The 144,179-nt window shown below is 40.2% G+C and overlaps 2 protein-coding genes across 3 annotated transcripts; one reads left to right on the top strand and one right to left on the bottom strand.

Moving 5' to 3' along the window:
- Nucleotides 1–37,082: 37,082 nt before the first annotated feature.
- Nucleotides 37,083–46,018, top strand: LOC120514705 (protein phosphatase 1K, mitochondrial-like). The gene is made up of 7 exons (XM_039735218.1): nucleotides 37,083–37,214; nucleotides 38,124–38,569; nucleotides 38,978–39,078; nucleotides 40,794–40,959; nucleotides 41,974–42,118; nucleotides 42,205–42,339; nucleotides 44,900–46,018. Exons 2-7 carry the CDS (start codon nucleotides 38,148–38,150, stop codon nucleotides 45,029–45,031), a joined length of 1,101 nt encoding a protein of 366 aa, XP_039591152.1. The 5' UTR covers nucleotides 37,083–37,214; nucleotides 38,124–38,147; the 3' UTR covers nucleotides 45,032–46,018.
- A 25,030-nt stretch (nucleotides 46,019–71,048) lies between these two features.
- LOC120514693 (broad substrate specificity ATP-binding cassette transporter ABCG2-like) lies at nucleotides 71,049–143,560 on the bottom strand. Of its 2 annotated transcripts, none has more exons than XM_039735205.1 (16): nucleotides 143,459–143,560; nucleotides 123,645–123,963; nucleotides 103,158–103,217; nucleotides 101,475–101,589; nucleotides 93,806–93,958; nucleotides 92,901–93,058; nucleotides 89,861–90,012; nucleotides 87,358–87,480; nucleotides 86,990–87,270; nucleotides 83,579–83,661; nucleotides 82,680–82,769; nucleotides 81,836–81,960; nucleotides 78,947–79,101; nucleotides 74,336–74,425; nucleotides 74,120–74,229; nucleotides 71,049–71,446 (listed from the first exon to the last, which is right to left on the bottom strand). In XM_039735205.1, exons 2-16 carry the CDS (start codon nucleotides 123,941–123,943, stop codon nucleotides 71,299–71,301), a joined length of 2,142 nt encoding a protein of 713 aa, XP_039591139.1. In that variant the 5' UTR covers nucleotides 123,944–123,963; nucleotides 143,459–143,560; the 3' UTR covers nucleotides 71,049–71,298. The 2 variants fall into 2 exon arrangements, with proteins under 2 accessions (XP_039591139.1, XP_039591135.1); XM_039735201.1 differs by lacking the exon at nucleotides 143,459–143,560 and adding an exon at nucleotides 136,712–137,024.
- Between the last annotated feature and the right edge of the window lie 619 nt (nucleotides 143,561–144,179).

Genomic DNA, 144,179 nt, shown 5'->3' with positions numbered 1-144,179 from the left:
TAATGTCGATTGTATAAGTTGAATGTGGAAAACTCTTGTTATTGGTCCAAGAGATTATGATATGCCACCTGAGAGAGTAACCACGGAGCACACTGCCTTTTTTCTTTTCTATGTATTGTGCCTACGTCACCACACGGCGGTAATACCTGAACTATTCCGAAGCAACATTTGCACTATTTTGTGTTTTTTGTATCTCACACCATCATACACCTTTATCTTAAGAGCATCCCTTATCTACGATGGAGCATTCAATCAGAAGAAAATACAAAGCTGGTTTTAAATTAAACATTGTTGAAGTACCAAAAGAAATTGGTAACTGTGCTGCTGCAAAGAAATTTGATGCATCTGAGAAACTGATGTGAGGTTGGAGGAGGCAAGAAGAGGTAAAAAAGTGTGTCACATTTCTGAATGGGCGTATAAGTTGGGGTCTGATTTTATGATTGTGAGTATTTACAGTACATTTTTTAAGGTATGTTTTACAATGCCAGAATATTCTGCTGTTAAATAAAATACTTTTGTATCATATATTTGATTTGTTTTTTTTTTGCAAAAAAGTAATACAAAAGTAGTCATTCCATATTTTTTGCCAGGGGTTGTCCTATTCTCACAGCTCTAGGTTCATTTGTCAGAACAGTTTATATGGTAGGTGTAAATGCTGCATGGGCTGGACGGGCATCCTGGCCAGAAGAGAGGATGGTCCCTTACCCGGACAGGAGGCTCCTAGCAAGAAGACAAACATCCTGGCCGGGGAGGAGAAGGGGAGCCAGAAAGGATGAATGGACAACCCATTGGAAAAAGAAGATGTCACTGGGCTTTTTTTGTTCCCCCGGTACACTAGATGGCAGCGGCCCTGGATTTTTGTGCCCAGTGGGAGGCCAGCAGAGCATGCTGGGAAAAGTAGTCCGGCAGAGCAGCACTGCTGGGGTCACTGGATGCCACAAAATGGTGCTGCAGGGAGATCAGCTCCCTGCTGTAATGGATTTTCACATGACCTGGAGGTACTTCCACTGGGCAGTGGCCCTGGCACCAGAAGTACTCTCAGATCCTTAAAAAGGTGAGTCGGAGCTGGGAGGAAGAAAGGTAACATTCAACTGGGGGAGAGCAGTGTGGTGGTAAGAGATTGGAACAAGGGAGATTTTTGTGTATTGGAGAGAGAGACCTGTGCTTTTGTGCTACTTTGTGGTATTTTGGAAGGAATATGGTTGAATAAACCATCCTTTCTTTGCTTCCAGAACTCTTTGCGTTGGGGATTTAGGCCGCTGACGCCCTGGGTTCCATCACACAGGACATAACACCAAAATCCATCAACAAAAACAAATGTTTCACCCAAAACTCTTAATTAATGCTTCAAACTTAAATTATCATGTAAATAATCAAGCCGATGTCATCAAAATAAGAAGTTCCCTTCACATTATGTAGAACCATGATGATCAGAATGTTTAGATGTTTTGTCAGTAAGACAGTAGATTCTGGAAATATGTTCTTGTTGCACATTTTGCCATTCACATTGGATGTCTACTGTACCAAACTATTATTGTTTAAGGTATTGAGTATCAAAGTAAATACTGTATGTTTGGATGATGGATGTAGACCGGCTTTCATTAGGCCACACATGGTGTTCATGGTGTCCTCTGCCATTGTAAGGACATGGTCCAAAAGTGTGGCCCATATTTCATCTGGGATACCTCTATGATTTGCACTGTTCTGCCCCTTCCTCTATTTTTCTGTCTTGCCCTCATACCACCACCACACATTCTCACTCCTCTTCCTTCTCCACAAACAGGGTGTTGCCCAAATTCAATATCTGCCTGAGCAGGTTCCCCCATGTTCATAAATTGTACAAATTCAGTTGCACTCATTGTCTATAGATGTGCTTTACAATACTCTGTAGGAAGCAGACACAGGTTCAAGTGTTGGGATACCTCCTCGGTGCACCTGTCTATTTATAACATTGAAAGAAAAAAAGGATTTCCGTGAAGATATAAACAAATAGGCAATCATCTTCTCAATCAAGAGGCTGTATTATTTTGTAAGTTCATCGTGTGACAGGCAATATCAACATATAGATGGAATATATTTGTGCATGTCCAGAAGGAGAAGGGCTATCGGAGCAGGATGGAAGTTGACCTAGGTGTCCTTCAAGCTGGATCCATCTAGGACTGTGTGGAAAAAGAAGAGGAAGTTAGCAACAGCGCCCTCTCTCTCTGGGGTGGAATCACTCACCTTGACAGAGCCTTGAAGGGGTCCCTAAAGCATGAGTAAATGACACTGCTCCCCCCATAGCTTTTCCATAGAGAGAATGGCAAACCTAGCTGTGAGGTCATGGACCTATGGGAGAGCACCAGCGTTGGTGTTTAGGGACACCTTGTAGTGGAGCACCTTGTATTTATATGGCTGCAGGTCCAAGAATTGGCAGGTAACTTGCGGGCGGAATACCTTGATATACTGTAGGTGGTGAGCCATTGTGGCGGCATGTATCCAGTCACCAGTATGAATTCTCATCCAAACAGGTCATACCGCAATTGGATAAATGTCTACTTTATAGCTAGGGCTTCCTCCCTTGGTCCAGCAGTTCCGTCCCGAAGTACAGGACGGGGTGTTCAGCCCATTCGACAATCTGACACACATTACATTCACTCATTTGACTGACACCTTTATCAAAGGTGGCTTACAGCATTTGAGATATAATTGGTTCCATTTCTTTAGTTTTTCCAATTGCAGCACAGGCAGGTGGAGTGATTTGTTCATAGTCATATAGTGTCAGTAGCAGGATTTGAACCCATAACCTCAGGGTTTGAAGTTCAAAGCCTTCACCACTACACCCCACAATTGAGATGCTGCATTATTTAACAAGCTCCTTCTCTATCTGTCTCTGGTCATGACATGATGGCTACTATCTCTGTGTGGCTGGAAGTTACATCCGCTCGCCTGGAAGGGGTGGGACTATCGAACCGGGTAGAAGTTGACATAGGTGTCCTCCAAGCCGTGTTAATTTGCACTATGGGGAAAAGAAGAGGAAGTTAGCAACAGCACCCTCTCTCAATGGGATGGAATCACCCACCTTGACGGAGCCTTGAAGGGGTCCCTAAAGCGTGTGTACATGATATGGCTCTCACCATAGCTTGTCCATAGAAGGATTGACAGACCTAGCTGTGAGATCATCAACCTGTGTGAAGAATTCAGCATTGGTATAGAGACACCTTGTAGTGGAACACCTTGTATTTATACGGCCGCAGGTCCAAGAACTGACAGGTAACTTGTGGGTTGAGTACCTTGATATAGGTGGTAAGCCATTGTAGCGGTGTGTATCCAGTCACCAGTATGAATTCTCATCCAAACAGGTCATACCACAATTGGATAAATGTCTACTTTATAGCTAGGGCTTCCTCCCTCGTTCCAGCAGTTCCGTCCCGAGGTACAGGATGGGGTGTTCAGCCCATTCAGTAATCTGACACACATTATATTCACTTATTTGGCTGACGTCTTTATCAAAGGTGGCTTACAGAATTTGAGATATAATTGGTTCCATTTCTTTAGTTTTTTCAATTGCAGCACAGACAGGTAGAGTGACTTGTTCATAGTCATATAGTGTCAGTAGCAGGATTTGAACCCATAACCTCAGGGCTTGAAGTCCAAAACCTTCACCACTACACCCCACAATTGAGATGCTGCATCATTTAACAAGTTCCTTCTCTATCTGTCTCTGGTCACGACATGACGGCTACTATCTCTGTGTCGCTGGAAGTTACGTCCGCTCGCCTGGAAGGGGTGGACTATCAGAGCTTGTAGAAGTTGACATAGGTGTCCTCCAAGCCGTGTTAATTTGCACTATGGGGAAAATGAAGAGGAGGTTAGCGACAGCACCCTCTCTCTCTCTGCGGTGGAATTATTCATCTTGACAGAGCCCTGAAGATTTCCTCGGACCGTGCATGCATGCATCACAAATCAAGCTTATGAATCCCACCTGTGAGCTAACATGACAGCAAGTACCACTGGTTGATCTAAGATGTAAGAATTTTATATTTTGTTAGTGCTTCACCTGAGGACCAATTTATTACTTTAGGAGACATTACAATATTTCTGTGTCACTGTAATTAGTGAAATACAGGATTGACAGATTTTGATATGTTGTCACGTATGCGCATCAGAGGATCATCTTCCAGGTTCATCTGAGGTACAAGATACCCCACCAGGACGAGAGGGGTCCCTGTCACTAACAGTCTTGTTTCCTTTTTGTTTCTCTCATAGTGCCAAGAAGACGCCCAATGAGGGCAATTGAGAAAGAGTAGCCCTGCCCTTTCTGGCCTGACCAATATGATACCACCGAAATGTAGGATCTTGTTTGGACCAGGACAGCGATCAGTGCTGAATTCCCCAAAGCCAGAGCCTACCTTTAAAGAGAGCTGTTTCCAGGCTGTGTTTTCAAGACATTTTTCTTCTGTATATTAAGCTGGGAGACCCCATTGGTGCTCTAACTTTTCTTCGGGACTTTTGTCAAATTCATTTCAGAGTCCACAATGTGCATGTGATGACTTACACAGATAATTCTGACATGTTTTGATGTCTAAAACAATCCAACTGAGAAGCAACTGCCACTATTGACACTTTTATAATTTATATTTATCACATCCATTCAGGAATCTATATATATATATATATATATATATATATATATATACAATACCATATATGCTCCAATAGAGGCCCCCGGCATTTATTTGCAAAACTAGCCTTGGCTCCCGGCGCTTAATAGAGACCGGCTGCTATTAGAGACCGGCCATTACTCACAAAACCTTCAGAGCATAATATTTTTCGCGCATGTCGGTACAGGTAGGTACACAAAAATATCGGCTAATATTAGAAACAGCCACTTTATTTGAATTTCACATGCTGCATAAGACTGTTAAAGATAAATGGCAATGTCTTTCTGTACCTTTCGCTGCTATTTGTCGTCCGAATCCGTCCAGTTCACTATTGTCTTCCTCTTCTTCCAGGTTTGTCACGACGCTTTGAATTCTTGCTGCCAACAATTTCTCTCTTCCTTCAAAACACGGCTGATTTTCTTTGAGGCAATGAATTAATGAATCCTCACTGCTGTCAGTAGAATTGGTGATGCTACAATTTTTGAAAGATTCCCGAATCATTTCATTTGAGATTTCATCCCATGCAGACATGATCCATGTCACCATCAGACGTCGTGAAGGTATATCTGTATTTCTTATATATGCAACGTGCTGACATGCACATGTATTACACACGTCTATAAAGATACAGACGCTTACAATGTAAGCTAGCAGGCAAATATCAAAGACCCGGCTACTGTTAGAGACCGGTGACAATTAGAGACTCTGCATTTATTGGAGCATATAGTCATGGCCGAAATTATCACCAGCCATGGACTGTACCATTTCTCCCAGAAAATTGTTGCAATTACAAATATTTTGGTATACACATGTTTATTTCCTTTATGTGCATTGGAACAACACAAAAATACAGAGAAAAAAAGCCAAATCTGACATCATGTCATACAGAACTCCAAAAATGGGCCGGACCACCTGGCATTACCCATGAGACACAACAGGGCCGATTCACAGAACTACAGTTCCCATCATGCCCTGCAGCTTACCATGGTCCTGGGATGCTGCCATCAAGTGTGTGGGGAACAAGAATATTCTTTTGTCCTCCTATCGTATTAAGTGTCCCATACCCATCCCAGACAGAATTCCAGTCCATTGAATTCTGCGTTCCCTTCACAGCAGAGGTTCCCCTTTTCTCCTGGGTGGGATGTCAGATAATCCTGCCTGGCACTTACTGTAACAACGGGTAACTAGAGATGCAGTAAAAACATGTAAATGATTTGGACAATTTTCAAAGCTAGTTGAACAATTTGAAAATGTAATTTAATGTAGAAAAATAGAAAGAAAATACGCATAGGGTACATTAATTATAAATACAAGTTGGGTAACGATGTCCTACAGGAAGACTGAAAAAGGGTTTGGGGTTTACATTAACACGACTGTACATTGTTATTATTTAATTATCAATGTGCATAAGCAATTTAAAAGGCAAAGAAAGTATTAGGTTGTGCTGCAGTAACTGTGGAACACAAATCAAAGCACACCATGTTGGAATGGAGCAAAGTGCTAGTGAGACTGCATCTGTATTACTGCGTGCATGTTTAGTCACATATGCTGCCTAGATTTCCTATGGCCTTGACACCTTTTTGAACCCGGATCATCAATAGTCATGAAATATAATTGGGCAAAGAGCAATGATGCAAGTCCCAGGCCAGAGAGGGGCCAACATCACAATTGTGCAGCAATGTCAAATGAACTACGAAGGATATTTGTACCAGAAGACAACAGAGGAACAGCAGGAAAAATGCTCTGATATTTGTTGCGGTGTGGAATAATGTGGCATTCCACCCCTCAGCTGCAGTCACAGACACCCCAGAATGTACCTCACTTTCTTTACCAACATATCCAACCCGACATAGGAATTCTTTTCTGCACAGAGGTAGAAGCTATGACCACCAACCACATGACCAAATGCCCTTACTGAATGACATGAATGCTGGACGGCAAGGCATTTGTCCTGAGCAGAGCCAATGGTGGATTAGGCATGCTAGAAGATACTTCCCCAGAAAGATTACTACAAAAGAACATTAAATGTGATGTAGATAAGAACATGTGGCCAAATTCAGAGGAGAGGATGAACTACCATGGAGTTTTGGAGGTTCGGAATAAAAATGCACATCTGTTCAAAATAAAGGCCATTGACGCATACTCAGTTTCTGTATGGTTCATTCATCTTTGGCCATTTTATAAAGTGAAACATTGTTCATGTTTGTAGACAGACAGAAGATCAAAGTTACCAGTATATGGTCATGGTGTGCTGCTGGATGGAAACATTTGAAAAAATGAATTCAGCATCAAAAAAAAACTTCTTAGCAATTACACTCTTGCTTGTTTTATTAAAAAAAAAAACAGTACAAGAAATAAGGAAAGGCTGCTGTCTTTTTCCTTTTGACACTTTATTATTTGAAGACTTTGACCAGAAGAAACCTAATCCAAGAATTCTAACTTTCCTGTGCTACAGGATCCCCATTGCCCTTTAGCCATGACTTATGGGCTTAACAGATGGTAAATGCCCATGCGGTCACTCTGGCATTGAGCCGATTTGTATTTTATTTTTTACCCTCGACACTGAGCCAGGTTATTAGACACCAAATGCTAAATCTCACTTGCGCCAGTGGACTTTGGCAGCATACTTTTGTTGTGGCTGGATGTCAGCCAGTGTCCATGTGAGCAGGCAAATATTTCAAGGTCTGAGCCATGCTGATTTGTTTTAGTACTGTTTTGCTGTTATATTGTTTGTCTTGGTTTAAAAGATTATTTTCTGTTATTTATTTTTACTGTTGATAATGTTATATTTCAACCGTGTTTGTGAACCAAATGTAGATTGTGCTTGGGGGAATTGGTTGTTTTGATTTATTCTAGATAGATAGATATGAAAGGTGAGATAGATGACATAGTTGGCAGGATCCATTTGTTTCATTGATATCCCAGATAAGTATATTGGGAGCGGAACCTGCACCGGATGTTTACAGACCACGGGACAAACCCCCCGCTTGGAAACCCCGGCTCTGGTACTCTCCCACCTGCTTAATGTTCAGGTCCTGTCCCTGTTTCTTAAAGGCATCCATCCTGCTGACTATGCCACTGTCACAATAAGACACAGGAAACATCAAAGGTTTGGGGCAGCCACCCATATAATATCCCTGGCTGCAAAATGGGTAATTTTGGTGAGACGTGAATGGTACAATGTCCAAAACAGAACTGATTTGACTGTGAGAACATGACAATTTTAAAGGCAAGCACAGAAAGTCATATCATTGGGACCGAGATCGGAAGTGATGTCACCGAGACCGGAAGTGACCGCTTCAATAGCGCCGGACCCAGAAGTGGCGTCTTCAGGATCGGACATAATGTCATCAATGGTGCCGGTGCCAGAAGTGATGTCATCAATGGTGCCAGAACCTAGTGGGATTTCCCGTAGATGGTCTGCAGAGGAATGAGAGAGAGAGTTAGTGCAGCTCGTCAACCCGGTCTTGTGTGGCGCTACTGTTATTCAGGCCCTGTAGCTGCCTCCCAATTGCACATGTGTGACAATAGATAGATAGATAGATAGATAGATAGATAGATAGATAGATAGATAGATAGATAGATAGATAGATAGATAGATATACACTATTGCTTCTTGTAAGGTTTCCCATTGCAGTCGTCATGATTGGGTTATAACTGGCCGCAATAAAAACTTGTATTTTATCCTTGGGTGCACGCTTTGTTCTTTCATTGACTTAAAAGGGACCTGCTCTGGATGGAATGTTTAGTTAATTCTGAGCCCCCCTTGACGCGTAAGGAAGCCTGCCAACATCCATGAGCTGCACCAATTCTGCTGAAACTCCTTCAAGCCGATTGTGCAGAACTGATCAGCTCAGCCCAGAAATGTTTAGCTGAAGTTATTGCTGCACAAGGGGGTCATATCAGTTACTGAAAAAAGTTTTTACACACAAATATGCTACATTGGATCATTCCCCCCAATAAATAAATGAATAAGTGTAGGCCTAATGTTTTCTGTCATTTGTTTAATTGTGTGTGCTTTATCTAGTTTTTAGTAAAAATCTGATTACGTTTTAGGCCATATTTATGTAGAAGTAGAAAGGGATTTGCAAACTTCCTAAAGTTCATCCAAAATACAGGAGACCCAAACCACTCACACACTCTGCCCCTTTAAGAGAAAGCTCTGTTGCAAGACCCCGGGAAGAAATCCAGTGCACAGCAAATATGAGAAGTATGGGCAGCCTGGGACTATTTTGGTTCACGATTGAAGTGGAAAAATACTGAGTGTCCAAGGCTATCAGTAACTCATTCTTAACGGGCACTTCAGCCTGCAGGAAGACTGCACTTTCAAGCCTTGACCTGAACTGCCAGTTTTACTTTACCAGACAAATACAGATTGAGCACAGCCACCTAATTATTTCTGGGTTTAGCTTGCAGAAAATAATCTTTTAATAAAAAATGAGCAATGCATAATTATAAAGCACACATTTTTATTATTGTGTTTATGTATTCTGCCTCCCTCCCTGTTCATGAGATACACAGCATACGAATGCACAGTTACACGGTGGCACAGTGATTAGCTCTTCTGATTTTACTGTTCACATCTGTACTTTAAAATTTATTAAAAATCAAAACTGAAATCTCTCATTTATTTAAGCATTCACACTTTTTGCAGAGGCACTTTAAATTATGGAAAGGTGTATCCTGTTTGCTTAAATTCTCCTTGAGATATGTCTAGAACTTGACTGGAGTTTATTAAATTGATTGGACGTTACATGTCTACCTGTGTCTCTAAGGTCCCACAATTCACACTGCCTGTCAAGAAAACAAAAACTAAGCAATAAAGCCCGAGGAACTCCCTGCAGGCCTCTGCAATCAAATTGGAGGTCTGGCAAAGATCAGGGCAAGGGGATAAAACTGTTTTTAAACTTTCAGTGTTTCCAGGGGCCCTCAATAATTGTTAAATGGAAGCAGTCTGGAACACCAAAAGTCTTCCTAGCAATGGCCATACAAACTGATTTACTAGGCAATAAGAGCCAAGGTCAGGACGATGGTCAGGAATGCAATGGTCACTTTAACAGAGCTTCAGATGTCCTCTGCTGAAATGGAAGAAGGACTACTAGCACTCCATCAATCAGGCTTTTATGGTAGAAGGAAGCCATGTATGACAGCCCACTTGGACTCTGAAAGTATGAGGAGAAGGATTCTCTGGTTTGATGATACAAAAATTCATCTCTTTAGCAAAATGCCAAGTACTATGTCTGCTGAAGACCAGGCACTGCCCATCACCTGCCTAATACCTTCCCTGTGGTGAAGCATGATGGTGACAGTACCAAGACATTGGGGCGCTTCTTAGGGACAGGGAGACTGGTCACAATTGAGAGAAGGATGAATGCAGTCAAATACAGAGAGGTCCATCAAGAAAATCTGCTCCAGAGTGCACACAATCTCAGACTGAGACAATATTTCACCCTTCAGCATGACAATGACATGAAGCATTCAGCCCTGACAATGCTGGATTGGCTCAGGGACAGGCCTCAGAATGTCCTTGATGTTCCAGCCAAAGCCCAGACTTAAACTCATAAAGACCTGAAGATGAAAGTTTACAGATCATTCTTATCCAATCTAATGGAGCTTGAGAGGATCTGTCAAGAAGACTAGGATGAACGGCCCAAACCCAGGTATGCAAAACTTGTAGAAAATTACCCAAGAACACTCAGAACTGGAATTGCTGCCAAGGAGAATTCTACAAAGTACTGAATTAAGGGCCTGCATACTTCTATGAATGAGAGATTTCAGTTTTTGACTTCTAATAAATTTGCAAACATTTCTGAAAACATGTTTTCAATTAACATTATGGATTATTGCAGGGGTCCCCAACTCCAGTCCTGGAGGGCCTCAGTGACTGCAGGTTTTCATTGTAACCCTTTTCTTAATTAGTGACCTGTTTTTGCTGCTAATAATTTCTTTTGCATTCATTTTAATTGACTTGTTCTTGAAGACTCAGACCCCTCAATTGTTGTTTTTCTCCTTAATTTAACAAAAATCTATATATATAATTCATTGCGTATTCATTGCATATAATTTTGCTTTACCACATCGAACCATTCATCAAACATCGAAGCACGCACACCGATCTCGTAGGATCCACATAGCGGCTTTCTGTCACATGTAGATAGTAAACAGAGACTCTGACGTCATATTCCAACTTTTATCACACTGCGCCCCCTGACTCGCGCACGCATCCCGTTAATTTCTGAGGACTTGCTCAGAGGATGTCAAATGAATGCAGGGAACGCGTGGCAGCCATGATGCGTGCGCATACGCGTTCTGAGTGTGAAGTATAAACAAGCCCTAAGAATGAAAACCTTCAGCCACTGGGGCCCTCCAGGACTGGAGTTGGGGACTCCTGGGTTATTTAGTGTAGAATGATGGTCAAAACTGAGACATGTCTCAAGTTCAAAATAAATCCACCGCAGAATAAAGTTCAGAAAAAATGATGACGTCTGAATATTTTCTGAATTCACTTCTATACAAGGACCAGTCTACTTCACATACCACAAAAACAAAATGATGCTACTGTGGAGCAAATCATAATCTGTGAGTATCATAATCCAATCATACTGCAGAAAACTGAAGGTTAATGGTGCCTGACAGGGCAGACACTATATTAATAAGTTATTGGTCATTTGAATGTGTTCTTCATGGATAATTTAAAATGAACAAGGTCTCTGCACATTGGGGGACTCCTGGAATGAAACACCACTGCAGCCAACATTACAAGGTGGATCTTGATCTAATGTCATCATATTGGGAGAAATTTAAGAATCACTTCCTAACTGGGGATGAAACTTGGGTACACTTTGAATACACAATGAAAAATTGAGAGTACACCTTATGAGAAGGATTTAGGAGTCATAGTGGACTCCAAGCTATCAACTTCCCAACAGTGTTCAGAATCCATTAAGAGGGCTAACAGAATGTTAGGTTATATAGCAGGATCTGTGGAGTACAAGTCCAAGGAGGTTATGCTCAATCTTTATAATGCACTGGTGAGGCCTCATCTTGAGTACTGTGTGCAGTTTTGGTCTCCAGGCTACAAAAAGGACATAGCAGCACTAGAAAAGGTCCAGAGAAGAGCGACTAGGCTGATTCCAGGTCTACAGGGGTTGAATTATGAGGAAAGATTAAAAGAGCTGAGCCTTTACAGTTTAAGCAAAAGAAGATTAGGAGGTGACATGATTGAAGTGTTTAAAATTATGAAGGGAATTAGTCCAGTGGATCGAGACTTGTATTTTAAAATGAGTTCATCAAGAACACGGGGACACAGTTGGAAACTTGTTAAGGGTAAATTTCACACAAACATTAGGAAGTTTTTCTTTACACAAAGAACGATAGACACTTGGAATAAGCTACCAAGTAGTGTGGTAGACAGTAATATGTTAGGGACTTTCAAAACTCGACTTGATGTTTTCTTGGAGGAAACAAGTGGATAGGAATGGCAAGCTTTGTTGGGCTGAATGGCCTGTTCTCGTCTAGATTGTTCTAATGTTCTAATGTTCTAATCACTATGAACCACAGTACAAACAGCAATTCAACACCAAAGAAAATCAAAGTACGCACCAGTGCTGGCAAGATGATATGCACACATGTTTATGGCACCAAGGGCAGTCAATACTGATTATAACCCTCAAAGACCCACATGCCCTGGTAATGTTACGTCAATTTACTTTGACATTTATGAGAAAGAGAGGAAAGCTGTTGATCAATCTCCTAATTTTTGTTTGTTCTCTATTTCGCCTTATACAATTTCTTGTTTTAGGAATTTGTTAGTTTTTGCATACCCCTTGGGGTCAGAGTCCAGGGGCGTCCATTGTACAGCACCCCTGGAGCAATTGAAGGTTAAGGGCCTTACTCAAGGGCAAGGCAGAAGTAGGACCTCTTTTGGCAGTAGCGGGGATTCAAACCACCAACCTTCTGGATTGCACTAAACAGAATACCAAGGCTGTTCTGCAAAATTGTAGGTTTGAGGAGATGTCATGCTTACTCTGTTTTCCATATCTGGCCCTGTGTGCCAAACATCAGTTACTCAATCTGAATAATTAATGTCATCGGACTTGCTAGGCCAATGATGAAGATGTCCAGTCAGGAACAGAATAACGGATGCACAATCAAGATAAAACATTTGACTGGAATGGAATCGAAAAGTTTTATGAACCCTGCAGCCAGTGCAATAATGCTCATGTTACCGACCTCAGGCCTAGGGGAACCTGGGCCAGGTACAAGCCACTGTTGCTACAGGGTGTAGCCACAGCGATATGGTGTAAAACATAAAAGAAACAGACAGCAGTCCCGAGTCTCAGACCATACTTCTCTGTTCTCTTTTTTCCAGAAATATATATATACTTCAATTTCTGCATAAATCAACATGGCAATCAGTGAAAACAATGGTGCAAGCCAATTTCCTCTGCATAACAAATAGTGTAAACACATTTACTATGAGTCCTTGATTAGAAACCAATTTTCCAAGGAAGCAGACAGTTCTGTATCCCCACATTGTATGTAGATGAGATACTAAGTCAAAGCAGTCTGACTATTCAAAGCAGGTGACTCTTTAGCAAGACAGGTAAATATTTATGTCCTGTAGATAGCCATCAGCAATAACCTAAGTAACACACCAAAATGTTATTTTCTTTATAATGCTGAGCTGTAGCCCATTACACTCACAACATGTTTCATTTTACTGGTGTTCATCTTATAGGTCCGGCCCAAAAACTTATGATCGTTCTATACTGAATCTTGTGTGAATACGTGCAACATGATTACACAATTTCAGCAACAGCTCAGGTTCACTTTGTGTAATTTAGAAAACAGGTAATGGGAAATAAGCAGTGCACAGGACAGCTTTTTTAACGTTATACAACACTAGAGAGTGGTGGCATGTTGAATGTTGATTGGCACACACAAGTTAACAAAATACTCCACCAAGAACCGGTCAATTCATTAGGCAGTATAGGCAACCGCTTATGAAAATTAACGGCCGAGCGCTCCTCAAACCGAGTGGGACCATTGTCCACCCAGACCCCATCGTCAAACTTGGATGATACTGAATGGGCACATTACCCACTGGGCACTGTTTATGAAAGTGAAAGTGCACGCGCTCCATACACCAAGGCGTGTGCTCCTTACATTTAGATCAATCCTAAACACTCTCGCAATGGAGATTGGGGGGTTTCTGATTGTGTCATTGTAGGGTGTCAGTGCTAGGCTTCAAGGGGTAAGGGGGGTTCCTGCAGATTTGTTTTGCAATCTATAGAATTGGACGCCCTGGGGGTCCCCCTACCAGTTTAATTGCCTGCCTTGCCTGTCCTGTCGCTACGTCTTTGTGGGACCCTGAGTGAGTCATTTCACCTATCAGATGTCCAACTGAAAACTGTGCAATTTTTAATACATTTTATTTGTTCAAATCTATGCATTATACAGTACAAGTTTTATGATATGACAATCAAATGCATGTTTCAGTATAAAACAAAATTATAAAATCATACACATAGAGTATATTACATACCATATACCTTATATCATTTTAAGCCATGCAGTCAATTTGGAAGACACCAATGGATTAGCGCAGTGTGAGATCAGAGTCTCTAGTGGTGGTTAACAGTTCAAGTAAGCGGGTGACCTAGTTTTTCAAAGGAGAAAGGTTTGGATGAGTTACAAAGCTGCCCTGCCCTCCCTCCCATGCACTTATGTCAAGCAATGACAAAGAAAAATGTTAACATCTGTGAATTTGAGTTGTGAATTAACATGTGCAATGGGTGTCACATCCAAGTTTTGTTTCTGCCTTGTACCCGAGGCTACATATGAATACATTACAAGTTTACAGCTTATGTTTACAAGCCAGAAGACTTTACCCATGACGCACTGCATTCTCACATTCCTTAACCTGCAGATCTTATCCTTTCCTGCTTTTTCCCATTGATCCATTAGTCCAGTTCAGGGAGTTCATTGTGAAATTGTTCTTATCTTGGTAGCTTGAGTTGAAAACTAGAAACAAAACCTGGAAGAGGCCGTCAGCCATTGCAGATGTATGTTCTGTGAACGGAACCCGGGCACAGACAGGCAGACATGTTATTTTTCACCCACCACACATTTATTTACAATATGTACAAGTTCAAAGTGCACCACAAACCCCCAAAGTCCTGGCCACAAAATGCCTTCTTCAGACCGCCTCCACACTCTCTTCTCCTGCTTAGTCCTTCTTCCACCCAACTCCAGCCCAGAGTGGTGGTTGCTGGCTCCTTTTATGGTCCTCCCGGGAGTTCTCCTGGTGCTTGCTCACCTGTTTCCAATTGCACTCCTGTGTGGGGCCGATGATTAAACCAGCTGGGCTTAACTATCTCTGCCTCGCCCCCTGGCGGCCATCCAGAGTCCCCACAGGGTTGGGAAGAACTCCATCTCCCATGAAACCCTGCAGGAAACTGAGGCATCATCAACCAGGGAGGCTGCCACCAAGAGTCCCGGGGGAGGTACTGAGAAGTCCATGGCTTCTCCCCCGGACCATATACAGCAGGGTAGTCCTGACCGGGCATGGGACCTGGCTGTCCATTACAGTTCATAACCAATCCTGGTGCCAGGCTATGAAAGGGTACACTTGTGTGCACACACTCACTCACTCACCCCTAAGGGACCAGTTTAGCATTTGCAGCTGTTTTGGCACATTTCTGTAATTTCAGTAAGCTGGCCTTTAGCATTATGAAGGTATCTGCTGAATAATTCAATGGCTACAAGTCCTCAATGCTGGTGTATCATAGAGAGGATGTGTAGCATTGTTCATAATGGCCCTCATTTTTTGTTTTCATTCTCTCCTCCACTACTGTGTCCCATAACTAAGCCTGCCTTTTTTATTCAGCTTGTTGATTCAGTGGACCTCTCTTGAAGTAATGTTACTGGTCCAGCACATCACAGCATAGAAAATCGCACTGGCCATCACATACTGTAGTTGTTTAACACATAAATGACGTCACTATATTAAAGTGTGCTCTGCCCTTTCTTCTATACATCCTCATTGTTACTATGTTATCATCTGAAAGGGTTTTCAACCATTTTATAGCAGGTGAACATGGAGAGAACAAACAAAGTTCACACAAACAGTAAGCAGGCCAAGGTGTGAACTCAGGCTCTTGAAGATATGAGGCAGCAGCCCCTGGACCACCATCAACCCTAACCAGTGTGTCTATAGGGATGTGGGTAAGAAAACCCATGCACCCACCCATGAGTACTTGCATACTCCATAGAGACAACATTCAGGTGTGGGACTGGAACCCATCATGCTTGATCTAGTGAGGCAGAAGTGTTAACCACTGTGTCTTCATATAACCAAATTATTATTATTATTATTGTTATTATTATTATTATTATTATTATTATTATTATTATTATTATCACCGCCCTCATCTCAGTGGTGCATTCGCCAGAGGTCAACCGGACCTCTCAGGCTTTGAAAAAGAGAGTGCAGGCAGGGTGGAATGGGTGGAGAAGAGTATCAGACGGGTATTAGCAAGAATTAAAGGGAAGGTCTGCAGGACAGTAGTGAGACCAGCTGTGTTATATGGGTTGGAGACTTTGGCACTGACCGAGCTGGAGGTGGCAGAGTTAAAGATGCTAAGATTTGCATTGGGTGTGACGAGGATGGATAGGATTAGCAATGAGGACATTAGAGGGTCAGCTCAAGTTCGACGGTTGGGAGGCAAAGTCAGAGAGGCGAGATTGTGTTGGTTTGGACATGTGCAGAGGAGAGATGCTAAGTATATTGGGAGAAGGAAACTAAGGATAGAACTGTCAGGGAAGAGGAAAAGAGGAAGGCCTAAGAGAAGGTTTATGGATGTGGTGACAGAGGACATGCAGGTGATGGGTGTAACAGAATGATACAGAGGACAGAAAGATATGGAAGAAGATGATTTGCTGTGGCGACTCCTAACGGGAGCAGCCAAAAGAAGAAGAAGAAGCAGTTTGGTTGAAGACTATTCAAAGAATGCAGGTGGTGCTGAGGAGTGCAATCTTCTGGATCTCATTCATGCTGACTCTACATGGGAGTTTGTCCAGCTGCTTTTGGAACTCAGTCTTGAAGGTTCCCAGTGTGCCCACAACTATTGGAGCCACTCTTGCCCTAATATTCCACATGCGTCTCGACCTCCAGGTCTTTATATTTGATGATCTTTTCTGCCTTTTTGCTCAGGATGCTGCTGTCATCTTGAATCATCACATCAATGAAAATGCAAGACTTGCTATTCTTGTCATAGAACATGATGACCAGCCTATCAGTGGTGATAGTAGTCTGAGGGAATAGTCTTGTCCCACATGATGACAAAGTCTTCAGTGTCAATGACCGTGTCTGGTATATGCTTGTACCACTTGTCTGCCATTTGAACACCCAGCTGTTGACATATTGCCCAGTGCGGGTACATACTGACCTTGTTGTGACGTTCAATATATTCCTACATTCCTATATTGATTTCTAGTGTTATTCACAACAGGCCATATATATAATTAAAACTGATTTTTTATAAAACCTAGCAAATCACTTTTGAATAATTCATTAAGAACCATGAAGAAGGTGCCTGAGTCAAGCTTGCATATTGTAATCTTTCTAGTTAGCCAATAAAAGGGGTCATTTTGCTTGACTTCTCACTACATCCATAATGGCTAACACGGTACAACACCCTAGTACTACTTACCTGTAAATCAAGACTAAAAACCTGCCAGTATTTCCTTCATTACAACCTGCTTTAGAATTCAGCCAAGACTATCATCTTTGAAATATTCCTTAAATCTATAAATTATTGATATTATTTTTATTATTATACCTACACATACCTTAACTTTTAATATTTAAGGTCATTGTATTTTGATTTTATTATTTACTAGCAAAATACCCGCGCTTCGCAGCGGAGAAGTAGTGTGTTAAAGAAGCAATGAAAAGAAAAGGAAACATTTTGAAAATAACGTAACCTGATTGTCAATGTAATTGTTTTGTCACTGTTGTGAGTGATGAGTGTTGTTGTCATATATATATATATATATATATATATATATATATATATATATATATATATATATATATTTACACACACACATAAACATATATATATATACATATCTATACATATACACATATATACATACATATCACATACATACATACACACACATATATACACACATATATACACACAAATACATATATATATATATATATATACAGTGCTGTGAAAAACTATTTGCCCCCTTCCTGATTTCTTATTCTTTTGCATGTTTGTCACATAAAATGTTTCTGATCATCAAACACATTTAACCATTAGTCAAATATAACACAAGTAAACACAAAATCCAGTTTTTAAATGATGGTTTTTATTATTTAGGGAGAAAAAAAATCCAAACCTACATGGCCCTGTGTGAAAAAGTAATTGCCCCCTTGTTACAAAATAACCTAACTGTGGTGTATCTTACCTGAGTTCAATTTCCGTAGCCACCCCCAGGCCTGATTACTGCCACACCTGTTTCAATCAAGAAATCACTTCAATAGGAGCTGCCTGACACAGAGAAGTAGACCAAAAGCACCTCAAAAGCTAGACATCATGCCAAGATCCAAAGAAATTCAGGAACAAATGAGAACAGAAGTCATTGAGATCTATCAGTCTGGTAAAGGTTATAAAGCCATTTCTAAAGCTTTGGGACTCCAGCGAACCACAGTGAGAGCCATTATCCACAAATGGCAAAAACATGGAACAGTGGTGAACCTTCCCAGGAGTGCCTGGCCGGCCGACCAAAATTACCCCAAGAGCGCAGAGACGACTCATCCGAGAGGTCACAAAAGACCCCAGGACAACGTCTAAAGAACTGCAGGCCTCACTTGCCTCAATTAAGGTCAGTGTTCACGACTCCACCATAAGAAAGAGACTGGGCAAAAACGGCCTGCATGGCAGATTTCCAAGACGCAAACCACTGTTAAGCAAAAGAACATTAGGGCTCGTCTCAATTTTGCTAAGAAACATCTCAATGATTGCCAAGACTTTTGGGAAAATACCTTGTGGACTGATGAGACAAAAGTTGAACTTTTTGGAAGGCAAATGTCCCGTTACATCTGGCGTAAAAGGAACACAGCATTTCAGAAGAAGAACATCATACCAACGGTAAAATATGGTGGTGGTAGTGTGATGGTCTGGGGTTGTTTTGCTGCTTCAGGTCCTGGAAGGCTTGCTGTGATAGATGGAACCATGAATTCTACTGTCTAACAAAAAATCCTGAAGGAGAATGTCCGGCCATCTGTTCGTCAACTCAAGCTGAAGCGATCTTGGGTGCTGCAACAGGACAATGACCCAAAACACACCAGCAAATCCACCTCTGAATGGCTGAAGAAAAACAAAATGAAGACTTTGGAGTGGCCTAGTCAAAGTCCTGACCTGAATCCAATTGAAATGCTATGGCATGACATTAAAAAGGCGGTTCATGCTAGAAAACCCTCAAATAAAGCTGAATTACAACAATTCTGCAAAGATGAATGGGCCAAAATTCCTCCAGAGCGCTGTAAAAGACTCATTGCAAGTTATCGCAAACGCTTGATTGCAGTTATTGCTGCTAAGGGTGGCCCAACCAGTTATAAGGTTGAGGGGGCAATTACTTTTTCACACAGGGCCATGTAGGTTTGGATTTTTTTTCTCCCTAAATAATCAAAACCATCATTTAAAAACTGCATTTTGTGTTTACTTGTGTTATATTTGACTAATGGTTAAATGTGTTTGATGATCAGAAACATTTTGTGTGACAAACATGCAAAAGAATAAGAAATCAGGAAGGGGGCAAATAGTTTTTCACACCACTGTACATACATACACACACACACATATAAACATATATATACATATACATACATATCTACATATATACACACACAGCTATTTCGTATCAGTGCAATACGCTGTTTGTTAAAACGGTTGACTCCCGCTCTTACGTGCAATAACAAATCAAATCATTCAGTTGTCTTTGCTCATATGTCATTTTAGAGCTGGACGCCTGGCATCTTTTTTTGGCCACAAGTTCGTTTCTGTTTGGTGTGAGGTTCTGTGTTCTGGATATTCTCAGGATGGATTGCAGGTGCTCATCAGTGAGGCGACTCCTGTGTGCTGTTTTGTTAGTCTTTATCACTGAGAAGAGATTCTCACACAGATATGTGCTACCAAACATGCACAAGGTTCGAGCCGCATGTAGACGGACTTTTTTTGTTCTTCAAAGTCACCAAAGTGCCATGCAAACTCAGCGCGCAATAACTCTAGTAAGCGGTAAGTGTTCGGCAAGGCAGCTGAAGCGCTGCATTATGGGATCTGTAGTTTATTGTGTTACCAGCGCTTCATATACCCGGCTTTAATAACAATAATACAGTATATAAAATGATCTCGCGGGCGGATATAATTACACGCCGGGCGGATGTGGCCCGCCCTTGAGTTTGACACATATGGACTAAATAGAACTTGAAAAGATATATTTTTCAAATGTGATCGCGCAATTCAGATAGAGTTGACGCGACTACAGCCTGCATGCCTCAATGAGTCATCCTCCCCTCGCTCTTACTTTTTACCGTTCATCTAATGAATACACTGAGTATGGCTTTACCAAAACAATCATTGATGGTGAATAAAGTGTCCATTATTCGAGTATGTAGATCGGAATATATATATACATATATATATATATACCCGCGTATCGCATGCGAGAAGTAGTGTGTTAAAAAGCTAGAAAAGAAAAGGGAACATTTTAAAAATAACGTAACATGACTGTCAATATACAGTATTTGTTTTGTGAGTGTTACTGAGTGTTGCTGTCATCAAGGATTTGATTATCATTATTTCTTTCAATCAGGTTCGTATTTGTAGGATGTGTTGTGTTCAAGTTACATTCCGTGTTTGTCAATCGTTGTAAAGATGACAGGTTTCATTCATCGATTCGTTTCTTACTGCATCAATAAACAGCTCGTCTTCTTCTTTATCTGAGACCTGACACACTGCATGCACAGGTTTTTTTTACACTGTCTTACTTTAGCGGGACATTGACTTTTTCCACCGTGTGCTTTGTTTCCGCAGTAGTTGGATTTATGAATATGCTTATCAGGCGCTTCATATTTTTGCTGCCTTTTCAATTGTGTAATTCGGTTTTGTTCAGCTCTTTGGAACTGTTGCTTTTATCTGTGCACTCGTCAGTTCACGTGAGCCGCTCGGTGTACATGCAGCGAAGTTCCCCAGCTGTGCTGGTGCCATCTCGTGCTATGTCCATGGCTGTATTTAATGTTACCTTAGTCCAGGCACTTAAAAATTTCTCTCGCAGTTTCGCTGAGTTTGTGTCAAACACCACCCTGACCATCTCATCTTCCTCTCCATAAGCACAGTCCTTAACCCGTGAATATTTAGTGGGAGTTTGCTATTGGATTGCCGCTGATGGACGGCCTTATATGGGCAGGCACTAAATTACAAACGCCAGCGGCAGCCTGTCTATGAACTTAATTTAAAGTGTAGGTTTACATCGTGCTTTGTTTCCGAAGTAGCAGAACTCATGAATATGGTTGTATATGTCACTCGCTCACTTCTTATTGTTTCGCTGCCTTCTCAATTATATAATGCATGTTTTCTTCAGCGCATTTTTGAGGTCTTCCTGGTTTTCTATGTACTGCGTGATTACGTGGGAGGCGTGATGATGTCACACGAAACTCCGCCCTCACGGCGTTGAAGCTCATCTCCATTACAGTAAATGGAGAAAACTGCTTCCAGTTATGACCATTACGCGTAGAATTTCGATATAAAACCTGCCCAACTTTTGTAAGGAAGCTGTAAGGAATGAACCTGCCAAATTTCAGTCTTCCACCCACACGGGAAGTTGGAGAATTAGTGATGAGTCAGTGAGTGAGTCAGTGAGTGAGTGAGTGAGTGAGGGCTTTGCCTTTTATTAGTATAGATTATTCCTTCAACATTTATGATTTTTTTTTAATTTTTGTTTTTATTTTGCTTACTTTTGTGGTGGGTGGCTGGGTGCCATGCCCAGCTGGGACACCTGGAAGGACCGGGAGAGGGATTATACCTCCCCTGGGCAACGACAGGACAGCCGCCCTGGTTGCTATGAGGGATGTCCACGGGAGCCAAGCTGGGAAACTCAACCTTTAGGGCAGGGGTGGGCAAATTCAGTCCTGGAGGGCCGCATTGGTTGCAGGTTTTTGTTCCAACCCAGTTGCTTAATTAATAACCAATCCTTGTCAGTTATTTAATTTTATGGCTTGTTAGTGCTTTAACTCTGCCATGTCAAGTCATTCTCATATCCTAGATTTTTTTTCCTCTCTAAGGATATCGTCCAAATGATTTGAAGTCTAAAACAGATGACTTATTCCCAGTGCTTCACTTTTTCCTCTTCACTTTCCTTCTAAGTATTTAATTAAACCCAATAATGCATGATAAATACACACAGGTGTAAATGGAAACAAGCTAAATGGAAAAATGCTGTTCTCTTCTGTCATTTGCATCTTATTACTAATAAGGAGCAATTAAAAACCAAGACTACAGCTGTTTAAGACTAAAATAAGCAATAAGGGTTCAAAATCTTAATGAGCGAGACAACTAAAGTGAAGCAGAATTCTTACTTGAGCAATAAGTGCTTCTTATTAAGCAATTGGGTTGGAACAAAAGCCTGCAGCCACTGTGGCCGTCCAGGACTGAATCTGCCCACCCCTGCTATAAGGGCTCGTGGCCACCGCCAGGGGACGCCTGCTGGATCCTAAAGCCCTGGAAGCCAGCAATTCCGCCACACCAGGAAGTGCTGGCGGAAGGAATTCCAGGGTCACCCAGAGTGCTTCCGGGTGCTTGTGCACCACTTCCACCACACCAGGAAGTGCCGGCGGAAGTTAATCAAAGGGCACCTGGAGCATATCTGGGTGAGCATAAAAGTGGCTGCCTTCCAACAGTCGAGGAGCTGGAGTCGGGAGGAAGAGGACAGAGCTCGGTGGAGAGGAGTGGAGGTGGTGCAGGACCATTGGAGGGCCCGTGAAGAGGGTGTTTGGTGCAGGGGCACTGTGTGTTGTGTGGACATTTTGTAAATAAACGTGTGCTTTTTGGAACCATCGGTGTTCCTGTCTGTGTTCCGGGGCTGAGCTTCCACTCTTCTAATTTGTACTATGAATTGGGACCATGCTGCATGGTGTTTATGTACTTTAATTAAAGTTGATTGATTGATTGATTGATTGATTGATTTGTGCCCCATCGAGGGCTTGTCCCTACCCTGGTCTGACTGTTTTTCAGTTACAAAAATCAGGGCAGCAGCCTGGCAATATGAACAAATGGCTCACAGACCCACAGTTCCTTTGTGAGTATCACTGTGAACTTGGCGTCCGGGAAGTCTGGCACACTTCACGAGGCAGTCATCCGCCAATCCTGGGTGAGAGAAGGAGAAACACCTACATGTTCAGCTATTGACTCTGGCACAGGTCCACCTTGTAATGCTGCTAGTCTGCTTCCAAAAACACTTGAATAAAATGAAGGCGCGCCTCATTGCTGAAAGGGGATTTGTTCTTTGGATGAAGTATTAGACCTCTGCAGTAATGAGCAGAGTGTGGAAACAATTTCATCATAAGATGTGGTAACTGAATATTGAATAGTCAAGGTGACTGAAATACAATCACGTGAAAAAAGAAGTTCATCCTATGAAATACTTTTTTATTTTTTTACCATACTGTATGTGGAAATACCAAGATTTGATCTTCCTTTAAACAGCATCTATAAATTAAGATGATACAGCATAAGAAACATCATGCCACGTTGACATTTTGTAGCTCATTGTATAATTTACAAAAGCATACCTGTAAATGTAAATTTCATATGTGGAAAATGTAAGTACATCTGAAACACCTCAAATTAGAATCGGGTGCAATTGATTAGAACGTCACTAGAGATGATCGAGCATTATTAAACCTCAGACAGTTAGTTTGGTTTGCTCTTTGTTCCTAAATTGTTTGTTGTCACTATGCCAAGACTGAAAGAGCTCTCTTTGGTTTTCAGAAACACGATTATAGATGCTTATGAGTCTGGGAAGGGATTTTATAAGATCTAAAACAACTGGAATTTAACCATTCCACTGACTGGATGGTATATAAGTGGAAAAGGCTTCAAACAACTGCCAACTTATCCAGGCCATCTCAAAAAGAACAGAACACAACATGCTGATAGAACTTGCCAAGAACCCCAGAATGTCATTATGGGACCTACAAAAGTAGGACTTGCCACTACTGATGGCAACCTGCATAAGTCCACCACTAGAATGAGGCTGTAGAAATTAGAACTTCATGGGAGGAGTGCCAGAAAGAAACCTTTGCTGTTCAGAAAGAACATCAGGGAAAAACTGAAGTTTGTCCATTAACACTTAGGCAAAGATCAGAACTTCTGAGACAATGTGCTCTAGAACGAAAAGGTTAAGGAATGTTTGGTGAAAACTAAAGACAACATTTGAGCAGAAGAACCTCACACCAATTATAAAGCGCCAGTAATGGCGTACTACACGATAACGTGCAGTGAATACACTTGACTTAAGCATTCCTAGGTTTCATCCTCTTTCTCTGTACGTTTAACATTCATTTGCCCAGAGGTTGATGCGCTTGCTACTTCCTGAGCAGATCTTCTTTTCTCCACCCTAGAGGCCCGCTGTTTCTCGTCTTTCGTCAGCATCTTTTCGCATTAAAACTGATTAAGTTCGTTTTTGTGTTGCAATTACTTACGTACGTTTTCTTTACAGTAATTTTTCATTTAAGTTGACACTCAGTCAGTCTTCAATCTGCCTCAAGAATGATTAGCGAAGGTGTTAGGGAATGAGAACGGCGTCCATATGCATGCGCTGCAGAGAGTTGATTCTACAATAAAATAAAATAAAAAAAAAAGAGTAATAAAATTCATCACCCCGAAAGCGGATAGTAGACGTCACGTAGTATATGTGTACCAAATTTCAGATCAATAGTTCAAACAGTTTGCGAGCTGCAGGTGATTTAAAATCCTGGACAGACAAACGAACAGCCACGGTAGCGTATTATATAAGAAGATGGGAGTGGGAACATTATGCTTATGTAGGTGTGAGCAACACTGGAGTACCACAAGGAACTGTCTTCTCTCCTGTTCCCTTCACCCCATACACCTCGGACTACAAACGTATCAGCAGGTCATGTCACTTACAGAACTTCTCAAATGATTTTGCACTTATGAGGTGTATTGATAAAGAGAAAGAGACTGGGCTCTTTTAATGTGAGGAGTAACATCTTTCAAAGTGTTCTACAACTCTGTGATGGCCACAATGTTTTTTACTTAGTTGTGGGTCTGCTGGGCTGGTAACATCATCTGAAGAGAGGCCCACCGAATCAAAACGCTGATTAAGCAGACAGACTCAGTTACGGGATGCACTCTTAACTCCTCTAAAGGTAGCAGCAAAAAAGATAATGAAGACAAAACTGAGTGTAATTATGAACAATGCTACACATCCTCTCTGTGACACGCCCCGGCGGTCCACCACACTATCTATCTATCTATCTATCTATCTAACAAAAGTTTAATTGGTCTTATTGATCACATTATAATAGTTCAGCTAAAGGACAGATCAGTCAAAACTTCATAAAGGAGAATATTGCAAACATGAATGTAGTGTTTTTCAGTGGTGCCACAGTAATATTGTAGGCGTGCCACAGGAGCACATTGCCAAATAATCAGTCCAGTGCTTTTGATATGAATGCTACTGGTACCCAAGACTATGTTTGTGAGCATGCTGCAAGAGAGTAAACACCATAAAAATGAGTTAAGGAGAGTTTAGAACGATGATTAATAAGTGTAGCTCTTGGGGTCTGGATGTAGCTAGTCAACTGTGCAATGAGTATTTGTTTGGGATTTACATCAGAAAACATGGCATTCTGTGTCATTACACCTCAACAAAATTCACTATGGTTGATTCTGGAATAAAGGAGGTGTGATGGAACTAGCAAGCTCCAAACCCCTAAACACGATCACACCAAGAGTCCTGGGTTCAAATAAAGGAGATGTTTATTCTTCACACTTCCACAAAGTAACAAAAAGCACACAAACACAGGTTCTCTGTCTCTCCACAATACCTCTCTTCTTCTCACTGCACTACCCTCCTCCAGTTGAGAGTTGCTCCACGTCCTCCTAGCTCCAACTCGCCTGGATAAGAGAGTGGGGCCCCTTTTATTGGGGACCCTGGAGCACTTCTGGTGCCACAGCCACTGCTCGATGGAAGTACTTCTGGGTCATATGGAAGTCCCGTATTTTGGGGAGCACATCTCTCCGCATTGCCCCCTTGTGGCAGGAACGCACTGCCAAACTACACCCCAGCATTCCCTGATGGTTCCTGAATGGGCGCCAGTATGAAGGGTTGCTGTAATCTAGCATGTGTGGGGAATGGAAAATCCCTAGTGACCTTTTCCACTTCCAGTGGGCTGTCCGTCCATCTAGTCTGGCCATCTCTTCTGGGTCTGGTCCCTCTTTCTTCCCTGGTCAGGATACCTGTCTGCCTACTAGGAGTCTCCCATCCAGGTAGGGAACCATCCCCTCTTCTAGCGGCAATGCCGGCCCAGCCCGTGTGGTATCTACAGTGGCTAGTTTTTGTCTGAGCACCTGGCTTACAAACATGATGATTCCCAATGTCCTCCTAGTAGCGGTTGAGGTGCTGCTGCTTGCCCAATTCTTTAGTGACTGTGACGTTACAAAGCTCCCCCTTGGCATGTCATACAGATAGATAGATAGATAGATAGATAGATAGATAGATAGATAGATAGATAGATAGATAGATAGATAGATAGATAGATAGATACTTTATTAATCCCAAGGGAAAATGGGGCTTCATTGATTGTTGCTTCAGTGGAAGGATTTGTATCTTTCGTGAAGAAAGAGAACGTGATCATCACCATCGTGAAGTGCCGTTTGAGAAAACACTCAACAGTGAGCTGAAAGATGTAGTAGACACAGTTATAAGAATGTTTTAAGTATATAAAAAGCAGATCTCTTGAATCACATCTGTTTGCAAAAATGTTAAACCAAAGCATGTTATTATTATTGTTCTTTTTCTTCCTCCCAAGAAAGCAAGACGGCATTCTAAAGGAGATGAAGTGTTATCACAAGTGTCTGAACTGAAGGGTGAGATGTAAGTTTTTTACTCATGAGAAGCAAGAAGGATTCAGCACGTTACTAGCGGGTGGGATGTGGAATGTGAAAGTATCACATAGTGCTTAGTTTGGATCTTTGACTATTTTAACAAGATTAATTCCAACATGCAAGGAAGGCTGAAAATATTTTATCTTCCACTGATACAATCAAAGCTCTGATAGACAAGTTAAGCTTTGGGTAAGAATGGTTAATACTCAATACATGATCATGCACAACTTATTCTGCGCCAGAAAATAAAAAGATAATGCAATTGATTTCTGAGCATCATGAAGTAAAGGAAGATATATTTTCCAAATGTGGTTGCTGAAGAATGTCCATATAAAATTATGGGTTGATGAATGCATTTACTGCGGTGGGCTGGCACCCTGTCCGGGGTATGTTTCCTGCCATGCGCCCTGTGTTGGTTCCAGTATACCCCTGTGACCCGTAGTTAGGATATAGCGGGTAGTATAATGGATGGATGGATGAATCCATTTATTGCATCAGTATCAGGCTTTACTAAGCTTAATTTAACAGAAAAATAGAAATGATTTGAAAAATATAATGATGATTGTGAAATTCAAATATACAGAACTGCTTCTTGAGGAATTATGGATAGAAATGAAGAATGAATATCCTCATATTGAGACATAAGCTCTGATAATTTTGATAAAGATGGTTAAATTTTCCTTGAAAAAGAAAAGCCATATCCTGTAATGGTGTGTGCTTACTTTTTCACATGACTGATGAAAGATTAGGGAAATGGGACAAGTTTCTTTTAAGAACTGGAACATGCTGTAATAAAGCAGTGTGCTACTGGGATTTTATATTGTACCTGTAAAAGGATGCATGCAATCTGTCAACACAGTGGTCTCTAAATTTCTGCATACCAAATGACATTTATTATATTAAACAGTGTGTAAGTTAAAGAAGGTTGGAATATAGGATTATTAGACATCAGAGCAGATGGCACAACCATCTTTGCTTTAGCTGTTTCTTGTATTGGTTTCATTCAGAATTTTAAGCAAATCTGACGACTACTTGTAAATTGGTGATAGCTATTAATAACAGGAGTGCATAGCAAAGCACATAAAGAGGAGTCTGAACAAGATTAGATTTTCGTGACAAACCAAGAAGATGCTTCTCTGTTACTTTTTGCTTCCTTCTGTAACCTCAAGCCAGGAGTATTCATGAGCCAGTAACACATTTAGGTCTTTGCAGACACAAACCAGCCTGCTATCATTTGTGTCCAATGTATCTTTTTCACGTTCTTCATGCTCACAATGTCATGGTGCTCAACACACAGTCGGTTCCTGCCTTGCCTGCACTATACTGTGGGGAGAGGTTCTTTTGTGCTAAATTCTAGCCATTCATTTCTTTTTTACTTGTGATCTAATTGATTGGTCTATAAGGAACAGCAATGTGCAGAATGAAGGTGAATTAAATGCTAAGCAGCATTGTGTGGAAGTCCTCACCATATCCACAGTCCTAAACCTTCTATTTTTAAAGACCTGGGTTCAATTATTTCAAAAGCTGGCATGTTCACTATCTCTCCGTGTCCTGTCATTCCCTTTAGGTTCTACTATTTCCTGACACATCCCAAAGGTGTGATAGCTACATTGATTGATGTCACAAGCTGGGACTTCTCCAGGGCAGCCAGGCTAAGTCCCCCAAATATCACGTCAAGTCCCTTCACCCACATTGTTACTTGTTGAATGTTTTGGACTTCATCATACTTTGCCCCACCTAGTATTCCAGTTTCGGTCTGGAGCCGAGGCGCAGTGGCGGTTTTTGAAATGAGCGACATGGGCCGTTGCCCAGGGCGGCATCGTGGTGGGGACGGCTTCTTGGCCATCGGCAAAAAAAATTATTTTTGCGCGCGCCCATGCTGCCCCGACATGCCGGCGCATTTTTGGGACTGCATGGGCACCGATCGGTTTTCTGTTGCCCATTTGTGGGGAATAAGGGCGCCCTCCATTTGCAAGGTAGGCTTGCTGCTTGCAGAAAAGGGAGGAGAGTGGCGGGGCGTCGGGGGATTCTCTAGCTGGCTGGGGTGGCATCTAATAACCAGCTCGCAAAATAAAACAAAAATAAAAACAAACACAAAAGCACCAGACATTATGATATTGACATAATTTGCACCGATGTGTTTTCTAAATTCTATCACACCCATATATGCGGGAAGTGAGCGCGAGGGTCTTCGGTGCGCCTGCTTGCTGCTGCTGCTGTGCTGAAGTCTCACACACAACCTGTCGAAAGGGGAAGGGGGGCGGGATGCTTCCAAATTAAGCACATTTCATTCATAATATTGTCAATCCAAGCCCATTATGTCACAATTAATTTTTCCTGGGTTGTGCGAAATCGCAGAAATCGTTAGATGGGCGCTCCTTGCGCGAGCAGCATAGAGCACAGTACAGCAAACAGGAAGAATAAATCCTCCTGTGTTTAGCTGACGCCAGCTCAATGGGTGTGCTCTCTCTATTCTTTAGCACAGGTTAGTGGATTCTAGTGATGTGTCGTTCGCGAACGCGCCGGCTCTAAGAACCGATGCTTTGAAGCGAACGAGAGGAGCCGATGCCCGTCGAGCAGAGCCGAAGTTCGGCCGCTCCTGCTCAGCTCTGCTGAAAATCCATTCGGCTGGGACGGGACTTTATTTATATGGGCACACAGAACATTTGCTCATAATGCCGGCTCGTTCACAAACGACACATCGGACTAGGATCGTGCCACTATGTGAAAGAAGGAAGGGGGGCAGATGCTCCGAAGACAGCGAGTGTTGGCACAGGCCAGGTACACTGTACCTGTCGATGCGACAGACGAGGAGCCAGATTTAAATGCAGGCGCATCGTGAAGAAAAAAAAGAGGAAAGAAATGAGTGAAAGCCGAAAAAGCAGCAGCATCTGGCTGCAAAGCTAAGTGCAGAATTTGTAATATGAAAATATCCGTTAGAGCAGAGTCAACAACAAACCTGCACAGAAATAGGCTATAAGATCCACCCACCTATCCGTGCAACTGGAGGAGAGCGTGCCCTCTGTCCTGCCATCCACTGACCCTGGAAAAGAGACAAGTACTTCTGCTGCAGCATCCACTGTCTTACCGAAAACTGCAGGTATAACACGGTCTTCAGTTCAAACCAAAATACGCACATTTATTTAAAAACAAATGACGCCAGACAAACAAAGAAGTGCCGATGAGGAGCTGGCTAAAATGATAGCTAGCGACTTTCAACCATTTTCCATTGTGGAGGACATTGGATTTACAACTTTTGTACAGGCCTTAAACCCCATGTATGTTCCTGGCCTAAAAACTTTTATTCAAAGAGTCATGTTGTTGTTGAGATTGGCCTTCATTTGTTTGCTGAGGTTTTGTGTTAAGTTGTTCATTTAAAGCTTTTATTAAAATGTTAAATAATAGTAACAGTGTATTTTTTGTAATGGAAAAAATGCATAAAAATAGGTAATGTCTGAAAACAATGAATAAGAAATTGCTTATACACAAACCATTCATAATTGCTTAATTAGGCTAAAATATAAGCATCCAAGTGATACTAAACGAAGAGCCATTTGGGAGCTGTAAGAGCCGGCTCTTTAAAGGGAGCCGATCCAAAACAGCCGAAGCTTTGAAAAGAGCCGGAGTTCCCATCACTAGTGAATTCGCCATAATTGGAGTGTGCATTACAGGCTTTAAAACGGTAAAATATCCATCCATTCATTATCCAACCCTCTATATCCTAACTACAGGGTCAGTCAATTAGATTTTGAACATGTTGATAAAATGATTTGAGTTAGTAAAATTTTTTTGTGTATGGATATGTATGTTTGCGTGCTAACTTACTAATGCAAATGACTCGCGTAGTGGGGAGTGGTAGGCGGGGAAAGTTAACCCGAAATAATAAACTGACTGCAGCTCTGAGAGAAAAGGTTTATGTAGTTGTTAGTGACCTGGTGAACTGATGACTGGAGATGGTACTAAAGTAAAAATTCTTTACACTAGAACGAAATATTTTGGTGCTGTATAAATGTAAAATTTGATTTTGTCTTTGTTAGACATTACATTTCCAAAAGTTTGGAAAGGTTATGGCCACCATCGGCTGTACTATGAAATACTTAGGTTCTGCAATGGATGGCTGTATAAGCGATTAAACTTGTCACTGCTTTTCTGGTGCTTTGAATTCCAAATGTGAGTCAGGAGTATCTAGAAGAAGGAAACCATTCCACAATAAGAGCACAGTCTTCTGCTTGTCTTTTGCTGAGGAGTATTTTTATTTTATTACCAGACTGATCAGCTAACACCACAGTAATTCTCTATTAATCCTTCTATCCCATTTATGAGTTGTTTAAAATATGGAATATTGACAGTATTTCTCCCATTAATTGACTTTTCAGGGTAATGAATCACAGAGAAAGCTGACCAAGTTGAAAACAATTAGAAAAAAAAGCAAGCCTGAACTTCCCAGTGAGCTTAAGGAAATGCAAGGAAGAACTCAAAATCTGTCTTCTCTGAAAATGCAACCATTGTTTCATATTGCTAAAGCTAAAGAAGAATGTTGACATTGAATAAAGATAAGCACAATGCACAAAAACGCACGTGTGAGTGAAAGAGTGGACAAAGTTTACAGCTCCACACAGCTGCTAGTGTTGGTGTTTGGTTATTTTTTTTCAATATGTTGGATGTGTCTGCCTGCAATATTCTATGACACTGTGGTGGCCAGTGTCATTTTGTACTCTGTGATGTGCTGGGCTGGTAACATTACTTTAAGGGAAGCCCACTGAATCACCAAGCTAATTAAATGGGAAGCTCAGTTACCGGACACAGTATTGAAGGAGAGAATGAGAACAACAAAACTGAAGCCATTATGAACAATGCTGCACATCCTCTGTATGACACACTAGCATTGAGGACTTCTAGCTTTTGAATTAATCACATATGTGCAGAAGTACGCCTTCATAATACTTCACTGGGACTGCTCTAACCCTAACCCCTGGAGGTAGTAGTGAAGGAGAGAGTTAAAACAAAACTGAGTTCCATTATTAACAATTCTGCACATCCTCTCTCTGTTAAACAAACATTGAGGACTTTCAGCCAACACATTATTCAGAAGAAGTGTGTCAAGAAACACTACTGGGGCTCCTATACTCCAATGGTAAAAAGTATAGAGCTTCACTGGGACCATGACTGTCAAGACAGAAGTTTTCTTTCTTTTTAATTTTTTTATTTATAGTCATTCTTTTGTGTGTTGAGACTATAGTGTGTGTGTGTGTGCGTACCTATCTATCTGTCTATCTCAAGAGTTTCTGGGAAGAGCCAATTTTCTCCATGGGGACAATTACAATACAATGGAATACAATACAATTTATTTTTCTATAGCCCAAAATCACACAACAAGTGCTGCAATGGGCTTTAACAGGACCTGCCTTTTGACAGCCCCCCCTCCCAGCCTTGACTCTCTAAGAAGACAAGGAAAAACTCTCAGAAAAAAACTTGAAGGGAAAAGATTGAAGAAACCTTGGGAAAGGCAGTTCAAAGAGAGACCCCCTTCTAGGTATGGTGGGCATGCAGTGGGTATCAAAGAAAAGGGAGTAAATAAAACACAATACACAGAACAAAACACAAGTAAACCTCAATACAATATAATAGTGCAACAGAAATATTAGAAGTAGAGAGCAGAATTCAACAGTAGATGATATCCCATAATACAATTTGGATTTGTTATGAATCCTGGAGACCTCGGCCATCAAGCTGCCTCCCCTAGTTGGCCATTCCACAGCTGAGACAGCACTAGGCCAGCCAATCCTATGAAAGGACCCCTCTACCTGATGATTCCTGCGATCCTTCATCAGAGATGACTTTTCCTTAGGTAGGGATAATAACTTGGCAGGTGGGCAGTGGCACCAAGTGCCACATTTGAGTACCAAGAAGAAAAACAGAATGGGGGAGAGTTAGTAACAAATTACAACAATCATGTTGCTTAACTTTTAATGCTAATGACTAACAACAGAGATGCAGTTTGCACAGTTGATCAGCAGCTCTAGTCAGGGTGTTCTACACTGAAGTAGTGAGTCTTAAGCCGGGATTTAAAAGCTGAAACCAAAGGGGCATCTCTTATAGTAGCAGGCAGACCATTCCACAGTTTATGGGCCCTGTAACTAAAAGCTCAACCTCCCACTGTTATTTTATTAATCCTTGTAATCATAAGCAGACCGGCATCTTGAGATCTTAATGTGCGTTCTGGTTTGTAAGTCATGAGAAGCTCAATAAGTAAGTAAGCCGGACCTTCGCCATTTAATCCTTTATATGTTAAAAGGAGGATTTTGAAATCTGCCCTAAACTTAACCAGTAGCCATTTTAAGGATTTAAGAACTGGAGTTAAGTGTTCATATTTTCTTGTTCTTCTAATAATTCTTGCAGCAGCATTTTGGATTAACTGGTAGCTGTATATGGGCGGCACGGTGGCGCAGTGGTAGCGCTGCTGCCTCGCAGTTAGGAGACCCAGGTTTGCTTCCCAGGTCCTCCCTGCGTGGAGTTTGCATGTTCTCCCCGTGTCTGCGTGGGTTTCCTCCCACAATCCAAAGACATGCAGGTTAGGTGGATTGGCGATTCTAAATTGGCCCTAGTGTGTTTGTGTGTGTCCTGCGGTGGGTTGGCACCCTGCCCAGGATTGGTTCCTGCCTTGTGCCCTTTGTTGGCTGGGATTGGCTCCAGCAGACCCCCATGATCCTGTATTCGGATTCAGAGGGTTAGAAAATGGATGGATGGTAGCTGTATAAAGAACAATTTGAACATCCAGTAAACACCGAATTGTCAATCCTATCAATATTTTAGAGTCAATCCTAATAAAAATAAATGCATGACTTGATTTCTCAGAATCCTGCTTATTTAAAAAAAAAACACCTTAATTTCCCAACAGTTTTAAGATGGAAGAAACATAATCTAGACAACTTTGTAATGTGAACTTCAAATGACATGCTAGAGTCAAAGATAACTCCTAGATTGTGGGCTGATTCAGTAAAGTTAATGGTGATTCCAAACAAGTTAAATGATGACAAATTACTGTTGTGATCAGCGTCATTCCCTCCAATAATTAACATCTCTGTTTTATCAGTGTTTAAAGACAAGTAGTTCTTATCCATCCACTCCTTTAATTCACTAACACAACTAATTAAATACAATATCAAAGAAACTTCATTTGGTCTAAAAGAAAGATATAACTAGGTGTAATCTGCATACGAGTGAAAATTAACATGATGTTTTCTAATGATAAATCCCAGTGGAAGCATGTAAAGTGAAAACAGAAAAGGTCCCAGTAATGAGCCCAGTGGGACACCATATCTCAGTTCTGTGTATAATAATGGAGTACTGTCAGCACATTTCTGTACATATTGGAATCGATTTGATAAATAAGAACTAAACCAAGCGAGCACAGTGCCTGTGAGCCCAACATCATTTTCTAGCCTGTGCAGTAAAATAGAATGGTCAATGGTGTCAAATACTGTACTTAAGTCTAACAACATAATTACAGTGGAGTTTCCTTCATCAGAGGATATCAGAATGTCGTTTACAACAAGCGTTAGTGCTGTTTCTGTACTATGACCAGTGCAGAAACCATACTGGAATTTCTCAAATAAATTTTGATGCATAAGGTGTGACTAAAGCTGATTGGCGACTACTTTTTCTTGTATTTTAGAGAGAAATGTTAAATTTAAAACGGGCCTATACAGTAATTATTAAGTATGTGTGGGTCTAGGTCTGACTTTTTAAGTAATGGTTTGATGACTGACACTTTTAGTGCATCAGGTACTGTGCCATGCAATAATGAACTACTGCTAATGCGAAGAACAGGCGCTGCAAGAACATCCATTGCAATTTTTTCTACTTTTGTTTGCACTGGATCTAAGGAACCAGTGGTAGGTTTTAATTTTAGAAATTAAAGTCAAGACTTCCTGCTCTGTTACAGGATTAAAATTTCTAAAGTGTTGAATGCAAGGTGTGACAGAGCCTGCCAAGCTAGTATGTAGTTTTCACTGTGAAGCTGAGATCTGGGATCATATATTTTTTAATTATCTCATTAAATAGTTAAATAAAGTCTGTACTGCTAATGTCTGTTGGTATTTTTTGCATTGTAGATCTGAATTCCCTTTTGTCAAATTAGCCATTGTTCTAAACAGTGCCCGAGGATTTTTATTATTGCTATCTATTATTTTAGAATAGTAGTCAGAGCAAGCTTTAAAGAGGGCTTTTTTATATTTTTTAAAACTCTCTGTCCATGCAATTTGAAAGACCTGCAGCTTTGTTGTTCTTCATCTGTGCTCCAGCTTTCGACACTCTAATTTAACGGCTTGATTGTTCTTGTTAAACCAGGGTGACTTTCTATGTGCTTTGATCACTTTTGTTTTAAGGGGAGCCACTGTGTCCAGAGCATCTTTCAAGATCATATTACAATGCAATGTTAGTTAATAATAAATTGTTTTCCAAATGTACATTTGATGTAAATGATCTAAATGGTTCTCCAAAATTATGCTTGACCTACTCAAAGTATCTATAAATTCTGAAACAGAATTACAAACTAGATGTCACACTGTCTTTGTTTTAATATATGAGTGTTTTGGTAAGGGCACCACCAAATCAAACATAAGTAGTGATCGGAAATAACTTTGTAAGTTACAATTAAATCTAATGTGTGGTTATGATTATGAGTTGGACCTTTGACAATCTGACAAAATCCTACTGAATTTAACAAATAAGTAAAACATTTTCTAAAAATGTCAGTTTCCACATCAATGTGTATATTAAAATCCCCCATCAGCACTATGTGATCATAATTTATAGAAAATAAGATAAAAGGCTGCCAAATTTAATTATGAACAATGAACGAATAAATAAAGTTCTATCTATCTAATGTGTATATCGTGTGGACTGAACTCCAACAATAGGATATGGGTAAACTGTACCGACATCAGATCTTCCTGGAGGGGCCTGGCAAAGCACTTACTACTCCAAAGGTCGAGAGAACCACACCACCTCAATCCCCAGCAGCTACAGGTGTCGTGATGAAGGTACAAGCCAGTTTTTCCAGACTTGCAATCAAAAAGAAATTGACCCAGAGGGTGAATTTAATGGCAATAAGTAAAAAAAAAGACAGTAAAACCAACACCATGCATGTACAGTGCAGGAGATGCACCTGCATAAAGCAGTCACTAACTAACAGTATGCTCATCATGTAAAGATGAAATCATAATGACAGCAATTGTAATTTTACAATTCTAACAAAATATGCAAAAATTGTCTTTGCATTACATTAATTAAACAGTTATCAAAATGCAACAGTTTGTGAGAAAGAAATGCTTATTAAATAGCTGTTTTATAGTGTATCATTCGTATGTTTTGCTATTTTAATGTGATTTATTTTCTAGTTCTGACAGTATGTGGGTCAATCTGACCAATACCCTAAATGCTCCTTTTTTTCTCCAACTTAACAGGGGGCTAAAATACATAAAAAAAGTGAAACAGAAAACACTTTGGCAAATGTTTAAACTATTTATCAAGGCCTGGAGTGATAAAAGAACTCCCTTGAGAGGACATTAAATTTAAAACAAAAGATGAGTCGGCGCCTGCTCTTTAAATAACGAAAGTCGCGGTACACAGCCGCATCTGTTATCGCTATCATGTAAATTGCACTATCAATAGGCAACAGGAAAAGAATTCTAGAAGATTCCGGCTCAGGCTTTTATTCTCGCTGACGTATAACAATAGGAAGCGTTATGCCTCCAGTCACACATTCTGGATTATTCCATCTCGGGCTTTTGAGGCGGCTAAAGGTAAACTCTTCTTGTACAGTACTGTTTGCACGTGAATAAAATAATCGGTGTATTTATATGTACAGTTATTTTTGTTAATAAATAAAAGTGATTGGACATTTTTGATAGTATCCGTAGTTAAATAAATATTCTACTTGTTTTTTCAGATTGTACCGTAATAATAGACTTTACGATGCGAGCTTCTCTTTTTTAAATATTTATCTTAAGAAATTCTTTTCAGTTTTTTGATATCGAAAAATTCGATGTCTGAAACAGGCGTGTTAAGTTTTCGAATTCAAAACATTAGCACATACCTATGGGCGTTAATAGCCGAGGACTTGGTCAAATAATCAGGCGCAACACTGCCGTTTTATCACTCCGCTTGAATTACTCTGCAGTTGTAGCCATCCGCGCAGACCAAGGTTATAAAAGCAGCCTTGCCAGACGCACTCCTTCTGTTCCAGACGACCAGGGCTTCTGGCTTGTTTGCTTGCTTGTAGGGTAGTGGTCAGTTTTTCGACTGCGCCGTCGAACAGCAGCTGAACATAAGAAAGCTTTGAATATATTTGTATCTTGTAAGTTTAATTTTGATTCATGCTTTTCTGCATATGTTGTTTGATTATTTTGTGATTGAGTGTTTGGAATGTTTGCAGGGAAATGTTGATTTTAATTTGTAAATGCATATTGAAAATGTTGTGCATGTTCGTGCAAAATTATTTTATAGAAAATGTGCACAATTGCAACTATAAAACGTGCTCGATTGCATTATTTTTGTTTTCGACCACGCCCACCTTAAGCAGTCGGCAGTGTTGCATCAGCCCGGCGCTCCGGTATGCGAGTTTGCGTCGCGGAGGCTGCGAATATGTGACCTTTTTAATAATATCGAAATAGTGTGCAGTTTTAATGACTTAAAGAGCAGCACATATCGATAGTAAAATGGACTGTAATATTAACAACTAATTTCAGGAAGTAGTTTGGCGCCACTTTCATTGTGAACGTTCTCTGCGGTCCATTGCGCATGCGTGCCTGTTTTTTTTTATCGAGAATCTGGATAATGCAGTGTGCTATACTTTACAAGTAAACTCTTGTAGATGCCATTTACCAGGTAAACTGTTAGACCGCTAAACTGTAATTGTGTTGCTACCGATTTTTACTGAATGTATATGTATCGGCACCAAGCAATCCTGAACTGGTTAGAATATGGCGAAATGCTCTTTTTTGGTGTAAATGCATTAAAAAGCTAAACGATTGTCACATAATCGTCTTAAGTACCCGACAATGCATGCATGAAAAGACAGCTGTCTGCTCTTGATTCATATGCCTGGGGGAGGATACGAGGCAACCCCCACTGTGCAGAATCTTTACGTGTGGGCGTTTCCCCTGCCAATCATTTCACTTGACCAATCAGCCTTATTGCCTTTGTTAATCCCCCAAAACTATTTGTTTACCTGCTCAACAAGAATTATTCATTTGCTTATTTGCAGGTGTCCTTTACGTGTCTAGAAGTCATGTCTGCCCAATCCTCTATACTGTGCTGCCGGATTGGACGATTGGCAACGAACCTGCGGGTAGCCAGTCGGAAACGCTGGTCGACATCGCTCAACCGCTGCATTTCCTCCTCCACCGACAGGAAAAATTTGCTGGCCGTGACATTACAAAATCACGCGCCGCTGACCAAAGCCTGGGACCGTTTCGGCATTTGGTTGGACGAGCCCATCCTGCTCCCCCCTCGCTTAGCCGATGCTCGTGTCGAGGCTGGGAGCCTTCCCAACGTGGGATGCGCCAACCAAAAAGGAAAGCGGAAGACAAACGAAGATCGCCTCTGTGTCCAGAAACTTTCAGACAATGTGTTGCTTTTCGCAGTCTTCGATGGCCATGGGGGAGACGCTGCTGCAGAGTTCTGTTCTCGCAACATATCATACTTCATAAGGTAAGGATAAGCTCGCATGTCGCAGCATCCTACGTTAGACCCCCAAGAAATGTAAAACTAGTTTATGTCCAGATTCCAGATAGCAGAATGTAACCACGGGTGAGAAGTAATTTCTTGGGATGAAATGTGTTGCCATATGTGAAATGAAAAAACATAACCACACTGCTATATTGCTTTTCCATGTTTGAAATACATTTTATACATGGAGGGATATTAGAAAATTGTGATGAGAGTAGGCCATTCAGCCCCACAAATTACCTATATTCTATTCATCCAAATTGCCTGAAATATCAAATTGAGATTTGATGGTCTGTAAAGACCCGCTTCCCACCACACCACATCTTAATAAATTAATAGGATGGATAACTTGTTTTACAAACTGCATTGTAATTCATTTCTCTTCCACAGGAAAAATCTTCAGTTAGAATTTGATCTTGAAACAGTATTACACAAGTCATTTCTCGAAGTTGACCACGCCTTTCTGCAGCATGTTTATAGTTTGCAAGAAGGTAAGTTTTGGGAAGACTGGGAATGTTTACTAAAGCTGTCTTTAGAGTATTTGCTTTCAATAAAATACATTGAGAATTGCAGTTAGTATAAAAATGTTTTTCAAAGATCATGCAGTTTAAATTATTTTTTTTTTATTTTGAACAAGTATGCTTAGGCTTGCATTTTGCAGTCCCCATAATTTAATTTAAATAAAGATAAAGATTTTTGCAGTGTTACTTTTAAATATGCATGAACGTATTGCAAAAAATGTAGGCTTGTTTCCAAATGTTGCATGGGATGAATTGGTTTTAATTATGTAATATTAAAAGTGGCAATTCAATTCTCACTGAATTGCTTGTAAAAATTTGTATGAGTTTTTAAAGACTAATGTTAGATTGTGTTTTATAATGGACTGGGTCCTTATTTATCAATCATGTAAACAAAAAAGTGTACATTAAGACAAATATTGCCTATAGTTGCCAATATTCACATAACACATTTACAAATGCCAATTTGCATATCTGAGCATGTTGACATTTGACATTTTTACATTTGACAGTATTACACTGTGATGATTTTATCCAGTTTATTTACAGTCCATAGACCATGACAGATAATTTGTGTAGTGGGAACAGCTAAGGCAAAGCTGAAATTCTAGAATTAGGTCCAGCAGTACTGCTTTACCAATGTTCCCATTAACTTTTCTGCATTGAAGCAGAGTGAACGTAATGCTGTCCCAAGACAAATTTAGCAGGTGGTTCGTCCTTCAGAAAATGTTTTACTTTGAAGAAATAGCCACCTTGTAGTCATCAGTCGATGACAGTAAAACAACTTTGCACTTAGATTGCAAAAGTAAGGAAAACTGGCAACTTTATTGTTGGCAGTTAGGCATGCCCTGTAGAATGGAACAAAGTTTGACACAATGACCTCCAGCGAACATTTTTTATGACGTTAATGTATCCTGTTCATAATATAGAAGGCCTTCAGAAATGTGGGTGTTTTCCAGTGGTAAAGTGGTTTGATACACATTAGTGTTAAAGCCCTCGTACACGGCGATTGCATAGCAAATCATAGGTTATTGGTAAATGAGGACCCTGATCTATTCTTTGTAGCATCTCTATTCCAGTTCTAATATTAAGAGATTGTTTAAGCTTTCGTGTTTGTGCTTTTCACATGCTTTTGCCAGTTAGTGAGTGGAATTGAGATGTTCTTGTCTTGAATCTAACAAGCATTTGAGCCTTAGCTGGCTGCTTTTTGGTTTGTTACCTCCTTTATATTTCAACCTAGGTGATGGAGTCCAGCGGTTCCATGTCTGGACTACTGAAGACTGCGAATGTTTTTTAAATACCATGTAAACTCCTCGTGAGTTCTCCTCTTTTTGAGCAGTTCTAAGGTTGGCAGTAGTACGATTTAATTTGAAAGATTTAGGCGCATATGTAGACTCTGATTAAATTTAATGTAATTTTGAGCTGTCTGTAATGTTTGATAGTATGTTAATAGATAGAAATCAGATTATTGGCTGCAGTTTTAACACATTAATAATTGTAGCACTTTAGCTTTTAAGTAATTTATTGCATTTTAATATATTTAATATTTAAACTATTAAGTAATATAAAATGCCCCATTTTTAGATTTTAAACTGTTCATACTCTTGAACATGACTTTTCTGCTAGAGGAGTAATGTCCAGTTTTTCTCCCTCCAAATTTGCTGATTGTTATTGTTTTTCATTTTTAGGGGTTGTCTTGTCTGTTGGCACAACAGCAACTGTTGCCTTACTGCGCAATGAAACCGAGCTTGTAGTTGCCAGTGTTGGGGACAGCCCAGCTGTCCTTTGCAGAGAAGGAAAAGCAATACATTTAATTGAGGACCACAACCCAAGGAGAAAAGATGAAAGGCAAAGGTGAGATCTACAAGAGAAGTTGTGTTATTGGATTAATTTATCCTCTATTGGCTGTCATCACCTCCACATTCTAATTATGTACACAACAACAATCCTGTATTATGATTTTATGTTTACTCAAATGTAAGTTAGGTTGTCAAATACTTCACACGTTTTAGTAAATGATGCATTCTGTAGATATTTGGGTACTTCATCATGCTTTTGTTGTGTCTAGGCCTAATAGATTTTTGAGATATTTACAAACCAAGTAATTTTGTGTGTATTACAAGGGTTACCACCACTCCCACCATAAAGCATTATGTGGGGAGTGGTAGAGGCCTAGTAGATTCACTGAAAGTTACAAGCTATTGCCACAGCTAAATGCATGTTTAGTAAATTGGGCATTTTTTTTTTTTGATTGAGTTGTATATTTTACACAAACTGCTAGTAGGGAAATGCTGTTTTCCCCTCACCAGTATGACAAGCCAGCAGTGTCAGATTTATTCTTGCACTACCCCCTCAAACCACCCAGGAGCTTGTTTAAGGGTAAACGATGGCAATAGCATCTTGTAACGTTCATTTTTATTTGAGCAATGCAGTGACAAGCAGCAGTTGGTGAGGTTTTTATAATTAAATATTTAAAGTTAGCTGCTCCCATTTTTTTTTTCTTTCAGCTGGTAAAAGGTATTTTAAATATTCTGCACTTCAGCATTTTTTACAAATACTTATGTGCTTTTTAGATTGTAGATGCTGTTTGGTAGAAAGGTTTACACATCCTCAAGGCTTATTTTTGCCATTTGGAAATATGCCCAATTTTGGTTTCTTGTAGTGAATTTCCACTCAAATGATTGTTTTGTATCCATCCATTTTTATACACTGTTAATGCGGATGATCAGAAGCTTATTCCAGCAGCAGAAAGCAAGAAAATGTCCCAGACTAGGTCCCCAGTCCATTCCATGGCAAAACAAATAATTTATTCAGTTTTACTCTTCAGAAATCATTTCTATTTACAAACTCTTTCATGGTCTTTTGCAGAATTCAGCAGTTTGGTGGATTTATCGAGTGGAACAGTGCTGGTGAACCCTATGTTAATGGGAGGCTGGCGATGACCAGGAGTATTGGAGATTTTCAAGTTAAACCATATGGTGTTATTGCAGAACCTGAGACTACAAAAGTAATGGTATGCAAATTACAGATTTGAGATCTACTTTTAGTGTGTGATCAATAGTATTTGGAGAAACCTTCTCAACAAATTTGATTGTGCAGTTGCAGGAATCTCGAGACTCTTTCCTGATATTAGCTACCGATGGAGTCAGTGGAATAATGGAAGTTCAAGAAATGTGTGATATTGTCAAAAAATGTCAAGACTCGTCAGAAGCTGCTGTTATTGTTACAGATCAGGTAAGATTTTTGAAACATTTTAATAATAACGTAAGATGATTGACAATGTAATTGTTTTGTCATTGTCATGAGTGTTGCTGGCGCATATGTGTATACATACATACATACATTTATACTTGCAAAATACCCATACTTCGCAGCGGCGAAGTACTGCCTTAAAATTTTTATTAAGAAGAAAATTAAACCTTTTTAAACTGAGGGAAAAAATACCGATAATTATTTAAGGATCTCTTTGTATACCACATTGTGAGTTCGGCCCTCCGGTTGTAACATGACCAGGCTGTGTGCGCTGAGCTTACTCTTAAGCATGCAACATATAGTTGGCAATGTGAACAGTAATCTTGTTTCAAATCTCACAGCTTGGATTGCTGCTGTCATAATCTTGAGTTTCATGGTTTGTTTCAATTACGACAGTATTTGCAGGACTTGTGTTGAAGTGACATTCTGCATCTCTAAAGCGTTGTAAGCATACAACCGGTTTCATTGATAACTTCACATCCAGCTTTTGAGAGTTTAAACATTCATAAACATCAAAGTGTCCATTACTGAAATCGTCACCTGTGAATCTAAGATGTTTAAGAGGCATTGGCGGTTGTCGAGGTGTAAAATATTTGCCCATTTCGGTACACTTGAAAGCGACAACCAAGCAATTTAGCAGCAGCCATCAACTCCCATGCAGAACCATAGGTGAAGGGCTTAAGCATTTCACTCTTATAGTGCTCCTGTGTAGTATAATTATCTTCTGTACCGTCATCAGTCCACACCTTGACCAGTCAGTACATAGTACATAAGACACAATGTTCCTCCGGATATCAAGAGTGAGCCTGATATGGCCGTGCAATATGTAACAAAGAGAATAGAAAAGGCAGGGAGCCATCTCCGGGCATGTAAACCACTCGGTAAGTGACAGTTCATTGATCGATGGTGATCACCTCGATAGACATGTTAATAGGGGTACGGTTGGAACGATAAAGGAAATGGGTACCTGAACAATGTAAAGTAAGTCTAAAATACCTACACAATAACTATAATCGTAATAAATGAACAATAAAACAGCGCAGAAGCCGTGGATTAAATAAAAAAGGCTGTAGTTATCAGCAGGGAGACGTGAATCCCGTGGCGAAGCAAGAAAGGGAATGTAGAGACCGGAGCGACGGACGGCCTTATATAGGCAGGCAGCTAACAACATGGGAGGCATTGGGATGGGGAACCCAATGCTGCCTCACACGGTGACCAAGCTGCGGGCTATGGACGTATATATGTACGTAAGTAGGATTCAGTTAGCGTTGGGAACCCGCGTACCAGATTTCTTGAAGATGGGCCCATAAGTAACAAAGACCATTGGAAAGTTCAATATGGTGGCCGAAAGTGGCGTCATACCACTAAAATAAGTACGTACATCGGTTTTGGTTAGCACAGGGAAACCGCCTACCAAATTTTGTGAAGATGGGGCCATAAATAATAAAGTTCAACATGGAAAATGTTTTTGACTGTTGCGTGTAGAATTTCGAACTGAAACCTGCTTAACTGTTGTAAGTAAGCTGTAAGGAATGAGCCTGCCAAATTTCAGCCTTCTACCTACATGGAATTGTAGGAGAATTAGGGGTGAGTGAGTGAGGGCTTTGCCTTTTATTAGTATAGATTTGAGAACAACTTTTATTAGGGCATAGGCTGTGTGCCCCCAACAGCCTAAATTGTATTAACTCTTTCAGGGCGGCTGTCGACTTTTGTCGGCAGGAATAAGTTGGAGTAGTAAGCAACTGCAAATGGTGACAAAACCCGCCATTATGTTTGTTTAACTTTCTTTGCTAGAAGGGAAGTTAGCTTCATTGGTTTGACTGAGATTCCCTGTGCTTGTGGGAGCAGTGAAGAGCAAATGACGACAAAAATGGTATCGACATCTGGTGAGAGATCAAAGCGAACACACAAAGCAAACTACTCCGAGGACAGCGTTTTGTGTATTACCGCTGAATTGGACTCTGACCTTTCGCAATTGATCTAGAGATCGAAAACGAAAGTGAGGTACCGTTGATCGATCTCCAGCTAATCGTGGTGCCGAACACGTTTATGTAGATGAAGACCACAACTCATAATGACATGAGAGGTACAAGCTAGATCGCGTTGCGCTGTGACCGTGACTGCTGCCGCCGTCCCTACCCCCATCATGGGAAGATGGCTGTGCTGCCGCCCATGAGTGTCTCGAGCCACTAGAGACTGAACTGGTGGCCACAGCACCCAGCAGCTGATTGTTTAGGTTGATTTATGTGTGAGACCCTTGCTTTGGATGCTTTTCAGAAAACTGTTTTTTGGAAAAAATATTCAGCCCTCAAGAGTTAAACATGTTTGTGAGTGCTTTTAGAATTGGTACTCAACTGGAAGTGAAACAGTAATTGCTAACCTTAGCATGGTTACTCTTTCCATGCATTCATATTTGTATATTTTTCCATTCTAAAATTGGTGTGTCATGGTAGACATTTTTAATGTGCAGTTTTAGGATGTAATTGTCACTTCAGAAGAAATTAGCATGTAGTTAATCTTTAATGTCTTTCAAATTTTTTAGGCACTCCAATATGGCGCACAAGATAACGTGACTGCTATTGTTGTACCCTTTGGAGCATGGGGAAGATACAAGAATGCACTGACATCCTCCAGTTTTGGTAGAATAATGGTGGCAAGTTGTCGATGGAGTTAGTCTGACACCGTTTTTATTTGTCGTCTTGTGGAGTTTGCACACCAAGTGTGGCCTTGATGTGAATGCTATTACTGTGCCTAAAATTTGTGAGCTTTCTGGTTTTGGGGGTGTGTTTTTCTTTCAGTCTAAATTCTCCATCTCACTGTAATCCCTAAAAATAAAGTGAGGTGCTAAAGTTTAGTGGCACACACTTGTAAATATGTAAACATGATGCTGCTGCTTTAGTTTCTTTTTTCTGGCTTCTTCCTCCTTAATGGCAGGTTCAGTGCAATCACATCTTCAGTATGATGAAGCGCATGCCATTGGCAAGTCTGCAAATACTGAGAGTGTTAAGTTGACTTGCATCTGCTGTTCTAGTGGAGGAAGCTTGTTGCTGTCTTGTATCAGGCTAGCTGCAAGTGTAGCTTTTGTGGTAGCCACATTATCCATTAATGGGAGGAAAATCTAAAAAGAAAAATCATTAATAGATGATGCACTTTAAATGAATGAGGTGTGTGCTTAAAGGGTGACACTTGATGTCACGGGCTTATTTGTTTTTAACCTTTCAGCAGCACAGTTCCCTTACATGCTGTTGTAACCTAAAGAATGATTGCAGTAATGTTATGGTAGCAGCATCTGAAACCAGAAAGCTTTGTCTAATTGTACTTTTTATTTTTTTAATGTCTTGCTTTTCAAATTTCCAAAAATATGGATTAGAAATGTTTTCTCTGGATCTAAAAGGTCCTTCATTTTTTTCTTTCATTTTTATGAAAGTATACACACTACTAGTGCTTTGAAGCACATTCCTGTATCATGAATTTTAAATGGTTAATTTCAACCGATCTGTATCTGAATTGCTTCTGTACAGTTACTTCATTGGTATTTGTTACAGAATGAGCCAAATATGAGAAAAGTGGAAAGATGTGCATTGTCTACCACTCACTCGTTCTTAGTTGTGTCAAATGTGTAAATGTACCAAAGTTGGCTGTAAAAAATGATTTTATTTAATGGTGTCTGTTGTCTTTTTTTTTAGCTGTTCAGTATTCAGATAACGGTATGGTTAGAGACATGGTGTGAGTATGTGTTTTTGGTGGGGCTGGTATATGATCAAAAAGTTCAACCTTTGTGTTCAGCAATACTCTGCCAAAATATTTTTACCACTGATTGGCAACATGCACAATGATCTTTACCCCAACAAAACTGCTTTTCCATTACACTAAATTTCAGACCAACATTTTGAATGCTACAAAGAAAAATTCTTCACAAAATCTGTATTTCCAATTGTTATCTGTTCTGAAGAAGCAGTTATTTGTGCTGCCATTTTGTCCACCAACTTGGAACTTCTTTCCAGAGTCCACACAAGGCAGTCTCTGGGCTGGCAGCCCTTCATAATGGGAAGGTCGGGTCCTGTCCTCCTGCTACTTCCCAATGCCATTCTGGCACAATATCTTGTATGTGGATTACAGTGTAAGTTGTAAAGTGTACTGGTTTTGCAAGGGCTCACTACATAAATGTTTTCCCTACCAGTCGCGGGCCAGTCCTATTTGCAACAGCACTTAATCTTAATACATCCTTAATACGGTTGTTTTAGTGTGTTGTATGAAGCTGTTCACAATGAAGTGAAAACAAAATTTAAGTGCAAAAAGCCACACGCTGAAAAACTCAACATTTCTATCTGTTTACACACACCCTTTAGAAGTTGTGTGGTGTGCAATCCCTCTACTAAAATGAGCCAGTTGTGACTTGTGCCTTACCAACTCCACAAGGTGACAAATGCAGCATTAATTCTTCATCTCAAGCTCTTCAGATCCTGGATGAAACCAGCACTGGCCCACCTGTGTTTTGTCTACCAGGCATGCTTGGGCAATGCTAGCAGGTATCCATGAGAGGATAATATCTATACCCCCATCTTTAAAGTGTCTACACCTTTTAACACAGTTGACTGGTTTATTTGAAAAAATGGTATAAACTTTGAAGAACCCATTTTGGTCAATTTGCTCCTCTTCATTTGTGTGGGAGCTCATGTGGTGATCCATGTCACCAATGCCAGGTTGTGCCCACACTTTACTATGCCTTTGCACTGGTACCTCCTTCACCACACCATTATGCTGTGTGCATAACCAGACTTTGGGAGTTAACGAACTTTAGCTACACCTTCAACTGTGAGGATGCTGTTCATCTGCCTCATTTCCACACTTTGCCTCAGCAGGTTCCACAATTCGACATGGACAAACAAGCTGTTGTACCTCAGAAATTGAATTTCTGGAGTGCCTCCTTGAGGTTTAGAAGGGGGTAGTACTGCAACCATTGCTTTCAGTGTCTTTTGATGCCTATGAGATGGTGCTCACTGAGAAAAGGTGATTTATGAAACCAAGATGAGTGATGTTGATTTCCTTGAAAAATGTTTTGTGACTCTTACAGACGTGGACAAGAATGCTCCTCCATCTGCCCATTCTGTTAATCCACTGCTTTATGGACAGGAACTTGTGGGAGTGGTGTAACTGAAAATAATGTTGAACTATTTGTAATTGCAATATGTATATAAACGGTGAAGGAACCAAGTTTTGAAGGCATCGTTGCTAAAGGGATGCTGGTTCTATGGCACTTCTGGGAACAAGCTGTATGATTATATATAAATAAAAAAGAGGGTGTCGCCATAGACATGTATAGGTAGATACCACATTCACTGTGTTGCCAAGTCGACACATTATGTCAGTGCCTCTGCCATAGTGCGAGTGGCAAAAGTGCCATTTAAATGAATACAGGTAGACGTGGAAACCTGGTTTTCTGATGAAAAAACGATAACGTTTAAAACAGTATCGTTTACTTCCAACAGATTTTGGCAAATCTTTTAGATGCAATTATTTGTATCCATTTATACACTAATAATGGCAATTATTTAATAATAATTATTAAATAATTCCTCCCATATAAGTAACATTTCTCAGACTGCCTCCTTCCATCTCCAAAACATTTCTAGATTTAGTCCTGTTCTTACGCAAAACACAGTACTGAAGTATTGGTTAATGCCCGAGTCACCTCACGTATAGATTACTGTAATGCTATTCTAACTGGCATCCCACAAAAACGTTTCCATCACTTTCAACTTCTTCAAAATGCTGCTGCCATTATAACTAAATCCACTGAACATCTACACCTATTCACTCTCTTAACTGGCTCCCTGTTAACTACAGCATACAATATTAAATACTGCTCTTAACATTTAAAGCTCTCCACAACCTCACTGATCTCCTCCAGACTTGCACTCCTCTCGCTCACTCTGATCCTGTAATTTGAGAGTATGCAGTCTGACAATATGGTGCAGCCTTCGTTTCCTCAGAAGGAATCATGAAACCTCCTTTGTTTTTTAATGTGAGCGAGTGGTAGCTTTGATCATATGATGCCGGTACAGCTAAGGGCTACCTCCCACTGCTTCCTGAGGTGGATTTCTTTGGGAAACCTTCAAAGTTTGAGAAATGTTAACAGCTAACAGCAATCTACATAGTGACAAAATACGTTTAGCCAAAACGTTGTTTGGAGGCTCACTTGAGCACATGAATGCTTGGCTTTGCTAGCTTAGCCTGGCGTAGCTAAAGTTAAGATTATAAAACAGGATTTTCTAATGGCCAAATATAACCAAAACAATTGTTCAGCCTTACCTATGAAATGTAATCCCCGGGATCTGGTTTGGAGCGTACAGCGGCTTGTACAATCCCGAGCAGCACATGCGTGAGGCATCTTTATCCATTACTTCATGCCACAGCAGTGCCACTCACAATATGGCGGCGACGTTGACGTACGATGCTGGTGGTCATGCGGCGTCCAGTAATTCTATGTCTATGGTGACAGGGGAGTTAGTGAGTGTGCACCACAGTCCTGCAAGAGAGTTGTAGAGATGAATAATGAGATAAAGTATTGAGCACGTTAGTCTCCCATTTTGTAATAAGAGGAGAATGAGATATGGTTTGAAGTTTTAATTGTGTTTAACTTCTAGTTCAAGTTAACGTTATTTATATGCAACTTAGTACGTGTCCTGTAAGCCTCTGTTGCAGGGGTGTCGAACTCCCAGCTTTGAGGGCCGCAGTAGCAGCAGGTTTTCATTCTAACCCCTTTCCTAATCAGTAACCAGTTTTCATTGCCAATTACCTTCTTTTCCCTTCATTTTAACAGCCCTGTTTTTTTTAACGATTCAGTCCTCTGCGTTGATTCTTTTCTTCATTGAAATGTGACAACAGATGACCATCTAAATTTCATTTCATTATTTAAACCCGTTGTTTAATTCAATGGCTTGTTGCTGCTCTCATTTTCGCCACAGCAGATGCCGCCAAAATATTTTTGTAACCCGAGTGATCAACCTTACTGAGCGAGACCTTCACCTTTCTTAATTTTAAGATATTGTGTGATGGGCACAGGTGAGCTGGTCAAGTGCCAGATTGATTTGTGTCTCATTATTGTTTGGCTGGGATATAATTAAGAATATAAGAAACAACTAGGGGGCCTGAGTCAAGTTAATTAAAACAAAGGCAAAATTAGTTAATTAGCAGCAAAAACTGGGCACTAATTAAGAAGAGAATTAGAATGAAAACCGGAAGCCACTGCTCTACTGTTTATTAAGGCATAAGCCTAGATATGTTTCATCGTGGAATACTGTATATGCTGTTATTTAAGTGACGTGATCTCTTTGGATTTATATTCGACATATTTTAAGCCTAATTATACATTTATACGTAGTGTGGAGTGGGCTAGGGATCTGCGTTGGCAGTCAGAATGTTTCTGATTTGAATCCCGTAAATGCCAGAAGTAATTCCAGTCCGTTGGGCCCTTGATCGAGGCCCTTAACCTGCAGTTGCTTCATCCCTTCGTTACAGAGAAAACTTGGGAGCTGGTGGCAGGATTGGCACTCCAGCCATTGTAAAAAAAAAACACAACTCCCACTGTTCTAGTGTGGTGCTGAGGTGTCACCCGCTGCACTTGGGTCCCAATCGGGTGGTTCGTCGTGTGGTGGCTGCAGCAAAGCACGGTCAGCGTCTGCTTTCATCCTCTCTCTAGTTATACTGTATGTGAGTCAGAGAAGTGCTATAGTTTATGATGTGGGTTATGTTATTGGGGTTTTGTTTCTGTTAAGATTTATATGCAGAGCTTAGGAGTCATCGTAATTTATAACAAGAAAAAAAGAAGACACCCTGCCTGCACCACCAGAAAAAGGAAGAGCCGCTCAGTAGGCGCACACAGTGGTCTCATGTATTCAGACCCCTTCACTTTCTGCACACGTCACTGTGTTGGAGACTTCATTTGAAGTGGATACATTTGCCATTTTTGTCCATCAATAACCCATAATGACAAAGTGAAAACATCTTTTCAGAAAGGTTGTCAAATCTCTCTATTATAAAAAAAAATCCTGGAGAGAAACAGTAGGGCGACGAGACGTGATCTTCACATTAAGATCACAGAAGACACTTAAAAGACCTGCGAGACTAGAGAGACTGGCCACAGAGCGCCACGCGGGGACCTTAAACATGAGACTTTGTGCCAAGAGATTGACCAGGACCGCCTCGCGATGACGTAGAACATGAGATTCTTGCAAGATACGCCCTACTTACTACCAGATAAGATCACGGGGAGCAACGCACTCAGTCGTGTAATGGAGGCTTTGAGCACAACACACGTCCAGGGCTCTCAATGCATATAAAGTGTATAAGGACAATACGTTATAAATGAAACATAGACAACTAAGCGAAGAAGAACGCAGTGCAGAGAAAAGAGACTCAAAAGCATTAGAGAGACAAAAAAGAAAAAGAAGAATCTAGGTGCAAATTCAGAAAATAAGGAAAGTAATTATCAACCTGGAACAAGAAGAATTGAAAAAAAAAGTAAGTCCAATCCGGACGTTGGCGCTGTACACATGTAGAGCAGGTTAGAGATTATGAAAGCAGTGGAATTCGAAAGGCTAAAAAAAAACAACGTTGGCGCGATACACATGTGGAGAAAGTTAAAGGATATGAAAGTAGGAAAATTAGAAAGTATAAAAAAAGAAAGTAAAGATCGCAGTAGCGCAAACAAACAGAAATTATTACTCGAAAAAGGGAAAATAATCACCTGAAACAAAAGCAGGATAAAGCAAGGTCAGAAATAAAAGACAAAGAGTAGAAAACAGTAAAACATCATAAAAGAGGTTAAAAAAACAAGGGGCTAAACACATGCAGAGCAGGTTAGAGAAAATGAAAACTGGAATTCAAAAGACTCGTAGAAACACATGGAGAGCAGGATACAGAATAGGAAAGCAGAAAAAAATGGCCGTCTCAAAAAAAGAAAGGAAACGTCGCATTAGCGCAAAGAAAGAGAAATTATTACTCGGAGAAATAACGAAAAGGTGAACAGAGATCGAATATACGGACATAGGTGATATGTCAGAAGTATGTAAATATTGTAAGGCTTTAAAGTTTAAATCAGAGAATTTCAAAAACGGAGTTTACCGCACATGCATTTATTGGTTACTGCTGATGATGTCGATCGTTTTGTCTGTGTGTATTATGGTACAAAGTCATTAAACACGTGTCTCACAGATCTCATTCAAGATTCAGCACATTGGGACTCGAAAGATTTCAAATATTGTTTTTACAGAAGTTCTGAAATAAAGGTGAAACTAATGAAATAGCAGCAATTCAAAGAAAAAAAATCTTAAAAGTGTGTATGCGGAAAACCAAAAACAGGTTGGCGAGCGAAGCCCCCTAGTGTATTAAAATCAATAACTGAAATCTCATGTTCATATCAGTACTTCGAGCCTTTACTGGGACACTCCAAATTGTGGTCAGGTGCCTCTTGTTTGCTTCTCCCTGACATGTGTCCAGAACTTCATTGGAGTGTTTAGAAAGGCACACACGTACCTGTGGGTATAAATGAGGTCCCCTCTTCACACTGCACTATTGGTGTACGGAGTGAGGCCTCCTCAAACAGCCCATTTCACGATTCCAGCAGTGCTGATGAGGCAGAGCTGTTTCTGGGCATAAGCTGTCCAGTCAAGGCGCTAGGGCACCCTCTAGTGGTCAGGATGCATTACTGCAGCCTTCTGTAGAGATCCATCCATCCATCCATCCATCCATTATCCAACCTGTTATATCCTAACTACAGGGTCACGGGGGTCTGCTGGAGCCAATGCCAGCCAAAACTGGGCGCAAGCCCACCGCAGCTTCTGTAGAGATTCCTATTTTTATTTTTTCTCTATTATAAAAAAAAAAATCTTGGGATGGAGACTAGGGAGACAAGACTTGATCTTCTCGGAAGACAATTTGACGGCCCGTGAGAGACACTTTAACGTCATGTGAGACAAGGCAGTGACACAACATTTAAAACAAGACCACAGACATCTAACCTAGCAGTTGTTGGAATGCTTTTTTGGCAGACACACTTCATGTGCTCCCAGCTCTTAAAATAAAAACAAGTGACAAGCAGAACACACAGCTCGGCAGCAGATGATCCGACCGCTTCTCCTTAGCGTGCATTCAGCCCTAGACCCTTCACAATGCGAGAGCTAGGAACACAAAGTGGAAAAAGGACAGTTGCTGTACAGGCTTTTAAATGATCGACGCGCAGCGCGACAAGCAGAATACACAGCTTGCCAGCAGCAGAAAGACAGCAGCTGATCCGATGGCATCTCCTTAGCGTGCGTTCAGCCGCCCCCCCCATACAACGTGTGCAGCGTTATACTTCCTGTGAGAAAGAGATATAACCACGCCCGGCGCGGGAAATAAAGGACAAGTATTGTTTTTACAAAAGTTTTCAAGTAAAAGTGAAAATAATGCATATGTAACAATTCCCATGAAAATAGCAATCTCTTTAAATTGTTTATCCAGTAAACCAAACCCGGGGTTTGAGTGAGCGAAGCGAGCAGGGTTGCGGAGCCCCTTAGTATTTAGAAAAATTTGTCTGGCGTGCAAAGAAACGCTTAAGTTGTGTGCCTCAGCCGTGCCTCACAGTCTGTGTTCTGTTGCATACACTAGAGCAGGCGGCATGCCGGGCATTTTGTATGACGTGCAGCTTCCTTGCTACCTGTGCACAATGTGGTGCGTGTGACCGTGAGGCAGAGCCGCTTCAACTTCAGCAGTCAGCCACTTTCATGCTGGAGTCAGGACTCACCCCCTGGTCCTTACATGTGACACGCAACCTGCCAGATGGGCACGCAGCTGCATCCCAGTCCCCTCCTGTCCCCCTTCAACTTCATGGGGAGTGGCAGCCAACCCAAGTGGCTGTGAGCAACTGAGTGCAGGCAGCTTCATCTTGTCGTTGGTGCTGCCCGATTTGCTTGTTCCTCAGGTCAGGTGGTACTAATGTGAGAGAGCGAGCCTGAGGAGAGGAGGTCTTGGGGGCAGGAACGCTGGCACTGCAGCAGGGACAGTGTGGCCACTAGGAAATAGACAGATATAAACAAAAGGCCTGTGGGTGTGTGGAGCAGTCCACTCTGCTCACGCTCAACCACATCCACTAGATGGCGCATACATACACTTTTACATATTTTCAGAGCTTGCATGTTGATGCCTTTCCAAGTCCACGAATATAGTAAAACGGCAAGGGAGTCTTCGGGTTGTCATTTGTCCAGAAGACCACACACAGCTAGTATATCATATGATGATGTTATAAATTATTTTGCTGCAAGAAACCCAAGGTGTGTCTGCGCGCTGCAGAGAGTTGATTCTACAATAAAATAAAATAAAAATAAAAAGAGTAATAAAAATCATCACCCCGAAAGTGGATAGTAGACGTCACATAGTATATGTGTACCAAATTTCAGGTCAATAGTTCAAACGGTTTGCGAGCTACAGACAATCCTGGACAGACAAACGAACAGCCACGGTAGCGTATTATATATAAAGATGAAAGCATAAGTATAATAAACATGTACATACTGTATATTGCAGATAGTGCAAATGGTTCATAAAGTGGCTCAGGTTGTACAATGTTACAGTTGTAGTGCAAGTTTACAGTGAGGTAATTGTAATTATCAGTAAAAGCAGTTCTACCAGGAGCACTTCATGGACTGACCGAGTGCATTTATAACTCTTGGGGTGAAACTGTTTCTGAGCCTCAAGGTCCATGTAGGAAAAGCTCTGAAGAATTTGATGGACTGGAGAAATTCAAATAGACTGTGGTATGGCCAAGTGGAATCCCTGCAGATGCTGTTGGCTTTCCTTAGGCAACGTGTGCTATAAATGTCCTCCTATGGCTGGAAGCTGTATCCCAATAATCCTCTGCGCTCTTGACACAAGATGCCATAGAGCGTTCCGATCAGCTGCTGTGCAGCAATGATACCACACATACAATGGGTTAAAATACTCTGAGTGGTGCACTGTGAGTAACAATGCTAAAACAGCCATGGTAGTTGGAATAGTTTGGCCATTCCATGCACCATTATACTGTTACAGAATGATTACAATCAAGTGAATTAAACTTGTAAACGACACGCAGGCAATTTCGATAGATTTGATAAATCTTGCGTCACTGAAGCAAATCTAAAAAATGGGACACCACACAGAAACAGCAACACTGCTTTGACACTGAGTGCTGCCAGTTTGCAAAACCAAGCAGAATAGTGTGTACGCAAGGGGGGAAGCCACTGTGAGCGTGTGTGGCTTTATGCCAAGTTTAGCTTTTATACATCACTATGTGAGCATGGAAACAGGCGTACGCAACATTTTTGTGCATATGCACCGCTTATACATAAGGCCCCTGGTCAGTATGTTTGACACAATGTGACTGCAATGTATTTTATTTCTTTTTTTTTTTTTTTTACTAACAGTATGAAACCAAAGTTTAAATGCTAAATATTCATGCATTTCATGTCAGGATATTATTAACTCACAAACAAAAATAAATAAAACTTTTAAAAATGATGTGAAGATAAGGTTAAAAAAAAAAAAAGGTTACTTGAAACTGTTACCTTATTGGCATAAATAAAGATTAAAAAAACATTACTTTGGTTATACTTAAGGAATTCCTCAACGAAAAATATATCACCAATGTCCAGTTTTGATGTAGTTGTTGTGTAGTGCTTTTCAAAAGTACTTCTTACATTGTAAAAATCGATTACTGGAAGTGTAATTACAGAAATATAATAAATGCAGTTCATTGCCAGCTAATAGATAGCAGATTTACCCGTTAATGCATCATTTCCAAATTCTGTGACGTGAGCTTTTGTGGTTTCAAAGCACTTGACGCCGATCTCTCTAGTGACATCTCCTGGCCATTTGTATTAATGTTGCACAAAGTGACATTACAGTTCAGCAACGGGCTGTTCAACTTCTACTTTATTTGTTCACTTTGAAGAATTGGCAGTGATGCGAAAGGCGAGTCAACAGCTTCCAATTTCTGATGTCTAAAACAAAAAATAATAAAAATAGGAGGAAGGCTGAACTGTAAGGCAAATGAGAGTTTCAACCATGAGCAAATTTTGACATTAAAAAAATAGAGTCACAATCATGCCACTACCTATTTCCATCATACCCCAAGTTTCATATCATAAATTGCTGGTATTGCAAAGTCACTATTACCTAAATCTCAAAATAACGCATAAAACTTTAAAATTATGTAAAAGTACACAAGTTCTGTCAATGATATTGAAATAAAAGAACTAGTGTTTTTGGTTTGACTACTCACTGTACTTGTGGAAAAAAAAACAATTTTTAGAAATTGTGTGCATGACCTGACTTCCAGGTGTTACAGGGCTGAGTGAACTGTTTTGAAAGAAATGCAGGATAGTTGGGCTTGTGATGTTAAATATTCTCTGATATGTCTGGGTGTGTATTTCACATCTAGTTGTTCTACCCGTTGCAAGTGCCATTGAAGACAGACGGACATCCCAGCAGAACGAGTGAATGACTTCTTGCTTGGCCAGAAGGATACAAGGAATGTATTATCATGGGATGCAATTCCATTCCCAATATGTCAGTGGCAGTGGTCTTTTTGAGGCATCCCAGTTAGGACACTCATAGGCATGCATAAGAATTGGAGTCCAGAAGTGCATGTCAGGGAAGAACCTCCCTGGTTCCCACCTGCTTAAAAAGATGCCTGCCACCTCACCTTGGAGAGTCAGAGTCGGGAGGCATTGGGTGACACTCACCAGGAGTGTGGAAGGAGACAAAAAGGTGTCATGAGAGTGTGTAATTATTGGCTGTGCGTATTGTCTAAGCCTCAGTCTATACTAATAAAAGGCAAAGCCCTCACTGACTGACTCACTCACTGACTGACTCACTGACTCATCACTAATTCTCCAACTTCCCGTGTAGGTAGAAGACTGAAATATGGCAGGCTCATTCCTTACAGGTTACTTACAAAAGTTAATTAGGTTTCATTTCGAAATTCTACGCGTAATGGTCATAACTGAATCCTACTCACGTACATATATACGTCCATAGCCTGCAGCTCGGTTGTCGTGTGAGGCGGAGTTGCATCCCCCATCCCCACGCCTCCCATGTAGTTGGCTGCCTGCCCATATAAGGCCATCCGTCAGCAGCAATCCAAGCTGTGAGAAAACAGTAAAAAGGAGGCGTGTCAGACGTCGTGGTACATTTTCTGATGCAGCTAGACGAAAACAACTTCGTGACGCTGCCGCCAAATACTTGTAGAAAAATCCACAAGTTCATAGATATGCTGTCGCTAAATACTCGCGGGCTAATCCACAAGTTCATAGACACACTGCCGCTAAATATTCGCAGGCAATCCACAAGTTAATACCAGGAATGCCTGTTAAACATCTTAGATTCACGAGTAGCGATTTGGGTGGTGAGATGTCTATCGAGGTGATCACCATCGATCAAAGAACTGTCACTTACCGAGTGGTTTCCATGCCTGGAGATGGCGCCTGCCCTTTCCATTCTCTGTGTTACATATTGCACGGCCATATCAGGCTCAATCTTGATATCCGGAGGAACATTGTGTCTTATGTATTAAATGACTAGGACAGGTTCAAGGTGTGGACTGATGACAGTACAGGAGATAATTATACTACACAGGAGCACTAGAAGAGTGAAATGCTTAAGCCCTTCACCTATGTATCTGCATGTGAGTTGATGGCTGCCACTGAATTGTTCGGTTGTTGCTTTCAAGTGTACCGAAATGGCCAAATATTTTACACTTTTGGGCAACTGCCAATGCCTCTTAAATATCTTAGATTCACAGGTGACGATTTCAGTAGTGGACACTTTGATGTTTATGAATGTTTAAACTCTCAGAAGATGGATGTGAAGTTATCGATGAAACTGGTTGTATGCTTACAACGCTTGACAGATGCCGAATGTCACTTCAACACAAGTCCTGCAAATACTGTCGTAATTGAAACAAACCATGAAACTCAAATCGATTATGACAGCAGCAATCCAAGCTGTGAGAAAACAGTAAAAAGGAGACGTGTCAGACGTCGTGGTACATTTTCTGATGCAGCTAGACGAAAACAACTTTGTGACGCTGCCACCAAATACTCGCAGAAAAATCCACAAGTTAATAGACACGCTGTCACTAAATACTCACAGGCAATTCCACAACTTAGAGACGCTGCTGCTAAATACTCGCAGGCGATTCCACAAGTTAATACCGGGAATGCCTGTTAAACATCTTAGATTCACGAGTAGCGATTTGGGTAGTGAACACTTCGATGAATGAAACCTGTTATCTTTACAACGGTTGACAAACACGGAATGTAACTTGAACACAACACGTCCTCCAAATACGAACCTGATTGAAAGAAATAATGATAATGAAATCCTTGATGACAGCATCACTCATAACATTTATTTTTAAAATAATGTTTACTTTTCTTTTTCATAACTTCTTTAACACACTACTTCTCCGCTGCGAAGCGTGGGTATTCTGCTAGTATGTAATAAAGAGTCCTTTATTTGAATGTGGGACTGTGTTGGGCGTTATTGTGTCTGGGGTTTGGGGGCTCAAAGGCATCTCCTGTTGGTTACACCGTCTAAGATGAGTTGAAATCTAAGCAATCAATATAGACCTCAGCATTAACGTTTGCAGTGCATCATGAAATGCATATGACTTTCTTATATGCCATTTGGCATGAGATTTGTAAAAGCACCATTGTGATGCACCATCCGTTGGAATGACAAATGCAGTGCATTTATTTTTTTACTAAAAATGATTGTGAGGCGCCATCTATTGTAATCTTTTTATTAAGGTGGATATTTGACATGTAAAAGAGGAAAATACTGAATACAAATTATACAAGTTAAAGTGATGTCTCTCAGGCTAAAATTGAAACACTAAACTAATCCAAAATTTATGTAGTTCAGAATGTTTCACTGTTTTTAGTGTAGGTGATGTGCAAGAAAGACTTGCTTACGTAGGCAGAATTTAATTATCATTTTTGTTGATTATTAACATATTTACATTAACTGTTGCCTTTGAAAAAAAATGAGAAGCAAACAACCCTGTATTAGAGATTTATTTTAATAACACAATGTATTCATTTTTGGGACCAGGGACCACCCCAGCACCCCCACTGGGCCCCCAGAAATTCTGCTTATGTTTTTAATAAAACCAAATAAGACACTTCGCTTACAGTGCCCTGCCTATTCTAATAAATATCCCCTTTTTACATTTTAACATTAATGTCTCCCCAGTAGTTATTAATGTCATTATTAGCCCTCACCTTCTCTTGTTTGGGGTCCCACATCCCCCACGTTGTAGGTTGTCACACACGTGCACATGGGAGACAGTTTACGGCCTCAAAGAAATATGTTTTTCTGCCGGACTGGGGGTTGCCGTTTCCATTTCCCCTGCAGACCAGTAGAATATCCCACACACTAAAAACTCTTCCAGTCCTCAGAAGTTTGACAACACTCCCTCATTCGCTCATCCAGAACCTGCCTTCCAATGACATCATTTCCTTCACCAGTCATCAAGATTCTACTCTTCAAACATCATCACTTTCTTAATCCCGCCTCTTCCTGTCAGTGTTATATATCCATCCATTTTCTAACCCGCTGAATCCGAATACAGGGTCACAGGGGTCTGCTGGAGCCAATCCCAGCCAACACAGGGCACAAGGCAGGAACCAATCCTGGGCAGGGTGCCAACCCACCGCAGGACACACACAAACACACCCACCAAGCACACACTAGGGCCAATTTTTAGAATCGCCAATCCACCTAACCTGCATGTCTTTGGATTGTGGGAGGAAACCGGGCGCCGGAGGAAACCCACGCAGACACGGGGAGAACATGCAAACTCCATGCAGGGAGGACCCGGGAAGCGAACTTGGGTCACCTAACTGCGAGGCAGCAGCGCTACCACTGCGCCACCGTGCCGCCCCAGTGTTATATATGTGCCAGCCATTTTGTAATGAGAGTTAGTTCTGTTGTGAACTCAAGTATGTGAAGATGTCTATCCTGATCTTTTTTGCTTGTTTCCAAGTATATGGGGCGGAATCCCCAAATCTTTATGTTTGTTTCCTTGCCTTGTTTCACAAGGTGTTGAAAAAAAAAATTCAAACCAAGCCTCGTCGATTCTACTCGAATGTTATTTTCAATCTCGACTAAATTAAACTCCGGTAGACAGAAAATAAAGGCTTAACCCTCTACTCTGCCATAAAACACATAAAACAGGTCGGCACATTTGAGAAAGAAGATTGTGGTAAAGTGAAGTCCGCAGCTTTAAAAAAAATATATATATATTTTCTTAATTTTATTAGAATCAAACAACAATCCATACAAGCAAGTCAAGTTTAACAAAACTAGGTTCAAAACGAAGAGAGAAAGAGAAAGAGAGTCAAGCCAGCAGAGTTTAAAAGTAAAAATATGTAAATAAATAAATGAATAAAAATAAATAGAATTAAAAAGAGGGAAGACAATCTGCTTCCTCAATTTAAGTGCTTATTCTAAAATGTTAGTGATTAGATCCTGCCAAGTTTTGAAAAAAATTTGCACAGATCCTGTAAGTGAGAATTTAAATTTTTTCCAATTTCGGATACTATATAAAATCAGTTACCTAGTGACTTAAAAGAGGTGGGCAAGATAAGTCGACGTGCCAATAGTGTAGTAAAGGCAATCACAGTTTGTTTGTCCTTCTCCACTCAGCCCATCTGTGTGCCCACCAAACAGAGCTGTTAGAGGATTAGGAGGAATTGTGACACCAAGGCTGTCTGAAAGGCATTTAAAGATTTTGGTCCAGAATGATGTTAATTTATTTCAGGCCCAAAACATGTGACCCAGTGAAGCTGTGGCTCGATTGCAGCGTTCGCAGGTTGGATCTTGTCCTGGAAACATTTTGGACAATTTTAAGCGAGAGAGATGTGCTCAATATATAATTTTGAGTTGAATAATTGTATGCTTTGCACATTTGGTGCTCGAGTGAATTCTGCGCATTGCTGCCTTCCACTTCTTTTCTGAGATGTTGAGTGAGAGATCCTTTTCCCACTGTCCTCTTGGATCTTTGAAAGGGAGTGACTGTAAAATGGTTTTATATATTACAGAAATGCTGTCCGAGTCCTCGAGACTGATCAATATTTTTTCCAGAGTAGAAGTAGGTGTGAGGTGAGGGATATTGGGCAGGTTCTGTTTAGCAAGGTTTCTAATTTGAAGGTAGTGAAAGAAATGTGTTTCTGGGAAGTTAAATTTGGAGTGTAACTGTTCAGAGGATGCAAAGACCTTGTCTATGTACAGATCTCTAAGTGATTTAATCTCAAATGTTTTCCAGACGTTAATAACTGCATACGTTTGAGAGGGTGCAAAGGTGCCACAGATAAAAACTTCTCTATGTTAAAATACTTCCTACATTGGTTTCATATTCTGAGTGAGTGAAGTACAATTGGGTTGTTAGTATACTGGCGATGACTTGTACTTATTGGGGTGCAAAGCAAGGAATATAAAGAAGTACAGCAGGATTTTATTTCTATTGTAGACAAAGCCTGTGTATGTTCATCTATTTGTGTCCATGTTCAGGTTTTTATAGCTTGTATGTTCGCTGGCCAGTAATAAAATTGAAAGTTAGGTAGAGCAGTGGTTCCCAAACTTTTTTGATTCTCGGCACCCTTGCTGAATCCAGGTTTTCACAAGGTCCCCAATTCAAATTCCAATTTGCGAAATAGCCAATCATTTTTTTTTTAATTAAAGGGTTAAGTAAAAAATAAATACAACACATTTTAATATCACAAAAAATGTAAGTCTGGTTGACGGTGTGCCCTCTTTATTTTCACTCTCACAACGCTTATTACTGTTTAGTAAAAAACGATCAATTTTTAAAAATACATACGAGAAGAAATACTTCAAAAACTTCAATTAACTTAATCACAACAACATTCAGTTGATACAATCTCTGAAAATAAATTCAAGACTAAGGCCGCACGAAACTGACAGCTTTTTATATACAAACACATAGTAGTGAGAAAGTCTGACAAACCACTACAACAATGGAGAAGCTTAATTATTGTAGAGCGCCATCTAGTGACCATTTGCAGAGGCTTCCACAAACAGTTATTACTAAGTGAGTTACTGGTCTGCACAATGCAGGTCCACCAGATGTTGAATTGAAAATGGAAATAAAATTATGAAAATTTTATAATATTCCGCGGCGCCCCTGTGAGGACGTGGGCACCGCAGCACACACTGTGGGAACCACCGAGTTAGAGCCATGCCAGGCTCATTGCCTTTTAAAGTAAATAATCTCTGCCCTCGCAGCTTAAGGAGGTGGGCATAATAGTGTGGCTGGAGCGGTTCCCAGGCGCGAGCATTTTCGCACTTAAGGGCACAAGTGAGGAATCGTCCGTGTGTGTAATTGTTGCTGGGAGCTGCTAATCGGCACACTTGTGCCATGTCCCCACATATACAATGAGAAATGCGAGTGTGAGGGGATAAAAAAAAAATGGAAGCAGAAAAAGGAGCAGAGGTTAAAAGGAGGCTGAAGAGCAGTCACAGGTAGGATGATCCGGCCACCTACAGGGGAAAGTCAGCACGAACAAGGGCCCTGCGAAGGAATGTAGGTTGTGACGCTCTAGGGCAGGGGTCCTCAATCACAGTCCTGGAGGGCCGCAGTGGCTGCAGGTTTTTGTTCTAACCCAGTTGCTTAATTAGAAAGCAATTCTTGCCAATACTTTGATTTCATGGCTTGTTAGTGCTTTAACTCTGTCATGTCAGGTCATTCTCATATCCTAGATATTTTTCCCCTTTCTAAGGATATCATCCAAATGATTTGGAGGATAAAATGGATGAGTAATTCTCAGTCCTTCACTTTTTTTCTCTTCACTTTTCTTCCAAGTATTTAATTAAACCCAATAGTGCATGATAAATACTGGTGTAAATAGTAACAAGCTAAATGGAGAAATGCTGGTTTCTTTTTTCATTTGCCTGTTATTGCTAGTTAGGAGCAACTAAAAACCAAGAATACAGCTGTTTAAGATTAAATTAAGCAATAAGGTTCAAAATTTTAACGCGTGAGACAACTAAAGTGAAGCAGAAGTGTTATTTGAGCAATAGGTGCTTGGTTTTTAAGCAATTGGGTTAGAGCAAAAACCTGCAGCAACTGCGGCCCTCCAGGACCGTGATTGAGGACCCCTGCTCTAGGGGCTGGTTCGCCCATACTGATCATTGGTTTGGAGTAAGGTGAGCATGGCGGGTGACCTCCCCAGGGATCAGAGGTACGACTGCGGGTGCGTGAAAGACGACGGAAGGAAGGAAGGAAGGAAGGAAGGAAGGAAGGAAGGAAGGAAGGAAGGAAGGAGACGGTCTGACTGCGCTGTGAGGCGGCAGCCAGGACGGGAGTTGGGGTATGAAGTTCGTGGCTGCTGAGTCTCCGCTGGTTGTGTGAGTTATGGGTGAGCCGGAGAGACGAAGAAGGAGGTGGGCTGGGATCTGAAGGAACCAGTGAGTGCACTTTTAACCTCTGCTTTAAATAGACTTATTTATTGTGTTTTTACACCCCCCCCCACTATTCACTTGTTTTTTTGGATTATTTATTTATGGATTTTTGAGCACTGCACTGTGGACACGGTTTTTGGTTTTGTTTTTAATTCATTTTAATAAAAGCATGGAACACTTTCTACACCATCCCCTTGCTCCAATGTGTCCTCATCTGTCAGCTCAAATGTGAAGTGGGAGCCTGGAGTGGATCCACACCATCGCAAAGATGAAATCCTTAAATTAACATAAGACATTATTATTACATCAAATAATGAGATATTTCAGTTATTATATTTGTGAAGCTGAAAATCAATGAGGTCATTATGAAGACAAGACGCCATCACAGTGAAATTTGTCAGTAATGCTGCTCGTGCCATCAGGTGGCTTGACTACTAAGGTGGTCCCTTTTCGTACTGTGCGCACAGTGCAGACCCAGGTTGAAATCTGGGAGGTGACCCCAGATGAAAAGAGTTGCCTAAATGAAAAGAGCCTGATTAGAAGTCATGTGTTTATAAACTAACCTGACAAATAACTTTTACAATGAAAGGTAGTCCCATTCTGGAATCATTGTCACTTAGAATCGCCATCAAAAATGCAATAAAGAATTTGCAGAAGACGGCTCACGTACTTACAATAGTTCATCTTCAATTCATTGCCACTTGAAGTCTATGAATCCTGCCATTGTAAAGGATGATAACAAACCCACTTTGTCAGATCAGGCTCAGTTCTTCTCAGCTAGACCCAAAATTCAATCCCGGCAATCTGGACCACGAGACCACCGGAGAGGCACAGACACCGTCACCAGCACAGTGTCATACCCACACATGGGACACTCCAAGGTAAGCAGGGATAGTGTGCAGTGATCAACACTCTGGAGCCAATATCTCCTGTGCACTGATCAGCCACAACATTACAACCACCGACTGGTGAAGTGAATAACGTTGATTATCTTGTTACAATGGCACCTGCCAAGGGTGGGATATATGAGGCAGCAAGTGAACAGTCAGTTCTTGAAGGTCATTTGTTGGAAGCACCAAAAATGACAAGCATAAGGATCAGAGTGACTTTGGCAAGGACCATATTGTAATGGCTAGATGGCAGGGTGTCCGAGATATGCAGTGGTTAGTGCCTATCAAAATTTGTCCAAGGAAGGACATTCAGTAAACCGGCAACAGGGTCATGGGCACTCAAGGCTCATTGATGCGTGTGGGTAGTGAAGATTAGCGTGCGTGGCCTGCTCCCACAGAAGAGCTACTGTAGCACAAATGGTTGAAAAACTTAATGCTGGCCATGAGAGAAAAGTGACAGAACACACGGTGCATCGCTGTTGGCCATGTATGGGGCTTTGAGGCCACAGACTAGTCAGAGTGCATGTGCGAACCCTTGTCCATCACTGGAAAGACCTACAATAAGTGAGTGTCAGAACTGGTCCATGGAGCAATAGAAGAAGGTGGTCTGGTCGGGTCTGATGAATCACATTTTGTTGTTTAGATCATGTGGACAGTCAGGTGGGTGTGTGTCGTTTACTTGGGAAAGAGATAGTAGCAGGATGCACTATGGGAAGAAGGCAAGGCGACAGAGGCAGTGTGATGCTCTATGCAATGTTGTGCTGGGAAACCTTGGGTCCTGGCATTCATGTGGATGATACTTTAACATGTACCACCCAGCTAAAGATTGCTGCAAGTCATTGTACACCTCTTCCCTGATGGCAGTGGGTACTTTCAGGTGGGTAATGCACCCTGCCACGCTGCACAAATTGTTCAGGAATGGTTTAAGGAACGTGACAAAGAGTTCAAGGTGTTGACTTGGCCTCCAAGTTATCCAAATCTCAGTCCAACTGAGCATCTGTGGAATGTGTTGGGAAAAACAAGTCTGATGCATGGAGGCCACACCTCACAATGTACAGGACTTCATGGATCAGCTGCTAACGCTGTGGTGCCAGATACCACCAGACACCTTCTGAGGCCTTATGGAGTTCATGCTTCAACAGGTCAGAGTTGTTTTGGTGGCACAAGGGTAACTTACACAATATTAGGAAGGTGGTCTTAATGTTGTATAATGGAGGGGGGTCTTATCAGCAATGGGGAAGAGTCAGCTTACAGAACGGAGACATGACAATTGACAGACTGGTACAAGTGCAGCAATCTGTCTGTTAACGTGAACAAGATGTCCACACCCTGCTGCTCATTGAGGACTCTGCAGTGGAATTGGTCAAGAGCGACCCCATGACCCCCCCATGCTCTCCCAATCCATCTACTGACTTCACAGGAAGAGTCACCAGAGACATGAATGTCACTGCCAAGGTAAGTAAACCTCTCGACAAGGCCTGGATCTTGGTTTTTATCAGGACACTCACAAGTCCAGACACTCAGACTCCTGAGCACCCTGATCAGAGCCTCCATTGACTCCACGAAGATCACAGCATCGTCAGCAAAGTCAAGATCTGTGAATCTTTCTTCACCAACAGATGCCTCACAGTTGCCGAATCCCACAACCTTGCCCAAGACCCAGTCAATGTAAGCACTGAAGAGAGTAGGAGCAAAAACACACCCCTGACAAACCTCAGAATCAACTGGGAAAAACACAGAGGTCCTGCCCCCACTCTGCACAGCACTCACAGCACCAGTGTACGGGCCGGCCATGATATCCAGCAACCTCAAGGGGATCCCACAAACCCTCAGGATATCCAGCAGGGCAGCTTGATCAACTGAGTCAAACGCTTTATGAAAATCGACAAAGGCTGCAAAGAAACTCTGCAGATATTTGCGTTTGCGCTCCATGAGAACCCTTAGTGCCAGGATGCGGTCGATGGTAGACTTCTTAGGCGTAAAACCAGACTGTTTCGGTCGCGGATAGGTGAGCAAGTGATCACGGATCCTACTGAGGATGAGCCTAGCAAGGACCTTACCCGACATGGAGTACTGGCAAACTAGCTCTAAAACACAGGAGAGGGCAGGCTTGCAGTTCACTGTAGTCGCTGCGGTGTGTTGGATAGAACACAGGAACTAACCCAACCATTGCTTCAATGTTGAAATGCTAGAAGTACACATGAGGTAGAACAACTACTCAGGAAGGTGTGTGTGTGTGTGTGTGGTTCTAACAAGGTAAACAACAAAACTGGAACATTCAGTACATATGTAAATGTTATTCTGTAATACTAGTATCTTGTTTCACTGTGCAATACAGAAACCCTCCAATAGATGGCACTGTAGCTAGACACTACCAACGTAATGACAAACTTAATGCTGCAGCGTACTGTAACAGGTTAACATCCATATTAATAAATACTGTAACATCTCTTAAAGATTTAATGCAGTATCCCACTAATTATTATAGGCAGCTTCTATATTAAACAAGAGTATAAGTATTCTCTATTCTATTGAATGGTACTGAATGTATTTACGGTAATAATAAACACTATTGGTTCAGAACAGTTTCCTCTCTAACATTTAACACTTTACTTGTAAATATGTACATACGAACTGTTAACTTACATTTGGTCAAGAAACACCCAAGTAGCGTCTCCAGCAGTCCCAGCTTTCATGCCTCTCAACATTCGCCTGCTCGCCACACATTCTGCCATCTTTCACGTAACTGAGCCTTGGTGTCTTACAGATTCACAAGCCTTTTTTACACCGACAGCAGTGTTACCCCCTGTAGTTGCTGCAATCCAGGCGATGACCCTTCCCTTTCCCAACAAGTCCCGTTTTCCAGTCAATTGGGACGACGCCTGTCTCCAAAATGGAAGCAAAGATTGCTCGCAATGCCAGGACGGCAGACTTATCACAGAGCTCTGCAGCCTTCCCTCCCCTCAGCTGGTTCACCACCTCAGTGAGATTGGGTGGAGGATCAGCCTTGAGAACTGCGGACTCAGAAGTGTCCAATGTCCTAGCCAGAGGATCAGCTTGAAACAGCTGCTCAAAGTAGCCAGCCCAGTGGGTCGCAACTGCAGCGTCATCCTCAGGCTGGGTGATGGAAGGTCCTATTAACATTGATCCACAGAAAAAGACTCATTAATATCAAAGTGAAAGCAGGTCTCTGCAAAGTGGTCTGAAGTAACTACTGTCAAGTGAATAAACAAGTCTCATAAAAAGGTTTAGGGCAGCCTCCCGTATTCTTGAAGCCTGGCTGCTAAATTGAAAATTGCAAGCCCAATAGAACTGTCTGAATGAGGCAAAGATGGTGGCGTTAAGGGATGGTAGAGGAAGTGACATCATCGAGGCCAGAACCAGAAGCTGTGTCATCAGGACTGGAAGTGACGTCATCAGGCTCCTGACCGGAAGTGGCATCGTCAAGGCCAGGCGGAATTCCCTGTAACTGGTCTGAGGTGGAAAAAGAGAAAGGATTAGTGCACCTCGACACCCACCTAGTCTGGCGTGGAATTACCCTCATTCGAGCCTTTTAGCTGCCTCACAATACAAATATACAACACTACCAAATCGCTCCTCACCTCCGCGAGTCAGTCTTTAGCAGATGGCCGCCATGGCAGCCTTGTGTCTGTGTGCTCAGGTCTCTCTTTGTCGATCAGCTCTCTGCCGTTTCTCCCGATTCTTTTTTCCCAAACGGCTCAAGCTCTGTCATGGCGCCTCTGAGTGAACAGCCTTTGTCAAGTCCGGCCACAACTTCTCCACTAGATTGAGATCAGGACTCAGCCACTCCAGCACATTCATAGTGTTGTGTTTCCAACAGCCATTCCTGTGTAGCTTTGACTTTATGCTTGGAGTTGTGGACCTGCTGGAAAACAAATCTTCTCCCAAGGTTTAGGGTTTTTTTTTTTTTTTTGCATACCACATCAGGTTTTCCTCCGGGATTTCCATTTATTTTATTTTTTTTACCCCCACAAATATTACATGGCCTCCCCACCGTCTGATGCTTCATAATGGAGATGGTGCATTTATGATGATTGGCAGCATAACAGGCAGTGAGGCGCAGTGGTTAAGGCTTTGGGCCTCAGACACCGAGGTTGTGGGTTCAAATCCCACCATGAGCTTGTCACTTCACCTGCCTGTGCTCCAATTAGGAAAAGAAACGTAATCAATTGTGTCTCAAATGCTGTCAATTTGGATAAATGAATATGTGGTCTGATGGCCGTGAAGCTCAATTAGAGTCTCACTTGATCACAGAGCCGACTTCAGACTCTTTAGTGTACATTTCTGCGAAACTCAAGCCAAAATGTCCCGTTGTGTTTTTTTGCCACTCACCCACTCTCTGTGACTGGTGAAGTCCCCAGGTGGTCTGGACAGTCTCCCCAATTTCAGCTCCTGTAACTTGTAACTCCTTCAGAGTTCACAACGGTCTCCTGGTGGCCTCCTCTCTTGTCATCTTCTTGCCCAGTCACTCAGGTTGTTTGTGGATGGCCTGCTCTTGCCGATTTCCAGCTCTGCCATTGAGTTAACCGGATATTCAGCGACTTGGATATTTTTTTGTCTCCATCACCTGACTTGTGCTTTTCTTGGAGTTGCTTGGACTGTTCTTTTGTCTTCATCGTGAAGGTTAGACCACCATCCTGACTCCCCACAAGTCAGCCTGTCCACAATCAGGTGCATTTAGACTACTATCAACTGAAGGCCCAGTGGTGAACTCATTCTGGGACGTCTCCAGCCAGTTTAGAGGATGAATACTTGCAGGACCAGTTATTTGGTGTGTTATGTTTCTCGTTCATTTCAACCACGTTGTAGATATCCGTTTTCACTCTTTCTATTGGTCAGTTTCAAAAAAGCCAAATTAAGTCCACTGCAATTGGATGTCACACAACACTAAAATGTGAACACCTCTGAGGCAGTGAATACTTTATACAGGCCCTGTAGCTACTGTGAGTAAAGCTGAACACTGAGGCGATTCATGAAATTCGAACACACAACATACGTTTCTATTCAGGTAATATTTAAATATACATAAAAATATATACAAAAAGGACACTTTTTAATACAGTCATGCTGTAAATGTACAGTTCAGAGCAATTGTCACATTGCTTCTTTTTGACTCCTAACATACAAACACTCTTAACTCCCCCAATTCAAGGCAGTGCCAGGGGATACTGCAGCCTATCCTGGCAATGCTGGGCACAGAGCAGGAAATGGCCCTGGACAGGAGGTGCCGACCCAGCACATGCCTACCACATTTAGGGTCTCCCAGGCATTCCGTTAAATGAAGTCTTTTTCCCTTTTGGATCAGAATGTCCCTTCATGTATTTATTGCTTTACATAAACGTTCAAGGAAAAACATTAAAAGTGCACTCACTCGTTTACAACACATTAATACTAAAAAATGGTGACTTGACCGTTGGCTTATTGGGGTGTTACACTAGAAAATGGCCCGAGAGCCAAAGAGCGGTACCCCTTTGGGGCTTACATTGACCTCTCCTTACTTAATAAGTTCATTTTCAAATCAACAGTATCCAGTTCTGGTTGACAGGAAGTTGGCACTGATCCTCATGGGGGGGAGCGGGAAAGGTGAGAACCAACCCTGGACAAGGTGCCAGTACATCACGCAGCAGTCTAAGCCACACAGGGACAATCACCTTTGAAAGATGTCTGTTCCATAGCATGGAATATCAAAATGGATGGATTGTGAAGGATACCATTAATAGACTGATCAGCTGTTCATACGCGATAAGCTTATAAAACTAGAACAGCAGGCAATGGCACGTAAAAAGTTAAGTGTGGATTGTAATACATACAATAATTCATTCAAAAAACCCTCTTAATCCAATTTATGGTTGCAGAGTTCGGGGGCCCATCCTGGCAGCATTGGGCACAAGGTAGGAAAGAGCCCTAAATGAAGTGCCAGTCCACCACAGGCAATACCTAAACCCCACTTAGGGGGCAAAGTTTAAAACGTTTCCAGTTCACATAACATTTATGTGCTTATGAATATGGAAGGAAAAGCAGCAGCGACACAGGAAGAACATGCAAATTCCACATGGACCACGACCGGGCATGGACCTTGAGCACAGGATGAGGACCCAGCCTGGGCCTAAAAGGCAGGAAAAAAGAACCGACTCTAAATGTATAAGAATACTGGAATTTTCAAAATGCAGACCCCCACATACACAATTCTGCCACAAAGAACTTGCCTTTACCTTAACTTTGAATTGATTATGTACTTATTTAATGTGCTGGGAAAATACACGCTAAACGACAAAGTCGGTATATATTTTCATTGTTTCCTCTGTTACATATTCAAACAGCACGACTTGAGGCTTTGCCTGGTCCCCCAACGGCTGTGGGTCACACATGCAGATACCAGCTGGGCACACTAATCTAATTCTTAAACGCGTTCTTCATTCAAGACCTTTATGACGGACAAATGGCACACGTATCAACAGTACTGTCATGTAGCGAGCCCAATGAAACTAGTGCCTCAATCATTTAACTCATTCACAACAGCTTTATTACTGCCAAATATCAAGAAATAAAAAAATGAATGAAATGAAAATAACAAACTCTTTAAATTGGGGGTAGGCAAGCGAAGCCCCCTAGATGTTAATAAGGAGCAGTTAAAACAATGAATACAGCTGTTTAAGATTAAAATAAGAAATTAAGGGTTCAAAATCTTAGTATGTGACTTAACTACAATGAAGCAGAAAAATCTCACCTGAGCAATGAAGTTACTTGACCTCCCGTGAAGCAACTGAAGTGGAACAAAAACCTGAAGCCACTGTGGCCCTCCCGGACCGTCATTGCTAAGCACTAATGTAAAGGGTCTGAGACTTAAATTGCAAATTAATTAAATGACGTTAATTAGTAGCAAAAACTTATCATTAATTAATAAAATAGAATGAAAACCTGTTGCCTGTTTGGCTCTCCAGTATAGTAGTTGGTTACCCCTATGGGTAACACGACTCGCTCCTCTCATACCTTCAGTTAAAGCAGCCACCAGGGGGCGCCGTCACTTCACCCAATCAGTCTGGATTATTGTCATTTGGCCACTTTCACCAAATTCACTAAGGTGTGCTGGAGACTCAGTAGTGTATTTGTCATTTGTGCCACAAGTTGTGACCCCTAATAAACCACTACTTTTTTCTTTTTAAACACTTTTTAAGGAATGTTGTATAAACAGCTACAGAAAGCGAGTGGCTGCAAAAATTAGCCTGCTAAGTGTTTTTTTAACACCCCCCCAATAAAACATCAATCAAGTAGCAATTTAACTTAAACATATATTATAATGTTATATAAAGAAACTTAAATATTAAATTTCACTTCATTTTTGGCAATTCTGTTCTCATTCCAACGGCTACATGTCCTACTATGTCAGATCCCGAAGGTGTGGCCCCTAAAATATTCCAACAGGTTTCAAAAAGGGCCTCTGAGTCCACTTCAGCCTCCCCTGAGTCAACTTGGCCCTGCCTGGGCATTTTAAATATTTGTCAGCATCAAAGTCTTTATGTTCACTTTAGGTAAATTTCTTCATGAAACGCAGTTTGAAATACGCAATGGCCAAAAAGATGATGATCATGCAGGCCATTGCCAAGTTGTTTTGCCACATTGCCCAGTCGTCATAGCCAATGCCCTGTCCACAGAGGTAAGCATCACCATAGCACCTGCAAAATACAAAGAGAAATCCGTCAGCCACTTCAGACTCTCTAACGGTCAGCCTGATCTTTTTCCTCAGTTTTGCTTTTCTTTAAAATTAAAAAGTGAAGTGGGGTAATGCCAGTTCAGTAGCTGAATCTCTGGGAATTCGCTATGTCTGCTGGTTTTCATGCCAGTTTTATTTATTTATTCTTTATATTTTTGTTGAGTAGATTTTGCTAAATATTTGGAATTTTTCCCCAACATTAAATCTTCTGGTTAATTTAACAGTATATATGTATAAAGGTCTGTTCATTTGGGCAGAGCCCATCACTACTTGGATGTGTGGAAAGCAACAGTTGTAACCAGTCAAACCAAAGGACAAGTTCATCAGCTTAAGTGACTAAATATATTGTGTTGTCATGGACTCACCACGAGCCATCCAGTTTGTACATTTGCACTGTGCTAACTGTTGGTGGTCAGCCAAAACCTGCAATGAACTTGCAAGCAGACAGACATTGCTTCTAAGCACTGAAAGGTGTTGCATTATCTGGTGAAGTCAGCTGACCTCACTCCGTCTCATTCTTCACAGTACCCCTTTGCAGTGCAAATCCTGCCAACAACACCAAGCGCTATATCATGGAATCACACCACGATCCATCCAAAACCTGGCATCGGTTTAAGCCGTCAGGGTTCAGCCATAAATCTGTGATGTCTGGATAACAAAGATCTTACAGGGTAAGCCAGTACAAGGACTCCCATGCTCATTTGCATCGGGTCTGCTTTCTAAGAGCTGCAAGCAGAGAGCTTCCTGGTGATGCCAGCTATGCCCTCTCACACTCTCCCTTTAGCTCTTGTACAGCACCATTCACGGTGAACACCTTTGGAAAATCATTTTCCCTGTAGATTAATTAACAGCGAAACCACACTGCCCAGGATTGGTCCCTGTCTTGCGCCCTGTGTTGGCTGGGATTGGCCCAGCAGACCCCCGTGACCCTGTGTTCGAAATCAACGGGTTGGAAAATGAATGGATGGATAAACCACAATCAACTGAAATGTGCACACAGTGCCTCCAGTGGTGGCTTTTCTAACTGCACTTTACTGACTTTAGATCCTCTCTGTTTGAGATGCACTGCCTACAATTAAACTTTTCACATAACAGAGGCAGAGTGTGCCATTGATTAGCCCTGTAAGTGCTACTGTGGTGCAGTGGCTTTTTAGATGGACACCATTACCGGTTCAGTGTGTGCTTCTTCTGTCAATCATCACACGGTGTTCAACACAAGCAACACACATTAAATGCTACTACCTCTAGTTCGTGGGAAGCATGCAAACAAGTAAATTGTACTGTGGATGCATGACATACTTGAATGTTTGGTTTTCAGTCCAGCTTCTTATCTACACTGCATTGCTCCGACACACTTAAAAGCCGAAGCAAGCTGTAAATAGACTGCAGCTCAACTTCAAATGGTCCTAAAATGAAGGGGTTTAATGCCACCCACCCTGATTTGCTTTCATGAGAAACTCGGTACACTCTCTACATGTTTAAAATAAATTATAATTCTAGGTAATTAATAATATAACCCCACATTCTCACATCTGCTTATTCCAGTTCAAGGCTTCAGCAGCCAATGTCTACTTTAGTCACATTGGTGACAAAGCTGGAACGAGCCCGAGATGGGATGGCAGTCATCATAAAGCCTCTTATTCTAAATCTGAATGAAATGACAGTCCATTATACGTCTCTTATTTGAATTCAAAGCTTCGTGTTTCCTGTATTAATCTTTATTTAGTGCTTTATGCTGATATTGTTATGTATCCGATATGGTGTGTGTATTTGATCTTTTTTCTGCCTTTTCCTTGTTCTTCGTTTTGAGATTCTGTAAAACAAACACTCTGAAATGGTAAAAAAGGGCTATATAAATGAAATGTATTGTTTTCACTGCAATCCCTTAGTATCTGAATTGGTCTGGTATAAAAATAAGCTTGTCAATTAATGACACTAAATTGGAAAAGGGTGCAGGAGAGCACTTTACTGTAAAGGCAGTACAGTACTATATTGTAATTACAAGATAAACAGTATAGCCTAACTCAGAAATTTTAAATTTGGCATTGTGGCTTCTACATTAACTTACCTCCAAAGTCAAATAATTAATTATTAAAGACAACTGATTGACAAATATCTCCTTTTAAGTGTCAATAAAGCAGCACTGCTCACTGAGGTTATCAAATATTGGGATTCTGACTGGCACCCTGTAGAACAACTTCACAGGTGAAATAAAAACAAGTAATTGGACTACATAGGCACCTGGGGTAGCACATTGGCACACAGGGTGGTGCTGCCGTCTCATTGCTATGGAGACTTGGGTTCCATTAATGGCCTGGTCATCTCCCTGCAATTGCTGGTCTATGGGCACACCATTGCTTATTAGCCCAGTAGGAGTGAGTGTAAATTATAAATCAGACCCTTAGTGGTCTCAGTTAAAATGATAAACAGTTCTCTTTGGGCTCTCCCTCCTCTCAGAGGAAAGGTTAGGTTTACAGGCGACTCATCAGGTGCTATTGATAAGTACCACATTAGCTTGGTATGCATGAGGGTGACTGTGTGTTCTATATAAAGACTGGCATCACAACCCGGGTCCATTCTTGCCTTACATGGGTGAGTCAGGTTCAAAAAGTGGATGGATAAAATAAACACATACACTCCTCCAAATTGGGAAGTGCTCGAGGAGCAGGTAGCCATGGCTTGTTCATATGACTGGGTAGTGTTTTGACATAAGACCAATCCTCTGAACTCATTTACTTGCAGGGCCTGTGAAGCATAAAAATGAATAAATTAATTCAAAAATGAAATCAGTTCATTAAAAAGCTGCTATTAAAACAACACACCACCACTTCTAAAACTTCTTTCTACTTACTGTTAATCCATAGCGTGGAATGCTGAAATATTTGAGCCAGTTGAGCCAATCCATGACAGAGGTGAGATTCACCAGGAGCCCAGAAAATATCTGCAGAGACAGGAGGAGGAGCACAACTGTCACATGACCCTGAGATAATGGACAGAGTGCACAGAAAGTCGCAGGTAAAGCAGACAGGCAAATGGGGGTCCTGTGCCATCTCCCCTTTGTATCTTATCACTCTTGCATTTGACGTAGCACGTTTCTGTCCTAAGGCACTTTTCAGCATTCAACATTTTTCTGAAGTGTGTGCAAAAGCAATGAAACAACTTACCTAGGGACATGAAAGTATTGGAATTGTGAACCTGTTACTCATTTAATGCACCCTTCTAAAAAAAGGTGCCACCCAGCCCTAGGCACTTTACTGGTATACTGCAAGAGCACTCATATTTCTTCACAATGACACACAGGGGAAAAAAATTCACTCAGCATAACACAGTAATTTAAAAGTTAAAATAAAGTGGCAAGTAAACCTTGGCAAAATAATTAGCCTCCTCAGGGTTACAAATGGAGTAAAAAAAAATAAATGAAAACAAAAAGTGACCTTAAGAGGTTTTTAAACTTACTTATAGAGAATGGCCCATAAAGAAGTCATTGTGCCAAAGAAAGGCAAGAATAAACTTCAAATTGCAGAGCTTTACCCACAAAAGGGAGACACTGAACTGGTCACTCGCCTTTTAATTATTTTTCGCCTATAACCTTTCTCGAGATATACATTTTTTAAAATTTCCTTCCTGAAAAATGTTTGGGTACTATGTTAGACAGTTCCAAGCTGAACACAAATCTAATATTAGATTGACTGCATCCAGTAGGCTTTTATTGAATTTAGTGTGTTTAATGATACTGACATGTTGTCTTAGGTCAACTGAGCTCAAAATGTTTTGCTGCAGATTTCCACTGGTACTTTAGCATCTGATACTACTCGTTTCAGTGCTCAACAATAGTTGTCCAGCACTGATGGGATTGCACATACCACTTTTCCATGGAAACAATGTCCTGGTAAAAACCTCTTCATGTTTGTCACTGACTGCACGCCGAAGATTAGCAGGGGAGACATTCAAGTGTGAATGTGGAAAATGAATCTCTAGCAACATGCTGCATTTTATGGCGTTGTATTTTTGAAGCATCTTGTCAACCAGCTGGATGTAATCTGATATCCTTTAGTTTCCAGGAAAATCCTCAGTAATCTTGAATGATTTCCATGTGATTTCATCTGGTCCCACTAGTAGATCTTTGAACTGCCTGTCATTGATGAAGTGTCCAATTTGTGAAACAACAAAAATTCCTTCTACAAATCTTGGCATCAATTATTTGTGGAAATGTGTTTCAAATATACAAACCCTTCACTTTCTCTGTCCATTGCTTTCACAAAATTTTTCATCAGTCCAAGTTTTATTGGAAGATGCAAAAATATCTTTGTTGGGTCAACAAGCGATTTATGTGCCTCACTTTTCTGCCTTTACAGAGTGGCCAGTTACTTTTAAATGGGATGAGACCCTTTAGCATGGCTATCCCATTCACAGTACTTTGTATATCGGAGCTACTTTCCTGGTACCAGTGCCAGTACTTTTAGGTCACCACAGGTGTCCAGATTTTTTGTTTTACTGTATGTTTACAACTTAAAAGGAAATCACAAAAATATGTAATTGCAATAACACGGTATATGATAGGAAAATTCCAAGGTGATTTTTGTGATCAGCAGACCAAATCTGTAAGATACACTGAAAAACGTCCAGGAAGAAAATCTTCATTGCCCATTGTAACTGGGGAGTGTTAAACTGGTATGACTGAGGGTATTCAGTGACTCCTCCCTATATACTGTCACTACTTGAGTCTTCAAGGATAGACTCTGGCTGTTGAATGTCTGAAATTGGATTATAAGATTTACAAAAATGGACACATGTACAAAGAAAACAAAAATTCTGCTCCAGCTTAAAACAGAGTACTATTGGAGACTGGTAATGTTATGTGACAGATATATTCCAAAACCATTAGGTGGCAGCAAGTGACCTTAAAATGGCTTATTGCTTCTTAAATTTCAGGACATCCTGTGCTTTCAATGACTGCCAAGCCTTAGTTACAGTGGAGTCTGGGACCACCAGGGGTATACTCTATTGAGTTAGCACCAGGAGCTTTTGGGGTATTTGTAAGAGCTATAAAAATGGCCATTTCCTGATAGTGTTCTGGAGGCTTGGAGTCAGCTGGAGAATGTTAGAATAAAAGAAAGAGAAAGATTTCTGCGGGAATGAAAGAAAGAGAAAGATTTCTGCTGTGGGTAAGTCTGAAGTCGGTGAGACCTGCTATAAGGTTATGCAACAGACAACACCACCACTGTTACTGTATCTACTCAGTTAATATTTGTGTTCACTCCATATAATCATCCCACCTTTATATTCTGTTAAATAATTTACTAATGCGGACTAGTAGCTGACAAATCTTCTAGGACCTTTTCAAGTTCTACTTCCTATACTGAAAGTCCACACTGTAGCTCCTACTTCTCTTTCTTGTATTTACAACCTTTAAAAAGAAAGAAAGTAACATCGGAAGACCACATTCAAAGACAGTGCCCCCTCCAAGTTACAGATGGAGGAGGTCTTAGAATCTGGATTGTTGCGAATACTCATAGTAAGTATCCATGATGAAAGGCTGGTTGCCCCAAGGTAACAGGACGCTTGTCATTGAGCTGAGCACCTGTACAAGATAAGAATGATCTATAGACGTAACATGAGCACAAAAAACAGATGGTGTAAAAGATATTCTTTGCCTCAGAACCCCAACATACATATAATGGAAGAAGATAAAGTAAATAACCAAATATTTTTCAGATCTTAAAATCTGTTATCGATTATTCATGTATCTGAAAATCATTCTAATATATTAAAAATTAAGTAGAACTTCATATAGTATTTCAGACTATTTTAGGGGCATGGCCGGATTTTGCCCCTAACTGGACACGATCTTTACAGACACTTGTCAATTACCTCAAACATTTTACCTTGAGGATTTTAAATTATTTGCGGTTACTCCAAAAGTCAAAATGCTCCATTATTTCATAGTTTATAGGTCCTTAAAGACAACCTCACTATAGGATACCATAGTTGGAGCCTTCATGATCACTCAAACCTGGGACCATGGCTTATCTCTGGGTCCTGTTTGGCCACATTACAGTTGAACTGTGTTGAAAATGGATAGGAAATTCTGAAAGCTTCTGGACCCCACAGAGAACCCTACAATCAATCTAGCTGAGCTCCAGAGAACCTATGTGGAGATGGGAGAAACCATCACTGCAACACTCTACTGATCTGGGCTTTATTTCAAAGTGACAAAAGCCTGTCCGGCTTGGAGTTTGCAAAAATACACCTGACGAATTCTCACATCTTGAGAAACAAGATTCTCTTGTCTGATGTGACCAAGGTTGAACTGTTTGGCCTAAAACAAGTGTCGCGTATAGAGGAAACAATGCACCACTCATCACCTGAGCAGTATCATTCTAAGTATTTAGCATGGTGGCAGCAGCATCACACTGTGGGGCTGGGGACTGGAAAACCAGTCAAGGTTTTTGAAAAAAAGCTGAACAGAGCAAAGCACCGAGATATCTTTAATAGAAGCACATTTCAGATATCTCTAGACCTCAGGCTGGACCTTAGGATTACCTTCCAACAATACAAAGAATGCAAGCATAAACCAAAGACAATACAGGAGTGGCTTAAAGACAACTGTGAATGTCCCCGAGTTGCCTAGTCAGAGCTCAGATGTGAACATAATCAAACATCTCCAGAGAAGCTTGAAAACAGCTCTCCACTGACAGTCTCCATCCAACCTGACGGACAATGAGAGGATCAAAAAAGAAGAATGGCAGAAAATCCTCTAATCCAGGTGAGTGAAGCTTCTCTCATTATACCCAAGAAGACTCGAGGGCTGTAATCAGTGCCAAAGGTCCTTCAATGAACTACTGAGTAAAGGGCCTGAATACTTGTGCCAATGTGATATTTCACAAATTTCTAAAATCCTGCTTTTGCTTTGTCATTTTGGGATATTAAATGTTGCTTGATGAAGGCAAAAAAATTAAATGATTTGACCATAAGGCTGAAACATAACGAAATATGGAAAAAACAGTGAAGGGGTCTGAATACTTTCTGAAGGCACTGTATACCTGTGATTGAAGCAGGAGCAAACTTGATGTGTATAATTAAGTGACATAAGGTACATTCAAAGTGGAATAAAAATTATGTTGAAAAGTAGGAGAACGTCTGCACAGGTTTTCCTCCTCCATCCCCAAAGATGGCCAGGTAAGATAAACTGGATATTCTAAATTGACCAATGAGAGAGTGTTTGTGAGTCCTGAGATGTACTGGCATCCTGCCTTGGCCAACTGTAAAGCAGATTAAAGCAGGTTTTGAGGAGGTTTTTATTCCTCCATAAATCACTATTTGTAAGTCTATTTATTGCATTTAGTACTTTTTTAAATATTTGCTTTTGTATCTCATATGCTATATAATATTTTTCTTGCATGACCTTTGAAATATTAAAAGCAGACTATTCTAACAACACTGAAATTGTAGTCATACTCACAATCATGAAAACAAAGCAAATTGTGATAAGCAGGTTTGCAATGGCCACCACATTCATACCAGCACTGATGGCGAGGGCCATAGATGTGGCCGTGTAGGACACCATAACTAGGGTCAGCATGAAGTAGAAAAATTTTCCAGCAATTTTTTGGTAGCCTACAAAAGAGAAAAAAAAAAAGATGAAAAGAGAAACCAATCAGAAGTGAATTTTTTTAAGTTAGTCATTCCAAGATTTGGAAAATCCTACAGAGTGTCTGTTTATTTATGTGTCAACAGGACTATGGGAGCATTTCAGCCATAACAGAGTCACCCAGTGGGGACACCAAGATACATTATTGGTATATTCTCCAACCTACCATCACAAGTCTCTGACAAAAGTAACAGATACACAGAACAGCATTTGCACTTTTAGATGCACACTGGGTAATTTCCAGCCTTTTTGATGACCGAAGCTATAGAACATTTTGAGCCTCCAAATTCTTTACCTTTCTTTCTCTATGTTGCATGGTTATTGGGGGACTGCAGTTTACTCCAGCCTAGTGAGGATTACCATACCAGAAGATCTGTCCTTTGAATTCTTGAATTATCTTTCCATTACTAGATCTCTAGGGCAGACTGTCAGTTCATAGTGGGTCACATTTACAAACACATATGCTCACATGCCGGAATAAATGTTGGGTCATCGATTAACATGAAAGCTGGTTTGAATGAAACCCATGGAACACAAGAGTGCACAACATGGACTGTAAAGGGGTTGGGGGGCAGTATTTAATATACATCCTTGAAGTTGCACAGCAGCCATGATATAGAGAATAAAAGGTATAAAATAAAATTTAGCTTAGTTGTTGGTTACAAAGTTGTGGAGTGTAACTTCAATAATAATGTACTCTTATAATGTACTAGCAAAATACCCACGCTTCGCAGCGGCACAGTACTGCCTTAAATTTTTATTCAGAAGAAAAGTAAACCTTTTTAAACTGAGGGAAAATATACCAATAATTATTTGTTAAGGATCTCTTTGCATACCATGTTGTCAGTTCAGCCCTCCGGTTGTAATAAGACCAAGCTGTGCGCTGAGCTTACTCTTGAGCTTGCAACGTACAGTTAGCTATGTGAAAAGCAATCTTGCCTCACATCTCACAGTTTGGATAGCTGCTGTCATAACCGGTTTGAATTTCATGGTTTGTTTCAATTATGACAGTATTTGCAGGACTTGTGTTGAAGTGACATTCGGCATCTGTCAAGCGTTGTAAGCATACAACCGGTTTCATCAATAACTTCGCATCCAGCTTTTGAGAGTTTAAACATTCATAAACATCAAAGTGTCCACTACTGAAATCGTCACCTGTCAATCTAAGAGGCATTGGCGGTTGTCCAAAGGTGCAAAATATTTGGCCATTTCGGTAAACTTAAAAGCGACAATTGAACAATTCAGTGGCAACCATCAACTCACATGCAGAACAATGGGTGAAGGGCTTAAGCATTTCACTCTTATAGTGCTCCTGTGTAGTATAATTATCTCCTGTACCGTCATCAGTCCACACCTTGAACCTGTCCTAGTCATTTAATACATAAGACACAATGTTCCTTCAGATATCAAGAGTGAGCCTGATATGGCCATGCAATATGTAACACAGAGAATGGAAACCAAAGGTAAGTGACAGTTCTTTGATCGATGGTGATCACCTCAATAGACATGTTAATGGGGGTACGGTTGGAACGATAAAGGAAATGGGTACCTAAACAATGTAAAGTAAGTCTAAAATACCTACACAATAACTATAATCGTAATAAACGAACAATAAAACAGGGGAGAAGCTGTGGATTAAATAAAAAGGTTGCAGTTATCAGCAGGGAGACGTGAATCCCGGGGCGAAGCAAGGAAGGGAATGAAGAGACCGGAGCGACAGATGGCCTTATATAGGCAGCCAGCCAACAACATGGGAGGCGTTGGGATGGTGGACCCAACGCCGCCTCACACAGCGACCAAGCTGCAGGCTATGGACGTATATATGTACGGAAGTAGGATTCAGTTAGCATTGGGAACCCGAGTACCAAATTTCTTGAAGATGGGCCCATAAGTAACAAAGACCGTTGGAAAGTTCAATATGGCAGCCGACAGTGGCGTCATACCACCGAAATAAGTACCAAAAAATTTTTGTAAGTAAGCTATAAGGAATGAGCCTGCCAAATTTCAGCCTTCTACCTACACGGGAAGTGGAGAATTAGTGACGTTGGAAAGTTCAATATGGCGGCCGACAGTGGCGTCATGCTACCGAAATAAGTACGTACATCGGTTTTGGTTAGCGCAGGGAAGCCGCCTACCAAATTTCGTGAAGATGGGGCCAGAAATAAGAAAGTTCAACATGGCGGACGTTGTCGACCGTTATAACCATTATGCGTAGAATTTCAAAATGAAACCTGCTTAACTTTTGTAAGTAAGCTGTAAGGAATGAGCCTGTCAAATTTCATCCTTCAACCTACACGGGAAGTTGGAGAATTAGTGATGAGTGAGTCAGTGAGTCTGATGTTGGAAAGTTGATTATGGCGGCCGACAGTGGCATCATACCACCAAAATAAGTATGTAAATCGGTTTCGGTTAGCGCAGGGAAGCCACCTACCAAATTTCGTGAAGATTGGGCCATAAATAAGAAAGTTCAATATGGCGGACATTGTCGACCGTTACATGTAGAACTTCGAAATGAAACCTGCTTAACATTTGTAAGTAAGCTGTAAGGAATGAGCCTGCCAAATTTCAGCCTTCAACCTACACTAGAAGTTAGAGAATTAGTGATGAGTGAGTGAGTGAGTCAGTCAGTCAGTCAGTCAGTGAGGGCTTTGCCTTTTATTAGTATATATTATTCTCACCACCCTCCCCAAAGTTACTCACCTATCATCCAGTATGTGATGATTGTGAAAATAATCCCTGGCAGTGTCCTCATTGGGATTAGATCCCCTACAAGGATTGCAATGAAGTAAGCAGACAGTCTGTAGTATCCACTGATGTACTGGTGTCTGAAAGTGAAAAGAGAAGACCACTAGTCAGCCAACATGGACCTAAAACCACAAACACCCACCACTCTTCGAAAAAAACCTGGTGAAATTCACATTTGATTCAGTGTATTAAAAAAAATGCATGAAAAGAAAGTACACCAGTATCCCCCAACTTTGAAGCTGTCTGTATTTACCTTTTACATCCTTGGTCAAGAACTTACTTTTCATTAATTTTGAACTTCATGCGGTTTACTCTATTTATATTCTACTTTTTTGAAACCCAATGGCCATTGCCATCCTCCTTAACCCCAGATCATGTTTCTATTGCTCACTTGGCAGGTAAAGCATTGCCAAGAATATGCCACAGAATTCAAGACATAACCATCAGTTGTATTTTATCTTGCTGTATTAATGCAGTAAAAAGCCTTTTCTCCTTAACCATTACATAAAGGCTTTGAACCTTTAAAAGATTAAAATTAAGGAAGAAATCATTTCTATTAGGAGCAGAAATTGTTTATAAATTACACTACTGGCTAGAATGAAAACCTGCAGCCATTGCAAGCCTCTAGGGTCTGAGTTTGACACCCCTGACCTAAAGAGTCAATATTCTTGGTTTTCATCCTTTTTAGATCCATTGTTAATTCAATGCACTCACTGCCCTGAGGCAGCCACTAATTAAATATATGGCTGGAAAAAAAAGCCTAGCAATAGAATGTTTTACCATTTTATATCAAACCTACATGAACAGCTTCTTGTCCCTGATGAACAGCTCAATGGCAGAAACACTGGAAAAGCACTGATTGGTGGTCAAGAAGAACATGGATCCCACCCTACAAAAGAAAATGAACATGATGTTTTCCCACAACAGTTTTTTGTGGCAGCTGCTGGTTATCATAGCCTTATTACAAAGAAGCTAGACAGCAATGGAGCTTAAACCACTGACTTCTTTTGATGCTGAGAGAGGAATCAAAGGTGATCTGCATGAACTGAAGTTTAATAAACCCTGGGTATACCAAGAAAAGCAACATCTGAGTCAGCATTTAATAACACTGGAGATGGAATCTTATAGATGAAAATGAACACTGTTTGACAAAATGTTTCTCCACTGGTTCACAACCAGAACACCGATCCCCCAAATTTTTTTTTTTATTTTTCAGAATTCCAATAAAAAAAAAAAATATAAGCTTTTAGTTTGTGTGGAAACTGCCACAGTTACCAAAACTTCTAGGAGGATAAAATTTAGGCTCCATTCTCTTTAAAGTTAAGTTCATCCATTTAAAGTTAAATCTCTGCCTGTTAGAGGCTCCCAGTAATTATGCCCAGTATAGGGTGGTCCAAATCTAACAATGTAATTTTCATTACGTTATAACTTATTACGTTTATTACATAGAAAATCACCCGAAAAATCCTGGACCATCGGGAAGTGTGTGAACTGACGACATGAAGAATCGTCTTTGCGCCGAACTGGAATCGTCCGCACATAAATCAGTCACCCAGATGATCTGGATCTGCATAATTAGATGTGGACCACCCTGTAGATGTGTCCCCACCTACTCTTCATAAGTTTAAAGATGCATTAAACGTCTCCAACACCCTGAAGCTGACAAAATAAAAAGATACTAAGAGATGAATCATGTACCTGTTCTGGATTCCACTTGGGTCTAGCTTCACGCCAAAGAAGATAGCACCAACAATAAGTCCCAAAACAATTGTTACGACAATCTGAAAAAAGAAAAGTCCACTGTGTTACTGTCAGAAAATTATCATTAAATGAAAAGTGATCTTCTGGAAAGACACTTTCTCAGGCCCGCTTTACACCTGGCAATAACATCCATTTTTTATCTGGATATAATTCAGGTTGATCAAAAAGCAGCATCACTTTCTATACAGAAAGTTGAAATCTGCTTACTCCTTGGCACAGTAGGGTTAATGGCTCTAAGAAATAAGTGCCCTCTGCTGGGGTGCCATTTTCTTATATGATATGTGTATCAGCATTCTGAGCATTTTGTTTGGTCTGGTTGCCTGGTCATTACTAAGCTGGATGACTTGCCGCGACAGTATAAAGATAAGCATTGTGCACTTTCTGTGTGTATAAATTTCCAAATATTATAGGAGAAAATTTTACCATTTGTTCTGGGCACTGTTTTGCTCTTGATTACAATTCCCGTTTCATGTCCTTTGTGTTGTTAAATTTTCCTTTATTGGCTTTCTGGCATTGACCTTTCCTAGTTTTCAGACTTTAACCCCTCAACTATTTCTAATAGAAAAAAAATCATATCGCTGTCATTATCCTGTTAAGTCAGCACAATATTGTAGAGAGATTCTATCTTCTGCTGAGAAAAAAAACAATGAATTATATTTGTTTTACCTAAATGTTAGTCCTGTATCTTGCTAGGAAACAAAAATTTGCAATTCACACATTTTACTTAGTAGCCACCTACTCCACGCATTATGCGTCTTATCGATGGCCCACATAAGGTTTGGCAGAGCCCTACCCAGTCAAACGGTAAAAGTTTAGCTTGGAACGGCAATAGAAAAAATATTTTGTACTTGGCTTCATTAGTGGATAAATTCCAGGACCTTGAGTTATATAGTCAAAATCCCCTGTTAAGCCCTAAAAGGGAACTGGGACAACTGTCTACAACTGAAACTGTTGCCACTTCAGGGGTGCACAAAGTGCTGTTTAAAAAAAAGTCTACTCCCAATGTACTTGACGTATACAAGAGTGCACTTCAACAGTTGTAGATTAGAATATGTTTAGCTCCAATGTCATTGTCTACAAGTTAAATGATTTGAAGAAAGTATGTTAATGAAATCAATGTTAATGTACAAAAAAGGCAGTAAAGAGCAGTTAAAAGAAATGTACAGATTTAAAATTAAACCCAAACTTTTATAACTTTTTTCATTCCAATTGGGAGATGAAAATCATTATGTAGTATTAAAATAATGCAAAATGTGCAGAAACAATTTTAAAGCCAATGATAATGAGTTTAATAAAAGTGTGTTCTAGGTCAATTGGTCTAAACCAGTCCATTTTTCACTTTTGCCTTATCCTACTACTATTGTGCTATCATGCATGCGAGCATCAGGCATGGCTCACGGGTGTGGGTTCACTTAAAATTATGGGGAAGGTTTTTGGTGCGACTCCAGCAATAATGCAATTTCTGTTTACTCTAGAATACAGAAGGACTTTCCAGTAGACTAGTGACATCACTTCTGGTCTTAACATCAAGAGTTTCACCTATTCCACACTTAACAGCCTTCACACAAGTAGTCCTTGTTCACTTCGGAACTGACTTCTGACAAAGATGGGTCTGCTCCCTCTGAAAGTCATCATCTGGCTGCAAGAGTCTAACAAGATGTTATACTTGATGTAGTTGATGAAAATTTCATCAGCTTACCCTTTCTACAACAAGGGTTGACTCTGGAGCCCCACCCTTCTTTTGTCTCTTTCTCGTGTCTTTACAGTGCCCAGTTTGGTTAATGTAGGGATAGCGGAGGACAGAAGTATGTGGAATCCCTGGGAAAACCTGAAGGTATGGTTTGGAACCAGTGGGCTGACAAAACATCTATTTTAATCTTTTAATTGCTTAATGTGGTAGATTATGTAGTTACCATTTTCACAGTTGATAAAAGTTGACTCCTAAACCCAAAGCTGTGGAAACAGAGTTGGACAAAATGTACTGACTCTGACTACATGCAATTATAATGTGTTAAAATTTCCAATTTCACATATACTGTACTAATTCAATGAAATACTTTTTTCTTCTAGATTTTTGATAAAACTATAGCTTCTTTTTTACTTTTGTACAGTTAGTCCGTTTAATGTTACTCAGTGTTTGTAAACCACAAACATTACTATGGCCTTTAAACCTGAACTTTAACAGATCAGAATGCTACAAAGTAGCCTGATGATTCACGCTGACAGTGATGAACAGACTTGTATATGGTCTGTTGTATGCTTTCAATCAACATATTAAATATATTAGTCAAATTACAAATACAAATACAGAGATTGAGTCGGATTTGTCGCCGATGGTTTTGTGTATCGACTCCACAGCTCTACTAAAACCACAATTCTTCTATTCCACATTTCCAAACCATGCATGCCAATTTGCAATTTCAAACCAACCTAGTTTTAGAGTAGGGGTATGCATTTGTGTGTTAGTAGACCTTAATAATGGACTGCTGCCCTGTCCAGAGCTGGTTCCTATCTTGTATATGACACTGTCAGAATAGGATCTGGCCCCCTTCAACTCTGAATTGGATTTAGTAGGTTGGAGAACATTATGTTCATCCAATACAATCCTGTTTTTTCGGTGTATTTATTCCCTTCTGAGGTAACAACAAAAACACTTACAAAACCTGAGCCTTGAATTGCAAATTAGATTCATGTTAAATTGTGAGTATCAAATTCAAAATGGTTATATTAATAGTCTATTGATTCATTAATTTATTGAACCTGCTTAATTCAAGCTTGGAACTAAGAAAGCCTATCCCACCAGTATCAAGTGCAGAGAGCACATTCCATAGAACACTGGACTGGTCTATAGACACCAGCCAAACTAACCCAAATGTCTAAACTGGTTTAGTGTGTGACAGAAAGTGCCCTGTAGTGGATTGGTGTCCCTTGTAAACCTGGTTCCTGTTTTGCACCAAGGATGGCTCAAGAGGTCTTCTATCCTGGACTGGAATATCAGGGCCAGAACATAAATGAACACCACCAAGTGCTTTGGCTCCCTAATCACCCAAAATGCAGTTTTAACTCTAAAAGCCTGATAAACAAAGGACTTTTATACACACATACTTTACTTTTATCCTGCAAGATATAGAACAAACAATTAGGCTAAGATTCCAGCTGCAAATATTGATTTTATCATTTAGACTTGGTGTTTGGCTGCCAACGTACTGATGCATCTTTCCACTACTATTTTCAACTCTGGATCATAAAACCTAGTCACCTTTGCAAAGCATATAATCTACAGCTCTAAAAAAGACAATGACTGCATGCCGTTGCCTGGCTATCAGTTGAACATACTAGTTGACTTACCTGTGCAACTGAAGCCTGAGGGTTCCGGATCAGATTCTTAAAAGCACGATTGATCACCCAGTAGAGCTGAGTTGTGAATGAAGTGGAGTAGGTGATGGACTGCATGAACTTCCTCTTCTTAGATGGCGGTCGAGTGGCTTCAATGGCCTTTAGAGCTTCCATCGTTTTGGCATGAACCTCCGACTTGAGGTATTCTTCATGCAGCTTCTGCACGATGGTCTTATCAATGCGCTCAACATCTTCTATGTTGATTGCAGCATCATTGTCTTCATCTGCCTTCACTGCAAAAATAAACAAAGTGTTCTAGCATGTTCACACACAGACGTCTAAGCAACATATTAACAAAGGCAAAATTTGGAGAATCATACCTTGTTTGACCTGGTCATGATTTTCTATTGCATAATCTTTGCTTGCAGTCACAGCTGTGGAATCTCCATTGATAACATCCAAAAAGAAATCTGCAGGGTTGTTGAAGGATTCACACTCATATCCTTGTGTGACAGAGAAGACAGAAGCAAGAGAGAGAGGGGCTTTAATATGCCATAATAACCAAAGATCTCTTCTTTCTATGTGCAGAATTGCCAAGTTCTGACACCTGAAAGGGTTACTTTTGGGGCTTTGTGGACATGTACACTGAGAGGAATGCAAATTTGACAAACAGGTTGAAAAAACAGATAGATTAATGTAGAAATATTTATGAATAACTTGCAAACATTTCTAGAATATAGCAAAATACCCACGCTTCACAGTGGCGAAGTACTGCCTTAAAATTTTTATTAAGAAGAAAATTAAACCTTTTTAAACTGAGGGAAATATACCAATAATTATTTGTTAAGGATCTCTTTGTATACCACATTTTGAGTTCGGCCCTCCGGTTGTAATATGACCAAGTTGTGCGCTGAGCTTACTCTTGAGCATGCAACGTACAGTTGGCCATGTGAACAGTAATCTTGTTTCAAATCTCACAGCTTGGATTGCTGCTGTCATAGTCGGTTTGAGTTTCATGGTTTGTTTTCAATTACGTTAGTATTTGTAGGACTTGTGTTAAAGAGACATTCGGCACCTGTCAAGCGTTGTAAGTATACAACCGGTTTCATCGATAACTTCACATCCAGCTTTCCAGCTTTTGAGAGTTTAAACATTCATAAACATCAAAGTGTCCACTATTGAAATCGTCACCTGTCAATCTAAGATGTTTAAGAGGCATTGGTGGTTGTCGAAAGTTGTAAAATATTTGGCCATTTCGGTACACTTGAAAGCAACAACCGAACAATTCAGCGGCAGCCATCAACTCACATGCAGATGCATAGGTGAAGGGCTTAAGCATTTCACTCTTATAATGCTCCTGTGTAGTATAATTATCTCCTGTACCGTCATCAGTCCATACCTTGAACCTGTCCCAGTCATTTAATACATAAGACACAATGTTCCTCCGGATATCAAGAGTGAGCCTGATATGGCCGTGCAATATGTAACAAAGAGAATGGAAAAGGTAGGTGCCATCTCCGGACATGGAAACCACTCGGTAAGTGACAGTTCTTTGATGGATGGTGATCACCTCGATAGACATGTTAATGGTGGTACGGTTGGGACGATAAAGGAAATGGGTACCTGCACAATGTAAAGTAAGTCTAAAATACCTACACAATAACTATAATCGTCATAAATAAACAATAAAACAGCGGAGAAGCTGTGTATTAAATAAAAAGGCTGCAGTTATCAGCAGGGAGACATGAATCCCGAAGAGAATGAAGAGACTGGAACAACGGACAGCATAATATAGGCAGGCAGCCAACTTAATGGGAGGCATTGGGATGGGGGACCCAACGCCGCCTAACATGGCGACCAAGCTGCAGGCTATGGATGTATATATGTACGTAAGTAGGATTCAGTTAGCGTTGGGAACCTGCATACCAAATTTCTTGAAGATGGGCTGATAAGTAACAAAGACCGTTGCAAAGTTCAATATAGCGGCCGACAGTGGCATCATACCACCGAAATAAGTACCAAATTTCAGCCTTCTACCTACATGGGAAGTTGGAGAATTAGTGACGTTGGAAAGTTCAATATGGCACCCGACAGTGGCGTCATACCATCGAAATAAGTATGTACATCGGTTTCGGTTAGCACAGGGAAGCCGCCTACCAAATTTCGTGAAGATGGGGCCATAAATAAGAAAGTTCAACATGGCGGACATTGTCGACCGTTATGTGTAGAATTTCGAAATGAAACCTGCTTGACTTTTGTAAGTAAGTTGTAAGGAATAAGCCTGCCAAATTTCAGCCTCCTACCTAGACGGGAAGTTGGAGTATTAGTGATGAGTGAGGGCTTTGTCTTTTATTAGTATAGGTCACATGAACTGTGTATAAAATTCATCCTGCAATACATATAACAGACATTCTTGGGGTGTCAGTTGACATCTATAATAATGTTTATTGACCTACAGATATTAAAATCCATCCATTCTTCGATCCTTCCATCTGAGAAGCTCAGTGCAGACTAGGATGAAAGGCAGGAACCAACTCAGTCAATCCAATGTAGAACACATCTGGCGAATTAAGGAATTACTATGTAGATTTCATTTTAATGTATTCTCATAAAATGTGCATTTTCCTTTACGGATGCACAATACAGTCATTATATATACTGCACTTGGCAGTTGAAAAACAAAAAGCAGAATATATACAGTATATACTGTATAAAGAACACACATAAATTTTGTACACACTTTTGCAGTTCTTCAGGTACTTAAACCTGCAAATATTGGAAAAGTAAACCAAGATAAACGAGAAAATATGACAAAATCGGGTGGCTGGTTTTTAAAAGTATGCTGGCTGACATGCACGACTTTCTAGGAGTTTTTGTACCTACCAATAGAGCGGAAATACTGCAGTGCAGAACTGGAAGGTCCATGGTACATCATCTTCCCAATGGCCAGCAGTGTCAAGCTGTCAAATAACTTGAATATAGAGTATCGTGGCTGGTGAATGGAAAATATAATTGTTCTTCCTCTTCTTGCAAGTCTGGATAAATAAAATTAAATGAAAAAAAGTTAAGTCACTCAATCAGGAAATACTACAGGCTATCTTAAGTGCTAAAAAACATATTTTAGGCCTCTACTTTATCTTGGTGCCAGAGAGTGGACACAAGTCGACTGGACATGCAAATATGAATTTCAGTGGACATGTGACTTGCAGCCCACAACTCACATTGGCAGTTTAACACCCCCCATGCAAGTTCCTATTCAATGCTTATTTTACTAGACTGTGTGGCTGCCTAGTGGCAGTTACATGCACACACAAAACTGGGACAAGGTTAGTAACCCAGTTAAGGCAGAAACCAGGTATCTTAAGAAATCTGTTTACATATGAGAGGCCAGTTATAGAATAATTCTTTGAGAAAACGCTCTAATGCCATTAAACTGCGCAAAATACAATTAAACATCATCAGCTGCCATAAATACGAAACCAAGAATAGAGTCTGTGATAATGTTCTTACTTTATAAATACTGTCTCCTTTGAAGATTCAACATATGGACAATAGCTGCTGTGTCACCCAATCACAAAGTTTCCGTCCATTAATCCATTATCCAACCCGCTATTTTGTAACTACAGGGTCACGGGGTCTGCTGGAGCCAATCCCAGCCATCACAGGGCGCAAGGCAGGAAACAAACCCCGGGCAGGGCGCCAGCCCACCGCAGGGACAGTTTCAACATATCTATAGCAAATTACTGCATTAAAGTTAAGCTGAGACTTAATAAACTTCTGTTACCAGATAACAAATAGCACACTCTTTTCACCCTGGCTGTGTGATTGAGCCTTGCAAATGAGTGGAATGCCAGTATGACTACTGTGCATTCCCAATGCTGCTGCGATATTTATAACCCAGGCTATTTGTAACTTTAAAATGTAATTATACATTATAGTTTTTACCCACAAGCACCAAGACTTACCCAGAATGTTTTGCTGCTCAGCTTAGCACTGTACATTCAGCTCATCAACATAAATTTAGCAATTTCTAAAATACTGAAAAAGGTTATTTCACCCAAGAGAAGAAATAATATCATCATCTAGGCATTTGTCTCAGGAAATTTCTTTTTGTACGCTGCCACTGTTTTCTACTGTACCTGCTGATAGCGCGAAGCAAATACTGTACATGCAATGGCAACACAATGCACAGACTACAAAATCATTAACTGTAACCCGGTCAAGGGTTTACAAGGCCAAATAACCAGGTTATTTGCAGAGAAACCTACGTGTTTTAGCCTAATTCATCAGAGACCAATATACTGGTTTCTCTAACCAAAATAAGGGTTTACATGGTATTTCAGAAACCAGAACTCTATTAATAATCAGGCTATTAAAGTATATGTATGTAAAAAGTCCCCAAACAAGCTGCATCACTTGTCAGTAATCACATTATAGAAAAGTATACAAAAAATGTATTTCTCCTCATGAGTAGATGGTTTGAATAAAAGTAAATTTAAATGTAACAAAAGACTTTAAGTGCAAACTTCTCATTGCAGTAAGAAAATATGGATTCTATGGTGCAGTGAAGACAAAGCCCTAAAGGTATTGTATGTGTCATCTGACAAATTCAGTGCATTGGTGTAACACAATACAGGTGGACAAATTAGCAGAAACGTTTTACAAAGTTAATATCAAGGGCCTATCATGGAATAGGGCCAGCTTTACCTTCAGAACAGCTTCACTACTTGTCACTCACACAAGTCCTATACTGTTTATAGGGGGATACTGCACTATACTCCAAGACGAAAGGCCTCCAGTTCTTTGAGGGATGAATGAGGCGGACATCTAGAACTTCCCTTAAGGGTTCAGTGACGTTTGATCTGATAACAGGGGAGAACATAGGTGACTTTGGGAGTTTGTTTTGGTGATCGCAAAACCACCCTTGATTTAGATTAATACATTGTATAGATGAATTAGGGGAACATTTGGAGGGAACAAAATCTGCACCATAGCATGCAAGTGGTCCTGTAAAACGGCCTCATGTTAATTTATCAACCATGCAGAGTAGTCATGAGAGCTAATGACTCCCACAAGAGTGCTGCCTATGCCATTATTGATCCTCTGCCATATTTAACAGCTGAAATCAGAAAGACTTCTTTCAGTTTTCTTAAAAAGAAAACAATGATTCATTAGGACATTTTATCTTTTTACATTTGGCTAAGATGGCCTTATGTATCAGTTGGGAAAGAAGACAACCACACAGCTGGCCAAAGAAGCATTGAATAGATGTGTTAAGGAAAGACATGTTGCACATGAACATGGCCCATGAGGACACCTTTGACTGGGTCAGGTGGAGAAAGGCGAGCAAACATGCGGACCCTGCACCTACAAGGAACAAAGGCTAGGTCAAAGGAAAAAAAGGTGTCTACCAGCTTTATGTAGCTCACAATGTAAAGTTTTTATTGAGAGCGTAAAACTGAAGTGCTGGTTCAGTCCTGTGGTGACTTTCAAGGATGTTCTTTTGTGGTATTTAGTAAATGTAACTGAAGTGCTTGCCTATCATTGTTGATGAACCTCAGCTTATGTCTATGGTTTCTTCTTCCTGAAGCAGTCTGACCATGTTTGGCATACATTATGATGTCAATATTGTTCTACCTGTTCACCTTCAAATATTAAACCATTCTATAGTTTATGCGATGGTACACCTGTAATTTGGGCACTGATTAATTGGCCTCTTATAATGAGTTTTAAAAGCAACAGGAGACAACTAATAGATCTGTACTTAGCATCAGACCCCTTTTATAGCGAATATACTGTATACAATTATATCTATAGTCTGCGGTGGGAATGAACCAGCAAAATTATGAGTTGCAGCATCATACTGTATTTTATGTGCCTCATTTACCCTTCTCCAGATTCTTACACTTTTGTTTTCCCTTACCGTTTCAGAAGAATAAGAACAGCTTTTGCCGTACTGGCATCAAGACCAGTTGTTGGCTCATCCAGAAACAATACAGGAGGCTCTGTGATCAGCTCCATCCCAATGTTTGTCCTCTTCCTTTCACCACCAGATACCCCTCGGATTAATTCTGTGCCCACCTGAAGAAACAAAATGTCACAAAAACAATGGACGAATCTTCAAGGGTTTTTCTCGATTACAAAACCTTGTTTGATTTTTCCAGTTATAGGAACCGCATGGGATGAAATGTGCTCAATCTACAATGCAGGGAAATGTTCTGAGGAAACACAATGAGAATCACTAACTTGACCTTCCTTTCCTTTTGGAAATCCAAACAAATGCTTATTATTTTAAAGGGCTGATTCAACAACAGCAAATGGGAAGCTACTTAATGGCCAAAGATGAGGACAAGGGCAGAATGCTTTTTTGCTTTTTTCTGCTCAACAATTCAAAGTGAGGAAAGAAAAACAAAAACTACAAAAGATGCTGGGGCCCCCATGGCTGCAGGTCTAAAATCAAATAGTTCAGTCTGTGGGAAATGAAAATGTCATAAGCAAAAGACAAAAGGCACATGTACACTAGTATTTCACTGATCTACCTTATGATCTCACTTATATTATACAGCCGCCTAAAAAAATGCACTCCGTTTTGATATAAAAACATGAAATCTTGGTTAGCATAAAATGTTTCAGTGCAAATGACAGTGAAATCCCAAATGTCTTACAAAGTTTTAGTGCCAATGACATTTGCTCATCATTCATCTGTTATGTCCAGAATAATATAACAATAATATAATGAAAACATTATAATAAAATAATAGGCATATAAAACAGAGCTGGGCAGAAGGCAAACACAAAAAACACATCAGGCATATGTAGTGCACTCACCTTGGAATCGGCCACTCTTGTCAGCCCAAGTTCAGTGATAACGTTTGACACTCGCTCTTCCTTCTCCTTGAAGGTGATGGAGGACGGGAGCCGCAAGGCTGCTGAGAAGAGCAGATTCTCCCGCACTGTCAGCGTACCCATCACAACATCATCCTAGAGCAGAAAATAAAATTGATGTTCATCTCTGTTTCTGCAGCTCTGTACATCAACCATTCTTTTTAGTCACCCACATTCTCATAGACACCAAAAAAAACGACACAACCAGAGCAGTGGAGAGGCTAGTAATTAAACCTAAGACTTTGCAACTGTACCGCACCAATCCCTTCATTAACGGTTGCCAGTCATCTACATTCAGTCACAGCAGGCCAAGTTTGAATAATCATTTAGGAAAACCTTAGTGATTTTGTAAAATGTACAGGGCAAGGATTATGGAACCTAGGGTGTCACCCGGTGTACCATTAGCCTAATGAATTCTGCATTGTTATATTTACATAAACCTACAGAGTAAGACACACATGGTGCTAGCTCTGTGTTGGTCAACTATACAAATAAGGGAATCTGAACTGATACACTACACCAGAGTCATTGTTAAATCAAAACCCAGGATTTCTGAAAGGACAGGCTACCTGCATGTACTAAGTTCACAGAAAAAAATCAACACACCACGTTGTGTGCTTTCTGTGCCATGGTGTGTGCACACACATATAAATATAAAGAACATGAAAAAAAAAATTAAATAAAAAAAATAATAAAAAATAAAAAATTAATAAAAAATTAATGAAGTGGCATGCTTTATTGGCCCACGGTGTAGTGTGTTGCTCATTGATTCAGTCAACAACAGACCAGCAGCAGTCAGTCTCCTGGTTCAGTGGACTGGGAGGAGTCCACACTCTGCAGCTCACGAATGCCGGGACAGGGCAGACTTCATTGATGTCTGTCAGACAACAGCTTTGAACAGCAACTTAAAATTGCAATGCGTCAGTCTGTTGCATCCGCATTATCTGTGCCAAGAAACTTGCCATCACAGAATGATGACAAGAAACTGTATGCATCAATAAAAGTTGAAATGACGGCGTTTCAGGGCAATGGCAAGCGCGGGCATTGTTTAGAACAAGTGTATCAGTATCTGATGACTGTGCTGCCTACTTCAGTACTTCACTACAACACTGGTTGCCTGTGTCTTTCATAATTGACTTTAAAATTCTGCTTATGGTTTATAAAGCCTTAAATAATCTCGCTCCATCTTATACAGTGGTGTGAAAAACTATTTGCCCCCTTCTTGATTTCTTATTCTTTTGCATGTTTGTCACACAAAATGTTTCTGATCATCAAACACATTTAACCATTAGTCAAATATAACACAAGTAAACACAAAATGCAGATTTTAAATGATGGTTTTATTATTTAGGGAGAAAAAATCCAAACCTACATGGCCCTGTGTGAAAAGTAATTGCCCCTGAACCTAATAACTGGTTGGGCCACCCTTAGCAGCAATAACTGCAATCAAGCGTTTGCGATAACTTGCAATGAGTCTTTTACAGCGCTCTGGAGGAATTTTGGCCCACTCATCTTTGCAGAATTGTTGTAATTCAGCTTTATTTGAGGGCTTTCTAGCATGAACCGCCTTTTTAAGATCATGCCATAGTATCTCAATTGGATTCAGGTCAGGACTTTGACTTTTGCCACTCCAAAGTCTTCATTTTATTTTTCTTCAGCCATTCAGAGGTGGATTTGCTGGTGTGTTTTGGGTCATTGTCCTGTTGTAGCACCCAAGATCGCTTCAGCTTGAGTTGACAAACAGATGGCCGGACATTCTCCTTCAGGATTTTTTGGTAGACAGTAGAATTCATGGTTCCATCTATCACAGCAAGCCTTCCAGGTCCTGAAGCAGCAAAACAACCCCAGACCATCACACTGCCACCACCATATTTTACTGTTGGTATGATGTTCTTTTTCTGAAATGCTGTGTTCCTTTTACGCCAGATGTAACGGGACATTTGCCTTCCAAAAAGTTCAACTTTTGTCTCATCAGTCCACAAGGTACTTTCCCAAAAGTCTTGGCAATCATTGAGATATTTCTTAGCAAAATTGAGACGATCCCTAATGTTCTTTTTGCTTAACAGTGGTTTGCATCGTGGAAATCTGCCACGCAGGCCGTTTTTGCCCAGTCTCTTTCTTATGGTGGAGTCGTGAACACTGACCTTAATTGAGGCAATTGAGGCCTGCAGTTCTTTAGACGTTGTCCTGGGGTCTTTTGTGACCTCTTGGATGAGTCGTCTCTGCGCTCTTGGGGTAATTTTGGTCGGCCGGCCACTCCTGGGAAGGTTCACCACTTTTCCATGTTTTTGCCATTTGTGGATAATGGCTCTCACTGTGGTTCGCTGGAGTCCCAAAGCTTTAGAAATGGCTTTATAACCTTTACCAGACTGATAGATCTCAATTACTTCTGTTCTCATTTGTTCCTGAATTTCTTTGGATCTTGGCATGATGTCTAGCTTTTGAGGTGCTTTTGGTCTACTTCTCTGTGTCAGGCAGCTCCTATTTAAGTGATTTCTTGAAACAGGTGTGGCAGTAATCAGGCCTGAGGGTGGCTACGGAAATTGAACTCAGGTGTGATACACCACAGTTAGGTTATTTTTAACAAGGGGGCAATTACTTTTTCACACAGGGCCATGTAGGTTTGGATTTTTTTTCTCCCTAAATAATAAAACCATCATTTAAAAACTGCATTTTGTGTTTACTTGTGTTATATTTGACTAATGGTTAAATGTGTTTGATGATCAGAAACATTTTGTGTGACAAACATGCAAAAGAATAAGAAATCAGGAAGGGGGCAAATAGTTTTTCACACCACTGTATATCGGAATGTCTGACATCTTATATTCCAAATAGTAACTTCAGATCCTGAAATGAGTGTCTGCTTAGAATTCCAAGAGCTAAACTTAAAAGAAGTGGTGAGGCAGCCTTCTGCTGTTATGCACCTAAAATCTGGAATAGCCTGCCAATAGGAGTTTGCTAGGCTGATACAGTAGAGCACTTTAAAAAACTGCTGAAAACACATTACTTTAACATCGGGTTCTCATAACTTCACTTTAATTTAATCCTGATACTCTGGATGTTCAATTCATCATAATAACTATTCATGGTGGCTCTAAAATCCATACTAACTCCTACTCTCTCTTCTGTTTCTTTTTCCGGTTTCTTTGTGGTAGCTGCCTTAATACAAAGAGGACTGTTTCATTTATGTGAGGTAGAATGCCCAGAGGGGACTGGGCGGTCTCATGGTCTGGAATCCCTGCAGATTTTATTTTTTTCTCTAGCAGTCTGGAGTTTTTTTTTTGTTTTTTTCTGTTCTCCCTGACCATCGGACCTTACTTTTATTCTATGTTAATTAATGTTGACTTATTTTAAATTTCTTATTATGTCTTTCATTTTTCTATTCTTCATTATGTAAAGCACTTTGAGCTACATTTTTGTATGAAAAGCGGCTGGCGTACTCTGCACGAAAGTGTGCTCTCACCTGGACGACCGCACGCTGGACACGCCGTGCTTTCTACACTCTTATTGTCGCAACTAACTAGATCGGGGTGCCCAATGTGTCGATCAACTGGTAGATCGCAAAGGTAGTGCAGGTAGATCACGTTGCATTCAAAAAAAATTGTTTTGAACGTTAAGTCTATCATATATCCTCCCTATGGCATTTGCCACTTGACTGACATACAGGCCAGTCTGAGACCTCTTTTCTTCTAACACACTGGTCATCCTGCACGCACGACCAATTACATTTTTGTAACTCTCCTGAGCACTGCTGACCACAGGCACATAATTTTCAGGTTAACTAAGGGTTGCTTATTGAAGACTTAATGTAGTTGTTCAACAAACATGTCAATGTTTTATTTTTTTTTTTTGCCCTGTTAGATTGTTCATCACATTCCCTGCAATAAACCCTTGTTAACTAACAGTGATGCTTCTCATAGGTGGGGGGCTGATTTGCTTCAAACGTAGTTTTGTTAAACTTGATTTGCTTGTATGAAATGTTATTTGATTTTAATAAAATTAATAAAATGTTTAAAAAAGACAAAAATAGTAGTGATGGCGATTCACCAGAGTACAATACTAGTGCTAAGGTGCATGCATGATGTCATCTGTATTTTTTGTTTTACAGGCAGATCTTTAAAGTGATCTGGTTCACAATTCACTTCAGTTGTAATTTTCTCCAAGTCTGAAACTGACTTACTACCAGTGAACAAGGATTTGCTCACTGATGTTTTCCTTATTCATCATGCAAGAACAATACATTATATCATCATAGCGGCACTGAATATGCTTATAATAAAATGCACCTTTTTTTACAATTCCATACTGTAATTGTTTTAAATAGTATAAATACACATAATACTAAACTAATATGTTTATGTTTGTTTGTAAATTAAACTGAAGTTACACAAAACTGAATCTATTATTATTCTAATTTATAACCATTATGTGCTTTTCAGCTAAATATTGCTCATGTGGACTATAGCACCTTGACTCCCTGACTACACTCAACATATATCAGTCATCAGATATTGGTCACTGATTCTGTTGAGGTGGAAGCCAAATCAAACCTGCACACAAGTCACAATATTTTTGTTCACTTCTGAATCTTCTTTGCAAAGTACACAGCTTTATCAGTTAAAGAGATCTGTTTTGCACAGTGACACTAAATGCATCTAAAAAGAATAGCTAAGTCGAATTGTTTTCTTTAATGACAGGTTGGACTGATCTTGAAACATAGAGGAACTATATAAGAAAGGGACGAGCAGGCCATTCTTCCTTAGGAGACTGCATTACTTTAATGTGGGAAGGGACATCCTTCACATTTTCTACAACTCTGTGCAATTTTCTATGTTGTGGTGTGTTGGGCTGGTAACATCACCTCAAGAGAAGCCCACACAATCAGCAAGCTAATTAAAATGGCAGGCTCAGTTATGGGACGCACACTGGACCCCCTGGAGGTGGTAGGAAAGTAGAGAAGTAAAACAAAACTGATTGCCATTACAAACAATGCTGCACATCCTCACTCTGACACACCAACAATGAGGACTTTCAGACAAATAATTATTCAGTAAAAGTGTATCAAGAAACGCGAAAGGGGCTCCTTTACAACAACAGTAATATGTCTATACAACACCTCACTGTGTGACTGTGACAGCCAAGTCAGAACATTTTTCTTTTTAATTTTTTTGCTTTATAGTCATTCCTGTGTGTGTTCAGACGAACGTGTGTATGTATGTATATTTATTTATTTCCTTATCTATTGTGAAGGCTGGAGGGCACCAGTGAGCCCCAAACTTCAAACAGGAACACACACACACAGTCCCAGGTTCAAATAAAGGGGTGTTTATTACACAAATAAGTGTTTCTTCTTCCTTCTCTCTCTCTACCGCACCGCTATGCCTCCAGTCGAGTGTTGCCCTCCTTCCTCCCAGCTCAGACTCGCCTGGACAAGGCAGTGCAGTCCCTTTTATTTAAAAGAGTACTTCTGGGTCATATGGAAGTCCCGAGTAGCAGGAAGTGCAGCACACTCTTGTGGCACCCCCAGACCCCTGCAGGGCTGTGCTACGTCATTCCCTGCTAGTGTCTGAATGGGCACCAATATCCACGGCTGCTGCTATCTAGCATCTTTGGGGAATAAGCATCCATTAGAGCCAGTTCTTCCCTGTCCTTCCCTTCCATCCTTGTCAGGGAAGGAACTACAAATATATCTGGTTGGGATGCCGGTCCATCTTCCTGGGGCTTCCCTTCTGGTTAAGTAAGCTCTCTATTTTAGCTGGGATATCCATTCATCCACGTGGAGAGTCTCGATCAGGTATAGCATCTTTCTCCCTTTCAACCAGGATGCCTGTCCATCCACTTGGGCCTCCCATCTGAGAAAGGAATCTTCCCCTCTCCTGGTCGGGATACCCATCCATCCTGTGTAGCACTTTCACTACTTATTAATGTATTTAAAGAGAATCTGTAAAAAGCCAAAATTCTACCTGGGGTCAAATAAAGTCCGATCTATTTATTTTAATTATCCATTTTCACTATGTTGTCTTACTAATGTCCCACGGTTTAACACACAATTAAAAATTCACAATGGCAGGTTATGGACTTTTTGATTATAGATTTTCATGTGTGCCTACTCTGGATACTGTTGAGAAATCAAAAAAGTGAAATGAATCGATTTGCTTAAATGAATCAGTAAAGTGAATTGATATACTCTTCACTATTAACTAAACACAGTGATCCAACTGTGTTTGTTTTCCAAACAAGAGTAGAGAAGACTAAAACAAAAAGGTTAACAACATGTAATGCTAGCAGATAGGGGTAATCCTTTCTATTAGATGACTTTTTTTCAACTGGAAAGCAACAAAATGTGTGTCTAAAAGTCACATTACAACAGAATATGTGGGATATATGTAGGCTGTGAAGTCATAATTATTTGGGATGCTTTGGCTATAGGCTGCGGTGGGCTGGCACTCCTGCCCAGGATTTGTTCTTGCCTTGTGCCCTGTGGTGGCTGGGATTGGCTCCAGGAGACCCCCTGTGACCCTGTGTTAGGATATAGCAGGTTGGATAATGGACAAACGGCTATAGGGCATCAGTTGAGCTGGCACCTATGCCATTAACAAGCTGTTTCTTATATAAGGAGTCCTACAGCAATCTCTGTGTAACCCACTCCAGATGTCTGCTAATGTTTTCAACAGTCCATGGTACAGAGTGCTCTCCAACATGGATCTGAATCAGGTTTTGAGCAAAGTGAACTGGCAATGAAATCTTATACACCTCTGAATAGACAAAAAAAAAAAAACCTCTTTGCATCTGACATTTCACAACTTGGAGCATGTCTAATTCCATCCCTTTCAGCTCCAGTTTATGATACAGACCTTATAAAAAACAAGGTGCCACTGCACCATGGATTAAAGATTAATAAAACCCTGTTACTTGTTCACTTTCAGGTTTAAATGAGGCCATTAATGCTGGCAGGTTTTGCAGTTTATGATGATCACATGGTGCCAATAAAAACTACTGTCCTCATCAGAAAACAGCTGTCAGCCACATCCTTACACCATAATCATAATCAGTATTGAACTGGAGAGAAGAAAACATCTTCAGAACACCCAATGGAATAACCTCTGCACTAAAAGACTGGGAAAGCGGGGGTATTTGAGATATACCCTGCCAGGACTGGATATGATACAGAATAGAGGGCTTGAGTATTCGATTAAAACAACTGTATATATAGAAAATATATATTAAAAAAATATATATGCTTATTTTCTTATTAAATTCCAAAACTTTTTTGCACCAGTAGATGCCATTAGACAGTGTGTTTAACTTTAGTGATCTTTGCACCCGTTTTTGAAATCATTACTTGCGTTTACTGAAAAAAATCTGCAACAGACATGATGTGGCTAAACAGTATGGATATATTGGTCAAAATTCAGCTGCCAGCATCCCTAGAATTCTAATGCCTTTCTGAAAGGTAAAAATCTGCAAGGTGCATGATGCGTCTATCCTGGCTAATGTGTTTACCATAGCAGGCAAGACACAAGGGAAACGATTATCATGAGGGCTGGTGGATTATGGACAACCTTACAAAATCAGCAGCTGAGCTTAGGGTTTAAAGTACTCGGGCACAGACCTGCACCACGTAACCTGAGATGCACTTGAAGTTGGCGGGTTGTTGTGCACCATCAATAAGCACGTCTCCAGTTAAGCCAGATGGATCTTTCCTAGCAGCCAAAACGTCCAGAAGCCTGAAAGAGAAGGACAATCACGATAAATACCTTTTTAGAAGTGAGGACCTTTCAGCACATGGTGGGAGGAGAAGCAACACAGAGTTAACAAAGTTAGAGAGTGCCATTCCTTCATGAATTCCACCACCCTGCCCTTGCATTTTATACTGTTCAGTCACATTCAACAATTTGAACCCTCCATAACAATTGAGGTGATCTGGATTTTTCTCATATTGACACTTGATGAGCTAGCTGTTCACTTCCTTGTAATTTATCCAATGTGAAGCCTACCAAGATGAAACAATTAGCTGTGTATTACACAGGGAGTCCACAGTCAAAACTGAAATTGAACAAGCAGCCCCATCATTTACAGTGTGATTCATTAAAAAGTTAAACCACACTACAGTTCCCAATGTACCCACAACCACCATTAAATATCACCGGCTAAATATTCTCAGCTACCTCAAAGAGTGACCTGGACAGAGTAACTTCCTCAGCCTAAACTCATATTGTACAAATTTTGAAAAGGTTTTTCCATATATATTATATATCACAGGATATATTGCATATGGGCTCTTCTTGATTATACACACCCTGAAAGGCAGTATATACTACCATAGGACTGGCAGTTTAGTGTTCACCATTGCCTCCATATGTGAAAATGATTGAATCCCAAAGCTTGACAGGGTCATGTTATAGTTAGACACATGGAAAGCAGTGTCCATCAGCACATAAATTTAATCTGAAAAGTTTCCCCCTTCAAGATGCTATATACTCTCAGACTGTACCTGGTTCAACAACCTCCATTATTTCCTTACGTTAGCCCAAATTCATCACTTCACTAGCAAGTGCTCACACTGTAGAAATATGGAAACTGCCCTGTACATGTTAAATTATGTGGAATGGTGTCCACTTTGAATGGCACTACATAGGGTCACAAGGGTATCGGGTCATTTATCATCATTACCTTGCTATAGCATACAGTGCAAATCCCTTCAGTTGACAGGTTTCATTACATAGAAATATGGAAACAGTTGTTTGCACATAAAGCTATTCTGGATGGTGTCCACATTGTCAGACTGGTAGAAGTTCCAAGTCATTTGTTCCTTGAGAAACCCTTAGGTTATCTGGGTGCACAATTAAATATAAAAGTCTAAAAGGAGCTATATACTGTTATAAAGCAGCTTAGTCAAACCCGCTGCCCTCTGGATGGTGTTATATATAGGTTCAGTCTCTCACCACTGCTTTCCTAAAAAACCTTGAATTAAGTTTATTCTTTAGGGCTCACACTGTAGAAATACAAAATGTTCCCGATGCAAACAGATCCATGCTTGAAGGTGCTACAATTAGGGTTGGTAGTTTGTAAACCACCTTCCCTAAGTGAGTCACTTCAAGTGCCAGGCCTTATATAAGTTTTAAAGTGTCTGCACTAACTCATTGATGTCTATAAGTTACTTTGGATCTGAAGAGGCAGAAGAATTCACAAGAAGAAAAATAATTTTACATATATTAAGGAGTTAGATGCTTGCCTGCCAAACATATCTATGGCCCAAGACAACAGTGCTGAAAATAAGAAATTTGATACTTACGAGGACTTGCCACTTCCTGTCGGGCCAAGGATGGCATTGAGCCCAGGCTTCATGATGCCACTGAAAAAGATGAAAAAAAGAAAGCAAAAGTCAATAAATTAAGAACCAGCAGTAAGGCAGGATGACCCAGAGGTTACCACTGCCACCTCACAGGTCCATAGGTTTTGAATCTCACCTTGCTCCATGCCTGTAGGGGGACTCATTTTCTCATTGTGTCTGCATTTTCTGTCAAACTCCTGCATCTTCACGTTATGCAGGTCACGCTGAATGATCAGATGACAGTGATAAAGTATGAGTATGTTTGGGTGTGCATGCCCGAATATGTCCTCCCTCAATGTTGCCAGGACACTGGGATTAGTATAGGAAGGAATGATCACTGTATTCGTGTAAATTAAAAATAAATTGGAATATGCTGACTGGTAACATCACTTGCTCAAGGTTATCCAGGGATCACAGGTGGGGATGGACCCAGCAACCTTGTATTTAATTATTCTACAGCAGGACATGAAGCCCATCTAGCAGAAGACAGATATAAAATGGTGATTCATGTCAAGAAACTGGGAAAGTTTACCTATCTAATTGTAAATCAACCCTCTCCCTGTTCTCTCTACAATGCTTCCCATTTGTGGACTATTTTCATTTTCTAGAGTTATTTATTGTTGTGATGTAAGATTTTGCATATAACTTGATACATGTTTTGTATGTCTTTATTTGTAATTTAGGCGAAGCAATGTAATTTAGTGTTACTTTGGTGAGAGGCATTTGCGTTTGCCCCCTTTACGACTTTTTACGAATTTTACAACAGGATTTGGGGGATGTGTATTAAACCAGTTTGATGAGTATTTCTTTGCTAAAGTCTTTCTCTCATCCCCCACACAAAGCCAGGTTACCTTAACATATGGTCTTGGGGGGTTGCAGGTGTTAAGATGTACTATTTCCCCCCAATGGTCTGAGATATGGCTGTTTGGAATTGGCTTGTCTCAGAGGCCTTTAAGTACCATGATATCCTATTGGCTGTAGGGGGTTGGACAGAAAACCTATAAATTTGCTTGCTCAACCACATTCTCTCTCTCTTGCTAACAACTGAAGAAGACCATCACAATATGAACTGAAGACAACACAATGAAGAGCACAGCTTCAGCCATTTTGTACAGACATGTGGCTAAAAGCTGACCACCGATGATGCCTTAACTAGAGACATTAAGTAACTATAAGTCTGTGTGCCACCTGAATTACACATCACCATTTTATCAGTTTGTATGGTTGCCAATATTCAAATATACAGTACTTTGCATTTTGTTATTATTTATGAATATTATCAGTAATACATCATTTTATTTGTAACTTAACTCTTGCTTGTCTTTTTTTACTACATCTAATTGCCTGAGGTTATACATATAGAAGGGAAGGTGGGGTTAAGTTATATACAATAATCTATACTAATAAAAGGCAAAGCCCTCACTGACTCATTCATCATTAATTCTCCAACTTCCCGTGTAGGTAGAAGACTAAAATTTGGCTTCGCGATGAGAAGTAATAAGTCTCAGGGACAGACCCAACAAAAGGTTTCCATTGATTTCAGGCAAGATTGCTTTTCTCCTGGACAACTATACGTTGCATTCTCAAGAGTGAGCTCGCGCAGCTTCGTCATATTACAACCAGAGTGCTGAACTGATAACGTGATATATAAAGAGAACTATAATAATCGTAATAAACGAACAATAAAACAGCGGAGAACACATGGATTAAATAAAAATGCAGCTTCCTTGGCAAAGCAAGGAAAAAGGATGGCTTTATATATCGTTCATTTATAAAACAGCGGAGAAGCTGTGTAAAGGCTGCTTCACAAAAAACCAGCGGAGTGCCTTATATGAGAAGGCAGTCAGCTAAAGAAGGGAATCAATAAATATCTATAATCGTAATAAACAAATAAAAAATAGCGTACAAGCCGCGGATTAAATAAAGGAAATGGGTACCTGAACAGTAAAGTAAGTCTCGAATAGCTACACAATAACTATAAGAATCGTAATAAACGAACAATAAAACAGTACAGAACCGCAAAGCAAGGAGAAACGACGGCCTTATATGGCGTTCGTTTATAAAGCAGCGGAGAAGCTGTGTGAAGGCAGCTACACAAAAAAACAGCAGAGCGCCACACTCTGAATGTATTCTTGGCATCACCGTTATACCCTCTGATCTCCCATTTCAATTCAAATGCCTCAAATTTCCAGTAAGACTCTGCTTTGCGATGACAATTAATAAGTCTTAGGGACACACCCTACAAAAGGTTGCCATTGATTTGAGGCAACATTGCTTTCCTCCTGGACAAAACTATATGTTGCATTCTCAAAAGTAATCTCAGTGCACAGCTTGGTCATATTACAACCGGACTGCTGAACTAACAACGTGGTATACAAAGAGATCCTTAACAGATAGTTATTGGTATATTCTCCCTCAGTTTAAAAAGGTTTTCTTTTATTTTTAATAAAAATTTAAAAGCAGTTCTTCATCGCTGCGATGCGTGGGGATTTTGCTATATACAGTAAATATATATATATGCAGATATATATGTATGTTTGTATGTGTATTGTGGAAGTTGACCCGGACACAGACAGGCGGACATGTTGTTCTCAACCACCACACGTTTATTTACAATATATACAATAATAATTGGTCACTCAGACCCAGTCCAATGATCACTCAAACCCAGTTGTGCACAAACCCCAAAATACACAGTCCTGGCCACAAATGCCTTTCTTTGGGCCGCCTCCACTCTCCTCTCTTGCTTCGTCCTCCTTCCACCCAACTCTAGCCTCGAATGAAGGGAGACGGCCCCTTTTATACAATCCCTGGATGAGCCCCAGGTGTTCCCGGCATTCCTCCTCTAGCCACGCTCCAACGTGGCGGAAGTGCCGGCTGTCCTCCTGGCAGCTCTCCGGGCGCCGTCCTAATTCTTCCCCCCAGCACTTCCTGGTGTGGCGGAAGTGCTGGGGTAACAGGTCCCCAAGGCATTGGGGCGCCTCCTGGCGTTGACCACGGGCCCCTACAGGGTGGAGCTTCCATGCCCTGTACCCGTGGCACCCAAAGCAACCAGAAAGGCGACCCCCACGTGATCCAGGGTGGGCGCAGACCCACATCCGGTCCCTCATGGCGTCCCAGCTGGGTCATGGCCCCTGGCATCCCTGACAGTGTGTATATATATATATATATATATATATATATATATATATATATATATATATATATATATATATATATATATATATATATATATATATGTGTGTGTGTGTGTGTGTGTGTGTATGTATGTATGTATGTATGTGTCGCCTGCGCCACCACCTCCTACTCCAAGCTTCATGATGCTCCAACAATGATGGACGGATTAAAAGGCAGAAGTCTACGTGACCATCATCATCATCAAGCCCTTCCGTGAGAATCCTAAATCCAAAGAGGACTGTTTCATTTATGTTAGGTAGAATGCCCCAGAGGGGACTGGGCGGTCTCATGGTCTGGAATCCCTACAGATTTTATTTTTTCTCCAGCCGTCTGGAGTTTTTTTGTTTTTTCTGTCCGCCCTGGCCATTGAACCTTACTCTTATTCGATGTTAATTAATGTTGATTTATTTTGTTTTATAATTGTGTCTTTCATTTTTCTATTCTTTAATATGTAAAGCACTTTGAGCTACTGTTTGTATGAAAATGTGCTATATAAATAAACGTTGTTGTTATATATTTTATATATATATATATACACATATACACATGTATGTGTGTATATATATGTAGATGTGTATATGTATGTATATATATAGATATGTGTATGTGTAGATATGTGTATATGTATATATATTTATATGTGTGTTTGTATATATATATATATATATATATATATATATATATATACTGTATATATATATATATATATATATACTGTATATATATATATATATATATATATATTATGACAGCAACACTCATAACAGTGACAAAACAATTACATTGACAATCATGTTACGTTATTTTTAAAATGTTTCCTTTTCTTTTTCGTAACTTCTTTAACACACTACTTCTCCGCGTTTCGGTATTTTGCTAGTACCTTATAAACAGTGGTAAGTCTGTGAGATTAGGTATTCTAAGGCTACATGTTAATAATACAATAGGGGTAAGTAGAGCAAAATATATTACTCTACCAAGATAAAACATTTATTTAACAAAACTTTAGCAAAAAAAAAAAAAAACACACACACACACACGTTTTGCTTGTTGTGAGCATAAAACAGGATGCCTTGACGCATGGATAATGCAACGCAAGTAATGATAGAGTTTTTCCATGGAAGTTTTTGATATTATTTAAGTTTGTCCATAGGGTCGTGCTCTATCAGAAACTTTGTCCATCCTCCAGAAAAAACAATTGGGTAACATATACAAAAATAAAATCAATTTAGGTGATTTATTCATCTAAGTCAAGGGTCTCCAACCTTTTTTCCCCCCCTGAGAGCTACTTTTATAAAATGAAAATGGCCGAGAAACTAAATGTTTTCTAACGTTTATTCTCATAGCTGTTTCAAGCCAAACAAGCTTGTTTTGCCTGAACGTTTACAAAACGTTGGTGTTCACAACTCACATTTTGCATTAAAACATCACAAAAAATATTTAGTTCACCTGCAAGTGCATTTTGTATGTCTGTATGCATTTTCTAGTGTATCTCACACTATTGATTTAAAACATGAATGCTGTCAGAACAAAACAATGCAATTACAAATGCACAGATATTACACACTCATTTGTCATTTTGTTATATGTTACTGTTTCACAGGTCCAGTTGCATGTGTGATGTGTTTTTTGGTTAGTCAGATGACTGGCACTGCATGGAGTCACCAAGAGAGGCAGGTGGTGTGGTGGAGTGCAGCCACTTAGGTTCAGTCTTATGGAGTCATTTAAATGTTCCTCTGTCAGTGTTGTTCTGAACTTTTATTTCATGACATTCACGTCAGAAAAGGCAGACTCACAAAGGTATGGAGACCCAAACAAAGCATACATTTTCACAGCTGCTTGGTGAAGATTCTTATAGTTATCTGGCTCTACTAAGCTCCAGAAAAGCTGAGAATGCCGTTGAGACTTAAACTGCACATTATTTTGAAGGTTTACTAATATATAAAATCCAATGTCTGTCTGTCTCTAAGTATGTCTGCTTTAAATGAGAGAACTACTTAACAGATTTAGATCAGGTTTTTTTTCTACAATTTGCTTGAGCATTCCGGTTGATTTTGTGACTTCTCTCATTTCGCTATGTATCATAGTTCGCTTGCGGTACTGATTTATTAGCGCAAATCCAAGAAGCACGCAGCTGGCCAAGCGGTGGCCCTCCTCACTTGTTTTGGGGTGTGTACCTTAAGTCCGCTTAATTACCGAACGAGAGAGCAATTGAATTCAACTTTGTCTGATATTTAAAATAAATTCTTACTTAGATCCTGATGAGTACGGATATTCTCTTAAGTGTATGCTACATTGGAAAGATAGATTGCAATTCAGATGTGGATTGTGATATGATTTTTTGGAAAGATCACCCACCCCTAATTTGACTAATCAAGTTTTCAAATTTATGTAGGGTTCATTAACCCTTTGGCGAGCTACTTGGAAAGGGGTTGCAAGATAGCTTGCGAGCGATGTGTTGGAGACCCCTGCTCTAAGTTATCTGTCTAATGTTTTAAGAACACCCTGATAGTTTATTTGTAGTATATATCATTTTTTTCTCCCCATAAACGGACAATTTGTTGATAAAAATGAAACAATTAAAATTCATCATTGGGGCATGAAGAGATGACAGGAAGCCTCAGGCCTGAATGGATGCCAGTCTTGCAGGGCACATTTGCCTTTGGCCAATTTAGAGGCACATATTTGGGAGTCAACTTAGAAATTAATGAAAGCTGTTTTCCCAAACAATACCTAACATAGGACACAGGGAGAACATGAAAAAACTTTCCACAGGGGAGAGAGATCTGTGACACATCATCACATCATGCTACCTACTGTGCTCCAAGACCTCAATGGTTCATGGTTCGGTTTTCAGCCTGTGAACAATTAGCATTTTTCTATGCCCATGTTGTCGTTCCTCTATGGACTCTGGTTCTTCACCCACACAAAGTTGAGCTTGTTTGATTATGCAGCGACTCATAACTGGCCAGTGTGATTTAGAGGGAGTTTGGCATGCAATTTCCTGGCATCCACCATCCAGCTCTGGTTCCTCCCTTGTGTTCAGTGTTGCCGACTCCTTGGAAGCTTGAAATGAACTAAGCAGGGTCAGAATATGACAAAAGAAATCCAGCACAAATGGGATTTGAGTTTTCCTGCTTCAGTCTGCCGGTGAACGTGAGAAGTCCTTTAGATTCAAAGGGATGTTTTAAAAACCAAAAAGGCCTTCATTCTTATCCTCTCCTCAACCCCCACTTAGGCACATCTATTGTTGTTCTCTGTGGATGCTATTGTTTTTAGCAGAGCGATTTCAGCCTGCAGAACTGAGATAGAATCTTTTGTACAAAGATCTGGAAAAGCCAGCACTGCAGCTTCAGCAAAGTATGGATTTGAATTTAATTGACTTAAATAAGACCGTGCTAGAAGACTTACTTTAGGGAAAAAAAAGGTTGAAGGGGGTTAGAAATATATACCCATTAGGCACAATAAAAAGTATTTTTTTTTTCTCATAACCATACACCCTTTGCATACTTAATTCAGTAATACAGTGCTAGTCTGTTAATACAGAGCAATTTGTAACACATATATATATACATATATATATATATATATATATATATATATATATATATATATATATATATGTTAGTGATTCTTTGTTGTTTAATCTTGTCATTCTAGTGTTTATTCTTGTTAATTTTTTGTTGTATGTTCTTGCACATCATTGGGTTGGGTGGTGCAATTTTGCTCTGCTGTGCACTGCTATGTGTAGTTTCGAACAGCAAAGTTAACCTTGAACCTAAAAAACTATTAGGGTTGCTGGGAGCTGTAGAGTACCCAGTAGCATAGAGTGCAAGGCAGGAACCAAACCAACCATTCAGGTGTCGAGGTGGGTACAAGTAATGGATGACCTTATCTAATAAGAGACCTTATCTACATAATTCAGTTTTGTTCACCCCATTTTGTGACTTCCAATAACACACTGCCAGTCACAGCCAGTGCTGTATGAATGGTTAATAAGTATGTAGAGTTGAGATGCAATCTCAGCTCTTTGTTCTTTTTTTCGTGTTGTCGGAGTACGCAGAACACAAGACACCAGACAAACAAGCTTCTCTTCTGTTTGTGATGTTCACAACACCCATGTTCCTTCCTTGTTGCTGCATCATATGCATTGTACTTCCAGAAAAGCATTCATTTGTTATCAGCTCTCATGCACACAGAGCTGGCCTCTACAACTAAAGAAAAAAAATCAAACCTTACAGATGCCTTCCAGAACCAATGTCCCAAGATTAAATTTTATGACTGGTTATTGTCTCTATGGAATTGTTACATTATTCCCACGACTTTAGGTTTGCCTCTTACATCCTCAAAGATGGGCAGTATACAACAAATAGCAATTGCAAATTGGTCAACTACAAGTGTGGGGGATTGTGACTGGCATTCTGTCCTGGATTGGCATGATGTCCAGAGATGGCTCTTAATCCAAAAACCATGAACTAGATTAAGCAGTTTTAGGAATGTTGTTTTTTTTTTTTACCTCTTGCTTGTCTGCTTCTCAACATCAAGCTGTGAAACTGCTTTGAGTGCCCTATTCCTAAACTGCTCCATGCCAGACGCTGCCTACGTCTGTGTTGTAGATGCCAGGCTACAGCTCCCTCTAGTGTCCTAACTTTCCTTGAGCCTTTAGTTCCCCTTAAAATGCTTTAGGAAGCACTTCTGATGATCATTCTCTGTATGAAGCCATGCTAAGCTGCCATTCAGTGGATGAGTACAAGGGTACCAGACTGTCCATCCTCCCAATTCCGTTCTTGACTGGAAAACCAGACCCCAACTCCCCAAGCTAATAGTCTTTTAATGGTTGGTACCAGTTGTCCAGGGTGTCATCTAAGCCTCAAAGGGATACAGTGGATGTAGTTATATATCACCCATTATCTTCATCCTAGTGTCCACAGTATGGTCAAGCAGGATGCATCACGCACCATGCATCTCTCTCTCATATGGAGGTGCCAGCCATCCTTTCACAGACAGATGGTTCTGAACTGGCAGCAGTGTTCTTCAGTCTCCAGCTCCAGCCAATTCTTATTTTTAATAAAGTATAGCTAAATTGGCTCAGCATAGGCATGTGTAGTAGTGATGATAGACTGCAAAGGGTTGGCTCCGGCCTAATATTCAAAACTGCAGTGATAGGCCCTGGCTCCCAAAAATCCTGAAGGGGATATAGAGTTTAATATTTAGCTAATTAGTGATCTAAGAAGCTGTAGACATTCAGGAAACCGAGTTCAAGACCCCTGCGGTAAACAAATGGCAACAGGGTGTGTCTGCAAGGTCAGCTCATGATCCCCACCAGCTTCCACCAATTCTATAGACCACAATCATCCTTTCATATGTTCCGTTCCGCACAGGTAAACAAGCGCCTTTCCCACATTGAGGAAATTAGCTGCAGACAGATCATGATGCCTGCTGGGAGCTCACGATGAGGTCACTTTTAGCACTTCGGGTTATTTTGGTGGAGTACGCATTAAAAAAAAATGCATTAAATTGGAAACAAATTCCAAATGTTACTGCAAACTCTATATCAAACTCCACAGCAAGTGAAAATGTAGTGGTTGCGGAAAATGGAGTGCACTGAGCAAAGAATAATGAAGAGGAAATACCATTTAGGAAATAACCCACAATATTTTATCAATACAGTTTCACTAAGGAAGGGACAGGTAAAGGGAGAACTCTAAATTAAACGCAAAAGCCTCCCTAGGCCACCTAAAACTAACTGAATTCCTATATTCAATGCCATTCAGTTTATTTTTGTATAGCACTCTTCACTATGTGTGGTCACAGAATGACAAATTTTCAGGTAAAATGCAAGTATACATTTTACAAATTACTAAAATACAGGATTATCAGACATAAAGACATAGATTTGTTTAAACATATAGAAAAAAACACAGTTCGAAACTGATTAATACACATGAAAACCAAAAATATTTATCCATTAATTAAAGTGTTGAATTATAGTTGGTTAACAACAGAAAAGAGGAAATCCAAAACACCAGCAAGTAGCATCCCTGGAGAAAATAAAGCAGGATTTCTAGTCAGTTATACCAGAGAAAGTCAAAAAACAAAAAGTCAGACACAGTCACAGAGTCCTGAAGATCACAGCCAACTGGCCCTCCTAAGCATTCTATAGTAAGAATCTGTACTGGGCTGTGCAAATGGATGTCACAATCTTTCCATCTGATGACTACAAGGTTCCCAGCATCTCAGAAGACTTTTCCATGGGCAGGAAAACAGCTCCTGTATTATGGTGGGCCCATTTACCTACTAACCATTCTACACAAGCACTCCCTAATCTCCTTTTCCAACTGCGAGTTCACCAGGTCAGTGGCATGGAATACTCCTGAAGGCTCAACCCAGAGCTCTGAAAATACAAGGTGACCACTTCTACCAGGCACAGGTACCTTAGTACTACTGCCAAGCTCCCAGAAGACCCGAGTTGGCCTGTCCACCATACTATGCAGCTGGGGGCAAAATCCATTTTATTGGACAGCCTTGCTGACAACCATTAACCTGGGGGACTTCGGTCAGTGTCCAGTCATCTCCCTGGTCACGATCTCCTGCAGATGAATGATGACACGCTTTGTCAAAGTCCATTTATCATTTAAGACCTTGTGAATTCTTAGTTCATGTCCTAAGATAGCCCTCTCAAGTGATTTCAGTCCCAAGTGGACATTTTACCACATCAAATTTGTAAATACTATTATGAAAATAATCCTGATTGGTTATGTAAAACATTCTGCAATGGTACTACATGTAACATGAACTACTGTATATACTACAAAAATCATATCACTAGTTTAATAGCCAACAGAATAAATTCAGGTCAAAAAGCAAAAACAAAAAGCTATGAAATGCACACCTGTTTCCACACTCACATTGAGATGTATAAAAACTAAACTTGGCAAATTGCTACGCACATTTTCACAGCAGCCTAAGACCATGCATACGCACATTTCTGCTCAGTTATGTAAATTGGCAGCACCCACCGACAAAGCAGTGCTAATGTTTCTGTGTAATTTCACTTACTTTTTTAGTTTTGTATCCATGACACGGCTTTATCAAATACACCAAACTTAACTGCATATCATTTAAAAATTTAAGTTACTTAATCTGTAATAATTTAATGGTGCACGGAATAGCCAAACTATTCCAACTATTGTGGCTGCTTTAACAATGTCACTAGCAATGTCAGAAGACATTGGTGGCTCTGAGGCTAAGGATCTGTGCTGGTATCCCGAAGGTTGCTGGTTTGAATCCATGTCACTGACAAAAGAGATCCTACTCTGCTGGGCCCTTGAGCAAGGCCCTTAACCTTCAATTGCTCCAGGGGCTCTGACCACAAGGGGTATGCGAAAACTAACACATTCCTAATACGAGAAATTAGGCGAAATAAAGAACAAAAAAAAAAAAAAGTATGAATTAGAAGAGAGCGCATATTTAGAGATGATACTGATTTCTTGTCCCATGATGATGACTGGCTTCTAAGTCAATTTAGATTTCCAAGAGCTATCCTCTTGGAGCTGTGTGTTGAACTGGGGATGGCTTTACAAAGGCAGACTTTGAAGAATTGTGCTCTACCTGTTCCTTTGCAAGTTCTGCCCAGTCTTGTGTTTTCAGCTGCAGGACCTTTTCAATGTGAACTGGCTGACCGGGTATTTCACAAACATCACTGAGTCGCGCCATGCCAGCTGTATAGGATGGTATTATCCACTTGTCGTCCAGATATATAAGATTTCCTTATACAGTGGAACCTCGAGATACAAGTTTAATTCGTTCTAGCACTGAGCTTGTATAGCAAATTTCACGTATCTAGAACAAACTTCCCCATTGAAAATAATGGAAATCCAGTTAATCTGTTCCGCACCCCCAAAAATATCAACATAATAATCAATTTTCATAACAAATAACACTGATAAATAATATATACAAGTGGAACTTCGGTTTGCGAGTTACTTGGTTTACAAGTGTTTTGCAAGACGAGCTAAATTTTTTAATTCATTTTGACTTGATAAAATGTGCGATGTCTTGCAATACGAGTAGTACGGATATACTTTGTCTGCTGAGCATCATGTGATCATAACTGAGCTGATAGTTCTTCTCTCCCTGGTGCGCGTCTCTCTCTCCTTATCTCTCTTGCTCGTGCACGCATCTCTCTCTCTCTCTCTCTCTCTCTCTCGGGCAATCGTCTCCTATTCTCCGTCTGCATGTCCGCGATATTTTTGGATACGCTTATACGGCGAACTGCTACAGCGAAACAATGAAATCACAAGCACACAAACGCGTAGATCCTCACGCCACGGGAGAACAAGGAACACTGAGTGAGCTGACGGGCTGGCAGCGTCAGTTTAGGTGAATCCCAACTTCACACTTACCAATGCTCGTATTTAGATCAGAATTTTTCACTCATACTTTCCTCGTATCTTGAATTTCTTGTATACAGAGGTGTTTGTATCTTGAGGTTCCACTGTACTGTGGTGAAACAGGCAAACATCAAAGCGTAATTCGCAGCAAAGTCCAGTTTTCCAAATGTAAATCGGAATGGTCGACTGCACACACAGTGCTATAAAGGCACCTTCAGAGAATGAATTTGCTTATGTAAACAAAGTATTTCCACTCTAAATTATCTGTGATGCGAAAATGCTGTGGTGAGATGGCCTGGCTCAACTGATGATTCATTCATTTCGAGAAATAGTACTGTTGGGAGCAAACTTGAAAATGATGCTGTGTGTGATGGCTGGCTTCTCGGTAAGGTAAGACATTTAATACTCCTCCTTTGGTCAAAATTGTAAGTTATCTGTATGATGTAACCATATATCACAGTTACTTAGATGACAGCAGGTACCTGCTGAAAACTTGGCTTCTTACCCCGCTTACCAACTGAACAAGAGAGACGCTATAATGGCCTCCACTCTCAAAGTCAGGTCGTGGAAAAATGCCAGTGTGAGTCCCATAATTCTGCTACCTCCTCTAGTGGTGCTAACACTCAAGATGTTGGACTGCGACTCACCTTTCATGTCAACTTTGATATCTGACCACTTCTTTTAAATTTCAGACACTGTACAACTTTCCGAATTTGAACTTTTCAGTGCCTCCGCCACGATGTGCTATTTCATCGTTTTCCTTTTATTGCATACGTCACTGCTTAAGCAACAAATAGTACCTTTTTCCTTACCTCCACAGCAATGAGGAGGGATCTTCATTTCGTATTCAATGAAATTCTCCTTTTTGACATGTGCTTTTGCCATTGTATTTTAACAAAACACAACGAAAGGGACTATTTATATTGATTTTCATATTTAAATAAGCAAAATTCTGGGAGAAATTAGGGAGGGAATGTAGGCCTGTGCATGTGCATTCAAATTCATGTTGATTGGGATTTATAAAGGGAAAGTGCGTAGAAATTTGCTTACGCAGTTTTATGCATTTGAATTTTTTGTGCGTCTGCACATTTCTAGTTTTGTCCATATGCCATATTTATGAGTGAATTCTATGCAAAGGCATTATACATGCAGGCCCTGGACACTGGAAGGGCTGTCTAATGCCATCACTCAAAGGCTGCAACTTTAGCAGACTTACATAAAGGCAAAGCCTTGGGCAGTCTATTCATCCACTCATTTCCAGCTGAGAATGTAGTGTAAGGCTATCACCAGGGCCTAAGCTGATACATGGTTCCAGATCCAGTTAGATGAATAAATAAGATGTCAATAGTGTGAGCAGCACAGTACTGTAGTAATTAGTGCTGCACTTGAATTCAGTGCCTAGTTATTGTCTTTGTGTAGTTTGCAATTTTTATTTTTTAAGTCTTATAGGTAGTCTGATTCCTCCATCATCCCCAAGGATGTGCAGGTTTAATTAATTGGAGACTCTAAAATTAGCTCCTGTGTCGCTTTTTACATGATTTGCCCCAGGGTTGGCTCATGCGTTGCAACAGATTCCTGGGATAGATTATGGCCACATGTAACTGTGAAGCTGATTAAAATTGGTTTAGATCTGTATAGACAAGCTCAGTATATGGTGTTATACACACAGGACTGGTGAAACTTCAACTCTGACTGTTTCTAAAGTAACATGAGGAGGAGGAACATGGCCTGGAAAAGGGTTGTCATCACTTCTGCCCCACCCTACACAACTGGAATAATGGACAAGATGTGAAGAGTTCATCATTGCACATCTTAGAGCTATCCACTATATTATCAGTTTAGGATGACATTTTGCCAATCTTGTTAAAAATATATCAATAAATAAACAAATAAATTTACATTGCGTTTCAAACTCCCAGTTGGAGACCACGGTCCGCTACAGCCTCCTCGACCTACCTCATGAGAAAAGAAGAGCAAAACAAACATGTTTAACTCTTTCAGGGCTGATGTTGACTTTTGTCAAAAGAAGGAGTTGACGATAGCAATCAACTGTAAACTGTGACAAAACCAACCGTTATGTTTTAGTTGGACTCTCGTTGCTGAAAGGAAAGTTAGCTTCATTCGTTTGACTGAGATTTCCAAGTAGTAATGCACAGACAAGAGCAAAAATGGCACTGACATAATGGTGAGAGATCAAAGCGAATACGTAAAGCAAAATGCCCCATGGATGACGCTTTGCCTATTATCTCTGAACTGGGACTATGACTTGCCAGACTCCGATTTTGATCCAAGTGATCAAAAACGAATGTGAGGTTTCAGCTTCAGCTGACTGGTCCCCAGTTAATCTTGGTGCTGAACGGGTTCATGTAGCTGATACGCCTACAGCCACGTTCGCCAGGAGGACTGCCATTTAACAATGATAAGAGGTAGAAACCAGATTGCAATGCATTGTGACCGTGACGCGAAGACAGCCTGGCAGCAAGCCTGCCGCTCATTCTTGGCAAAGTGGCAGCCGCAGCATGCAGCAACAGACATTTTATATTGATTTCTTTGTGAAACCATTGCTTTTCAGAAACTATGTTTTTTGGAAAGAATATTCAGCCCTCAAAGAGTTTTAAAGGGAATATCAACAATTGCAGTCAAATAGAGTATTTCCAATAATAGTGATAAGTTGCTACATGAATTGCACAAGACTGCATTAAAACTGAAATAGATAACCTCCATTAATGGAAAATCTCAACCAGGAAAACAAGACATCAAAAGGGGAAAGGGGCACGTTAATGAACAAATAAGTGCAGCAAAAACATAAGAGTGTGGCCAGACAGGGTAACTCAGGGCATCCCAGCCACTACAGATCATGTAAACTCCATGACCACAAAGGTATTCTTCTCACACGTAACAAACTTCCACAACACAAGACTGAAATAAAGCCCAGAAGAACGAAAGGAGAATCTTCAGAACTCGGGAGGCCGCTCCATGTCACCCTTGAAACTGCCATCAAAGCCATGAGTCACAAAGTCACAATGCTCCTCATCAACTACCTCTCAAAGGGGCTTTGGCAGATAGTGCAAGACAGGAAACCTGTCTGTAAGAATCCCTGGTGTCACAAACACCATCAATGCTGTTATTTCCAGAGACAAGAGATCAAAATCAATAAGGGACAGTAAGCCCCAATATGGTGAATCAAGCAAATGACTAAGATGGGAAGCACACCTGAAGCATGTTTCTGCGTTTCCCAATAAGATGGACTGGTGTCTAAGTGACTGAAGAAACATCTTGGGCCATTTGAAAGGAATTCCTGTAGGATAACCTCAGGAGTTCCACACCATGGGAGTACTAGCCAGGCTGCTCCTGGAAATAGTTCTAGAGAAATAATTAAAATGATCTCTTTGTCTTAAGTTGGCTAAACTGAGAGTCAGGTGGATAGTGAACAAGGGTTCTACTGACAGGAAGAAAACAGATGGAAGGAGCAGATGAGGGGAGAAGTGAAAGGCTTGTTCTTATTTTGTCCCTTTACCTCTAAAACCCTGTACCTTGCTATATTAAGTGCCTTTCTTTATATTTTAATTTTTATTGGCATTCCTTAGGTTTGATATCTGCAATAACCCTCTTTCTAGCCACAAACCCACACTCCCTCTCCCAAGAAAAAAGATCTTCCCATTAAAGCAGGGAGTTTCCACACGTATGTTCTGACCATTTGAACAAATACAGAATTACACTCCGAGGTCCTCATCTCTCAGCCCTCCAAGTGCAACCAGCAAACAAAGAACCTAAAGATATAGACACGGGTCACAACTTTAAGCAGAACTAACAAACCAGAGATAATTCAATAATAATCAGGTCTCACAGTCTTTATGTTCACAATAATCTGCTCTCTCCTCCATTCCGATTTAAATTACCAATCCGTGTCCAACATACATGCTTTTAAATTTATAACACTGCTTAGTAACCTAAAAGTCCAATAAAGGAACAACTGAGGTTAAAGAAAGTTTATGAGAAAGCATGAAAAATTATTAAAAACAAAGGAATTCTACCCTGCAACCTTTTGCACAGTATTTGAATGGGAGGTTATCTGTCATTAAATTGACATCACAGCATGGACTTTGCCCACTAGAATGAAACTTCCTTTATTGCCAATGCCTGACCTTGAAAACAAAAAGTTAGATGCAAGCAGGGGGTGGGTTAGTGATCAGTGAATACAGTTGCACAGGTGATTGAGATTTGTTGCACTAAACCTTATTTGGTTTAGAAATATCTTAAATTATTTATTCTCAAATATAAACTCACAAGACAGATTAATCCAAGAATCCTTAGCTGATTTAGCATACTACATTATCACAACTGACTCTGTGTCACACTGGTTGAGGATGGAGGTGTTGGGAGGGGGGGATGTTGAGGCATATCTTAACAACATTACGTGCAAGGCAGACAGAATCTAGGCCCGGACAAGATGTCAGTCCATCATAGTGCACACATATTTACAGACCCAGTATTTATAATAAATACAATTTTTGATACCCAATACAGTATATAATGCAACTCAATAAAAGAGTTAATTAAATAAATTGCAATTCTGTATAAATTAAAATCTTTATATTAATGTAAAAAAAATCATTGAAATTTTACTCATTAAATTAATGCAGCCTTTTGTAAAGGGTAAGTTTATAAACAAAAGTAAATAAGATTAAATCTGATCAAAACATTTTTTTTTTGCATTGATGAAAACAAAGTGTTACTGAGGTAGTACAAGAAAATGTTATACATTTTATTAAATGTTAATTCAGCAACTATTGCAATCATTTGTAAGGAGTCTACATAAAATTATTAAAACAAATATTCTAGTGAAAATAACATTCATGTGGTCTTTTGTAAACAATAACTCACAAAAGTAAAAACAAACGTTTCTAAGTGAGCTTGTTTCACCCAAGAGGGTCACCTATTGGCGCTTGTTTCACCAGAAGGACGGTTTGCAATTGCTGCTATGGGGTCATAAATGATTTTAAAAAGGCAAAACTGACCATAAAGGTTGAGAAACACTGGTATAAGGAAGACGATGCAGTAATAACAACAACAATAATAATAACATCAAAGATTTCTTAGTACTTCTAGTTTTAGCACTGTCTAGAACATTACTATCCTACTGTTTTTCTAAGACACTCAGAAGTAAGAATGAGTTGCCTCAACTAAGTAGGTTGTAAATCTGCGCATGACGGTTCATACACACAGATTATTAAATGCACAAACTAAATTTATATTTAATGGATTTAAATAAATTATCTACTATTAAAATCTTATTCCATTTCAGAACTGCATGGTGCTGGAGTTTGTCCCGACAGCACCTTGTGCAAGACATGGACACATCAACACTTACTCATATGGGTAATTTTGTTGTGGATTTACACCACAATCCGTCCGAGTTCAAATATTTGCATTGTGGTACTAGCCCATGATGTCTGAATTACAGAAAGAAGCTGCTTCTGAGATACTTTGTAACCCATACAAAGAGTTCATGTCTGTCCACTGGCAGTTACCGTAAAGCAAATATCCTAACTGGGACAGATCATGGTAAGATTCCATGATAAGACACTTAGTGTAGTCAGCAGGATCTGAACTATGGATGGATGGAATGTAGTGGCAGTGCAAAAATAGTGTGAGCTGAGTGGGAGAGAGCTCACCTGATATCACCAAGAAGCATTGTGAAGCAGTCCTTGCGCACTTAAGTATAGGAGTTCTCCTGTTAGCTCATGCTGTAAAGGAGCTGCTTCAGGAGCCTTTGTAATCTCGACGGCACAGGTTCACAGTTGGCCACTGGCAGTCACCATAGTGCAAATGTCCAAAATGGGGCAGATCTGATGCGATTCCACAACAAAACATAGATCACATATAAGCACTAAAATGGTTGCTGAAGGCAAGTGTTTGTACAAGAGAGTTTGAAAATGTTACATATATTACTGGTAGCATTGTCACATGTGGATGATATAATGAAATTCTTACTTGTATATCAAACAATGTGGAATTGGCATTGCTCGTCCCAAAGTGGGCCTGACAGGCAACCTGCTGGGGGTTTCAATAATGTTTCCACCTGGGGTGTTAGGTAGTTGAATTGCAAGATATCAGGCCACTGTGGTCATTTTATTTAATAGAATACACAAATTAGCTTAAGATCTGTATTTAATAATGTCATAGCAGAACTGAAAGATACTTCACTGTAATTAGCCCAGGCCTCCTGGAATGCATTAGGCTAAGTGGAATGGAAAGTATATATTTTTTTTTAAATAGCCTAGGCTCTTAGCAATGACCTTACATTGCCCCACGGTAATTAGCCTAGAATATTTCAAAAATAACAGCCATTTATGCCATGAATGCAAGGTCTGAAAATCTGTAAGAAACGCAAAGCGCTATTGAGGAGGCATGGACCAAAGCAATACTTAAGGCACCTTAATGAATATATGCCTTGAAGAATTTACGCTGGTCAGGAGAGTTAATGGGGTGAGGTCTGGTACTAGACAAGCGTACTATGGATTATATTTAACACTGCATTAAACAAGTTTGGAAATACACTGTATATGTCCATCCACATATTTTATCAAGTATTTCTTGTCTGGCAGCTTCTTTCCCAAAAAGTAAGTGAGAGTCAGAACACGGAGTTGGCAAAATCAGTTAATAAAGGAGACAGGTAAAAAATGGGAAGAAGCAGGTAATATTCCTTCAGGACTTAGTTGACAGCTAAAAAAATGCCAAGGATGTCAGACTTGCCTCCAAAAGAGACCTCACAGGGCTGGCTGACAAAGGCACACAGAAATGGAACCATGTTGTCATTTCTATGGTTAGCACTGTCTGGGGGCCCTCTGGCACATTCACTTTTGGACTGACTGGTAATATTGTCTGTTCAAGTGACATGGTCCTTTAAGTGTTTACAGAAAGCTCAAAGGAGCCATGGCCGTAACTGTTTTATAGATCCACCTTGATCTAGAAATAAAAATCTGAGTTTGGACATAGTGACCCCTCAGATGGAATTTAAAGCCACCTCAAGGCACAAGACTCCTCTAGTCTAGCGTGGGGAAGGGAGTTTCTCCCAACGAGTGATGTTTGGCAGCATTTTGAAAATAGCAAAGTGGGCAAAGCACATATATAGTGCACAAATACACAAATCAGTAGGCAGAGAAGCAGCTGGTCTGAAGTTTTTATTCAATTTTGTACTTTTGTTTTCTACTTTAATATATTCTGCCTGGTGTTTATCATAATGATAAACTAGCTATGTTACCCTGCCTTGCCCAGGACATTTTATAAGACAATGGGCATCATTTATAGTGCCACTGGTTAATTGTGTGCATCAGAAGTACTAGGTAACTAATTAAATTTCTGCATAGAATATTTGTAGATTTTTACAGAGAGTTAATATTATTAGTAGACAGTGTGGTGCAATGGTTAAGGCATTGGACCTAGGACTTCAAACGTTGAGACTGTGGGTTCAAATCCTGGTACAGACACTGAGTGACCACGAGCAAGTCACTTCATCTATCTGTGCTCCAAATGGAAAAGCACAATAAATATAACCAATCTCAGATGGTTTAATTCATTTTGGATAAAGGGGAATCAGTCAAATAATAAGTAATAATATTTTTAGGTCACTGGAGCTGGCAACTCTTGAACATACTATACTCTACACAATTGAATAAAACATTCCTGTGTTAGATGAATTCCTGGTTTTCCTAATGACTTGGCTTTCATTGATGGTTATTGTAAAACACAATTTTACAAGAAAGTGTACTCTTTTAAATTGAAATGATTAATACATAGGAATAACATGAATTTTGAGTATGTACGAATATTATTACTAGATCTGTACAATTTTAATTTGTTTATGTCTTTCTCTCAAGTAGGTATTTTTGTGTTTTTCACCAGTTGTATGTGGGTTCCCCTTGAAAATCTGCAGTCCGTGGGTTGGGTTCACCAATGTTCAAAATAAGAAGACATGCATGTAAATGTAAATGATTCTGGAGGGCAAGGTGGGGGAGAGTTGTCCCTTTTCCAAATCTGTACATGCAAATGTACATTACAATGGAGTAACTCATGTGGGACCCATTAATTTTAAACTGATACTGCTCATATTAAGGTATTTCTATGAATTACAGGTACTGTATTGGGGTCTTAGCTCTCTCTGTGAGTGTCATGTACAGTCTTACAGGTGTATAGAATTAAGAGAATGGTTGAGTCCCTTTGGACTTTCATGCACATTCATATAATGATGTAACACTGATCAGTGGCTATGTTGTATATGATGGACAAAAAGGTCAGAGGCTTACCATTATTAGTCATGTGAATAATTGAGAAAACGACTGGGATGGGCACAATAGATTAGGGGCTTAATCCTTTGACGCACATACCCCACTTTCGATGCCACTGCATTGGTCCAGACTTGTCTTGGGATTGCAGGACACCACTTTCACCACTACTTCTCTATCTTCCTCCCTTTCTGCTTCTAGTGAAGAGACACCAACTCACAGTCACAGCACCGGGCACCCTCAGTGAAGCTTTCTAGAATGCTTGCTAAACACTGAGATTTGCATCTTCCTTGAGCTTTGCCAAACTTTATCTTTCCATTTTAGACCTCACTATACAAGGCAAATGCAAACATGTTCCCCTTTCCTGCCCAGGACACCACCCATTTACCCTTTGTAATCAAGCAGGATAGATCTACAGAGGTGTTTATTTTTGGGACTTGTGCCCATTACATTTATGGTACGGTGAATGAATCGGTTACATTTTAACTGTAATGATCACGTCAAAGGTGTAACCATGTTAACACACACAGCATAAAAGATTAATTTTTACTCAGAGGAAGGGAAGACTGAAACTAGTTGGACCTGCTCCGACTCACCTGATGCCACAGAGGATTTGCTTTTCCACCACTTTATGCTTGAATGGAGGCCCACTGGTCATCTTCACAGTGTAGTCAATATTGTGGAAGCTAACAGTGGAACCATGTGGGACTCTGAGAGACTCTCTGGTCGGCACACCGCGTTGAAAGGTTGCCTCTGCTTCACCGTCATCATTCAGCGGCACCACTGTGTGGTTTCCTATGGACAAGCGGTCTAAAGATTTAGGGGTAGGTGGGGCAATTTCCACATCCGGGATGCCACTGTTGGACAGGTCTTTCTTGACTGGTTCATTCTTCATTTTGTTCGACAACTATTAATCTGTAAAAAATTAGAAAACACATTTAGTGGGTTTTCACTTGAAGATAGTATCTGATCAAGAAAGTGGCTGTAAACTAACAATATTAACAGAAAATGGATGAGTACATTAGCAGGTGCAAAATGGCCCTTAAGAATATATTAAAGTGGAAATCCAATATGTTCAAGTTAACATTTACTTTCATGTATCCATGGTAAAATGGAGATTCTTATTTGCATGTTGGATGGTACAAATGCAGCAACAAACAATGAATACAATATAAAGATCATGTTAAAGAGAAAGTTTACCCAAAGAATTTTTTCAGTACTTTAGTAGTAAACGAACCATCAATCCGGAGGTTAAGCGTATAAGGAATAGCAAGGGAGAATTAAAATATACAGACAGTAAAACATAAAAAATGCTCGAAACATGCAGTTTTCTGATGTTTTTACATGTGAGAAATTGAGAAATCTCCCAGCAGTAACAGGGACTACTAAGGACATACTGAGTGATTTGGAAATTGTACAGGAAGAAGTACTGCTTGGATTAAACAGGCTGAAATCTAACAAATCACCAGACCCAGATATTATTTATCCCCAAGGTCTTAAATAGGTTAATGAGTGCATATTTAAACCCTTTACACACATTTTTAGAAACTCACTGCATACTAGGGAAAACTCCTAAAGGCTAGAAAATAGCAAATACTATCCCGCTATATAAAAATGGTAAATAGGCATATTAAAGTAATTATATGCCATGAAGGTTAACCTGCATCAATAATAAATTAATGGAAGGAATTATTAAGTAAAAGATCAAGTAACATATGGCAAGAACATGGTTTCAGGTGGGGAAGGTAGTGTTTCACTAATTTGCTGGAATTCTACAAGCAAGTCAAAAAAGATATGACAATAAGGGTGCATATATTTTTTTATTTCCAGAAGGCTTTTGATAAGGAACCACATGAGAGGTTGGACATCAAACTAAAAGAAATGAGGGTTCAAGGTGTAGTGTGTAAATGGATGCAAAATTGGGTTATGGTGTGAGGAGTCTTGGCTACTGTTAAAAGTGGTGTCCCTCAGGAATCAATGCTGGGGCCGCTGTTTAGATGTTTAGATAGGATATACATGAAACACTATTGCAATTGTAAGTATGATCAACTGTTACGTGACCATACAACGTGTAGATAAAAACTGTCCAGAATTTAGTGGAGTGAGTGCTAATGTTGTTGCACAGAAGAGGAAGAAAAATGTTTGGGCAAAATAAACAAACAGCAACAAGGGACAATGTAAAGAGCAGAACTGTTTGTGACTACAAATCAGAAAGACACATTTCACAATAATTAAAGTTAACTTAATCTAGAATGTGTTTAAATTCATTAAGCTTTCTGGCAGAGGCAGTGCACTGGTGAAAATCCAAACACCAGAGTTCATTCTAGGCCTGACCACTGTGGCTACAATGCCAACCTTAAGTTAATAAGTAACTCTAAATGGGCCTGATGAGGAAGCGCGTCCCCAGTTACTCTACTTGCTTCTTGTCTTGTGCCCAATGCTGCCTGGATAGACTTAAACATTGTGTTCATTTAGCGCATACATTAATGGATGAACGGATGTCTCTTAGGAGCCAAACCTTGTGTAGAAAAAAAATTTCATTGAATACTCATTCTTCCATTTTCTTTGCTTGCTTAGCCCAGTAAATGGGTTGTAGAGGGGCACAGCCTATCCCAGAAGTAGCATCAGGAACCAGCCTATTACAGTACACAATCACTCACACACCAGACACAGTTGAAGATAAACCTACCTGCACATCTTTGAGATGTGGCAGAAAAAACCTGGAGTCCCCAGAGATATAAAACCCACAGAGATACAAAGGCTGTGGCCAGGCTTGGAGTGGATTTAAACCCAGTCTTAGTGTAGCTTTGAGGCAAAAGAGCTACCAAAGTATAAGGTGTTTGACATCATCAAATGAGTATGGATGATTGTGGAAACTGTGCAAGCTGAAATACCTAGTTGATGGGTATATCATTAACTCAACATGACAATTTTCCATAATCATGGCAACTTTTTGGCACATTTCCTTTGAAAATGCTCCCACACAATGTCCGGTGTGGCAGGTCAATTTTAGCTCGCAACCACATTTAAATTGCTTGGCCTAAAAATTCACCTTATAGTGCAAAGGTTTGTCATCACCATACATAGCATTCAACCTTTTTCCTATGGCTTTTTGAATTTACTGAGTGAACAATGCTCCCAATCTGTCGAATTCTTTGTAGACTCAAATGGAGATAGGTTTACCATTCTCACTCTCTGACATAATGCTATAAAATGACCTCAAACTGAACATGTGGCATGCCAAGCCATGTCCTATTCTCCAGCGACAAATTCAGATCTTTAACAAAAAAACATGATAATTAAATAGGTAATTCGCTGAACATCCCTTGTTCTACCAAGCAGTCCTACTTCACCAAACAGGCAAACCTAAAGAATGGGTATCCTCTTGCAGAGTGAAAATGCTAGTTGGGCTCAAACGGGTTTAAAACTACAATTTCCATACACTGCTTTATGCTCCATCGTTTGTTCAGTGTACTGAGTCAACCATCAACTAAACTACAAGTTATTTGTGAGGACTAAAATCTCAGGTAGATATCAAATACTGAGTTGTTACAATTGTTTTAATATTGTTAATCCCCTATTTTAAACTTAATCCACAGTTTTAACTGAGGTAAGACATAACACTCAATGAAAGAAAAAAAGATGGGATACCAAAATTTGGGCAAGCAAGAGCAAGCCAAAGGAAATAAAGCAAAGAAGATCAAATGAGTACCTCCAGATCAACAAATGTGAATGGGGAAAAGCTCAAAAACCCAAGACCCGGTGGAGAATTGCGTTTTTAATGACTAAGCACTGATTTAGTGTAAAAAGACTCAGACTACAAACAGATCAAAAACCTAGAAAGAACAAGTCAGCCTCCAACCTCAATATAGGGCTGTTAAGACGTTGGTACAAAATTAAAGAAATGCATAATTACATTAACACATTTAAAATTTCAAGGGAATTCATGTCTATTAATGGTGCTTGATATTTCTGTATTGTTTCTTATCAACGGCCTTCATCCACACATAAAAGTACAGTCAGCGCTCGTCACTTGGTAATATGAGATTTTCCCCATATTAGAACATAAAGTACAGCATACCATTTGAAATCAATAAGGGACAAAGTTTGAACCGCAGTTTCATATACAGGGGTGCTTGAAAGTTTGTGAACCCTTTAGAATTTTCTATATTTCTGTATAAATATGACCTAAAGCATTATCAGATTTTCACTCAAGTCCTAAAAGTAGATTAAGAGAAACCAGTTAAATAAATGAGACAAAAATATTATACTTGGTCATTTATTTATTGAGGAAAATGATTGAATATTACATATTTGTGAGTGGCAAAAGTATGTGAACCTCTTGGATTAGCAGTTAGTTTGAAGGTGAAATTCGAATCAGGTGTTTTCAATCAATGGGATGACAATCAGGTGTGAGTGGGCACTGTTACCCTCCCCAGGAGTGGTCAACCAACAAAGATCACTTCAAGAGCAAGGTGTGTAATAGTCGGCGAGGTCACAAAGGACCCCAGGGTAACTTCTAAGCAACTGATGGCCTCTCTCACATTGGCTAATGTTCATGTTCATGTGTCCACCATCAGGAGAACACTGAACAACAATGGTGTGCATGGCAGGGTTGCAAGGAGAAAGCCACTGCTCTCCAAAAAAAACATTGCTGCTTGTCTGCAGTTTGCTACAGATCACATGAACAAAACCAGAAGGCAATTGGAAGAATGTTTTGTGGATGGATGAGACCAAAATAGAACTTTTTGGTTTAAATGAAAAGCGTTATGTTTTAGTTGAAAGGAAAACACTGCATTCCAGCATAAGAACCTTATCCCATCTGTGAAACATGGTGGTGGTAGTATCATGGTTTGGGCCTGTTTTGCTGCATCTGGGCCAGGACGGCTTGCCTTCATTGATGGAACAATGAATTCTGAATTATATCAGAGAATTCTAAAGGAAAATGTCAGGACATCTGTCCATGAACTGAATCTCAAGAGAAGGTGGGTCATGCAGCAAGACAACAACCCTAAGCACACAAGTCGTTCTACCAAAGAATGGTTAAAGAAGAATAAAGTTAACTAGCCGAAGGTGTAAGAATAGGAACGGAAAACGGTGAGAAAGGAATTCAGTATAACAAAGGCTTAGGAAACCACCGTCACAGTATAATGAAAATAGCAAGGAGTGAAACCAATGCTAATGGTCGAGAGAGTACCTTCCTGTAGCAGGCTACGGAAAACATAAGACATATATTGATAGACGCCGCATTCACTGTGTTGCCCAGTCGATATGATAAGTCAACGCATCCGCCCTATTGTGAGTGGTAAAAGTGCCATTTAAACTAATATAGGTAGACGTGGAAACCAGGTTTTCTGATGAAAAAAACAATAACGTTTTAAACAGTATTATTTACATACAACAGATTTTGGAGAATCATTTACATGCAATTATTTATATCCATTTATACACTAATAATGGCAATTATTAAATAACTAACAAAACACCCGCGCTTCGCAGCGGAGAAGTAGTGTGTTGAAGAAGTTATGAAAAAGAAAAGGAAACATTTTAAAAATAACATAACCTGATTATCAATGTAATTGTTTTGTGACTTTTATGAGTGTTGCTGTCATCAAGGATTTGATTATTATTATTTCTTTCAATCAGGTTCGTATTTGGAGGACATGTTGTGTTCAAGTTACATTGTGGAGCGGGCGTTTGATTTATAATATATAGCAAAATACCCGTGCTTCGCAGCGGAGAAGTAGTGTGTTAAAGAAGTTTTGAAAAAGAAAAGGAAACATTTTAAAAATAACGTAACTCAGTGGCAGACCGTGCATTTCACACCTAGGCCTTCAGTAGTGCTCCGCTGAATCAACCCGCCCCTCAAAAACCAATTTATGGTTATAAAAACCATCTTAATATGCAGAAATACAGTATAAAGAGCCGTTGCATCACAGATAGATAACTCCTGTAGCCACAATAAATGCCTTTATTGAACAGACAAACCAGGGGTGAACAAGTTCCTTTCTACTGCAGCTACAGCCGTGACACACATAAAAAACATCAATAATAACTCATAAACTTGCAATATTATTTAGGAAAATCGCAACATTTTACCTACCAAAAATTCTGATTATTTGTAAACAAAATCCATCCTCCTCTCTCTCCTCAAAAAAAGTTCAATTACTCTGTCGTACAGATTATCCGTGCGCTTCAGTTCCATCAAAAAGTCCCTTTCTATCACCATCGAAGCTAATGCTGAAAGTCGAACCTGCCCTGTCGTATTTCTCGCATAAGTTGTAATTCGCTTTAGGGCTGAAAATGTCCGCTCGACAGAAGCAGTGTAAACAGGAATGGTCACTGCCAAATATACCAATGTGAACAGCTGCCCTATGCTCTCATTCAGATTTTTCTGATGAAGGAAGTCAAGGATGTCAGTGGGAGATTTTCCTGCATAATCATCCATGGCATACATTACAGTTAGTTCTGTTTTTAGCCGAGACAGATCAAAAACCGCTCAGTGGCTCTTGTGTTAAACTGTAGAAGGCTGCATGCGGGAAATTTTTCTTGTATTCCCAAAACTTCTGGGGGTCGAGGAGCGTGACAAACATCAAGTTTTCGTGGTCTTGAAATCTGGTCTGTGTCTGGAAAATAATATCGTCCAGAATCCCGCGGTGCGTTCAGTGGCCTCATAGAGTTCCTCATATCGGCTTCTATCCAATCAGTGGGTCTGAATATGGTGATGTTGCCATACGCCTGCTAGAGGGCCCTACTGACACAAACTCAAAATCTGATTGGTTGAAGCAACGGGTTAATAGACATTTATTCTGTGTTAAGAGTGCCTGCACAATGGATTGTGAAGGCCTCTCTGCCTGGCAACAAATGATGGCTGAAATGTGATTGGTTAAATGCTTTAATACAAAAATACATGTCTGGAAGCAGCACAACCATCGGAAAAGCTATAAAAGGAAGCAGACAGACTATTTGGAATTATTTAATAAGTATTCATGAACAAAATATAATTAACATCAGTTTGTGATTCAGATATTTTTTTAGGCCAGCAGAGAAGGCATGACTTCGCCAGGTCTTTAGCATCGAGGCTTTATACCCTGCGTCTTCTCATTAAACTTGTATCTCACGAATATCTTGTGCGATCTTGCAATATCCACGGCTTTATTTAATTTTAGCTCAGACCCGGCACTTAAAAGTTTCTCTCACACTTTCGCTGAGGGAGGGTTTCCGCAGTAGCTGCACTTATGAATATACTAAGCACAGTCCTTCACCCGTGAATATTTACCTTACATGGGCAGGCACTCAATTAATTAAGTGGGAGACGTGATGATGCGAGACGCAACTCCGCCTCACACGGCGACCGAGCTGTAGGCTTTTACAGTATATGGACGAAAGTAGGTTCCAGTTATGACCATTACGCGTAGAATTTCGAAATGAAACCTGCCCAACTTTTGTAAGTATGCTGTAAGGAATGAGCCTGCCAAATTTCAGCCTTCTACCTACACAGGAAGTTGGAGAATTAGTGAGTGAGTGAGTGAGTCAGTCAGTGAGGGCTTTGCCTTTTATTAGTATAGATAATAATAATTATTATTATTATTAAATAATTCATCCCATATAAGTAAAATTTCTCAGACTGCTTTCTTCCATCTCCGAAACATTTCTAGACTTCGTCCTGTTCTTACGCAACACAGTACTAAAGTACTGGTTAATGCCCGAGTCACCTCACGTATAGATTACTGTAATGGTATTCTGTCAGCCCACAAAAACGTATCCATCGCTTACAATTTATTCAAAATTCTGCTGCCAGGATAATAACCTGCTGTTCTAAATCCACTGAAAATACTACACCTATTCTCTCTCAACTTCACTGGCTCCCTGTTAACTACAGAATACAATACTAAATACCGCTCTTAACATTTAAAGCTCTCCACAACCTCACTGACCTCCTACAGACTGACACTCATCTCGCATACTCTGATTCTCATCTGCAGCTGTACTTTCTGTACCACACATCAAACTCTGTGCTATGGGAGCTCGAGCGTCTCTCATAGTGCTCCTCAACTCAGGAATTCTCTTCTCTCTCATATACATCAGCTCGACTCAATAACACATTTTAAAACTGCCCTCAAAACTTATCTTTCAAACTGGCATACCAATTGTGAACTTTGCACTGTTACTGCCAGTTATCTTTGTTTGTTTGCTAATTATTGCTGTTTGATCGAGAGCGATGGTGGACGCGGAAGTAGGATTAGAGATGGCAGGCGGGGCTCTGTCATGCGTATTCCATGGTTTTAGAGTTGGTGGGCGTGGTTCTCTGTCTTGCTTGCTCTTAGTTAGAGTTGGCGGGCAGGGCTATCTCATGGTCTTAGAGTGGGCGGGTGGGGTTCTGTGAGTTGGCGGGCATGGCTCTCTGTCTTGCTTGCGCTTAGTGAATTTTATATATAGATGTTTTGGAATGGCCAAGTCAAAGTCCTGACCTTAATCCAATCGAAATGTTGTGGAAGGACCTGAAGCGAGCAGTTAATGTGAGGAAACCCACCAACATCCCAGAGTTGAAGCTGTTCTGTATGGAGGAATGGGCTAAAAGTCCTCCAAGCCGGTGTGCAGGGATGATCAAAAGTTACCGGAAACGTCTAGTTGCAGTTATTGCTGCAAAGGGGGGTCACACCAGATACTGAAAGCAAAGGTCCACATACTTTTGCCACTCACAAATATGTAATATTCGATCATTTTCTTTAATAAATAAATGACTAAGTATAATATTTTTGTCTCATTTGTTTAACTGGTTTCTCTTTATCTACTTTTAGGACTTGAGTGAAAATCTGATGATGTTTTAGGTTATATTTATGCAGAAATATAGAAAATTCTAAAGGGTTCACAAACTTTCAAGCACCACTGTACATCGTTTCATATATAACACTCGCTTTTCAAAGTGCAGAGAATAAAATGAGAACAATTAAAATCAAACCAGTTATACAACCAGAGTGAATGAGTTTTATTTTCATTTCGTGCTAAAGTTGTAGACGGACAAGCATTGTGCACCAAGTGAGGTTGCATTTCAACATTACATGCTGCATTCACATGCAAGAAAAAAGTCACACTGCGCACTATAGTTGAACATTCAGAACAAGATACTACATGCAGTGATGCCTGCTAATGCAATTTCGCCCTTGAAACATAAGAGCCTGTCAATGTATAGGTCTGAGTGCAAGAAGGAATGTCAGTAAGTTAGCCCTGTCCCTGGCTGACAAACACATTTGCTGTGGAGCTTTTTATGTTGCCCACGGAGAGGTATCTGACCTGAAACAGCACAGTGCAAGTGCTACCCATGTCCAAGCTGTTAAAGAACAGATGACACAGAGTTGAATCACTTAATTCCTTTTACCTCACTTGGACTTACCCAAAGCAGACATGGTACATTGTTGTTGTTTAATTACAACAACAACATTTATTTTTATAGCACATTTTCATACAAATTATATAGCTCAAAGCTCTTTACAAGATGAAGAAAAATATAAAAATGAGATTAGGCAATAACTAATAGTATGTTACTCACTATAGTTTACATTACAGCCTACATTAGCCTGTATTATACTGCAATTAATAAAACTAGGCAATAATCATTGCAAATTGATCATGCCAATATTTACGTTCATTTGGGCTGAAGGTTAAGATAGATAGACTTGTTTTATAATTTACAAATTATACATTCTATGACAACGTGAAGTTTAAAAACATCTAAATAAATAACCCTGTCAGATAAATATATTTAAGATTTTTCAGTTTATTCTTCTCTATTTAAAAGCCTAAACAATACATATTTTCAGTCTCATTACTAACTTCCCTGCAGGTTAATAGGTGCAGAGTTGACTCGTATGTAGCACGCAGTTAAGCACAACCCAAGCTGTAACAATTGTGTACAAAGGCTGAACCATAATTTATTGTTTCTTGCTTTTTAATATTGTGCAATTGTTGGTATTTTGTCTTGCAATATAGCAGTCCAAATCATATGCATTAGTTTTGCCAAATATTACAGTAATCCCCAGGGGGTAGGGTGTTTGGTGGTCACTTCTGTTACACAAAATTGTTCAATAAACTGAAGTAATGTAATGTGCATACACAAGTGATTATTAAATTTTTTTTTTAATAAAAATTAATCACCAATTTATTTATGCTCTATAGAAAAATATTAATATACCTAAAAGAAATATGATACATTTTGATTAATATGCAGTTAATTTTTAATCACCATTAAACTTTTAATCAAACTGCAGCCCTAAAATATATCAATGTATTGTCAAATGTGACAAAAAAAGAGCATTAATAAATGTTTCAATAAATGTTTGTTGTTTATTTATTTATGTATTCCTTCTCCATTTATCAATTTCAGTGACACCACACTCAACATGAAATGAAACTTAAAATGAAAACTATTATTTTCACTTGTCAAAGTTAGAAGGTGGGCTGTATAGACTGCCTGCATTTGATTAGTGAATTGTCAGTAGACAGGATACATTTGCACATGCTTCTGAGCCATAGAACTCTCAAGTCAAGCCAAGTGAATGCTCAGGGTTATGACTGTGCACGTCCATGGCAGACACAAACACAAGACAAAAAGTTGCCCAGAATTACTGCACAAAGCAGCTACTTTAATTATAGTAGCTCTGAATTTATCATCAGAAGTCTGCATATGACATGTGGTGTATACCTTCAAATGTAAAACTGGATGGCCAAATGCTTAAGTGCACTCCAACAGCAATTCACCAATCAAAAGACACAGTAGTCACTAGAGCCCACACTCCTAGAAAAACTTAACCCAAAACTACCATGCAACACGGCTGCTTTAATTAAAGAAGCTCTGAAAATTAATCATCAGGAGTCTGAAAGCCACATTTACAGCAAATACTTCAGATGCAGACTTTTGGGAGCCAGCATATCAGGTTTATTCTGCAATGTCATTACTGTAATGACTTTGCTACTTTAAAACCTCCGAGGTGCAATCTGTAAGCATTAGTGTAGTAAGATGGGACCTGTTATTAGTACAGTAGATTGTTTTCCATGATGTTTAAAGGATATACTGTTGAATTTGATTTCCAGTGTTGCAAAAGATGAGTTGATCAGACTTTGCATTTGGCTTGAAATGTCTGAATAGAGAGAAGAAAAAAAAAAACAACAAAACACACGCACACTAGTAATATTTTGCATATGGCTAATACATTGTAAGGCTGAGGCTGGACCCCATTGGTATAGTTCTACCCACCCTGAAATGTATAATGGTGGCCCCGATCATTCCAAGCATGTACAAATGCTGCAGAGGGCATGTTACGCAAACTAACTATTGTTGTACCGTATTCCTCCAAAAACCTTACACTGTCACCAACTGTCAAACATTCAATAACAAAAGTCAACATTTCATCCACAGAGTGTAGAAAGGTAGAAGCAAGACAGGGTTACAGCTTTTCTGCCTGTGTCTGATGTTTAGATATGTGTTTTAATGTTAAACACAATAGCATCTTCTACGCTTTTAACAATAATGGTTCTGAAATGGCACTTCACTAGGCCATGTGGGTCCTTACTGAACTATCCAGCCATTTTCCAAATCCACTTGCACAAAGCAGGGTCACAAAGAGGCTTGAGCATTGGATGCAAAGCCAGGAACACAGTGTGGATGAGGCACCAGCCCACTGCAGGGTCTTATTAAACAATTGCTTGACAAAGAACCATTTCATTTTGGGAAATATACTTTCCATATGAAATTAGTTCTGTTTAGTAGGCTACTTAAGAGAATACTAGAAGATCAAGAAAACCTGAACTTAGCCAGTGTTAATGTATGTAGCAGGTGTTCTCAAATAATCAGAAACCCGTTTGGTATTACACAAATCTGTTACCACCATCTTCTTTCGGCTGCTCCTATTAGGGGTCACCACAGCGGATCATCTTTTTCCATTTCTTTCTGTTCTCTACATCTTGTTCTGTTACACCCATCACCTACATGTCCTCTCTCACCTCATCCATAAACCTTCTCTTAGGCCTTCCTCTTTTCCTCTTACCTGGCAGCTCTATCCTTAACACCCTTCTCCCAATATACTCAGCATCTCTCCACTGCACGTGTCCAAACCAACACAATCCTGCCTCTCTGACTTTGTCTCCCAACCAACCGTCCAACATGAGCTGACACAAACATGTTACAAATCTAAATAAAAGGTTCTTTCCAGAAGTTTCATGTCAATGGTTCTTTTGGGAACAAAACAAAATTCTCCAAAGGTATCACTCTGGAAGACTACTTTGACACCTTTGTTTTTTTAAAAAAAGCATTGAGTGCATCTGAATTCTCTTTACCTGATGGATTTTGATTCCAGTGACTTTAGACCTGTGGAGCTAAATCCCAGACAGCACAGCCACCAAGAAACTCTCATGAAGTTGCAGAGGAATGAAAAAAATGGGGCATAAGGTGAAGTAATTGATGTTTCCTAACCCTGCAGAATACTCTGAAGGGTAAAACTGGAGAGATCAAACGAGAAAGTTTTCAATCAAATGTAGAGACTCACTTCTAGGTAAGAAACAATGGTAGTAATGGAGAGCTTCTTAATTGTCCCCCCTATTAAAGACTATTCCACAGCACATTGGATGAAGGGCGGCAAGGTGGCAAAGTGGAAGCGTTGCTGCCTCACAGTAAGGCGACATGGGTTCGCTTTCCGGGTCCTTCCTGTGTGGAATTTGCATGTTCTCCCCGTGTCTGCATGGATTTCCTCTGGGTGCTCTGGTTTCCTCCCACAGTCCAAAGACATGCAGGTTAGGTGCATTGGTGATTCTAAATTGTCCCTAATGTGTGCTTGACCCTGTGATGGGATATAGCGGGTTGGACACTGACTGGATGACATTGCACAGTACTGGGAAAATCCTGTAGTGCAGTACTGTATATGTATTACCACCCAGATACAGGGGTGGACAAAAGTAGCTTTAGAGGTGTTTGTATGGAAAAACACTTGCAGGTTATGATTATTACAAATAGCTTTATTCACTTTATTAAGTCAAAAGAATGCCAGATTGTACTTATGTGTACTGTTGCCAATCTCCTAAATGGTCAAATTGCCGGCCTCGCGTACTCAAAACTGTAAACTTACTTTTGCCCATCCATGTATTTTATATTTTACCTTTCAAAGGAAATAAAAAAAGTGCACCACACATAGTTTTCTACCTTTGCCAAAGTTCGTCTTTGTAATGAACACCAGCACACAAGCTGCAACAAGCCTGCAGATTAATGATAAAGAAAAGCATAACTTCATTTAAGCGGGGTGGAGCAATGTACCTCGAAACAACTCGATTAAATAATTTGTCTAAACTGGGAGAAATGAGCGTCTCTAAACGACAAAAAAAAAAAAATATTCCCGTTTAACAAAATTGTGCAGTAACGTAGGCGCATTTCTTCGGACCACCATGTGGACTGCGAGAAAAGTCAAAATGACATCCCTGAAACGAACACAGTTTCCCGGCTTTTCACCGGAGAAGCAGCGGCTCGCTATTAATTCCGCAACGCCCTCCGCTCATAACAACTAACGTGGGACGACAGTAAAGACAAAAAAATGGATATCTATAATAAGGACAGGTCATTTAAGGAGATAAGCCATCCTGACACCCCATATGATGCCCAAAGGCGACTCAAACTCACCTCACCCCCGGCCGTCACTTAGCGGAGCGATGGTTCCCGATCTGACGCTTTGCGCTTTACTCTTCCTCGCCGAAAAGCGCCAAAGGAGGAGCGAAGGTTGACTTGTGTCAGCGTCGAATTACGATTAGAAGCAGTGTGGCTCGAGTCACCGTAGGATAAACAGAAATTACACAAGTTTGACAACAGCGGAAGCCCAGCCGCTTTGTTTTATAACACGCGCCTCTACGCCCCCTCCCCCTTCCCTTCTCTTCTTTTTTTTCCTCATTCGCGCACACGTCGTTTATTTGAAGGCGGCCGCTACAGCAACTGACACTCGAGTATCATCATCCCGCGTACAGAGTACAGCGACATTAACGGATATCAACTTAAAATGGTCAACAAAATCTTCCACGTGACGAAACTATCCCTCGATCGATATGGTAGGCTTTTGCACTTTCGAGCGATTTTCTATTAGAAATTCGGGCTGATCGGCCACGTTATTTCATGCAAAACAGATCATAGCCTCTTGGCCACCGTTAATTAAGAAAACAAATTAAAATGTAAAATCCTGATATTGCATCTTTAATTTAAAACGCCCTCTCCTATAGATCGCAATTCCTATTTTAAAATCATCCATTTTAATTTGACAACACGATTTTCGTCTGGTCACTCGGTACAGCCTTTATTGTTCGTTCTGCATAGCATTTGCACCCCGGTTTCTCTATCCAAATACAGAAATTCGGGCATTTTTGTGTGTGGTTGCACCTTGCGGTTCAACTTCGTTTTGATCATCAGTCAGAAAGTAAGCTGGCCCGGTATAACTTTTTACAAGAATAAGATATGCGATCAAAACTGGCGACCCGTACACACTGTTACAATTAAACGTGCTAAAGTGATTCTTTACAGCAAAGCCTCTGGTAAACCATATTTGGTTACTAAAAGAACTATCCACAATAAAGTTTCAGAAAGAACGTTTTATTCAGTTCCATGGCAGGTTCCATAAAATAACCACGGATTTGTGAAATAAGGTTTTTTTTTTTTTATTTTAAAAGGACATTCACTACATACCTTATCTCTGGCCAAGTTCAGGTTTTCTTGATCTGTGCGTATCCTGTTAGGTAAACTACTATACATTAACGATTTCTGTTTTAAATTCCTATTAGGAACCTTTTCAAAGTAACCCCCCTCCCAACACACACACGCTAATTTCATATGCAAAGAACCCTTCGTAGAATGAACTGATTCTTTCTCAAGCAATGATTCCAGAATGAAAATACACGCAGTAAAATGGCATTACAGAGCCTTTAATTTTATGACTGTACGTTGGATTGTTTTCCATCAGCGTGTTAATACCAAGAGCTAATAGTAAAATGCCAATTTGAAAGTGAATTAAATGTTGTGAACTAGACGACTGAATACTTTGTTTAACACAGGACTGGGTTACATGGCAGCTGAATGGCAGGGCACTTGACAATATGTCACAGGTAACAGCTGAGATGACTCAGCTAAATAGTGGCATGCAGAATAAAAACTGACCAAATTCTGCACCTGGTCACTCCATGGGCAGAGAGTTGCATTTTGAAGTAATTAACCAGGCACTCCGGTTTCCTCCCACAATCCAAAGACATGCAGGTTAGGTGGATTGGCGATTCTAAATTGGCCCTAGTGTGTGCTTGGTGTGTGGGTGTGTTTATGTGTGTCCTGCGGTGGGTTGGCACCCTGCCCAGGATTGGTTCCTGCCTTGTGCCCTGTGTTGGCTGGGATTGGCTCCAGCGGACCCCCGTGACCCTATTCGGATTCAGCGGGTTAGAAAATGGATGGATGGATAAATATGACCTGGGCAGCATGGTGGCATAGTGATAGCGCTGCTCCCTTGCAGTAAGGAGACCTGGGTTCACTTCCCAGGTCATCCCTGCGTGGAGTTTGCATGTTCTCCTTGTGTCTGCGTGGGTTTTGTCCGGGTGTTCCGGTTTCCTCCCACAATCCAAAGACATGCAGGTTAGGTGCATTGACCATCCTAAATTGTCCCTAGTGTGCGCTTGGTGTGTGGGTGTGTGTGTACCCTGCGGTGGGCCTTGTGCCCTGTGCTGGCTGGGATTGGCTCCAGCAGACCCCCGTGACCCTGTGTTAGGATATAGCGGGTTGGACAATGACTGACTGACTGACTAAATATGACCTGCACTCTTAAAAATAAAGATTCTTTAATTGTACTGCATGATTCTTTACTGGGTTCTGTCATTCTTTACAGAGCCATTGCTTGACAAAGCGCCATTTCATTCTGAGATGAGTTCTTTCAATATGAAGCTGATTCTTTGTGCTTTGAACAATCTTTAATGTATGATAGGCTAGAAATCTAACAGGTTAAGAAAACCTGGACTTGTCTGTGGTATTGGGCACACCAGGAGTTTGTTTAATTTAAATCAGGACCCATTGGGATTTCATTAATCTGTTACCACTTATTTGTGGTTACTCACTCTATGGAGCCTGTTAAAGATTCTTTTGGGAATCTTCATTCAGATGAGTCTGTTGGGAACAAAAATGGTTCCCCTAATGCTTTGCTCTGTAGAAGAACTCCGGCACGTTTATTTTGAGGAGTGCGCGGTGAACTGATACCCACTCCATCTAGCGCTAGTGCCTGGTTGTAACGGATATTGTCTGGATAGGCTTTTGGGGTTCAAAACAAATCAACCCTCACCCCTTTGAGAAAGAGAGCTAGACCAGTAGAGTAAAACTTTAAAAATAAGCACATAGGTAAATTTAAATGAATAAAGATAAATGGAGTAAAGGAGAAAACCTGCCTCCTCAGTTTAAATGCTTATTCGAAGATGTTATTGATTAGATCCTGCCAGGTTTTGAAAACATTTTGTACAGATCCTCTGCAAGTGCAAATTAGATTTTTTCCAGTTTCAAACAGTATATAACATCAGTTACCCACTGACTTAGAATAGGAGAGTTGGGATCCTTCCAGTTGAGCAACGTTGAGAAACGTGCTTAATGCCTAATTACTACTCCTTCTGCCCTCACCGTTTCCAACAAAAATATAAAAGTGTAAGTCCCACTTATATAAGGGACCCCCGAAACAAAGCTGCAAATTCTTCCTTATAAGCCCTAAATATTTTCACTGTAAGAAATGTAAAATGTAATTGTGTTTAGCAAAATATTTTTTCAATGTGTTTGTGTTTATGGATGCAGATTTATGTTGCCTTATTTTCAATATACTGCTGAAACTGTAGCCCGCCCTGTATCAGAAAGGCAGTGTTTACGTCTCCACTTGGTAACATAAATTGCATTTTTTTTTAATTTTATTAATTTTATTGTAATCATTCCATACAAATAAATAAATTTTTACAAAACAAAATAGGATGAAAACAACTTAACCCCCACCCCTAAGTTGCATTTTGTAAAAGTTACAGATCACATCCAATGACTAACGTATTGTAATGCATTTGTGATTGAGAAGGTAATTGGTATGAACTTTGTATTTTAGTATATTTAAATATTGTTAGAACATTAGAAATGTTCAGATGAGGACATAGCCATTCAGTCTAATAGCCCAACTGTTGTTAATCTCAGGTGCCAGTCTTTTAACCGTTAAATTATGGTCAAATTTTTACCATACATGATCAACCCACAAACACAACACAGATGGTAACTATCTGAAATATCAACCCAGCTTCCTTGAACTGTGAGACTGAACACATACTCATTTGACTATACTCCTCTGATATTATGTATTTGAAATACTTGGCTCATTTGATATCTTAAAGAGAATGGTTTTAAACAGTACCATAAACAGAAGAAGGTGTCTTGTTCCATTGTGCCAAAATACCTCCACCATATACCACTTGTACAGTACAAACATGGATTGAAAAATAAAGCTGCTTTAGCCAATATGTGCCATAAATGTTGACAGTGCCACCTTCAACTGCATAAAAATAGAAAAATGACTAATTTTACAAGACTTGAAAGACTTTATACTCTTTTAGTAGGGTAAATTGGACTTATTAATGAAGCCTGTCTACTTGTTTTAACAGAATATTCTAAAAGGTCATGGGGGCCTGAGCCCATTTCAGCAACATGCAAGTCCATCACAATGCCCACTCATGTTTGTCCTTCAGGGATCATGTTCCCACAGTCTCTCTTACAGATTTACTGCATACAATATCCTAATCTAATACAATATGCAGCATAACTCTTACAGATTTACTGCATACAATATCCTAATCTAATACAATATGCAGCATAACTCCTGGTCCAGGCTTTGGTTCTTGACTCATCTGGACTTCTGCAACTCTCTGTCGGCAGGAATACCAACAAATGTCACCAAGCTATTGCAGATGATTCAAAAATGCAGTGGTAAGTCTGGTGTTTAACCAGTTGAGGCGAGCACTTGTCACTTCTCTCTTCAGATCACTACATCAGCTCCTTGCAGTGGCACATATTAAGTTCAAATCCTTCATGCTTGCCTACAAAGTAGACAATGGGTTAGCACCCATACATATGGAGACCCTTGTGACGTCCAATACTCCTTCTTAACATCTCAGATCTGCTGATGAATGGAGTCCGGTGATGTCACCTCTGTGTGCTATCAAATGTGAATGCAGACTCTTTTATTTATAGCTCCTAAAAGCTGGAAATAGCTGCCTACCTCTATTTTGAAGTGTGATTCCATTTAAAAAGAGTTTGAAAACTCTGTTGTTTCGTGAATTGCTCCCTAACTGATATTAGCTATTAGACTTGAATTGTAACAAGTTTGTATTGTGTATCTTGGCTCTTCAATTCTGTAACCTTGACCTGTAACATTTGTTTCCAAACAATCTCCCAGACTGATGTTTACTTGACTATGTAAGTCACTTTGGATAAAAGCATCTGCTAAGTGAATAAATCCAAAATGTAACTACATATCAATACAGTATGCATGTCGATCATAATGCCCACTCGTGCTCATACCTTAACTGGGCAGATTTAGAACTGTCAATTCCCCTAACCTACACCTCTGTTGGATGTGGGAGGAAAACCGGAGCACCTACATTGGATGTGCAAACTCTGAACTGCAAACAAAGCTTGGCAGGACTGAGCTAAGGTTTGTGCTCCAGCTGCAGCTCTTCAAGGTCCTTATAGGTAAGAAATGAAAGACTGCAGTGAAAAAAGACTGGAATTTACAATGATGAATAAGCAGAAATCATCAGGTACCTCAAGATTAATCCATCAGTCTAGCACAATGCTTCAATGTCAGAGTAACATGAATCCACTTTTCACACTGGGCATGTAAAACAAGGATGCAGGTTCATCAAACCATTTCCACTGGGGAGCCATCGACGGTTCCAGGAAAATGTATTCTTTGTCCTTAACTGGCTCCGTAAATAATCATGAACAGATGATAGTAGATTTGTAAAATGCTCAATGTGCTCATGATTTTAAAAGGACTAAGTTCAGGTTTTCTTGATATGTTGTATCCCGTTATGTATGCATCAAAATATTTGTTTTCTGCACATTAGAACCCTGTTAAAGCCTGAAGAGCTAATTTCAGTCCCTTCGCGGATTTCAATGGATATTTATCAAGAGATGGTTCAATGAGGAACCACACAGCCCAGTAAAACGCCATATTTAAGAGTTTAGGTTTTGCCTATTGAAAAGCACACTCACGCACAAACCCGAATTGATGAAGTCTCCTAGTAATCTATAAAATGCAAGTCATTAGCATGTGGGAAGGGCGCGTATGCGGTAGGAGGATAAAAGCGTAGAACGTCCGCAAAGACGGGGCTGCTGCTGGGGCTGCCATCAGGTGCTTTTGACACGAGTCGACTTCTTCATAGACCATCATTACTGTCTGCATGTGTCAGGTCTTTGTTTACTGAAATACGTACGAGGAGGAGTCATCAAAAGCAATGGATACATTCAAAGTGAAACCAGAAGAAAACGCATTTACCACTTTACGCTATATGCATAGAGAAAGACAAATAGAAGCTTCTCCTTTTGACATAGCAGACGAGAGAGCACGACGAAATCCCTTGATTAAAACGGAAATCAAGAAATAAAATAATGTTTCGTAAAGTAACTAACTGCCACCCCGTCCTTAATGAGAATACATTAACTTTACGCCTCGTGTGCAAAGTGTCGGCATTCTCCTGACAAGGAAAAGCGAGCACGAAAGACTCCACAGACTTACCGAGAAGGCAAAATATGCAGTTTGTTTTAACAACTTTTTATATGGGCTTCTTGGATACTAAACTTGAAGTGCTAAACGTCTAACGATTAAGCTACCATTAAAGAAGGACAGTTTGAAAGTATAAGCAAAACGGCTGGTAAATCAGGTGGGGCGAAGTTCAAACATGAGCGCTTTCGCAAATTTTTATTTCTTCAGTCGTTAAACAGGGACTGCATTTAAAAACGAGCACTAGTATTAAACAGAACTATTAATAATTACAATTAAAACACGCCCGTTACACGGCATATAGGCGATTAAAGAAAAGTTAACAGGTTGTGTGAAGATTTTAACACCGGTTAATCGGTGACCACTTTATTTCTCAATCAGTACCCAATTTTCCCATTCTGTGATCGATTAGTCTTAGCTTAGATATTTTAAAGCAAGTCAAATCTGTTGAGGTGCAAGCGATTTATGCAAGGTGCACTTAAACTGTTGGATCGCTATAAGTAGAATCGCGACAGGGATTTCGTTTCTGTTCCCATTAACGAGACACATGGACACAACCGAGATTAGACAGGCTATTAAATTCACGCCGGCAAGTACAATCATGCAATACGTACCTACATACAGCACGCGTCCCCTGAGCCGGGTGGCTGGTAGTGACACGCAAGTCACTTCTTAATGAAACGATCGCTTGTTTGTGTGTGTGTGTGTGTGTGTGTGTTACTGTTGGCCGCTCTTATATAGATAGGCGCGGAATGAGAACAGAGGTCAAGCGACGACTACATGACTACTGCTATGGAATTGTTATACAAGCTGTGACAGGGGTTGAGCGACGACTTCATGACTACTGTAAAAAGCCTTGTTATACAAGCTGTGACTTTAAAACCTTGTAAAACACAGAATAGTACAAAAGGGTCACGTTTAGCCAATCCAAACTACAAATTCAATTTCCCATACGGTTTTTTAAATTTTAAATTAAACAAGACCTTATATTCCGTTCTGATTTGTAATTTGTTAAAATTTCTTTCGATTAAAACATTTCTGCTGTATTTTCCATTACATGTTTTACCATGGTCCTGGAATCTTTTACTTTCTCAAAGAATACATTTTTGAAAATCATACAAAAATCTCATCATTCACTATGTTAATGCAGTGTATTTATGAAAAAGATACCTATCCTGGTTATCTTTTAAAACTTAATGGCGAAGAAAGAAGCAGGGTGGCACAGTGGGTTGCGTCACAGATCCATTGTCTTGGGTAGCCATGTAAATTTGCACGTTCCGCCCATTACGGGCATTCCTTCTTCGTCCCCAAATATGTGTTATTTGGGTATGACTG

Source organism: Polypterus senegalus, chromosome 1 (genome assembly GCF_016835505.1).
Source record: "Polypterus senegalus isolate Bchr_013 chromosome 1, ASM1683550v1, whole genome shotgun sequence".
Lineage (NCBI taxonomy): Eukaryota > Metazoa > Chordata > Cladistia > Polypteriformes > Polypteridae > Polypterus > Polypterus senegalus.
Note: the sequence above shows the minus strand (reverse complement) of the source record. Positions and strands in the feature narration are given on the sequence as shown.

What these genes read in the sequence shown, in the direction of transcription:
- LOC120514693 (XM_039735205.1), bottom strand. Translation starts at nt 123,943, where the DNA reads ATGAAGAATGAACCAGTCAAGAAAGACCTGTCCAACAGTGGCATCCCG. An exon ending in CAAATCCTCTGTGGCATCAG is followed by an intron (nt 103,218 to 123,644) that starts GTGAGTCGGAGC and finishes CATCTTTTTCAG; the next exon opens with TGGCATCATGAAGCCTGGGC. An exon ending in GTTCTTATTCTTCTGAAACG is followed by an intron (nt 90,013 to 92,900) that starts GTAAGGGAAAAC and finishes TTATTTATCCAG; the next exon opens with ACTTGCAAGAAGAGGAAGAA.
- LOC120514705 (XM_039735218.1), top strand. Translation starts at nt 38,148, where the DNA reads ATGTCTGCCCAATCCTCTATACTGTGCTGCCGGATTGGACGATTGGCA. An exon ending in AGAAAAGATGAAAGGCAAAG is followed by an intron (nt 40,960 to 41,973) that starts GTGAGATCTACA and finishes GGTCTTTTGCAG; the next exon opens with AATTCAGCAGTTTGGTGGAT. An exon ending in CTGAGACTACAAAAGTAATG is followed by an intron (nt 42,119 to 42,204) that starts GTATGCAAATTA and finishes TTGATTGTGCAG; the next exon opens with TTGCAGGAATCTCGAGACTC.